At 42.3% G+C, this 144,179-nt stretch overlaps 2 protein-coding genes and 5 pseudogenes across 2 annotated transcripts; 5 read left to right on the top strand and 2 right to left on the bottom strand.

Annotated features, from left to right (window-relative positions):
• Positions 1-14,570: 14,570 nt before the first annotated feature.
• Positions 14,571-56,826, top strand: LOC101974738 (dual specificity tyrosine-phosphorylation-regulated kinase 4-like). The gene is given in 13 exon segments (XM_078015898.1): positions 14,571-15,015; positions 15,212-15,417; positions 38,504-38,578; positions 39,267-39,383; positions 40,121-40,259; positions 42,863-43,026; positions 45,528-45,664; positions 45,991-46,131; positions 48,144-48,282; positions 50,644-50,725; positions 52,852-53,024; positions 55,226-55,286; positions 56,798-56,826. Coding segments are annotated over 13 exon segments (1,908 nt in total).
• A 2,072-nt stretch (positions 56,827-58,898) lies between these two features.
• On the top strand, positions 58,899-61,516 carry LOC101971890 (tripartite motif-containing protein 3 pseudogene; annotated as a pseudogene).
• Positions 61,517-70,354: 8,838 nt separating this feature from the next.
• LOC101972189 (suppressor of cytokine signaling 2 pseudogene) lies at positions 70,355-71,219 on the top strand (annotated as a pseudogene).
• A 4,665-nt stretch (positions 71,220-75,884) lies between these two features.
• LOC101975015 (fructose-2,6-bisphosphatase TIGAR) lies at positions 75,885-77,699 on the top strand. Its single transcript, XM_005341735.5, has 3 exons — positions 75,885-75,932; positions 76,216-76,326; positions 77,177-77,699. The coding sequence occupies exons 1-3, from the start codon at positions 75,885-75,887 to the stop codon at positions 77,606-77,608; spliced, it is 591 nt and encodes a 196-aa protein (XP_005341792.2). The 3' UTR covers positions 77,609-77,699.
• A 3,748-nt stretch (positions 77,700-81,447) lies between these two features.
• Positions 81,448-82,713, bottom strand: LOC144365096 (forkhead box protein I3 pseudogene; annotated as a pseudogene).
• Positions 82,714-88,482: 5,769 nt separating this feature from the next.
• On the top strand, positions 88,483-90,112 carry LOC144365095 (la-related protein 1 pseudogene; annotated as a pseudogene).
• A 10,866-nt stretch (positions 90,113-100,978) lies between these two features.
• LOC101972458 (fibroblast growth factor 23-like) lies at positions 100,979-116,266 on the bottom strand (annotated as a pseudogene).
• Between the last annotated feature and the right edge of the window lie 27,913 nt (positions 116,267-144,179).

The following is a 144,179-nucleotide window of genomic DNA, read 5'->3' as shown; positions in this document are numbered from 1 at the left end:
AAGCCTGTTTAGTCGCAAAAGAACAAACATTGTATAAATGTACTTAAAAACGGTGGGAGTTGGAGTGGGCAGAGTGACGGAGCAAGGGCATCCCCGAGACCAAGAAAAGGGGGCAGTGGGGAGCTGTCCCTTGGTACGTGGAGAACCTCTATCCAGTTAGGACGTGAGTGGTGACATGGGTGGTGGTGACTATTGTGCAATAATGTGAATAGATTCAAGGCCACTTGACTGAATGCTGAAAATGGCTAGAATGTTTATTTTTTATCTATCTATCTATCTATCTATCTATTTATCTATCTATCTATATATTATCCTCGTAAAAGTGTTTTTAATTATCAACTCAGTTGTGCAAAACATTCTTTCTGAAACTATAAAGTGAGGGATAAGACTCTAAACGTGCTGCATTGTCATTTGGTGAGCTTTGAAACATCGGAGCTGATTTGTCCCAGTGATTTGAAGATTGGTTTTGAGAAGCTCACTTCTGATCTCAGCCTCTCCCAGGAGAGGTGTTCTCCATGTGGATGCTGTTAGGCACCACTCTGTGCTGCTCAGCCTTCCAAAGACGTTAAGCATCGCAGTGGGTAGCTCCTTTCCTGGGTGAAACGTGCATGTGGTCAAAACACCAGGTTTAGACAGTAAGTCACACGGGGAAGTTTACCAATCATGACAGCAGTGCTGCAAAAATTATGCACTTGTCACATATTCTATTTATTTGGAAAAATTAGCCAAATTTAAAATACTCTAAAATCAAATGACTTTATAAAAAATGTAAGTAGTAATTATAAAATTTATAAATTATAAATTTATAAATTATAAATTTTATATAATTACATAAAAATTATTTTATATTATATAAAATAATTATTATAATTATTTTATATAATTATAAAATTTATAAATTATAAAGTAGTAATTATAAAAAATGTAAGAATATTAGATTAAACATTTTAAAAATCAGAAAAGGAATATAGAAAAGAGGAGAAAGGTGTCTGAAAGATTATAAAACAGAACAAAGTGGCTGTTTAAGTTATTATGAATAGGTGTTAAGTCTGAATCAATGAAACTCCTCAATCAATTGATATTGGGCGGCTGAGATCACAATAACAGCAACACAATCTTAAGACTGCCCATCAAGGTGTAGCTGTAAACCAGGACAAAAGGACCCAAGAGACATGCAGAACATCCCAGCAAGGGCAGAATACACTACTCTGATGAGCTCAGAGCAGCGCTCACAAAAGGAAACACACCAGGTCACAAACAAGCCTCCTCGATCTTAAGGACACTGATATCCTATCAAGTATATCAACAAGCACCATAGAGTGAAGATAAAATTAAAGACTGAAAACTGTCAATTCTAACTACATAGAAATTAAACAACACAGTTTAACCAGTCACGCACGGAGAACTCACAAGTGACATCAGAAATTTCCTTGAGCAAAACGAGGATCAAAGTACCACCTACTAGAACTTGGGGGTGCATCAGGAGAATGTCACAGAGACGTGAAGCAACACGTTTCCATTCACAACCAGATTGAAAAAGAGAACCCTAGACAATCTCGGAACACTGAGGTTGGAAACTGGAACAGAGCAACTATTGATGGGGAAGAGTGAACCAGTAACACAAGACACCCCACCTCTCCAAAAAGGAGCCCAGAGACACGGGACTTCATGATGGAGGGCTACACATTGAACAATTAGCCCCAAACCATCTTGATGCCCTCCAATTTCAACACGTTGAAAGCACCATCCATGGTGAAGGCCTGGGGTTTATCCATGGGTCACAGGTGGCTCAGTTCATGCGGATTAATTATAGGGGTACCCAATAGCATACAAATTCCAAGGAAGGAGAGACAATGTCTCATGAGTGATGTGTTCACATATGTATAAACACTAAAGAACCCACAGAATTCCTTTCAGGATTCTGACAGGCATTCAGCAGAACACAAAGGCAGCATCCCAAGAATTCTGTTTTGTTTCTTTACAATTGCCACAAAATATGTGAAATGAAAACTCAGAGGACAATCCCCACAATAAACCATTATAAAGAGCAAAATACCGAGGCATGAACTGACCAGGGAAAGAAAACACTTGTACCCAGAAAAATAAAATGATGCAAGAAATTAAAGCAAACATGAATCAGAGGAACCATGCATCGTATTCATGATGTGAGGAATCAATATCAAAATGTCCACGCTTTCAGAGTTATGTACAGATCAGATCAGATGCAATTCCTATCCAAATTTCAGGAGGAAATTTTACAGAAATAGGAAATGATGTAGCTAAAATCCACATGTGACCATACGAGACCCTGAAGAGGTTAATCAACCATGATAAACAACTAATGGAACCACACTAAAATTTTAAATATATTATGAAGCTATAGTAATTAAAACAGTGTGTTAGGGTTTGGGATGGAACTTGGATATGTAGCACTTGCCTAGAATGCACTGGGTTCATCACCAACACTTGAAAAACACACCTACATACAAAAAGAAATAAAAAAGGAAAAAAATATTATGGTATAGTTACATAATAGTAAACCTATATACTAGTGGAACAGAAGGGGTGTCTTGATAAACGTCCTCATACAATGTCATGGAGATATCTTTCAAAGCCCTGCCATATATAGCCAATGTAGTATGAATAGTCTTGTCAACAGATATTTGTATGCAAAAGAAAATGATGGACCCTTGTCCTACGGCACACACAAGGATCAAGTCGAGATGGATTGAAGATGTAGATGTGAGACCTGAATCTGTGAACCTGCCCTCCCCCACCAAAAAAAAAAAAAAAAAACAGTTGGAAATCTTCATGACATTGGAATAGGAAACCATTTCTAGGATATTACACCAAAGTACAGGCAACAAAGTCAGCAATATGATGACATGAAACTACAAATCTTCTATACAGAAAGATGAACAATCAGCTGTCAACAGACAATATACAGGACGAAGACTTCATTTTCAGATCATATATCAGGAAAGAGGTCGATTTTCAACGTTTGGGGCTGGGGATGGAGCTCAGTTGGTAGAGTGTTTGTCTTGCAAGTACAAGGCCCTGTGTTCAGTCCCCAGAACCACAAAAAATCAATCTTTATTAAAAACTCAGAACTTAGTAAAAAAAGACAATAACCTCATTATAAATAGCATAAGATATAAATAGATATCCCAACCAAGCAAAAACACATGTGTGGCCAGTGAGCAATGAAAAGATGCTCAACATCCATCAGTTCTCAAGGAAATGCCAATCAGAGCCACCACGAGGTATCCTGTCACAGTAGTCAGGAGGGCGATGATGTGCAAGGAAAGGTCACCATGACTGTGGAAGGTGCCCTGTGCCTGGTTGGATGCCTGTCACAGCCCTTGAGAAATTCTGATAAATATCACCATTGTACTTGTGTTTTGTAAGCAAAGTCCAATAAAGAATGGGATCTGAGCAGAAGGGATGGATGGACACATATCTGCTGCCATTCTTTGCCACCCAGATCAAACATAGTGTCTTGGGTTCTCCTGGGCATTGATCATGCATTTGATTCTTCCTTTCGATCCACAGGTCCAGGTTTCCATCATTTCTCATTTATCTGAATTCTGGACAACTCATGTTTTGATTTATCTGGATCCTGGACATATTCTATTTGCATATGCCCTGTGGATGAATACATCCAGGTTTCCGTATCTGAAAAACGTCATTTTAAACTCTATTCTTGAAAAATGATTCGGTCTTCATGTATAACATTCGGAGGAAAAGAGTTGTTTATTTGTTTTTGTTTACACTTTTAAGATACGGAGGGGATGTGGGGGTAGACAGATAGTAGAATGAAACCCACATTATTAATGTATGTATATACGTATATACGTGATTGCACGGCCAATACGATTCTACAACATGTACACTCAGAAAAAATGAGAAAAAAATGTATCCCATCTATGTAGGATATAGCAAAGTGCTTAAATGCATCCTACTGTCATGTGTAACTAATTAAAACAAATTTAAATTTTTTTAAAAAAGATATGGTCTTGTTGTCTTCTGGGTCCCAGGGTCTCGGGAAGCAATGTGCTCTCACTGTCCTCTAGGGCACCTGATGTGCTGATTTTGGAGGGCGACCTCTGCTTTTAAGACAACCTCCTGCTTTCAGGCATTTTAAATGCAAAGTGACATTGTCATTTGTGTATATCATAATTCAATTAGAAATACTATGGATATACGTGACTCTGTACTCTGCAATTTTTCCAAGTCTCAAAGACCTTAGAAGGAAATTGGGTTCTATATCAAAACCTCAGCTTACACAGGGTGACCCTGCATTACTTCAAAACATCTGCTAGGATTTTTCTCAGGAAGCATTTCTTGTCCATAACTAATTTCACAAATTACAAGAGAATAGAGTCAGTCCTGATCCTGTATTCAACCACTTAGGTGCATGACAGTGAGGTTTCAAGTTTATTTATAGAGAAAAGGTTGTGGTTGTCTCCCATTCCTGGTGACAAAATATCCAGAAATACAAGTTCCTAAAACTTGGGAAAATAATATTTATGTCCATTAATCTTAGATTTTTGGGATCTCAGGATTTTTGCTGGGGTTACAGGTGTGCACCACTATGCCTGTCCCCCATTTCTTTACTTAAAAAATCATTCTCTCTTCTCTCTGAACTGCTGGAGACTTATTTAAAAATATTAGTGATGTCAATATTCTGAAACAGAAACTATACTTACAGCATTTTAAGTTTACAAGAAATTTTGTATAATTCTTAACCTAGTCTCAGCAAGAGGATTTCCATTCATTTTGATGATATTTTGATATAGGATTACTTCCAGTTTTTTGGTTAATATTCTTTCATCAAGCTTGTAAAAAACTTAGTCGATTATTTCTTCTACCTCTTATTCCCATTTTTTCTTTTAGTTTTGAATCTGTAATTATGCAAAGGTTTGAATGTTTACAGCTTATGCACACTTCTTATTAATTAATTATTTTGGGGGGGTAGCAGGGGTTGAACTCAGGAGCACTGAACCCCCGAGCCCAATCCCCAGCCTTATTTTGTGTTTTATTTAGACACAGGGTCTCACTGAGTTGCTTAGGGCCTCCCTCTTGTGGAGGCTGGCTTTGAACTCAGGATCCTCCAGCCTCAGCCTCCTGAACTGCTGAGATCCATGGGTATGCCACAGTGCCTGGCTCATATTTATTTTCTTTGTTCTTTTAAATTATACATGACAATAGTGTCTACTTTGACATATTTATACAACCACGGAATAGGGGAATAGGTCTTATTCTAGTTAGGTTGCAGCCCTGTATTTGTCCATGATGTGGAGATTTACTGTGGTGTATTCGTATATGTGCAGAGCAAAGTCAGGTCAGGTTCATGTGACTGTCTTTCTTTTTTCTGACCCTCCTCCCTAAATTGTAGAAGACCTCAGAAGAGGGCAAGACCTCCCACGTTCTTGGATAAGCAGAATTCATATTGTTAAAACACCATACTACTGAAAGCACTCTACAGATACAATGCAAGGATCTTTAATTCCTATTAAATTCCCCATGATGTCCTTCATATAAATGTCCCACTAAACCTCACTGCCACAGACTCTAAGAGGGGATGAGGGATTGACAGCACATGTTCTATAGGTTCAGCACCTAAGGGGCCTTCTAAGGCAGCTAGCTGTCCCCTACCAACATCTGGCTGAATTCTCCCAACACCACGAAGTCAGAGATCATAAGCCCCATTTTACAAATGAAGAAACTGAGGCATTTTCAAAAGACAAAACCCTGCAGGAGACACTCCTAAGAGGAACTCTCAGGTCCCACAGATTTCCTTTGGGCCTGAGGTTTGTGGAAAAACCCAGCAAGACTTATAGGCATTTGCCCTATGATACTCTCAGAGGTATCTTGCAAAACGAAAGCTTTATAGAAGCAAGTGATTGATTGTATATAAATACCTTACATGCTACAAATGTATACTTTATAGGTATATTTTAAAATGTATTTTTTATAAGCAGTAAGCCAGGTGGGCCCTTGTAAACCTGTAATCCCTGCAGCTCAGGGAAGCTGAGGCAGGAAAATTACAAGTCCAAACCCAGTCTCACCAACTTACAAAGACCTTGTCTCAAAATAAAATACAGAAAAAATGGCTGGATATGCGGGTCAGTGGTTAAGCATTTGTGGGTACAATCCCCAATTCCCCCCAACCCCTAAAAGAAATAAAGAAAAAATAGGTGTCATCCACTATTATGATTTTTGATGCAATTTTATTTTATGCTTTCTTCTCAGATAGCAAGCAATACAAGGTTCATGCATTTGTAGTGAAACTTTTTTTTTTCTAGAAACCAGAGCACATTACTTGATCTTTATGTAGTATTAGTTCATTAGAACACTAATGGAACTCATCAGGTGGGGATGCTTCTGATTGAAATCTATTTCATGGCTTATGAAATCAGAACTCCAAAAAAGAGAAGAAAATGCCTCCAACATTGGCAGGGATTCCAGAAGCCTCCCAGTAATGACAGTTGTAGGGAGAGGTCAAGGCTGAATTAAGACCCTCATCCACCTGGGGATCTAATTGTGTATTTTGCTTTCCAAGAAGATGGACCCAAAACACTCTGGGCAGAGTGTAATAATCCTCCCTTTCCTGGCGGGAAAATTCATCCCATGCATCAAATTCACTGAGTTACACTAAAACTAGTTGCTGCTCTTAAGAGGAATCCTGGAGGCTTTCCAGGAAGCAGGCTGATGAGCAGAGCCCAAGGCTGTGGCTTCAGGGAGAGTTTACATGCAGCTCTGGCACCACCTCGTGTCCAATGCGCAGCTCAGCACTTCTAATGGGGGAAATGACACTAAACGCAGAAAACAAGCACCAGGTAGGACAGGTTGACAGATGTCCTTGGAAATTTGGGGGACACATGGGGACGCAACTGCAGAAGGCGGCGAGGGCCATCTCCTGAAGAAGGCCTTTATCTCAGGTAGGAGGGTCTCAGAGCAGCTGAGTGACAGTGTGACAACTCAGAAGTGGAAAAGTCCCCATGGAGGGTGTCAGGACATCAGGGACCTAAAGAAGCCCACGCCTGTTTGGCGCCTTCGCAGCTCTGGTGCCACCTAGTGTCCGACGCTTGTTCAGCGCCTGGACTCTCCGGCCAGACCAGGAACAGGAGGGGACACGGGGACTCCTGGCCAGGGGTCTTCACCTGTGTCCTCACTGTCCATGGCGGAGCCTGCCACACGGAGTATTGACTATTGTCCACCTGTCCATCTCCACGACGTCGGCGTCACCCTGCTCTCTCCGCCCCCGCCGCCACCGCCATACCATCCCTTAGAGACCCCGGAGCTGCGCTGGCCTCTGTCCAGCCTGAGAGGCGGCGTCGCCCGTGTCCTGCTGCAGCGAGTCCCCAAGGTCGCCCTGGCGGGATCGAGGCCACTCCCGGTCCGCGCTTCTCAATCTGCCTAGGGCCAGGACGCCCTGCCGGGGTCAGCGTGGGGGACCGCGGGGGCTGGGCCAGGACCAGAGGTGACAGCCACGACAACCGCCACCCTCTCAGCCTCCAGGTCTCACAGTCTACACCATGGGTACCAGGAGGGGTCTCCGCCAGAAACCAAGTCTCCAAGGCGACATCTCAGGACCCTCCCAGAGACCCCTGGATCCCAACCCACCTGGACACACGGAGAGTCCACCGCGACCGTGAGGAGGGAAGAACTAGGCTACGCAGCGGGTCCTGAACCTCCCTCCGTGGCCTCCTGTGTGAGTGGGGAACTGTGGCCCAGCAGAGCAGACTCTGGGGTCACATCTCAGGCCAGGGGAGGCCCATGGCCCGCTCCCCCCGGGTCCAAGGCGATCTCTGAGGGGATTTCCAGATACTTGTGCCTCTGGGGTTTCTTCGCCTTGTGCTCATGCGCCCGCCCTGGAGGCTCCTTGTTTCAGCGCTGGGCTCCCAAGGGGAGCCTGGGCCGGGCGCGCCTCCCTTGTGATTCCGCTGGCCCCGCCCCTCGCGGCTCCAAGCGGTGGAGCTTCACTCCCTGCTGGGCTCCGCGCTCAGCCCTGCCCACTAGTCGGGTTCCACTCAGACCTGCTATCTCCGCCCCCAGCTCCACCCATTCGCTGGGCTCCGCTTGCTCTGCTCCGCCCCACTTGCTTCCTTAGGCCCCGCCCCGCCTGCTGGCGGGGGGCCTTCGCTCACTCTGCTCGGTTCCTCCCCCAGCTCTGCGCATTCGCTGGGCCCGGCCCTGCCCACTGCTCCCAAGGGTTGGCCTCCCAGGACCACTCCGCCCAGCACTCTGGCTCCGCCCAGCTTCTTTTGCTAAACCTGACAGGGGGACAATAATGCTTCTCATGACTTCTCAGTGACACTTCCACACCAGAAGGAACTTGGAGAGGAGTCCCCTGCTCAAGGTCACCAAGTAGAGGGGGAGATGAGGCTGGTGGGAGCCTGCCTGTCTTCTGTTGCCAGTTTGCATCCCCAAAGCGAGGAGTGAAGCCTGCAGCTGTGGTCCCCCAGATGCTTCATGGGTGCACGTGAGGTTTCATACAGGAGGCACCAGGGTCTAGACTCCTTTTGGCCTTACGGGACTGAGGTATGATCCTTGCTCTGTGATAGAAAATTTGGGCAGAAGCTAGGATGCTGGCCCTGACCGATAACCTTGGTGGTGGGTGAGGCTAAGGCAGGAGGATCCCAAGTTCAAAGCCAGACCTCAGCATTGTAGGGAGGTAATGTTGCACGTAAATGGTTGGCATTGGAGAAGATAATGCTAAGTGTAGTTAGCCAATCCCAAAAATACATGCCGAATGTTTTTTTTCTGATATAAGGTAACTGACTCATAGTGGGGTAGGGAGGGGGAGCATGGGAGGAATAGACAAACTCTAGATAGGGTACAGGGGTGGGAGGGGAAGGGGGGCAGGGGGTTTGCAAGGATGGTGGAATGTGATGGACATCATTATCCAAAGTACATGTATGAAGACACAAATTGGTGTCTTTATGTACAGAGTTATGGAAAATTGTGCTCTATATGTGTAATAAGAATTGTCATGCATTTTGCTGTCATATATTTAAAAAATAAAAATCAGATAAAAATATTTTTAGCTGTCTATGGACCTTTTTAAAATTTATTTTTATTCAGTGCTGAGAATTGAACCCAGTGCCTCACACTTGCTAGGCAAGTGCTCTACCACTGAGCTAAAACCCCAGCCCCATAATTTTCTTTTTTATTTTGACTGAGTAATATACCATGGTGTATATATACTACATTTTCTTTATCCATTCATCGTTTGGAGGGCAGTTCGGTTGGTTCCATAGCTTAGATGTTGTGAATTGAGCTGCTCTAAACATGGATGTGGCTGCCTTACAATATTATGGTGGATTTTTAAAAAACATTTTAAAATTGTAGTTGGACAAAATAACTTTATTTTTTAATGTTTATGTGGTGCTGAGGATCGAACCCAGTGCCTCACATATGCTAGGCAAGCACTCCACCACTGAGCCACAACCCCAGCTCCCTATATTATGTGGATTTTTAGTCCTTTGGGTATATACTGAGGAGTGGGATAACTGATTCAAATGATGGTTCCATTCCACGGTTTCTGAAGAGTCTCCATACAGCTCTCTGTAGGAGTTGCAAAAATTTAAAAAGCCCACCAGCAATGTATGAGTAAAAATTTCCCCCTGAATCCTTGCTAACTTTGACAATTGCCATTCTGACTGGATTGAGCTGGAATCTCCATGTAGTTTTAATGTGCATTTCTCTAATTGCTAGAGATGTTGATCATCTTTTCATGTTTGCTGATCATTGGTATTTCTTCTCCTGTAAAGTGTCTGTTCAGTTACCTTGCCCATTTGTTTGGTGTCAAATAGATGAGACTTTACATATCCTGGAGATGAATGTGTCTATTTGAGGGGCAGATAGCAAAGACATTCTCCCATCCTGTTGGCTCTCTCTTTACATTCTTGTTTTTTTTTAAATATTTATTTTTTAGTTGTACAAAACACCTTTATTTAGTTTACTTATTTTTATGCGGTGCTGAGGATCAAACCCAGGGCTTTACATGTGCTAGACAAGTGCTCTACCACTGAGCCACAACCCCAGCCCAACATTCTTGATTGTTTCCTTTGTTGGTTTGGTAGCATCTTATTTACTGATTCTTGTTTTCCTTTTGCTCTTTAGGGATCTTGCTAATGGAGTCTCTTCCTACACCAACATGATACTGAGATGGGCCTATCTTTTCTTCCAGTGGACACAGGGTTTATGGTCTAATACCTAGGTCCTTGGTCATTTTGAGTTGAGTTTTATGAAGGGTGAGGAGGCATAGAGGTTAAATTTTATTGTACTACATATGGATGGCCAGTATTCCCAGCGCCATATTTTTTTTGAAGAGTTGATCCTGGAGAATTCCTGAACAATGAAAAGAAATTGGCTTAAATTTCTTTTGCTTCTTTTGCTATCATAATAATGGATATTTTGTTATTTTTATTTACCTGAAACAGACGTGAAATACTGGGGCTGAGCTTTAAAATCTCAGAAGACATATTACTCCAACCACATGGTCAGCTTGAGAGTGGACCAAGAAGATGGTCTCACATTTTAGAGAGAGGACCCCCAGAGCCACTTGGAATCCATAGGAGGAGCCAGGAACCACCTATCCCAGAGTAAAATTGTTACAATATATGACGTGGGTTTTAACTAACATGAATATGGGTTTTAAAAAAGGAGAGAATGCTTGTGGTCTATGTGATTGGGAGCCTTCAGATTCCTCACACAGAAGTGTCCAGGGAATTAATAGAAAAGTTTTGAGTTCGATTCTCCCCAGGTTGCTACTATCCACCAGAGACTAAAGTAAAAGTAAGAGTCAGGTGACATGTTCCACTGCGGAAAGCACAGTTCTGAGTTCTCCAGTGGGATCTTGTCACCTTATTGCAGAAGCTAAAATTAAAGCCCTACAGAGAGGTGAGTTAAAGACGTCTTTTCCTTAAAACAGTGCAGGATCCTCTCAGGTCCCCTGACTCCCCATCCGACCTGCCCAAGTAAGTGCTTTTCTCTTCCTGAGATGCAGCACCAGTGTGTGAGGGGGCTTCTGTGATTGTGATGAAGAATCAAAATAACCAAATGATACATTAGGTTCTAACATAGCTCTAAATTATGCCTCCAGCTCTGGAGCAGGAACTAGGGGTGTAGTTGCTTAATATCACAACAAAAGGACAGTAGTGACCGCCCCTTCCTGGCTTTCAAAGGTCCAATGGTGTCCTCCCTCCAGGTCATCAAGGAGAAAGGGGATGATAGTGGAGAGGTGATGGTGAACTTGATCTGTGCGATGACAACAAATGACATATGCCCTTTCATGTATCGTTTGCACATGAGGAAGTGAGGATGCAAATCATAGTATTTACATGATGGTGTCCATGGGGCACCTGAGAAAGCAGCTATGTCCCCCTCCCTCCCTCTAGCCAGTATCCCTCCACACCCAGGCCCTAGAAGCCCAAGTGCTGTGGGTCTGCTTTCCTCACTGCTGACTGGGATGCATCAACTTTGGGATTGTTCACTAGTCTCTGGCCCCTGGGTGATGACTTGTATCTGTGTTGTCCATGATTTGGACAGTGGCACAATGTGAGATATTTAAGTGATGGCTCCTTGGTCAGGGCAGGAAATGGTGTCTCCACTGGGTTACAGTTCCCTGGAAAGGACTTCATACCCTCAGCTCTAAGGACCCTGGGGATAATTTTTTAAAAGCTAGATTTCCATTTCCATTTGTTCTCCACTAGTCTGCCCACTTAGACTTTCCTTGTCCTTTCCCACTGGCTCTCCCTCACTGGGACCTCTCCCTGAACTTCTTTTCCACATTATTCTCTTTGGACTTATGTCATCATATTCAGAACCTCCAGTCTGAGGAGACCTTGTTTCCACCAGGGATTAAGTCATGACATGGGGCTCGGCCCATCAGGGCAGCCAGGAGCTGCTGCAGCCCCTCTCTCCCCAGAGCTGAGGAGGGATTCTGGGATCATCCTGGTGATGGACAGGCTTCAGTCTTCTCACCCCACTCACACCTGACTAGTCCTGGCAGGTGTGAGTGGGGTGAGGCACAGCCGGGAGGGGACAGGCTCAGAGGATTCCTTTTAACTTGCTTTTATGAAATGTCCACAAATTCAGGATGTATTCTAATAAAACTGATCAATTATCACAGAAGTAGCAACATTGCCTTCTTAAGACATCTACCTGTGAACCATGGAGGGCCCTGTGGCTATCACTGATACACAAGTGTGTGACCCGCACAGTGTGCAGACGGCCAGCTGCTTCTTGGCCTGTTGTGTCCTGGGGCTGCAGGGAGCTAATGCCTGTGGGGGACCCATGACAGCATCTGACCCTGCCACTATCCATGATCAGCACTGTGGGAAAACGATAAGGTTTTCCTGTGTTTGCACATCCATGGGCCCTCCTGGCTCCGTCCCTCCCTCCCATGACAATGCAGGCAGGGTGGCTATCCCCCTGGCAGGGCTGAAACCAGAGTCCTGTGCCCTCCGTCCACAGATATATCAGGTAGCCTGTTTCTCCTGTTTTTTGATGCTCTCCATTTTATTTTCTAATCTGCATTAAACTGAATTGAAGACAAACCTGTATTTCATAACATGATAGAAAGGAATCATCATTATTTCATTTTCTGTAATTTTTTAAAAGGCCTCTTCAAGAGTTACATATCCAATTTGTGTTGCTGTAAAGGTATTTTGGGGTCAAAATGTGAATGTACATCTTACAACTCACTTCAAGTGTGCACACAGGAATAGGCATCATCTATCCATAGCTACCTGTAGCACTGTGCCTACTAATAACCATTTGTGGCTCTTCAAATGTGGAGACTCCTGGACCATTATATTACCACTTTTTCTTTTTGTTTTTCTTGAGCAGAACAAGGGAGGGAATGTTCTTTACATGAAGTGAATGTGCGAATAAAGGGAAAAAAAAACCACTTCTTACTAAATTAATCATTTGGAGGAGATTACATTTTTCTAATATCATAAATTAATTTCCACTATTTACAATGACACTTCCGCAAAGATTTCAAGTCAATCATTTAACTAGGCTAAAATATTTAAATTGTGTGGACTCCTGGTTGTTTTTTTTTTTCTCACACTTCATAACTGATGTTATCAAACTATAATTTTCTAGGTAGCTGTGGGACTGACTGCTAGTCTTACCCACTTGTTTTTTTGATGATAGAATGGGGGGATATGTTGCTCACCTCATTGTAAATGTTACATAATTCATAGCTATAAGGCAGAATTAAGATGGAAATAAAGAAAATACCTTCACTTAAATGTTACATAATTCATAGCTATAAGGCAGAATTAAGATGGAAATAAAGAAAATACCTTCATTCTATATGGAGCTATACCATGAGATTGTAACCATCAAATTTTCTATTACACTATTGTCTCTCTCTCCTCTGGAGAAATATCATTGCTTATGAAAAGAACATATGAAATCTTGTTCTCTTATGTAAACTTCATTATCAGAGTGAGTTTGGATTTCTTTCTCCTAATTAAAGCACTAAAAACTGTGACCCCTAAAGTATTCAAGATTTTCCTGGTGTGTTGTTGCATTGCGTACCTGTTACCCCAGCAGCTTGGGAAGCTGATGTAGGAGGTTTTCAGGTTCAAGGGTAGACTCATCAACTTAGTGAGGCCCTGTCTCATAATAAAAATAAGGAGCTGGGATTGTGGCTCAGTGGAAGAGCGCTCACATAGCACATGCAAGGTCCTGGGTTCGATCCTTAGCACCACATAAAATTAAAAAAAAAATAAACATATTGTGTCCAAATACAACTAAAAAATAAATATTAAAAAAATAAAACAGTTAGGGATGTGGCTCAGTGGTTAAGCACCTTTGAATTTAATTCCTGGTTAAAACACACACATGCGTGCACACACACACACACACACACACACTTAAATCATGATTGCTTTTCAGAATTTTTGCATATGCCAAAGAGGGGACGGAAAAGAAATTTTGAAATTAAATCCTGCTAAAAATGGATGGTTCTGCCCACTTATTTATGGTTTTCTCTGGCATAATCAAATATATATAAAATAGTAAAAGTGGTTATATAAACCTGGGTTCAATATCTGGTACCAAAAATATATATAGAAACAAATTCAAGAAGTTTGCCTTCAGAGCTAATATTTTCCATATTTTGTCACTAAAATGGTGATGAGCAATCCAGAACAGAGAACACTGAAAATATAGAACTGTATGGGCCTTCATCCAGCATCCACACTCTTTCCTTGAGAGTTCTATGTGGACATTCCAGTCATCTGCCCCACATGAACTCACTTTGGATGCTACCTATTGAGCTATTTATCAGGTTGCTGCACATGCCAAGACAAATTAATCCTGGCCTTACTCATGAAAAACAGTGGAGATAAACAGAAAAGATGTTATGCTTGAGTACTGAGAGTTTGGAAACGGTGCATTATATAAGTGCCCACTTACTTTGAGGTGGGATGACTTGGTGGGAGGGGAGGTTGAAGCTGGTAACCACTGTGATGATGAGAATTTTATCTTTATTTGATCCTCAGACATGGACTCTATATGTCTTTTCACCAGAAAAAAAGAAAATGACCAAGAGCAGCACCCTTTTCATTTTTCTTGCTGTAAGAAATGTCTTTTCTTCCCAAATTGTCCTTGGGATCACAGCCAATATCTTCCTCCTCCTCTTCCACATCCTCACTTTCCTTCGCCAGCGCAAGACCAGGCCCACAGACATGGCCATTGCTCACCTGGCCCTGATTCATCTGCTGATGCTCATAATCAGGGTGTTCTTGGATATAGACATTTTGGGGGTGCAGGATATTTGGAACGACATCACATGTAAAGCTGTCATCTACCTGTACAGGCTGATGAGGAGCCTGTCGGTCTGCACCCCCTGCCTGCTGAGTGTCCTGCAGGCCACCACCCCCAGCTCCAGAGGATCTTTTCTGGCAAAGTTCCAGCTCACGTCCCCACAGCACAGTCTGTGGTACTTTCTCATTCTCTGGGTGTTCAACATGTTCATTAACATTCGTAATTTAGTCTCTATTGGAGGCCCCTCCAATGACACATCAGATGTTTGGTTTTCCACTAAATCCTGCAGGGTTTCCCCCACAGGTTACTATTACAGGATCTTATTTTCCCTGGTAGGAATACTCCGGACATCTTTCTTCACAGGCTCATGGCCCTCTCCAGTGGGTACATGGTGTCTCTCCTGTGGAGGCATAAGAGGCAGTGCCAGCACCTCACAGCACCAGCAGGATTGCACAAGTCTCCCCAGAGCAGAGGGCCACTAGGACCATCCTGCTCCTCATGGGTTCCTTCGTGGTCATGTACTTTGTGGACTGTATTATCTCCTCCTCTTACGGTAAAATGCAGAAGAAGGATCTGGTTCGCCTTGTGTTCCAGATGCTGGTGGGCAATGGCTACGCCACCGTCAGTGCTGTGATGCTCATTATACCAAAAAACGAATAATCCAGTTCTTCCAATACACACTGGGGAGGACGAGAACATGTTTAAGCAGGGCCAGATGACCCCTCACAGTTTCATCCCACGTTATTTCCTCCTGGGTTTCCAAAAATTAGTTGATGTTGGAAAAAAAAACCTAAATGAGGTTGAGGGAGATGAAACTTCTGTTGTTCTTTGTAAGATCTTTTTCAAACCAGGTGAGGTGGTGCACACCTGTAATGCCAGCGGCTCAGGAGGCTGAGGCAGGAAGATCTCAAGTTGAAGGCTAGCCTCAACAACTGTGTAGTCCCTGAGCATTTGAGTGAGACCCTGTGTCCAAATTTAAAAAAAATACAAAGTTCTGGGGATGTGGCTCAGAGGTCACATGCACCTGGGTTCAATTCATAGTTGCAAAAAAAAGTGTTAAATGATATATGGGCTGTTTTGTTACTGAACTTGCCTAAAGCAGATACCTTCCCTTGTCCATAAGTAGACCATGACTGTGAACCTTTTGCTGGAAAAAAGCATTTTGGAAGAATAGTTTTGTATAGTTAGGAACAGAAATATCTTGCCTAAGTACAACTCTCTTGAGGTGCATGGGGCAATATGTGTTTTGATGTATTTTTTTATTAGAGCAACAAATATCAATAAGAATAATGAAATCCCCTCTGTGTTAACTCCAGGTGTTTTCCCAATATACCTATAACATTATTTCTCCATGTATTTTTTTCTGACTTCATTATTTAACTTTTTCAATGTTATTTTATTTTCGTCTGAATGCTAAACCAATAAAGAGTGGGGGGAAAAAAAGCGCAAGTAGGTGATCAGGAATCAGAGAGAAGGAGAGCGCTCAGATGTCTTGGAAACACACAGATATAATCCATGTTCCCATCTAAATTTTATTAGCCTTGCAGCCTTGAAGTAGTGGCCTAGTTCTTTCAGCCTCAGTGTAAAAGAGAGACCGTATCTGTTTTAGGGTTATCATGTGGATGAGAACAAATAATAGCACTCCTTTGGCATCATGTTGTCCTGAGATTCGAAGGATGCAAATAAGATTACTAGCATGGCCCCCAACCAAGAATGTCATGCAATTTATACATCATGTGACATTGAAAAGGTAAGAGTAGCAGCTCACCTCTGTTACTTGAATTAACTCTTAATTTCCTTAGTGATTCTCTGAATGCAGTAGTATTATGATCCCCCACTTTACAATGAAGAAATAAAAACCCAGATAAATTAAGTCAGTGGATTGCAGAGGAAATAGATGAGGAAAGTCAGGATTTGAACTCTCAAGCCCAGGTTACAGGTCCTGAGCCTAACCAATGGTCTGTCTTTCTTGCTAGACCTATGACATGCATAGGAAAGTGGCACACAGGGGTCACAGCCAATGATACAGACAACCTGAGACTAAAAGGCCAACCCTGTTCTGCATCCTTCCAGCCCAGAAATACAGCTGGATGGCAGGTGGCTATGGCTTGACCTATGGTAATGTGGCCTGAACCAAAGAAGTCAGGCTGTTGATTGAACCCTAAGAGGCCAATGTGAATGCTGTTCAGTGGTAGAATTTTAAACCCCTGGAGAGGACACAAGCCATCACCTTCCTTCTGGAGCAGCATGTGGAGGATCCAAATGCACTTCTGGGCGTGTGGTGGTGGGTCTCCCAAGAACTCTGGTTGCAAAGGTAGGAGGCTGCTTGTTCTCCTGACTTCTGAAAAGTCTACTTGAACCAGAGGAAGAAGGTTAGGCATGGGGTGCATTTTTTTGCCTCCCTCGCTCTAAGTTATTAATACTCTGTAGCAGAAAATATTCAAATATTGTCCTTTTTTGTTTCTGAGATGCAATCTCCCTCCATTGCAGCAACTGGTCTTGAACTTCCTGCAATCAAGAGATCCTCCTGCCTCAGCCTCTTGAGTCGCTGGAACTGCAGCTGCACAATGTGGTGCCCAGCTCAAATATTACAGAAGATCAACTTAGTGCTGAGGCTACAACTTTTCCTGTCCCCTCAAGCATTTCATGGTCAACTAAATCAATTCTCTGTAACATCATCAGGATATGGGAGAAACTGTTGTTCTCTGTTAGGAAAGAGAGTTGATATGTCTGCGTTTGGATCTTGTGTGACCTGTAGAGTCATTTACCAAAAGGACCAGATAAGATCATTAAGGAAAAACCACCACCGTGTCTTCCAATTAGTGTTGGAAATCCTGGGGTTTCATCATAATTATTTTAGCTAACAGACAAATAATCAAAAACACACACAGATCAAGTCTTCCCGGGCAGGAGGTCAGGAAGATTTGTAGGTCTCAGATTGGCTCAGAACAGACTTGGGACTGATGGAACTTTTTGTGATATTTATCAGGCCTTCCCAGATCAAAACACTTGCTTCATAACCTACCAGTTTCACTTGACCTTTGGAAGGACGGACATGATGTCCATCTGCAGTAACAATAAAAAATGATTGTCTTATCTTTTCAAAGTTCATGTATGGATTTGTTTTGGTTATACTCTTACTCCAGGTGTCTAAACCAAGTTGGCCAAAGTTCACCTTTTTCCTATCTATGCTAGATTCAGCTGAGATCTTCAGAGATTACTCCTGGGAACTGCTCACCCCAGGCCTGCAGCTGTGCCCAGGGACCCCTCACCCTCCTTTGACTGCACCTTCCAGTTCCCCTTCTCCTGCCACTTCCCAGCCTTTGTTGAGCTGCACTTCCATGTGGGAAACCTTTTTAGCCTCCATACATGAGGGAGGACAGGCAGGGTGTTTTTTAAAAAGAAAATTTTGTACACCATTAGAAAAAAAATTCATGTTTCCCAAAATGTGATGATCAGGAAAAATGACAATTTTATTCTTTCACTTACTCAACATTTTTCAGTCTTCTCCCATGACAAGCCTCAAATGACACTAGAAAGATTTTCCATGAGTGCACATCTGTTTGATTGGTCACAGAAGATTACAGGCACAAAGCCCCATTGTTCTCTGGTATATTTATACATAAAAAAATTGCATCAAAGCTGCGGACATAGCTCAGTTGGTAGAGTGCTTGCTTCACATGCACAAGGCCATGGGTTCCATCCCCAGCACCACACAAAAATATTACATTGATCTGCTCTCATATACCTGCTTTATTTAAGGTAAAATAGATACTGAGGATGCTTTAAAGAATCAACTTATATAACACACATAGATTCATTTCTGTACAAAATTGTAAAATAAAAATGTAAATGATAGTTCTAAAAGTGTGTTCTTTTCTGCCACTTCTGTAAAATGAAGATTAGGGCCTGGAGGACATGCACTTCAAGTATTGTTGCTGGCCCTGGCCTTGAGGACTACATGTCTGACATATTTATACACCTAAACATTTTTTTGGTACTTTTCTATGTGTAAGTTATCATCAATTTTTTTTGAAAGTAAGGAAATAAAAACTATTTGCACATCAATCACAACTGGGAATAGCAATGCATGTAGACAATCTCTGTATTTTTATTGAGGAATTCACTCACACGCCAGGTTATTATTGACACGTATAATAACTTACACTTGTCGTCCTAATGATTTTCTGGTTTAGTATCCTTTGTATATTTTTGTATTTGCTTTGTTCCTTCCTTTCTCTCTTATTGATTATCATTGAGGTTTGTTGGTTTTCTAGAGGGATTATATTTGATTCTTCTCTCCTTATTTTTGTAACGGTGCAATAATGAGTTAAGAAACTTCATGTGCATTTAATTATGTTTGCTTACATATATAATCATAGGGTGAGAGACTGAGAATAAGATTTGAGTTTTCAAAAACACATCTTCAAACCACTGAAAGGAATTGGCTCTAGGATTTTAAGCTCACCACATGACATTGTGGCATGTTAAGAATTTTATAACTGGGCTGGGGTTTTGGCTCAGTGGACAGGCACTTGCTTGGCATGGGTGTGGTGCTGGGTTTGATCCACATAAAAAATAAATAAAATAAAACATATACATATGTCCAAGTATACCTAAAATTTTTTTTAAAAAAAGAAATTGATCACTTACTTTTTAATTTCAGAAAAGATATTTTTCACCACTGGGTTAAGATAACAACATTCCCGAGACCCCATGTCCTCGGGTTGGTGGAATGTCATCCTGTTTTCTGTGTCTATCAATTTGGGAACTCCAACTTCAACCTCCTTTAAGTTCTTTTTATATAATATTGTTTTTTTGTGACTGACTTGCTTCATGGAGTAGAGTATCTTGAGGGCTCAGCTATGTGGCATCCTGTGCCAGAATTTTCTTTCATTTTAAGTGTTAATAGTCCAGTGTCTGAATAACATATTGTTTATATATTCTTATGTTTCTGGGTGTTGGGTTCTTTTTACATTTGATTATTTAAAACATGGTTTTATGAGAAATGCTGTGGAAATTACTGTATGATTCTCTGCATGTACTGTGTGTGTGTGTGTGTGTGTGTGTGTGTGTGTGAATGTGCGTATGCACATGTGCACACATGCATGCTCTATGATATGGTGGTTTATGGTAGCAAATGTTTACATGTCTCATTTGAAAAAATATAGATAACTGAGGCAATACAATTATTGAAAATCATTGGGACTATTGTACCTAAAAATAGTTTGGAATAGCCCAGGTGATGAAAAGTTGCATCCTCCTCAGAGTCCCTGCTGGAGGACTCAATGAGAAAGATAAAACCCTGGTAATATCTCACAGATAAAGATGGCTTGATTTTCTTTTATGTATTTGCCACTTAAATATCCAAGTATACAGCTCTAAGAGAAGAAGAACTCTATATTATATTTAAAGAAAACAGCATATATACTGTGCCATGGTGCATCATCCCAAAGAAATCACATTTTCTCATTTTAACAGAATTTATCCAGCACTGGTTACTGAAATATTTACTGTCTTCTCCCACATATATCTCAAAATATTAATTATACGTTTTTCAGTACTAATGAACACGAAAGGGCTGAAGGAGGCATAGCTATGAGCCACAATGATCTGGATACAGTAAAATACTGGATCATCCTTCAGTGTGATTCTTTCATAGGAGACAACACTGTCCAAGATGGACATGACCACTAAGCAACTCAAGAGCAGTAGGATTGTCTGGGTGGCCCTCAGTTCTGGGGATGACACTGGAGACAGGCTGGTGCTGTGGAGATGCTGGGATTGCCTCTTGTGCCTGTACAGGAGAGCCACCATGTATCCATTGGAGAGGGTCATTATTCCTATAAGGGAGGCTTCCCTGAAGGTCATCAGTGTGGACAAGCTGTGCCGGAGGAAGAAGATCATGGGGATAAAGGAGCCTTTACTACATGCAATAACAAGAGTTTATTTTGCAATTTTTAGGTACAAATATTATTAGTACCTAAAACATTTTTCTTTTGATGAAAATTACCTTAAAATATTTGACACAGTAAATCTAAAGCAAAACATGATAATATAATAAATACAACATTCTATTAAATTTTAGAGTTTTACAACCTCAGAATGAATAAGTCATAATTTTAGTTTAGCAAAATCTTCGTGAGTTTTGCAACTTGCAGTTTTTCTTTTTTTTCATATTCTTCTTCTTTTGTCTTAAAATCTGCTTGAACTCATTTATTAAGTGGTCAAATGACTCTTGCATGAACCCTTAGAGACAGGTGCTTTTATTCTAATTTTGCAGGTGGGGAAACTGAGCAAGGTTAACTAGATCACTAAGTCTGGAGGACAGAATTCAAATCCATATATGTACCCACTCTATTCTGTGCCTCTGATTAGTAGTACCAACTCTGGTAAATGTTGTTCTAAAAAGTTCTTTATGCATTTAAGTTAATTTTAAGGAAAGCAAATTTTCTGTAGCTATAATGACAGGAATAAAAAATAAAAATACCACATGCACATCAACTCATTTATGTTGTATTTTACAATAACTATCAGCAAGTTCATAGTATCTTTTTTTTTCCTTTTTGGTACTAAGGATTGAACCCAGGAGGGCTCAACCACTGAACCACACCCCCAGCCCTTTATTTGTTTATGAGACAAGTTCTCACTAAGTTGCTTAGGGCCTCACTAAATAAATTGCTGAGGCTGGCTTTTAACTTGTGATCCTCCTGCCCCAGCCTCCTAAACCACTGGGATTACAGGCATATGCCACCATGCCCAGCTCCCAGTATCATTTTTAACTAGTATTTAAACTTGTAACTATGGTCTTTACATTGCTAAATATTCTGGTGGGATTTAAATAATCATCTTTTCACCATCAATTGGCATTCCCCAACGGATTTGTTATCCCTTTGAATTTAATAGGATTGAGTAAGGAAGTACAAATACATCAATAACTGTCCTCTGCATGTGAAATTCTAAGTTTCAATGGACACATATGACATTAATTGGTGGATAAAAGTGAATTATATGAATTATAATCCCTTCACTTATGATAACACTGATAACAATATTTAATTTTATTATTTTTTGCTATGCTAGGGGTTGAACCTAGGACCTTGTTCTGGGTGAGTACTGTACACTGAGCTACATCCCAGATTAAAATATTTTAAATATGTAACTTGGTAATAATTTAGCCAAGGGATTTAAAAAAATGATTTCATTTGTCCTGAAGACAATGGTGCAGTCCTCCATCTAGTTATAAGGGATTCGTTTCACAGTACCCCCATTCGTTTGACTGAAATGTGTAACATGACCACTAGAGAGCCGTCTTCCCTTTGGCTTCAATGCTGGTAGAGATTCTCCATCTTTTCTGCTTAGCTGATGAGGATCAAAGAACTCTCACAGTGGTCCTCAATGCACTTTAGGATATGCTCTGTGTTATAGTTTATCCTAACTTCTGGGAGAAGCAGCAGATATTCCCTCTGGACCTCGGGCCTCTCAGCTAGTAAGCTGGAGGACACTGATTTTCCTGCTTCTCTCTTCAAAGAAAACAACATTGGCTTGCAGCTGATTTCTGGGATTTGAGGAGCTGTCAGGACTCCAAATATCAGGTTGGGTCATGCCAGGAGGAGAACCTGGGAGAAGGCCATTGGGAAGAGAGTGCTGTTAATTTAGGATGTGACTCTTCGGCATCCCTGACAATTAAATAGGTGTGACAAAGTACATCCAGAAATGTGCTAAAGACACAATTTCTCTTTTCTGCATTGTGAGTGCAGGTACCTACTAAAGTATCTACTTTATTTCTTATTTTTCTTAAATCCTTTAAATCATTCAATTGCTGTCTTCACTTCTTTACACAGGCTTTCCTTTCCTACCCTTCTCAGTTATATGTTTATTGCTTGTCTCACCCTCCACAATAGGACTGCCCAACATGGTAGCCACTGGCCATATGAGGCTATGGAGCCCTTGGTGTTTGGTGGGTCCAGATGGAGATGTTCTGTGAATGTGAAATATACAGCAGATCTCGAAGACTTGGATGAGTGTAAAATAACTTATTAAATGTTATTTAAGAATTGGGTGAATTTTATAACATATCAATTAATACCTTAAGGAATTTGTAAAAATAATTTTGGATCAATCATATTAAACTAGTATTTTGAATATGTTAAGTAAAATATATTGTTAATTGCACCTGTCTCTTTTTACTTTTTAACGTGGCTATTAGAAAAGTTGTGTTGGGTAGCCTGCATTATATTTATGGTGGAACACATGCTGTAAAAGGGACATTCCATATCCTTAGACTGGATCTGTACTGAATCCCCATAACTAGGATAGTACTGGCACAGACTAGCACTTGAAGTGTCCTTGTGGAATAAAACCCAGGAGTGTTTATTTATTTGACCCTTTAAACACTTAGTGTCTACTTGTTTCAGACACTGTTTTAGGTGTTGGAGATACAGTCAAAAAGAAAACAGATTAACAAATTATTATGGGGCTTAAAATTGAGATTCTTCGTAGGAAGGCCAGATATTTTGGTGAAAATGTTGAGAATGGTAATGACTAGCTCTCATTTTCCTTCGTGTTTAGGGTTGCAATTGATAGTGTTTTTTTTCCACCTTGGTTATATATTTAGAACCTCCCAATCAAGTTTTAAAGACTACTGAAATCAGAATTTCTAGGGATTATAGACATTTGTTACTTATTTTCTATCATGTGTGGACAGATGTTCATTTTAATTCTAGCTGTGAGATCTCGATTCAGTCATTAAGTCCCTGACCATTTGTGAAACTGGAATAATTAGTCTTATATTCCCTGACTGCAGTGGTATTAATGAGGTAAGAGAACATGAACTCTCTGGCTGGCAGATTTTAGAATATGCTTTCACTTTTCCTTCTCTCTCCATTTAACAGAATGGGATTTTATGAGACAGGCTCCTAACTGAGTCTCACACAGTAGAAGAAGGTATCTGAGGGTCCTTCCCTCAGTCTCATTTCTGTCTCTTATCTGCAGTCCTTTTATAAAAAGCAGAACCAAAATGAAACAAAGAAACCCAGTCCAACCATTTGGTATTACTAAGGAAAGAATGGAAATTGCACTCAAAACTGAAGAACACATTCCAGTTGCCAGACATGTTTAGGTCTTTTTTTTGGGGGGGGGGCACACTAGCACACTATTATCTATGGTAATGAATTCACCTTTCTTTGCAAATGAAAGGTTCAGACTAGAAGACCTTGTAATGCTCATAAACTAAATCCTCAAACCATTTAAACTATAACCACTTACAACCAATCTAGAGTTGGCATCTCAATGAAAGTTAGGCATATACTATTATGTAATGTAATTTGAATGGATTTGGAGCCTTGAAGGAGCACAATTATGCAATTTCTTTCCATTCTCTCCCAGGGTCCCACTTTTCCTCCTGAGATGTACGCGGTAAGTACCAGTTTCTTTGTTTTGCATTCCTATTGCTGCTCTAATTTGGAGAGAGAAGAGAACAAATATTGGAGATTGCATTTCTTATTGTGGAAAGGATGCTTAAGTGAGCGGCTTAGGAGGGAGTTTCTGACTGATAAAATGAATCAGAAAAAAATAGCTACTTTTCACTCTAGAGTCCGTGAAAAATGGAGTATCTGTCCAACACAGGTGTTTAAGGAGATACTAGAAGAAAATCCCCACCCTACCCATATGGGTTTAGTTTTGTATATTTGCTCCTTTCAAAAATCTTGAGGTAGTTATCACCCCTGTTTTACAGAGAAAAGCAAGATCTCAAAGTCATCCTGGTAATTAAACCTGAAATCAGGATTCAGGTTTTCTTTTGTAATTCATGAATGCTTTTAAAAAATTGCTTCTCATTATTAATATATATAAAAGGACATTTAAGAAATATATGTAAGTTATAAAGAATAATAATACCATGGTCACCCTTGTGTGTGCCCAACATGGAGTTGAAGAAGTCCCCTGAGTGTTCTTCCCCATTGAATCTCATCCTGATCCCTCTGAGCTAACCTCTATCTTGAATTTTACAGCTATTATTCCGTTGCTTTCCTGTGTATATTTCCAAGCCTTGCACAGTATATGTTGGTTAATTTTGCATGTTCTCATTTTTATATACAGGAATCACACTGTTAAGTGTTCTGCTATGTGATTTTCATGCTCAGTCCCACACTAGCCTACCTGCCACTGCATGTGGCTGTCCTTGGATTGTCCAGGGCTCTATTGAGATGGATCATTACCTGTGCTTTGAATCTCAGATATTGTGAATAAATATCACCTTTGTTCTTGGGAACCTGATTATCAGTTTAACTGTTCTGCCCTATTGCTTGGGCATGCTTATCTCATCAGTCTTTGGACATTCTGTTTCTTCTTGTGTTTCTATTATTAAAAATAATTCTGCCATGAACGTTCGTGTGCATGTCTGCTAGTGCAAATGGGTAGCCACTTCTGGGTATTTACCCAGGTAGGGACTTGCTAGGTAATGAATATGTGAATGCCAAACTGTTTTCCAAAGCATTGGCATCAGTGCACTTTGTCACCAGCAGGGCACACAAGTTTCAGTTTTTCCACATCCATTTTATCACTCTTCATTATGTGACTTTTTATCTTGCCAATTTTGTAGGTAAGTAACAATTTTTTATTGTATCTTAACTTGCATTTGGATGATTGTTATTAACGAGACTAAACCCCCTTTCATATATTAACAGGCCATTTATATTTCCTCTTCTTTAAACTCCCTGTTTTTGTCTTTATTGTGTAAATATTTTTTCTATGGTGTTGTCTTTTTCCTATTAATCTGTAGAATATTTAATATATTCTGTCTATTAATCCTTACCAATATCATATGCTGCAAATACCTTCATCTGGTTTGTTAGCATGTCAGTTTTTATGTTCTTAATTTTTTAGAGTAGTTTTGGATTTATAGAAAAATTGAATAGAAGAGAGGAGAGTTCCCAGATACTTCATCACCTTCCTTATTTTATCTTATTATTAATATCTTGCATTACTGGAAAGTTGTTACAACTTATCAACCTATATTGATGCATTATTAACTAATAATGATTGTTATGACTTGGATGTGAGGTGTTCCCCAAAAGCTCATGTGTGAGACAGTGCAAGAAGGCTCAAAGAAGAAATGATTGGGTTGTGAGACTCTTCACCCAATCAGTGATTTAATCTGCTGATAGGGATTAACTGGGTGGTGACTGAAGTGGTAGGGTGAGGCTAAAGGAGGTGGGGAATTAGGGTGTGGCCTTGGTTTATATATTTGTACATGGAAGTGGAGTCTGTGCTTCTTCATCACCTTGATGTGAGCTGCTTCCCTCTGCCACACACTCTGCCATGATGTTCAGCCTCACCTCAAGCCCAGAGAAATGGAGCCAGCCTTCTATGGACTAAGACTTCTGAAATCATGAGCCCTCAAATAAATTCTTCCTCCTCTATAATTGTACTGGTCAGGTCCTTTAGTCACAGCCGTGAAAAAGCTGACGAAAACAATGATTTACTTTTGGTTGCCTCCTTTGTGTTGCATATTCTATGGGTTTTGAAAAATATATATTATTAGGTACAAACCATCACAGCATGATACGGGATAATTTTACTAACTTAAAAATACCACATTCTCCACCTAGTCAATCCTGACCCCACCTCCCACCAAAACCCTAGCAATCTCTCTTTTTGCTAACTCTATGATTTCGCCTTTTCCAGAATATTCTGTAGTTGAAATCATACAGTAATGCACCTTTTAAGATTGGCTTCTTTCATTTGGCAATATGTCAGTAAGGCTCCTCAATGTCTTTTTTTTTCCACGTTAATTTTTTTATTATTAGTTGTTCAAAATATTATAAAGCTCTTGACATATCATATTTCATACATTTGATTCAAGTGGATTATGAACTCCCATTTTTACCCCGTATACAGATTGCAGAATCACATTGGTTATACATCCACTTTTTTACATACTGCCAACCTAGTGTATATTGTATTCTGCTGCCTTTCCTATCCTCTACTATCCCCCTCCCCTCCCCTCTCATCCCATCTTCTCTCTCTACCCCATCTACTGTAATTCATTTCTCTCTCTTGTTTTTTCCCTTTCGCCTCACTTCCTCTTATATGTAATTTTGTATAACAATGAGGGTCTCCTTCCATTTTCATGTAATTTCCCTTCTCTCTCCCTTCCCCTCCGCCCTCTCGTCCCTATTTAATGGTGATCTTCTTCTCATGCTCCTCCTCCCTGTTCTTTTCTTTGTTGCCCTCCTTATATCAAAGAAGACATTTGGCATTTGTTTTTTAGGGATTGGCTGGCTTCACTTAGCATAATCTGCTCTAATGCTATCCATTTCCCTGCAAATGCCATAATTTTGTCATTTTTTTAGTGCTGAGTAATACTTCATTGTGTATAAATGCCACATTTTTTAATCCATTCATCTATTGAAGGGTATCTAGTCTAGCTATTGTGACTTGTGCTGCTATGAACATGGATGTAGCTGTATCCCTATAATATGATCTTTTAAGGTCTTTGGGGAATAGACCGAGAAGGGGGATAGCTGGGTCAAATGGTGATTCCATTCCCAGCTTTCCGAGGTATCTCCATACTGCTTTCCAAATTGGCCGCACCAATTTGCAGTCTTACCAGCAATGTACAAGTGTACCCTTTTCCCCACATCCTCACCAGCACTTGTTATGGTTTGACTTCATAATGACTGCCAATCTTACTGGAGTGAGATGGTATCTTAGGGTGGTTTTGATTTGCATTTCTCTGACTGCTAGAGATGGTGAGCATTTTTTCGTGTGCTTGTTGATTGATTGTATGTCCTCCTCTGAGCCTTGGCCCATTTGTTGATTGGGCTATTTGTTATCTTATTGTTTATTTTTTTGAGTTCTTTGTATACTCTGGATATTAGGGCTCTGTCTGAAGTGTGAGGAGTAAAAATTTGTTCCCAGAATGTAGACTCCCTATTTACCTCTCTTATTATTTCTCTTGCTGAGAAAAAACTTTTTAGTTTGAGTAAGTCCCATTTGTTAATTCTTGTTTTTAACTCTTGTGCTATGGGTGTTCTATTCAGGAATTTGGAGCGGGACCCCACAATATGTAGATTAGAGGTTTGATAGCTCATTTCCTTTCTTTAGCATTGCATTGGTATACCTGTTTATCCATTTACCTGTTAAAGAACATTATGGTTACTTCCTATTTAGGGGGAAGTTATGAATAAAGTCGCTATGAACATTCAAGTGCAGGTTTTTATGTGAACAAGTTTTCAATTCATTTGGGGAAATATCAAGGAGCATGGTTGCTGGATCACATACTGAGATATATTTGGCTTTGTAAGAAACTGTGGACTCTCTTCCAAAATGACTGTACCATTTTTCCATCCCACCATCAGTGAATGAGAATTTCTCTTACACCTTCTTCCCAGCATTTGGTATTGTCAATGTTTTGGATTTTCAATATTGTAGTTTGATTCTGAAATGTACTCCAGGGCCATCTGCATTCAGCACAGCCGGCCAACTCAAGGTCACTCAGGGGAAATTCCCAAGGCATTAGAAATAAAACACAGTCACACAATTTACCTTTAAACCAAGCTCCAGAACGGGAGAGTGTGGAACTACAGGAGAGGCTGGCGAGAGAGCAAGCACTCTTTTATTAGGGAAATCTAAATTCTTAGGAAATCCTATCCAATGAAAGTCAAGGGGGACAGGGTTACAAGGACAGGTAAGGTGATTGGATCCCTGGATATGTGGAGAGACACGCGCCTGCATGAAGACAGTCTCTAGAACCCTAGAAGATCCAGGCTAACCAGCAGCGTGACAGCCACCGGATGCCACACCGCTCAGCAGGGGAGTCAGACCTAGTCAGTGCTAGATTGGTCTCCCACACTCCAGAAGTCTGCGTGTTGAAGGCTTGGTCCCCAGCTGGTGGCGCAGCTGGGAGGTGGTGGAGACTTGGGGAGATGGAGCCTAGATGGAGGAGGTGGGTCACTGGGACATATCCTTGACCAGTATATCTTGTCCCAGTACCCTCCCCCGCCCCCTTCCTGGCTTTACTCTGCCACATCCTCCCCAACAGCCATGATATTCTACCTTATCACAGGCCCAGAAACAATGGAGTTGCTCAAAGAAGCTGTGAGCTACGTGCACTTTGAACAGAAAAAATAACACCTGCATAGGATGGAATAAATCTCAATGAATGGAAAGAGCCTCAGAAATCATCCTCGTCGTCTTCTTTTTTTTTAGCCAGAGAGAGGGAATTTTTTAATATTTATTTTTTAGTTTTTGGTGGATACAACATCTTTATTTATTTATTTTTTAAAATTTTATGTGATGATGGGGATGGAACCCAGCGACCCACCATGCTAGGCAAGCGCGCTACCACTTGAGCCACATCCCCAGCCCCAGAAATCATCTTCTTTAACCTGCCTGCATGATGCACAAATCTACTTTATATTATAGAAAATTTAGTGTCTAATTTGTAGAAAAATACTTCTTTCTAAGTGTTTCTGTTGTATTCTATATTCAGGTACTACTGGAATAAAAGCATGAACTTATTTTAACTTGAGATCTTTGGAGTGGAAGTAGTTTACAATCTCTTGTCCCCATGTTTCATGGTAGAATACAAAAGAGATCAGAAAAGATCACTGGATGGCAGTATGACACAGTAAAAAGACACTTGAGGACTTAGGCCATACATAGACTTAGGTTTGCTACCATAAATTGTGTTATCTTGGACAAGTCATTTGGTTGACTTTAACCTCTCTTTCTCCATCTGTAAAATGAGGTCATCATATTATATATTCGAAAAGTTCGCTACCAGAATCATGGTTTTTCAAGTTCCATTAGTGGACTCCTGAATCAGCAGGTTGCACTAAATGCATTCAAAAATGACTCCTGGTTTCTGGATTTCCAGGCTTGTCTCATGCCCATCACTCAAGGATGGCCAGGGTCTCCTCCTTCCATCTCTACCAGGGTCAGAGGCTGGTAGGTGGGCCTCCCAGAGGATATGGCATCAGTGAGATAAGAACCTGGTCCTCCCAAGTGGCAAGTCATGTTCACTGTGCTAATGGGTCTCCAGAGTCCAGCCTTGGCTGTGGGTGTAATCAGGAGGCAGCTCCTTCCTGTCTAGGCATCCTGGGCTTCCTTGTGCACCACAAAGGGGCTTTAAGGGTAGACTCTTGACTAGAAGTAGCAGAGAGGGAGAAACCGTGATTTGCCGAAGGTCTGTGTTGGTGGTAACAGTTAAATCCCTTGGATGGAGATTTTCTTCTTCCAGCTCTTTGCAAGGTCTGCTGGGCTAATCCTCTAACCTGTTTGCTCTGTAGAAAATTCCTAAAGGTTTTCTCTTCTGATCACCTGCCTCTCTCTGTTGATACATTTGTTTTGAACAATACATTTGAATACATTCGTTCTGACCTCTAGGAAAGGATTACAGAGGCTGTAAGGAGGAAGCTGTGAGTTGATATCACTGAACTTGAGTTTCATCTGTCCATCTAGCCACAACCAGGTACTAGGGATTTTTTTCTTTCTTTTAAATGAAGAGGAGGAAGAAACAAGGAGGAGCCAACTGAAAAAATAACCAGAAAAATAGCTTGTGAGGTTCAACTGAGGCTGGATTCTTCGATGGAGGTGTGCCTTTCTGAAAAGGCTGGGTGGTCTAGGGACAGGGACCAGAGTGGCCTGATGCCTGCTAAGTATTCCTCTGCTTTCTCCCCTGAACTTTGCAGATGAGGACATCCAGGTCTCTGTCTAAAGTAATAAGATGAGGCAGTGAATCTTGAAATTCTGCTCTAACTAGCCCTAAATGGGGGACCAGATCTGGTCATATTTAGCTTTCAAAGTGAAGAGGCACATTGTACCCTGGAGCATGTGCATGTTGGGGTCCGGCCTACTGCAATGAGAATGCAAATCAGGGAAGGGGGAAAGCAGAATGCCCAGGAAGAGGAGATGGATGTGGGACAGGCAGTTGGAGATTCCACCTTTCTGTGTTCCTCTTACCTTCACCCTGATGTGGAGGTTACATGATCAGGTCAGTGTGACCCGTAATGGGAATGTGCTCCTGCCTGGCTGGGTTCATGAACCATCTCTTTACTTCCCCAGCACCTAAAATATCATCCTTGAGTAGAGATTCATTTATTTGGACAGATAATTCCTTTTCCTGGCATTCTTTTTGAAAACTTAGTGGCGTTTGAGATGGGATTCTTGTGTGTGAATTAAGCAATTAGGAAGCTTTCCTTCCGAAAATAAGTGCCAGGGTGCAGGAAAGCTCTAGTGGGAATGAAAGCCACTAGGAGAGTGAATGAAGCCACACTGGTAAACAGTGGGTGACCAACCAGAGAGAGTGAAAGTCAAAGCTCCGTTGACTCCTAGACTCCTTGGAGTTGCCTCAAGTCTTTCAGGGCAAATACTAGGATGTCCGGCTCCTCCTCTTCTTTCTTTCCTTCTCCCCTTCTTTCTTTCCTTCAGGAAATATTTAAGTGCCTATAAGCATGAGATACTGTGTTAGGCTTTGCGATCCTAAGCTGAGACCCAGGTCTTTTAGTAAAGAGTCTGACTGTCCAGCAGAAGAAGAGTTCAAGTGTGGCTAAATTCACCAAGTGAATGAAGGTGACATGAAGTGGAGGAAGCTCTACTCCATTCCCAGTAGAAATGGAGCAGGCGCAAACGTTGTTGAGATGTGAAACAGCATGACGTTTGGAAACTGCAGAAAGGGTAGGGCGAGGTCATGACAAGGGATGAGGCTGGGAGTATTTTGTTTCAGGATTTCTGCACCCTGAGAAGTCACAGGGAAATGAAGGTGAGGTAGTAATGTGGCTAATGCTCACATTTATTCCTAAGGCCACTCTGGCAGCTGCATAGAGGAAGGGCAGGAAAGGAGACCATGGAACTAGGGCACTGGTGGATACTAAGTCTGAAAGTGGTATCTTTATTCTCACATGATTATTCTATTCATAGCAAGAGAATCATAAGTGATAATTATAAGCTTGATAGAACATTCTCACGCTTGTTCCTGCAAGGGAGAGGCTCATGGTTATTGCAGTCAGCTTATGTTGATTAATGTGGATTTGCTGTGGAGGCCCTTCCCTGTGATATCCTACAAAGAGGCAGTCAACAGCAGATCCTGCTCCCCAAGCAAGGAAAATGACACATAAAAATCCTACCCTGACAGGCACCGTGGTGCATGCCTGAAATCCCAGAGGCTGGGCAGGCTGAGATAGGAGAATTGCGAGTTCAAAGCCACTCTCAGCAATGGCAAGGTGCTAAAGTGACTCAGTGAGATCTTCTCTCTAAATAAAATACAAAATAGGGCTGGGATGTGGCTCAGTGGTTGAGTGCCCCTGAATTCAATCACTGGTACAAAAAAAAAAGACCCTACCCCCATTGTGAGATGCTCAGCAAATCCAAATTGGTCTGAGGTTAGGCCTCAGCTCAATCCTGGCTTTTGTCATGATGGTATGGATACTGACACACAAGGTGACACCTGGGGGACCCATATGTGAGCCATCCAGAGGGACTGACTGCTTTTGATGTTCCAGGATTGGCACATCATGTAGGGCCTAATGTTCATTGCCATAGAATCTTGTGGGAGGAGATAAAAGAATGGCAGCTATTATGAATGCAAACAACAATAAGTGTTGGTGAGGATGTGGGGGAAAAGGTACACTCATACACTGCTGGTGGGACTGCAAATTGATGCAGCCATTATGGAAAACAGTATGGAAATTTCTTGGAAAATTAGGAATGGAACCACCATTTGACCTTGCTATCCCTCTCCTCAGGCTACACCCAAAGGACTTAAAAACAGCATATTACAGGGACACAGCCTGTAATGTTTATAGCAGAACAATTCACAATACCTAAACTGTGGAACCAACCTAGATGCCCTTCAATAGATGAATGGATAAAATGTGGCATATATACACAATGGAATATAACTCAGCAATAAAAAGAATAAAATCATGGCATTTGTAGGTAAATGGATGGAGTTAGAGAAGATAATGCTAAGTGAAGTTAGCCAATCCCCCCAAACCAAATACTGAATGTTTTCTCTGATATACAGAGGCTGATTCATAGTGGAGTAGGAGGGGGAACATGAAAGGAATAGACAAACTCTAGATAGGGCAGAGGGGTGGGAGGACAAGGGAGTGGACATGAGGTTAGAAATGATGGTGAAATGTGATGGATATTATCCAAAGCACATGTATGAAGACACAAATTGGTGTGAACATACTTTGTGTACAACCAGAGATATGAAAAATTGTGATCTATATGTGTAATAAGAATTGTAATGCATTCTACTGTCATATATAAATTTAAAAAATTAAAAAAATAATTAGAAAGGCTACATAAACATCAATGGCATAACAGAAAACAAAGGGGATTCCATTAGAATGTGCTTCCCAAATCTGGCTACATAGGACTCACTTGGGAAGCCTCTGGTCTCCACCACTAGGGAGTCAGGGCCATGTAATTTCTGTGCTTAACCTAGTGACTGACTGGCACATGGGCAAGCTCAGTGAGTATGTTGAGAATGAATGCATCCCCAAGGTCCATCCTAACCCTGTGATTCCATGCATCCTTCTGGCTCAGAGAGGTAGAAGGGAGGTGTTTTCTGGAAAAATCCTTGAGGTAGGAAGAAGGACTCTTGACCACAGGAGCTGGTAACTAGATCAGTTTGGCAACTTTGCAGCTATTTTACATAAATGACAGGTGAGGGGTGGGCTGAGGAAGCTGGTTTCAATTTCCCACCTTTCTCCTAATTAGCTTTTAAATTGAACGGAGCTTCTATTTGAGAAAGGTGAGCTGGCTTTTATAAAGCAGCAGATAGAATCTGCCACCTGCCATGGTTTAAGGTTTTGTCGGAGAAAACAAAATAAGTGTGAGAACCTAAGTGCCTGGCCTAGTGAGAACTAGCCAGCTAGCCCAGAAAACAGACAGGAGAGAGGCGAGGAGGGACCCTGGGTCAGGACAAGAAACTCCAGGCTCGGATCAGCCAATTATTTGCATTTTCGTGTGGTGTCCAGTCCCTGTGGGTCCATGACCTGGCTATGGGAAGCACAGATAGAGACAACAGAGGAGGCCTCAAATTTAAATGAGGGCCTCTAGTGGGGAGAATCTTAACAACCCCAGCCAGCATCTCCTGTTCTATCCTCCCAGGTTCTCCCAGCCCAGGTCCTCTCTGTCCTCTTCTATAATCTAATCCACTCTATCTAGGCTCTCAGTTGCCCAGAGTACCTCCTGCCCCATCATTGATTTGAACCTTTGATAATTACCTGTTGTAATACCTTTTGTTTTTATTTTTATTTTTCAGTACTGGGTATTGAACTCAGAGGAATTTTATCACTGAGCCACATGACCCAGTCATTTTTTTAAATCTTTTATTTTGAAACAGGGTTTGCTGTATTGCTGGGGTTGGCCTTGAACTTGGGATCCTCCTGCCTCAGCCCCCCAGAGTCCTGCTCCACCATATTTGGCCCTTTTGTTTTTAAATAATAGGATTTTTAAATTATAAAAGCAATGCATATTTATATAAAAGGTTTGGAAAATCAAGGAGCTTTACAGTTGACTTCTGGCTGTTTTGGAAACTTCTAAGAACAGCGATGCACACAGAGAAGTGGAAAAGGCTCTATCAGCTCCCTAGTGCCCTTTCTTATTTCCCAGAATCCAACCACAGTTCATGGACTGCACTGGAAGCCCCAACTTTGCCATGTGCCCCTGTGAATGAAGTCTTTTTTACACAGGAGAGTTCAAATGTAGATACAGAGACTATTAAAGAGACTCCTGTTGCATTGACTTAGAAATCAGTGCAGGGCCAAAGGACAATGACACCAAAATTCACTGTCTGAAAGAAAGGTGGCATTTTACTATGAATATGGGAGATCACACCCTCTTCTTCCTGCCATGGTAGAATGTAGTGTTGTGATGGGACACTGTGTGCCTCTTGGAGAAACTTCAGGAAACAGAGTCACCAAGCTCATAATTTTGCACAACATATTGTTATCTGAGTATGAGAGATGGGGTGCAGAGATGTAGAAGCCACCCATCCTAGGGGTGGCTTGGTTAGACCTGGGGCAGCTGGAACCCCTGGCTGTGAGTTGCCTCCTGTCTTGACCCTTGTTGCTGTACAAGTATTAAATTTTTTTCTGTATGTGTCATGATGTGACAAAGGTTGGGAAGCACGGCTCTGTTCAATAGATTGCAGCTTTGGTTCTATGAGAGGAAAGATAAAGTTTGTGTTGGCAAGCTTTCTGCTATTATGACAAAACACCTGAGATAATCATATAAGGAGGAAAAGATTGATTTTGGCCTCAGAATTTTAGAGGATTTCAGTCCATGGTAGCTTGTCCCTCTTGCTTTGGGCCTGTGGCAAGGCAGAACATCATAGTGGGGAGCATGTGTTAGAACAAAGCTTCTCGTCTCATGGCAGCTGGAACATTAAAGAGAGAAACAGAAGGAGGCCAGGTTCTGAAAGGTTCCAACTCCCAGGAGTGCCTTAGACTAGAGACTAAACCTTCAACACATGGGCCTTTGGAGGACACTGAAAATCCAAACCGAAGAAAGCTCTTAAGACACACATCTGGAAGTCACTTGAATAAATCTTACAAACTGATAGGACTTTGTAGATTACATCTTGCCCAGACTCCCGTTCCATACACATTTTGCACAGATGATCATCAAGTGGATTCCACCTGATGGGAAAGTCAATGCTTCAGAGAGACTCCTACCTTTTATGTGCAACTCTAAATTTTAAAAAATTCTTCATTTTATTGAACCAGACATTTCTCCAATTATAGTTCATTATAACATGATGGTAATATTGATTTGACTTTTCTGATCCATAAATTTCCATTTACTTCCCTATAAGTCCCACACTTTGACCTGATTCTGTCCTTTGAACCACGTAGAAGAAATTTGTACTCTATCATAAGTGGCAGCCCTTCTGACATTGCCCTTCCTATAGGAGTTTTGTTTTAATAAAAGACTAATTTTTAGAATAGTCTTAGATTTACCAAAAAAATAGAGAGATATAAAAGTTTCCACACACTACTCCCCACCATGTACCCAGTTTTCTTTATTATTTATATCTCATAGTGCATTTTTTATAAATAATGAACCAATATTGATATGTCATAATTAACCAAACTCTATACTTCATGCAGGTTTCCTTAATTTCTACCTAATGTCCTTTGTCTGTTCCTGGATCCTGTATTACATTTAGTTGACATGTCTCTTTAATCTCCTCTTGGCTCTGACATTTTCTTAAACCTTTCTTGACAGGGCTTTATCCCAAGCCACCTGGACATGTGCACACACGTGCACACATATACATAAGTATTTCTACACGTAGCTATCTGTATCTATATTAACTTAAACATGAGATATATCTACAATTATAGTCCATTATAACATGATGGTAATATTGATCAGACTTTTCTGATCCATAAATTTCCATTCCAACAAAGAGAAACCTGGTTTCTACCATCTGCCTTCAACTTTTTGGGGGGATGGGCACCAGGGATTGAACTCAGGGGCTCTCAGCCACTGAGCCATATCCCCAGCTCTGTTCTATATTTTATTTAGAGACAGGGTCTCAATGAGTGGCTTGTTGCCTTGATATTGCTGCTGGTTTTGAACTCGAGATTCTCCTGCCTCAGCCTCCTGAGCTCCTGGGATTACAGGCATTTGCCACCCAGCCCAGCTGCTGTCTACTTCTTAATTGTTTATTTCCAATATATGTATATGACAGTTACCATAATGTTAATCTATGAGAATTTCTCTTTTGTTTTATTCTTTTGTCAAGTTAAGCATCATAGCTCCTTTAGCCATCTTGTTCATCCTCCATCAATTTCATGGGAAATGAGCAGAGATCACTCTCTGCATTTTGCAAATGAGGAAAATTGAACTCTATCACTCATTCACATTCGAGGCACTAGTTGAAGTGTTGTGCACACATTAAGTCATTCTTCCTCACAACAACCTTATGAGCTTGTTAATGATAATATCCTCGAGTAATAGGAGGAGAAGTTAATGACTCGTCCAAATTCAGATAATTAATGAACAGTGGAACTGGATTCAAAATGAAAGAGTGTGACTTTCAGGTTCATTCCTTTGAGTATTGTCATGCCACACAGCTGCTGAAGGAATCTTTCTAAAGGACGGCTTTGCTTTGCACATACCGTGCAAACCTTCAGTGGTTCACATTTGCCCATAGGAGAAGACAGAGTTTCTTAGCCTAGCTTTCAATGCTTCTGCAACCCACAGCCAGCCCTGTGCTCCAGCTTATCCTCTCTGAGCAGTGGAAACCCCTGGAGCATGCCTGGATACTGTTGCTTCTCCTAATGAGCATGCCGTCTTCCCTTCCTCTCAGTCCAGACCAAGCCACAGAAGTCCCTTTCCCCTCCTTCTGGGCTCATTGCATTTGTGGTGGTATCTTCCTTTTTTTTTTTTAATTGACACTTGACACTCACCAATGTCCTTTGTCTGATGTTTAGTCTGGGCTGTATTTTGTTGATGTACTTTCCATTCACCTCTTGGTCTCTCCATTGCAACCTCAATGCCAGCTTGTTGTTACTGCTGATACATCCGAGTTTTAATATTCGTAAACCTACTTAATGAGAAGTTGGATTCACAATTGCAATGTTTCCTCAGATATCATCACAGTCTATTCATAGATAACCACATCTGCATGTAGTGCACATTAGCAAATAAACCAACGTGGTCCGAGACCATGGCCCGTGCTCTGTGAAATCTTCTCTCCCTCAGATTACCTTCATATTCCAGGAGGTCAAGACAAAATATTCTAAATGCCCCCATCAGTACCGCTCTGTGGAGGACTCAGCTGTGCTAAAGGACAATAAATATTGTATCTCAGTTGCCAAATTTAAAAGGGTCTGGCCCCCTGTATCTCAGCTTTAGATGTGCTTCCTTCAGGTCTCTAGGGAAGGTCTGGAAGAAAGAGAATTCTAAGTTTTGTTTCAAAGAACAGAACTTGTGTTCAAACTGAAGGCTGTTTGCTAAACTTTAGTTATTTCAGTGCTGCCTTCATAATTTTGGCCATATCTCATGCTTCCTTTTATTTTTTTACTTGAATTTTGATTTCATCCTAAGTAAAAACAACTGCAAAATCATATGCTTAAAGTGCTTCTTATAGTTTTTCAAATGGATAGCAAAATAAATGCATAGCCATTAGGTGATTGTCTATCTGCATCCTGCACAGAATTATGTCACCTAGCCCTGTGGTGTGCTTACTACCTTGGAAAAAATTGTTCTAAGATTGTGGTCTTTTCCTCTCCACCCCTTTCTAGATGTAAAGCCTTTCTGATGTTCAGGCTGGGCACCTGTGTCCTGGCAGGTTCCACTAAGGCATCTTTGGGCATTTTGAGTTCTGGGCAAGACTAAGAGAATTTTCTTTCCTAAAGAGAAAGATAACATTAGCTCCACTTCTATTCCTTACCATCTACAAGGATGCTGGTTAAGACTGTGTTGGAAGAAAGCATATATTGATTTTTTAAGGTGTGAAAATCATAAGACAAGTGGATCCATCATTAGCACTTCTGGAAAGATTATTTGTGGGTAGTAATTCATTTCATGCATTGAGTAATTCTTTGAGCTTCTTTGAACTCTTCCTAGCTTGGGATCCGGAAAGCTGGCTTCAAGTATACCTTGCTTATTGTAAGGAAATGAAATAAAGGTCCAGGTGGCTTGGGACCTTATTACACTTTTCTTCTACTTGACTCAGGTTGAAAATAAGCCTTTGGCTCAAGTCCAGAAGCCACCCTCCAAGATCAAGAACCTCAAAATGACCCGACTTTTTGCATAAGGTAGGAAGTGTTGGTTAGTGACTTTAGGAAAGGATGAGGGCAGTAGATGAAAGAAATAGCTTTTTACAGGCACTTTTGGCCAACTCAGCATGACAATGAGAGCCCTCTATCCATATCACCATGCTTCTCTCCACACAGTTTTAAACATGGCTATTTGTTGATAGTTAGATTATCTCTTTCCCAATCAGTTAATCAATCAGTGTAGGAGGGCAGTGACCCAAGTGAGAAGGTCAAGTCTATAAAGTAGCCGTAGAGGAAATGGGAGTTTTTGTTGCATCAAGACAGATTTGCATTGTATAGCAGAAAGGCCTTCCCCATGTTTGGAAGGTAAAATATTGGAATGAGAATAATAATGGCTATCACTTATGGAATACTCTACATAGTTTCACAAAAGCTATGAGGTAGGTCCCATTTTTGAGAGAGATGAAATAATTAAAGCTGAGAGAAAGAATCAATGTGACCCATTCAGTGTCTACAGCTAGTGAGTGGTAGAATGGGGAGCCAACCCCAGATCCTGTGTGCTAGATTACTCTGCTCCCTGGAATCTTCTTTTTTTTTTTTCCCCTCCAAGAATCTGGGTTTAGGCTCACCCTTGTTGTGGAAAAGAGTCTAGAAGAAATGACCTCTGGAGAATTTTCTTATCTGAGGTTTCTATACCTTATCCAATTTCTCCTTCTATAGGGTACAAACACCAACATTACTTCACTCCCTTTTATGGATACCAAGGAGAAGAAGAATGTAATCAACCTCCCACACATCAGCAACAAAATTCTGCTGAAGCCTGGTGTGCTGTCCCGGGTGAGTACAGGGCAGCGGACATGCTCCTGAGCAGACAGGTGAAAGACCTAGCTTCAGTTCAGAACCACATCTAGAAAAGTCCAGGAAGGTGGGGGAAAGGAGTCGCAGCTAAAGAATTGGGTTCAAGTCCTTTTCTCACTCTTTGTACTGAATATGAACTTGGGTAAATATGCGTTTTACTTTCTCTTACCTACAAAGTGGGCCTTTAGGGAGTCGTCGGGGTGATTCATTGAGGAAAGGAAAAATGAAGTTGTGGTGTAAAAATGATAGAAGAAAACAAAATCTTGTTTTCCTTCCATGTCATCTACCATTTTTTTAATAGGGACCCAATAAGATACTATGTAGGAAAGTCGTAAGAGGTGTTGTTATATAAATTCAAGTTTACATGTCCTTAAGCAAGTTACTTAATCTAGTTAGGAGCTGGCCTCCTCGAGAGCAATGATAAAAACTGTTCTCATCTCTTTCTACAGTGACACACCCCTGGGGTTGTCAACTGTATGCTCTAATGTGCATGTCTCCTGGGGCATGAGATGAGAATTAGATACTTCCTTTGGGAGAAAGGTGGAGAAAACCTACTGTCTCTTAACTACTGTTTTCTCCCTGGAAAGGTAGGACAAATCCTGTCTGGATGTGAGTGTTTTGGGGCATATAAATAGTTTATGTTTCCCAGAAGAAGTAGTTCTTTATTATCAATTTCTTGAAGTAGTTCTTTATTACCAATTTATTTTCTTGGACAGGAAATTCAAACGCACAGTCATAAGCTGGCCTCTGAGTACAAGGCTTTAGAAGCACCTTTCCACCCTAGCATGAAGACTCATGAACACAAGGTAGAAGAGAAACCACCAAAGAAGCACAAGGTGCCTCTGATGGCAGCAGGTATGATACTGGTGGGGTGAGCAGTAACAGCATAGGCGGTGGTTGGGGGGGGGTCAGTGTTAAGAGCTGAGCTGACCTGGAGAGGGCTTAGTGGCCAAATGTTGGAATAGTCAACTAAGGCTAGAAATCAAAATGAAAGAAGTTAAGCCTTTACCCTCTTACTGAAACAGTATAAACAAGAGGCTGGGTAAGAGGAAGTACCAGCATCACACTGTTCTATTACCTACCTTGGAACTATTCAAGGTAAGCGTCAGATGCATTAGTGCAGACAAAGGGCACTGTCTCACTGCCTGGGGAGCCCCAACAAAAGACTTCTGTCATTTTACAGACTTAGGAACAGAGAAGTGAGTGGGGAGGAGCTAGGAGTGGACAAGTCCAGAATACTGAAAGTAAAGTGTCCTGAAAGTTCTGCCTTTCTCTTGACAAGGGGGTCTTGGCAGAGGTGCTTGAGGCAGGCCTCAGCTGGGTCTCCAATAGAGGGCTCTGAGTGGGGGCTTCTGAGTTAGACAGGCTCAGATGCCTGAGAGAGTCAGTCGCCTGCCAGGAGAATTTGGTCCTCAGCTGCAGCTCTGGTCAGAGACTACAAGCTCGGGCTGTGGACCAAGTCTGGTGTGGGAAGACAGCTGCCCCTGTGGAGCCTGCCAGATTAAGCCTGGGTAATTGTCTATTGTGAGGTCTGAAAGATCACACACAGTCTTCTGGCAGGAGCTACACTCCTCATGAGGTTCAGAGATTTCATGACCTCTTAGGATTCAAAGGAAGAGAATCGAAGTCCACTTAGCACTTACCATATGCCAACACTGTCCACTGCTCACAGCTCTTCTGCCCCAGTGCTGAAGTTGAAATTGTTGTCCTTTTTTAAATGATCTCAGGAGTGACCCTCCTGCCAGGAGATGATTTCAGTTCTGAGTTCATTCTGCCTTTACAGAGATGGTATCTGCCTCCTTCTATCTTGGGTCCTGATTCTGTCCTTTGGGCAAGGAACATGCCTTATTTAGCTTGGACATGACTGCTCTTCTGGTATATGAAGACAGTGGCCTTGTGCTCTATGTCTTTTTTTCTTTCTTTCTCCTCACAGTTCAACTTTTCAGCAGTTTGTCAAATAACATGGTGCCTCCTACCCTGATCCTGGCTTCCTGTCTCTGAGTACTCTTCATTTTATTCAAGTGTCAATCTCACTCCCCACCTCACCCCCCTTGCCCTAACACAAACGCTCATGTGATCTGTCTCATGGAGATTAGAGAGGCACTAACAAGCATTTCCTCTATGGTTTGAAGTATTAGCTGGCTCCCCTGCAGGCTGGAGTGGGAGTAACCACAGGACTTTTTTTCTTTTTTCTTTTCTTTTTTTTTTTTTAGTTTTATTGATTTTATTTTTTTAAAATACATGATAGAGAAATGAATTACATATAGAGCACAATGTTTCATATCTTTGTATATAGAGTATGTTCATGCCAATTCATGCTTTTATACATGTACTTTTTTGCATTACAATTCTTATATACCACAATTTTTCATATCTGTTTATATATAAAGTATATTAACACCCAATTTGAGTCTTCATACATGTACTTTGGATAATGATGTCCATCATGTTCCACCACCTTGCTAATCCCCTGCCCTCTCCCTTTCCCTCCCACCCCTCTCCCCTATCTAGAATTCATCTAATCCTCCCATGCTCCCCCTCCTTACCCCACTATGAGTCAGCCTCCTTATATCAGAGAAAACATTCAGCATTTGTTTTTTGGGGGATTGGCTAACTTCACTTAGCATTATCTTCTCCAACGCCATCCATTTACCTGCAAATGCCATGATTTTATTCTCTTTTATTGCTGAGTAAAATTCCATTGTGTATATATGCCACATTTTTTTTATCCATTCATCCACTGAAGAGCATCTAGGTTGACTCCACAGTTTAGCTATTGTGAATTGTGCTGCTATAAACATTGATGTGGCTGTGTCCCTGTAGTATGCTGTTTTTTTAACAAAGGTACACTCATACATTGCTGGTGGGACTGCAAATTGGTACAGCCAATTTAGAAAGCAGTATGGAGATTCCTTGAAAATCTGGGACTAGAACCACTGTTAGTTTGACCCAGCTATCCTTCTCCTTGGATTATACCACTGGACTTTTAAAGTTGCTTTTATGTCACCTGCCTGGTCCAGAAAACTTGTAGTTTTCAAACCTTCTCAAAATAAACGATTTGTCTGACCTGATTCCACATGAACTTGGACAAATATCACCTTAATGGTACACTATTGTTGTTATGGGCTTTACTTCTGGGCTTATTATTTTAAATATTTATAATAATAATGATAATAATAATAATTCATATTTTGCAGCAACCCATAGCTCTTGGGGCACTAAATTCTCTTTTCCCTTATGTTTGTGTTGTCGTATTGAATTTTTTAAAATAGTTCCAAAACCTTGGCATTTATCCTTGTTAGATTTCCTTGTGGGAATATTCTCCATGCATTATCTTTAAGAAACCACCTATTTGAGGAAAAGGCTCATGAACTAGAAAAGACATCACATCATCTGCACTTTCGGTAATACCCTTGTTGCCTCAACTTAACTAACAATTTTCCTGTTTTTTCACATAGAAGCCCTAAAGAATTTTAAGAGTAAGCTGTCTCCTTATGAGCAAAGTGAAATCCTGGGCTACACAGAGCTATGGTTCCTGGGGCTTGATGCTGAGAAACTCAATGTGGCTCCAGAGAAATTCAGCAAGACAAGTTTTGATGATGAACATGGCTCCTATCTGAAGGTGATGAGGGAGGAGGTCATGGTGACCTCGGGTGGCTTGGGTGCAATAGAGAGTATGGAAAGGAAAGCAAAAGGGGATATTTTATAATGTTTTGTGTTGAGATGACAGGAACTAGACATTCCAACAGATGCTAATGAGTGCTAAACCAAATAAACACCTTGTTTAAACATGAAATTTAGTATGCAAAATCTTCTAACAGAATGGTGATTTTCTTCAAGGGTATTTGGGATAACAAGTTTGCATCCTGAGTGAACTCTCACAGGCTATTCTCTTGCACCATCCTCGACCCCTAGGAAAAGATCAGACTGGAGTAAGATGCACTTGCCCCTCAATCTCCCTTTTTGTCTCCTCCACACAAGCCTATTCATGGCTCCTTTTGTGTTTTATAGCAGATGTCATTCCCTCCACAGATAAGAATAGTTTTTGTCACTGTAGTGTCCCTGGTGCACAGTGCTTTACTTCATTCTGTTTTTCAAAAATTGATTGCAGAGACTCCTCCTTTTCTGACTGTACCTCTGGGGATCCCAGGGTAATGCCTTTCTCTAGCCTGAGGATGAAATCTTGGACAGTGACCCCCTCTTCTGAGGATGCCTGCATGAGTGACACTTAGTCCATCAGGCTGTGAGCTGTCTGCACTTTCCTACTTCTGGAAATTCCATCACAACTTGGTTTTAGGATATGAATCTTTGAGGGCTTCATAGAAGAGATAAATTTTCTTAACATCATGTTTCTCAAGTTTGACTGTGCACACAAATCACTTTGGGTTCCTGTTCAGGTGCAGATTTGTGTTTAGCAGGTCTGGGGTGGGACCTGAGATTTTGCATTTCTGAAAAGCATCTTGGTAAAGCCTATACCACAGGTCCTTAGGTAACACTTCTAAGAAGCAAGGATGTGATTTTATCACTCACTCTTCATCTAGAACCCTGTTTTTTTTAAACAATTTTAGGTCAAGGATCCCTTTGAGTATCTTCATCCCAGAAACAATAAGCTGTGCATGTGCAATGCTTTGGGGCATTAATGGGTCCTTGGTTAAGAATCTTCAATATAAACATTTTCTCCAATTCAACCACATGTCCACAACCCCTCACTCCTTGCTCCTTCCTTAGCTTTGCCCTACCTGAGTCTAGAGTCTCTAAGAAATTACCTGGGGTGTCAATACTACCTTTATGGGAATTCACTGGAACTCAATTCTTCAGTCTCAAATCTTAGAGAAGTATGATTTGCATGGGGAAAGAGGGATAATGTGCATTCTCTGTAAGCTCCAATTTTTATTCCTATTTTATTCCAGCATATACACAAATATATAATTCCTAAACAAATGATAGCTACATTATCACAACAAATGTTATTTGTAAAATTATTTACTGAGCACCTGTCATAAGCTTGGCATCTATTAGACTCTGAAAATACAAAGGGAACTATGATGAGTCAAGTAAGCACAACCAAAGTCCAAGTTGACATCTAAGCCAATAATTATGAGGCAACCAAACTGATGACATGAAGAAGATAAATGTAAATGCTTGAAAAATATATGCCAAATTTGTGCCTATTCTGTCCCATTTTCATGAAAGACCTTTTAGTCTAGACTAACCCTCTCTGATGTATCAGTAAAAAGTTTTACATGCTCAAATTTATGGTGTTGATTCTTCTTTGTGAATAATACTTTATCCTCAAACACACAGTCACAAACCAACCTGAAAACTTGTACACGCTCATCCCTCACCTCTTTCAAATTCATGTGTAATTGTAGAAAGCTGAGATCAAGAGCCTGATGACCTTAGAAATCATCTTATCCAGATTCTCATCTTCATCTTCACAGGTGAGGTCACTCTAGCTCAGAGTACATAAGTGACTTATTTGAAGCCACCTAGCTCAAGTCTTTAATGGAAAATTTCCTGTGGTTTTAACTAAACACCTGGTTTCTTGCACAAGGATAGTCATGGGTGATTCTGGCTCTTAGAAAATATTACTCTCACCAAGAAGTCTGTATTAACTTCAGAAGGGGACTAAATATGAATAAGTATAATAGAGGAACAAATCTGGTCAGGAAGGAACAAAACAGGCATAAAGCCTTCTCTGATTGATAGAGGCACATCAAGGGTCAGAGACAGAACTCACCTAAAAGGGAGCTGATGTTGAACTTGAAGAGTCATGAAATGTCCAAAATTGAAAGGACTTTCAGTTTTATCCAGCCCCCTTACTTTTTAGGTCCCAAGAAAGACATGCAGGAAACCAAAGGGCTGGGACTAGCACCCAACATTTCCAAAGACTAACTAATGTTCTTTTCACTGCTTGACATGGATGGAGTCTGTGGAACTAACTGCCCCTGGCACCACATGGGTGGTCTTGGATCCAGGAGATCACCTAACCACTACAGTAACAGAGAGAAGGGTGGGAGTTCAGAACCACTCCCCTCCAAGGAGTGACCCATGATCTAGGGATGGGGATCCAAGGGCCCTAGGGTCTGGCTCTTTTCCTCACCTCTGGCCTGGATTCTGCAGGTCCTGCATGACCACATTGCCTACCCCTACGAGGTTCTGGAGATGATTGGAAAATGGTCCTTTGGACAGGTGGCCAAGTGCTTGGATCACAAAAACAATGAGTTGGTGACCCTGAAAATCATCAGGAACAAAAAGAGGTATGGCTCCACGGATGACATAGGCAACAGAAGATGGATTGCCTGGCTTCTAGCTGCTTCAGGACTCCAAACCTTTCTGCCTCTGCCTCTTCCTCTTATATTTCTCTTTATTCTCCCTTTCCTATTTCTCTCTCTTCATGTCTGAGTCCATGAAGGGGCAAAGCAGAAGTAAGAGTGTGGAGTTATTAGTGCTTTCTGCGTTGTTAGACATTTCTGTTGGGGTTGTGGTAGGGTCTGAGAAAAGGGCTAACTGCTGCACTATGACATGATACCTGTGTTTTCTGTCCTCATTCCCCACCCTCCCTGCCACTCCCCAATCACCTCAGATTTCACCACCAGGCCCTGGTGGAGCTGAGGATCCTGGAAGCCCTCAGAAGGAAGGATAAAGACAACAAGTACAATGTGGTACACACGAAGGACTTTTTCTACTTCCGGAATCACCTCTGCATCACCTTTGAACTTTTGGGGTCAGTCTTTTTTATTCATTTTCTTTTGAAAAGTTGCTTAAGGGAACTTGAAGAAAAACTTTGAAGTCATAAAACTAGATTTTTCTGGGCATGAATATCTAGTGACTAGTGTAGACATAGCAGTCGCACAGTTATCTAGAAGGTCCAGGAGTGAGGAGAACAGGACCCAAAACGAGATCTCACCCCATTCCTCAGTAAACCTGTTATCTGCCAGCATACTCATGTTGTGCTTCCCTGGTGCTGAGGACTAAGTACTGAGTAGGTGGAAAGTCCAAAACAAGGCCTCTGCCCTCAAGAGCTAAATTGAAACATGTTTAAAAGGACTTTCTTTGCTATCATGTTCCCCACACACTGGCTTCCCATCTCTACGGTATAGAGGCTGAAACCTAAAAGAACAGGAAACTGGATGATCAGAGTGGGAAAAGGACTTTAATTCTGAGTAAAGAAGGAGAAGGGCAGATATTTTGGGTAAGAGAGCAGAGTCTTGATTTAAATAGATTGAAATCATTTGGGTGAATATTGGAACTGAAAAAGCATTCTAAATGGGAAAATGCATGCTAATTTGATTATTCTTCTCTCTGAGAAGTCAATATGCTGCAATTTAAACAAGCCCATAAGACATTTAGCAAAGGAAAAAAATCAGGGTGAACCCTTAGAAGACATGTTTCTGGATTCCCTGAGTTAGTTCTTGGTGCTCCCACGACACCATCACTGATGGTGAGGTTCTAGGAACAGGCTATATTTGAGAGGGAGCATGGGCACTCCCCTCACCATCTCTGATAATTACAAAATGTGTTCTATCCTACCATATGCAACAGTGGATCATCTTCTGTGGAGCAAAACAGACAGTCCAGGCTGCCTTTCTTGCCCATTAATCACAATGCCCAGTTAGAACATCATTGTACTTTAAAAGGGCTCTGTGAGGTCAAGAGAGGCCAGTGTGTAGAAGGAGAATCCTAAGCCCAGTAAGGTGGAGGTGCCCAGGTCAGGATAGCATTTCTCTATTGTACCTCTCAAGAATGAATGGCTTGCCAGGCACAATGGTGCACACCTGTAATCCCAGCACTCAAGAGACTGAGAAAGGAGGATTGCAAGTTCAAAGCCAGCCTCAGCCATTAGCAAGGCCCTAAGCAACTTATTGAGACCCTATCTCTAAATAAAATATAAAAAGTGTTGGGGATGTGGCTCAGTGGTTAAGTGTCCCTGGGTTCAATTCCTGGTACAAAAAATATGGCTTTCTAAATACCACCAAGGCTAGATAATCTTAGAAATGGAAGATCAAGAAAAGCCTGCAGAGTCATTTCTAGGTCCTTCTCTTTCCTTCCTATCTTTGTCTCACAGTTTGCACAGAGGTCACAAACTGGCAATTTACAAACAAGTTTTTTTTTTAAATGCTTGGCATTAGTTTCCAAGACTTGTAAGTTAGCAGATTTCATATAATTGAATATGCTTTTATATAATATTTCAGGATTCTGCCTCTCTAGAGAACTGAGGATTATCTGGCAAGAGCCAGCCTTCATTATAGCAAAGCCACAGTTAGATGGAACCAAGCAGCCACACTTGTCTTTAATAGAGTAGGAGTCCCTCATTTACCTTAGCTCTTGTCAGCACACTCTCTTTCTCCTTTACCTACAATATTTAGATAATCTTGTTAGGTCAGGGTAGGAATGACTTGGTTGAGTGACTAGTGGGCTTCCAGGGCCCTTCCAAGGGCCTGAGAACTATGACTATTATAGAAATTTGATCCAATCTCTGAACCCACACATGTAAATGAAGTACTTAAGTGGCTTTGTCATGTAAGAAATCAGGGTACATTGGAGAATCCAGCATGGTTGAGTGCCAATCTGGGTCTACACTGAGTCACTGAGAAGGCTCAGTTTATCAGAAAGAAAAACCTTGCCTACTGATTTGAGATTTACTTGCTTCTAGAAGGGAATCCAGATAACACAGGATTACTTGTAGGTTCAAACTTGGATACTTTTTATACTCATCACTTTTTCTGTCTTTCCCAGAATCAACTTGTAGGAGTTGATGAAGAGTAATAGCTTTCAAGGTTTCAATCTATCGGTAGTTCAGCGCTTCATCCTCTCTGTCTTGAAGTGCTTGCAAATGCTTTACGTAGAGAAAATCATCCACTGTGACCTCAAGCCTGTGAGTATAACCTCTGTCCTGCCAGGAGAGCAGGTTCTCTTTAGTGGCAGTTAGGGCAGCCAGCATGGCCAGGGCTTCCAGAGTGGCAGCCCTAAATTTCCTGCTTATAGGCTAAGTGAGATGCAGCGAAGCCTGAGGCACACATATTGGAAGGTCTAAGAGAAGTGTAGTGTACTTGAGGCAGCTAAGAAACAGAGGGATTTCCTGCAGAAGTGGTAGGGGTGGGTGGTGGCTTTCTTGAGCATCAAGATGTTCCACAAGTAGTTGTGGGGGTCTGGGTTTACCCACGTTTGCCCTTTCAATCATTAGTCGCTTATAGTTTTTAAGAATTCTTGCTGGATTCTAGAGTTTTCCCTTATCTGTTCTGCAGAGGCTTGTGCCATTCATGTAGATGGATCATTCTACTACTCTGCCCTGCTAAGTCCTTACTAGATGCACTGTACTCTGAGTTGCTCCTTAGGTATGGCACACCTCAGACCACTTCCTCTCCTTCAGTGGCTATGCCCTTCTTACTTGTCATGCTAGTATTGTATTCTTCGCTCAATCTGTGTTTCCCACTGGACTGCAAGCTCTCCCAAGGTCAGACTGTTATGTCCCCAGGACCTAACATGGTGCCTGTGAGAATAATGGAAGGCAATAAATAAATGCTTGTTAAATGAGCCAATGATTGCCAATATGAAGAAGTAATACTATAGAGGTAGCTAAGGACAACATGTGAGGAACGCTCATTCCAAAAGTAATCTGACCTTCACAAGGTGAATATCCCTTAAGTTCCTTACTCCCTTCTCTGCACCCTCAAACATGATTTAATTTTTTAAAACTGTTACTCATAAATAAAATTGAGGATATTTTTTGTAACTTAATATTGTAAAGATATGGGAGGACATTGCTTTGTTCTCCATTTCCAAATTCCTAACCTTTAGCTTTGCGGTTCCAAAAATTCACAGTGCCCATGGTTCTTGGGCTTAGGGAAGTGGCTTTCACCAAGGAAGTCTGTAAGACACTTAATGGCTAAAATGTAAAGTAACAGATTTCCTTGACAAAGTATATCAAGTAGACCAAATATGTGCATCCCTTTGGAAAACATACACACAACCAGCAGGGTATTTTGTGAGTAAAGAATCAGGGAATTATTCTTATGGACTTCATGGTTAGTATGGATGAGCTATGATAGCTCATTGCATTTGTCCCTTCCCTGGAATTCTTTCTACCAAAAAGATGGGAGATGAGAGGGTATGGTAGTCAGCTTTTGGTCTCTGTAATAAAATACCTGAGATAAACTACTTACAAAGAGGAAAGATTTGTTTTGGATCACAGTTTTCAGAGGTTTCACTCCATGGTTGAATGGCTTCAACCATGTGACGAGGCAGAACATGGCATTAGGAGTTCATGACAGAGCAAAGCTGTTACCTCATGCGGCTGGGAACCAAAGAAAGAGACAAGGCCCCAAAATCCCCTTCAAAGGCACAACCTCAGTGACCTAACTTCCTCCAATTAGTCCCAGCTCCTAAAGGACCTACCACCTCTCCACAGTGCCATGGGCTGATGACTAAGCCTTCCACACAGCAAACTTTGGGCTTTTATCATAACAAAGGGCCAGCCCCATCTAGTGAAGGGGTCTTCTTTCCACTGGGCTAGAGACTCACTAGAAATTCTTTTAAGATTTCTGCTAATTATCCTCCTTGCATTAACACAAACATTCTTTATAAACGATAGTTTTGGCACCAGAGGCTTCAGAAGAGGCCTGCTATGTCATATGTGCCATGTTATGTACTCAGCAAGCAATCACATGATCCATTCATTTGACGTGAGATCCTTGAGGCACAAGTAGGACTTTAACCTTCCAACCTCAGCCAGTGCTGAAAGGAGAGCCCAGAAGCTCGACCTTGTCATTTCATGGGTTCCCCAAAGTCAGTGTGAGACACACAAACCCCAATCTAACTTATTTAGTTACTTATTTATTTATTTGTTTGTTTGTTTATTTATGTTCTTTATTGTCATAGTGGTAGGTCTACAGGGGCATTAAACCAATTCAGTGATATTTGTAAGGCAAGTGAGGCACAGAACTGGGTGTGGAAGAAGATATTAATAAACCCACCATCTTCAGGAGTTACATAATCAATATGGGGAAAGATACATGCAAAACAGTGAATAATGAATCTAAAGAAGGTGTAGACTACAAATCAATGGGAAATAAGAGCAAGAGAGTACAATGGAATGTGGAGAAGATGCCAGAGGAGGAGTTTGAAGGTGGTCAGATTTGAACTAGGCCCTGTAGGGGTGAGCATTTAAGTAAGTGGAGCACCTTGGTCAACATTAATTTTTATAAACTTGACCTGTCTTTTTTTCTCTTTGTGCTAGGAAAATATAGTGCTATACCAAATGGGCCAAATCGCAGTTAAAGTTATTGACTTTGGGTCCAGTTGTTATGAGCACCAGAAAGGTAGGTTCCCCACTCTCTGAGTTCTCCCATTGCAATTTCTCTTCGTTTACACACAAGACTACCTGGGTTCCAATCTAGGATCAGCCATCCAGGGTTACTAGTATGATTTTGAACAAGGTGTTTCACTTCTCTGAGCCTAAGTTTCCTCATCTATAAAATGAGAAATTAGATTCAAATACCATAGAGGTTCTTTAAAGATCTTATATTCTGTGGACATGAAGTTACCAATAAACATTGGGTCACAAAACTAACTACTTGTGTATCAGAAACACCTTAGGGCTTTGAAAAATTATAGTTTCCAGGAACCTCACCCTACTAAATTTCTGGAGAGTGCACAGGAGTTTGCACTTTAGAAAACAGCCATTCTAATGTTTGGGATTTACTGTCCTAGATTCTCTAGGCTTTGTACTTTTTTTCCAAACTAGAATGCAGGAAGTAGCCCTGGAGCACATTTGCATCAACCTTTATTGGATTTGATTTAAGTTCAATTAACTTGGCTTCTGTCAAGACTGGTGTAGAAAACATGTACCATTCAACAAATGTCTATTTTCTGGTATTCATCATTTGCTGGTTTGGGTACCAAAAGCAAAACATGAAATATTACCTGTCCTGGGTTGCTTATGTATAATGTAAGAGACAAAAAGATTTAAAAAAGGTAAAATAAAATAGGTAGAATGATTGGGAAGATACACAGGCTCTATTAAGGGCACACACACACAAAAAGACTTTGGGACCAGCCTTCCTGGTGTCAGAATGTGTCAGAGGGAGCCCTCTGAGGCTGCAGAAAGGACTATTGGATAGGTATTCCCAAATAGTCTGCAGAACCACTTTGGAGGACCTATCTCCTTAATATATTTTTCCATATGGATCCTATAAGAATTCCATCCAGAAAACAATGCTCCCCATAAAGAACTTGTATGTTTACTCTTTTTAGATATTGGCAACTGTATTAACCTATTAGTTGCTATTCATCTTGGGCTGCCAGGATGCTCAGAACTGAGTTTGCAATTACTGTATACTTGCTTTCTGACAGTAACGTCCTCCTTTATATTTCTCCTGACTTTCCTTTTATCTTTGACTATGAGGCAGTATGGAGTATGGATACTGGAATTGGACTTCCTGGTTTCAATTCCCTGCTCTGTTCACTGGAAGCTGAATGACCTTGACAATTCATTTAACCTCAGTTTTCTTATCTTTAAAATTGAGACAAAATAGTACCTGCTTCATAGGGCTTTTGTAAGGATTGAAATAATTCATCTACATAAAGCACTTGGGATAGTGCCTGGCACATGCTAAGCACCACACAGTTGCCATTAAATTTATGATTTAAAGTACCCTATATATATGAACTTGGCATAGTACTCAAATTCATTTTGGAAAAGGCATGGTATAAAAGTTGTTTTTAATCAAACATTTATTTTAAGTTACAGAATTATTACATTCTTATAACCAATCTAAACATTAAAGAACTGATTATAGCTCCTCTCAATCCAGGAAATCACAACATAGGAAAAATCAAAATGTTCCATTTCCCTGGTTTTAGGTTCCTTATCTATAAAATTTAGGCCCCCTACAATATAATCTTCTTTCTATCTTTATTTGCTGAGATTTTTGTTGAGCTTTTCTTTTAGTACTTCATTATACTATATATATATATATATATATATATATATATATATATAATATATTGAATAGACATTGAATTTAAATTTTGCATTTTGTACACTTCCAATTCTGATATGCTTCCCCCAGTGCCAAATCACAATACTGTCAGAAATTATCTTTCCAAAGCTCACCTGACAGTTTGAAAACTTAGTTTATATTAGTTTTATGGTTTGCTTCTTTAAAAACTTGTCTGACATAAAGTATTTTAAAGTACCCTGCTTTAACTTGCTCAGAACAATGCCTACTTTGGAGTTCCTTATCAATCATCAGGTTGTTGTGAGGATTTGATGATGTTTTGTTTTTGATGTTACTTTCATCTTGCAGAGCTCAATAGGGTAAGAAGGTGGGGATAGGGGGATTCTAAATTATCTGCCATCTTTAATTGCCAAACTATCCTGGAGAGGGGGCCCTGGAGAGAAAGCCAGCTTGCCCACATCAGATTTCTCTTTTTGCCCTAACAGTATACACCTATATCCAGAGCCGGTTCTACCAATCCCCTGAGGTGATTCTGGGTCACCCCTACAATATGGCCATTGATATGTGGAGCCTGGGCTGCATCTTGGCAGAGCTGTACATGGGTTACCCTCTGATCCCGGGGGAGAATGAGGTGGAGCAGCTGGCCTGCGTCATGGAGGTGAGGAGGAAGGCCTGCTTGATTGATGTCCTTGGATGGCTTCAGTCCTGACATGGGGCTACATCAGACTCATCAAGGGCAGTGGCCTGCATACTATTTTTTTTTCCCTTTGGTCAAAGTTTCCCTAAAAGTGTTTTTGAAGTTACATACTTCTTGTACATTTTTGAGAACTAACATTTTTATTATAAATTTACATAGTTTCGAAGGATGCCATTTCCCCCTTAATGTAAATTGTGACATTTAAAAATAAAACTGTTAAAGCAATCTTTCAAATATAGCCAAAAGAATTAAAAAAAAAGAGTGACCTAATACCCACCAAAATCTACCTTTAAAAGGACAGGAATAAGTTCTTTAACAGTTGTACCTTTCTTTAACTCTTTTTCCTCCTTGAATGAACTTTTTAAATTCTACCTCATATATAGAATTTTATTCTAATTTAATATAGCTTTATTTTTAAATATATAAATCACTATAACTTCAAATTTTTATTATCATAAGCTCCATGTGTAGAATTTTTTCTCAAGAGATCACTAAAATAGAACTAGTGCATAAATTAAGATAATTAGTAGGCATAAAATGTGAAATTTTACTTCACATTGTATACACCTCTTAGAAGAATAAATGGAGCTGAGTTTTCTCTTTTTCCCATTAATTTTTATACCTGTAAATGAACACTACTTCTTTTAAAAAAAATTTTTTAGTTGTTGATTGACCTATATTTTATTTATTTATATGTGGTGCTGAGAATTGAACCCAGTGCCTCACACATGCTAGGCAAGTGCTCTACCACTGAGCCACAAACCAAGCCTCAACATTACTTCTTGCTACAATGAACAGGCTCAGGACCAGGCCATTACAATACATTGATTCCAAAGATGTGACCAAAGAAGGAAACCTGTTCTAGTTATGTTGCCTCATTCTGTGACTTTTTTTGAATTCTGTGTAACAATTGAATAATGATCTATCATCAGAAATTATTTTTATCAACCAATCAGCTGAAACAAATAATTGGAAATTATCTGACAAAAAATAGGTAGCGTTCAGGAATGACTTTTGCTCTTTTAACCTGGGAGGACTATTTCCCAGTAAAAAGGCTTTACCCAGACTCATCACAGGATTATTAATCACATCTCATTTTTTTCAATGAAGTTTTCATGTAGAGCTAAATTAGACAAAATGGAGAAAATAACTAAAAATTTGAAAAATTCAAATTTTAGGATTTTTCTAGTAAACTGATAAAAGTTTGACTGTGAATCTCTCTAAATCAAAAGCTAAACTTCTGTTTTCTAGATTGTCTCAAAGTTAATCAGTGACACATGCCTTTGAGAAGTATTAAATATAAATGATTTCATTTGTTGTTTGAAACTAATAATAAAATATTAAAATAATTTAGATGAAAATATCTAGAAATGGTAACTATGGTGGAATCAACAATGGCCTGAGAGTTAGTAAATTTGGGGTCTAGCCCTTGTTCTGACTTTTTGGCAAGTCATTTCCCACTCTGGACTGGAAAATGAGGGGGTCAGACCAGATGACTTCTAAGGTTGGTAATGATTTTATGAAATATCCCTGAACCATTTCTGCTTCTAATACCAAGGTGAATGGGGCATCTGGCTTGAGCTTCCCACTGCCCCAGGACTGACTCAGTTTCCCCTTGACATCTGTAGGGTTGAGGAGCAGGAAGGCAAGATTGTGCATGGATTATGGCCAGAAACCTAGGGCTGAAAGCAACCCATAAATTTCTTTTTCTGTACACTCCTATAAGGTTCAGTAGAGAAAAGTGAATAAGTAGGCCTATACTTTTCTTTTCAAGAAGGAATTTATCTTACAAGAAATGCCTTCTCTGTTGATTTGTATCTCCTTTCCCTCCCTTCTCTTCCCGGTGTTCCATGCTGGGGTGTGTCATTCCTAATTCAACGTGATCAGCATGTACCGACATTGAGATCTGGCTGCTATCAAGGTGGCTTGTCTTTGTTGGTGCTGATGTATGTTTAGAATAGCATGTGAATCTTAAGATACTGAGACAGCCCTGGAGACATGAGCTCTAGGTCCGCCATGCTACTGACTTGATGCCATCACTTAATATCCTCAAGTTCTTATCTGTAAAAGGCAAAATGTGGCCAAAGTCCCACCTAGCTCTTAACAGTCTTTGAATCTGTGACTTCACCAAGAGTGAACCAACTACACTGTGCTTGTTGAAGGCGCTGGGTCTGCCGCCAGCCCACTTCATTCAGATGGCCTCCAGGAGACAAACGTTCTTTGGTAAGTCCCCAAGTCTAATCTCTTTATCTCATTGTGTCTAAAGAGGTGTCACAGGTCTTGAAGGTACTTCTCATACCCTAAATCTCATATTTTGCTTTTCTCCTGTCCCCATACCAAAGGGCAGGATGTGGTTTAGGGGCTTACAGGCAATGAAATGTGGTCCCAGATGGCATGCTGGAGATGAGATGGGTGAAATCACAAGGGGAATGGGTTCTTGGCAGGTTCCCACTCAGAAGACCAGTGAGAGAAGAGGGCTGTGGCTGCCTCATCCCTGCAGTTGGCCCTTGCTCTGGAACACCCGACACAAGGCTGTTGAAGGCCCTGGTTCCTTGAACTGTTTTTTGTTACTGTTTGCAGTCAGTCACTTGCAAGCCATCATTTCACTTCCAACTGACTTATAAAACTTTTTTTATAAAGTATATTTAATTTACATTTGATGACTTAAAGATGATCAGTTAGTAAAGCTGTGCATAGCCAAACTGCCCTTTCTTATTCTACCTCTGTTAGCTATTACTTTTTGTTAAATGTTAGTCATTGATTTAGACATTAAAAAAGCAAAGCAGTATTAAATTATCTTCAGTTTAATATTTTTATAAAGATATATGTAATTGCTATATTACTATGATATTGGTTCCTAGGTATTGGGGTGGTCAACTGAGGGGAGCCTTTACAACCAGGATATAAACAAAAAATGTATCACGAGTTGGCTATTTTACAAGTGTTTTTGTTTTTGTTTTATTTTGTATGAGAAATTGAACCCATAGGTGCTTAACCTTTGAGCCACATCCCCAGCCCTTTTATATTTTATTTTGAGACAAGATCTTGCTAAGTTGCTAAGGGCCTCGCTAAGTGGCTTAGGGTCTTGCTAAGTTGCTGATACTGGCTTTGAACTAATGATCACCCTGCCTCAACTGTCCAAGTTGCTGATTTTAAAGGCATGCACCCTGTGCCTGGCCTTATGAGTGTTTTTCCACTCAAACCGTCTAGTGAAAGTCCCTATATTACTAACCTTTGAAATCTTCTGTTTGCAAATGAATTAATTGTAAAGGAATTAGAATTAAGCTGTATTCATGAGTAAATATCAGAAAGTTTTATATTTCCATGTACAATAAAGCATATTTATTCTGAAAATGTATACTAATGAGTATATACTAATTTCCCATGATTTGTCTCTCTGGTATGGCAAACTGAGTATTGTCTGTTGAATTTGAATCCCTCAAGAGGACATAATGGGGAAATTAAGCTTTATATGATTTCTAAAGAAATTCCACAGAATATAAATCTGGACTAAAAAAAAACCTTTTAAGTGAAAAACAGTATGATAAACTACAAAATGAATGATGCATATTTGTGGGCCTATAAATGGCTTGTCATAAGACTTCACTTCTTGGCATAAGTCTTAGATTCCTGCAGAGTTGGGTGTTGTATTTTGGAAGTGGATCACACTGCAGTTTTGAAAATGAGTGGTGTTATTCTTGACTCCTTCAGAATATATCCCTCTGACCTTTCAGCTGCCGCCTCTTCTCTGCCTCTGTCATAAGCCAAGCTTTGGTTAAGGAAAATGGATTAATAGTTAAAACTATTTTATCCATCTAGTTTCCACTCCCCAAACACTTGCTTCAAGGATTTATCTAATCTTGGTAAAGCTAATAAAAGCTCTAAAATTTTAATAAAAGTTTTAGGGAAAATGCAACTTTTGGATTCCTACTGTGTAATATTTATAAAGTGGTTTGAAGGCAAATACCCAACACAAGTTAAAAGCAAAAGCCAGTGATTATAATAATACAGTTAGTTCTGTAGCAGTCTTTATTGACAAATAGCTAAAAGAAGTCCCGCATTACATCACAGCTATTTTTATCCTTTTGCCAAAATCATTAGATGGTGGGAAGTGCCTTTACAAAACTATCAAATTACTGGTGTTTCATTTTTGGTAACTTTAGCAGCAGTTCTTTTATTCTTCATCTCAGCAAGATTATGAGGTTGAGATACAAAGTGAATCTAATGCATTACACCATTTTCTAGGTGAGGGATGACAGAGTTCCTCAAACTTGCCCTGGATGCTTCTGATCCATCTGCAGGGTAGAGGTTAATTTTCACTTTTGTGTCCATTAGGATTCCAAATGAATTCTGGATAATAATGATGAATTAGTACTATTTGTTTTGCCAAGGCGTAAATAGTTCTATGTATAGTAATTTCATTTATCATACTTTTATTTGTAAGCTAATAAATAAACATTTTTAGAAATCAAAACAATTCTCCCTGTTGTTCTTTCCCCACCCATAGATGACTGTTTCTTAGTTTCATTGTATCCTTCCAGTGTTTCTTGTGCAGATCCAAATATTATTTCCCTCCTTCCTAAAAAGGTGATGTTCTTTTTATTTTATTCTATACCATGATTTTTCTATTTAATTAGTATCTTTACGTAAGTCTCTCTCTTAAAGACACTGTTTGCTACACATTATTCCATTAGGTAGATATATCACTATTTATTTGTTAATGAAACCATTAATGAATGGTTATTTGAGCTATGGTTAGGGAAACCAACTTCCTGTCAATGTACATTTGGAATTTTTACAATCTTTTCTATTAGAAATAATTTTAATATGAGTGAATGCAGGTATTCCTAGCATCAGGGCTGTGGTTTAATAAGCCTGCCAGTTAATTCTGATGGGGCTCAAGTTTGAGATCCATTGCTCCAGGCAGCTATTGATCACAATGGTCAGGAGCCTACGCAAAGACTCAGTCTGTATTTCCAGTCATGACTCAAGAAACATTTGATTAAAGCACAAGTGTTTTAACTGAATTTTCCTTGATTCTACTTTTTACTTACTTGAGGATTGCTTTTATTGGTCTACCCTGTCATCTGGTCTTGCCCAGGTACCCCCCTCTCCTCTTTCCTCTCCCACCTCCATTTCCCCAGTTACCTGGTAACCAATTTTTCTAGTCCTCTCACCCTTCTCATTGTTTCAAGGCTGTTTGAATTTGTTTTGTTTTTTAACTCCTAAAATTGTAGTGTCCAAGCCTCAATTCAGTGTGCTGTGGTTTGCAGGATAGTGTTCAGTACTACAAAATGTTCCTTCTTTCCCATTCCATACCAATGCCCTTTCCCTTGCTCAGTTCAAGGTCAGCAATATAAGGACTGATCTTCATGTTTTGGTTCTGCCTTTGAAAGTAATTTTGAGTAATATATTTATTTTGACAAGACTATTTAACAAAAATAATATATGCACATATATATTTTAAAAATAGCATTATACTCTTGCAGTTTATTTAAGATTGATTCCTAATCTATACATTTTAATTTGGGATAGTTTGAAATTTTGAGCTCATCAGTAGAACTATAGAATGAATTGCATTTTTATAGGTTCAATTATGAAGTGTGTTATGATTTAGATGATCTTTATGAATATCATTACCCTTCATAGCTAGTTTTCTTCTTTTCAAAAATGACATAACTTGATATTAAAGTTTTTTCCTCCCTCTTTCTATTTTAGTGGGGAAACAAGATTCAACAAAGTGAAAGTACTTCAAGGTTGGTATAATCTGGTTATTATTATAAATCTCTGCTTTAGTTGTTAAAGTGATATGCAAGGGACGTGGGGCGGCGCCACGGGCAGGGCCGGGAGGACGGGCGCTGGCAGCAGGGGCAGCGCCGCGGGCCCCTCTGAGTGGCCTCAGTCAGGGCCTTGCCCTCTCATCCTGCTCCAACACCGCTGTTGTAAGTGGCAGGAGCCATCTGTAGTCACCATGGCAAAGAGGGAGGACAGCCCTGGCCCAGAAGTGCAACCAATGGACAAGCAGTTCCTGGTGTGCAGCATCTGCCTGGATCGGTACCGGTGCCCCAAAGTTCTGCCTTGCCTGCATACCTTCCGTGAGAGATGTCTCCAGAACTACATCCCTGTCCAGAGCCTGACGCTGTCCTGCCCGGTGTGTCGGGAGACGTCCATCCTCCCCGAGCAGGGTGTCTCAGCACTGCAGAACAACTACTTCATCAGTAGCTCATGGAGGCCATGCAGCAAGCACCCGATGGGGCCCACGACCCCGAGGACCCCCACCCCCTCAGCGCTGTGGCTGGCCGCCCTCTCTCCTGCCCCAACCATGAAGGCAAGATGATGGAATTTTACTGTGAGGCCTGTGAGACAGCCATGTGCGGAGAGTGCCTCGCAGGAGAGCATCGGGAGCATGGCACAGTGCTGCTGCGGGACGTGGTGGAGCAGCACAAGGCAGCCCTGCAGCACCAGCTTGAGGCTGTGCGTGGCCGCTTGACCCAGTTGTCTACAGCTATTGCCTTAGTCGGGGGCATCAGCCAGCAGTTGCAAGAGCGCAAGGCAAAAGCCCTGGCCCAGATCAGTGCAGCCTTCGAGGACCTGGAGCAAGCGCTACAGCAGCGCAAGCAGGCTCTGGTCAGCGACTTGGAGACTATTTGTGGGGCCAAGCAGAAGGTGTTGCAAATCCAGTTAGACACACTGCGCCAGGGTCAGGAGCACATCGGCAGTAGCTGCAGCTTCACGGAGCAGGCACTGCATCTGGGCTCTGCCCCGGAGGTGTTACTGGTGCGCAAGCACATGCGAGAGAGGCTGGCAGCTCTGGCAGCTCAGGCCTTCCCAGAATGGCCACATGAGAATGCACAGCTAGAACTGGTCCTTGAGGTTGATGGGCTGCGAAGATCGGTGCTTAATCTGGGCACATTGCTCACCACCAGTGCCACTGCACACGAGACAGTGGCCACAGGCGAGGGCCTGTTCCAGGCACTAGTGGGCCAACCCGCCTTGCTCACTGTCACTACCAAAGACAAAGATGGGCGGCTGGTGTGCACAGGCAGCGCTGAGCTGCCAGCAGGGATCACAGGCCCGGATGGCACGCGCCTTCCTGTGCCAGTGGTGGACCACAAGAATGGCACTTATGAGCTAGTGTACACTGCACCCACCGAAGGCAAGCTGCTCCTCTCAGTGCTGCTCTACGGGCAGCCAGTGCGTGGCAGCCCCTTCCGTGTGCGTGCCCTGCGTCCTGGGGACCTGCCACCTTCCCCTGATGACGTGAAGCACCGTGTCAAGTCCCCTGGTGGACCAGGCAGCCAAGTGCGCCAGAAGGCAGTGCGTAGGCCCAGCTCCGTGTACAGCACAGGTGACAAACGGAAGGAGAACCCAATTGAGGATGAGCTCGTCTTCCGTGTTGGCAGTCGTGGAAGAGAGAAGGGTGAATTCACTAATTTACAAGGTGTGTCTGCAGCTAGCAGTGGTCGCATTGTGGTAGCAGACAGCAACAATCAGTGTCTCCAGACCAAGACTGGAGCCGGCTGCCTCATGGGGCCCAAAGGAGTGGCTGTAGACCGGAATGGACATATCATTGTGGTTGACAACAAATCTTGCTGTGTCTTCACCTTCCAACCGAATGGCAAGCTGATTGGGCATTTTGGGGGCCGTGGGGCTACTGACCGCCACTTTGCAGGGCCCCATTTTGTGGCTGTGAACAACAAGAACGAGATTGTAGTAACGGATTTCCATAACCATTCAGTGAAGGTGCTGATGGAGAGTTCCTCTTCAAGTTTGGCTCCCATGGTGAGGGCAACGGGCAGTTCAACACTCCCACAGGAGTAGCTGTGGACTCCAATGGGAACATCATTGTGGCAGACTGGGGCAACAGCCATATCCAGGTGTTTGACAGCTCTGGCTCCTTCCTGTCCTATATCAACACTTCTGCAGAGCCGCTGTATGGCCCACAGGGCTTGGCACTGACCTCGGATGGCCACGTGGTGGTGGCTGATGCTGGCAACCACTGCTTTAAGGCCTATTGCTACCTCCAGTAGCTGCACAGGGGCCCTGCCTGGCTCATGGAGGGACGGACAAAGGGGTGATTGGACAAGAGGGTCTGGCTGAGAGGTGGGCCAGATCTTGCAGCACTGAATGTGGGCTGTGGGCGTGGGTGCGGCCATACCTTCCCTTTCCTCCCCAAACCCCATGGTTGCACTTTATTTATTCGGTTCTTGCTTTGGTGACTGGGTGGGCCTGGACTGTGGTCCTAAGGATGTGTGCAGAGCTTCACCTTATCCCCTTTACACACCTCCCCTGACCCCTCAGTCTGCTCTCTGCCCCACTGCCTGGGGCCAGAACAGCCTCTTACTCCAGGACAGAAGTCCCTCTGGTTGTCTCCCTACCACCCTTTACACACTGACAGAGACAGCAATACCCCACCCCCCATATTAAATAAATGTCTTCACCAAGAAAAAAAAGTGATATGCAAATTAATCAGATTCAGTGGGTAGGGTAGCCTGGGGGCAGCACTGTACTGGGATTGACTTAGATTGAGATTTCAGAAATAAAGTATATAACAGCCACAGAATATGATCAGAGCAACTGGTAACCAAGAGGAATAAATCTCTTGACTGAACTAAATGGACACAACAGCTCTTCAGCTGGGTGTAGTGATTCAGGCCTGTAATCCCAGTGATTTGAGAGGCTGAGGCAGGAGGATCATAAGTTCAAGGGTACCTTCAGCAATTTAGTGAGGCCCTGAGCAACTTAATGAGACCCTGTCTCAAAAAATAAAAAGGGCTGGGGACAGCTCAGTGGTAAAATACCCCTGAGTTCAAACCTTAGCATCACCACCACCAACAACAAAAAAACCCAGAAACCACTTCTCCAAATTGCTCTTTACATTCAGCTTCTAAGAGGCCTAGTCAGCTGATGAGAAAGTTATATTGGTTCTAGATGCCTTAAAATATAACTGTCTAGATTTAAAATGGTTCCTATTTGGAAATGTGACGTTTTCTGGCTGGTGTTAATGGTATTTTCCAGCTCAGATATTTTAGTTTTAGTAGTAACCAAGAGCTTTAATTCTCATGTGTGTTCATTATTTTATTCTGAACTGATTCCTCCTCTTGAGTTCTGTTAGTATGGACCCCAAGTTTTTAGTTGTCCTGTGATCTAGCTCAGCTTTTTAAAGAATATCCTGAGTGAACTTTCAGGTAGAACTGCTATTTCTTGCTGTGATTATAAAACCATTTAGTTTTGTTTGAGGGGTAGTGACCTGGGGATAATATAAACTGGTTTTCATTCCCAGGGTGCTTAACTACCTTTTCTGGAGACTAACTAGTCTGACACTTAAATGAACCTGCTTTTGAATGACTTGTACTCGACCCAAGTTATTCTCTGGCTTTGATTGGTTACCACCACCTTGTCCTTTAGTACTGCTCCTTTGTCTTACTTCATTAGAAGCTGACCATGGAATGTGAATAAAGTCTTTTGTGTTCACATTCATTTTTTAGTTTATTCTTTTTTTAAAAAAAAAATTCTTCTTCCATCTTAGTTGAATGCTTAGTTCTTTAAAAAATATACATAATCTTTTTTAGCTGGTAATAGTTTATTTGCCTTTATTCTGGTTACTAATATGTTTGAACTTCTTTCCTTTGTTGTTCTTTTCCTCCTTCTTTTTGTAGTCTTTCTCTTTATTCTTACTGGCTTTCATATCTTAAGTCCTTGTTTCTCAGGCTTGTCTTACCTTCCCTAGTAGTTCAACCATTTCTTGTCTTTAATGGTTCCCATTCATACTCGTTTTAGTCAGTTTATGACAATGCACTGGGCAGGTGAAACCATACGTTTATTTCCTCACAGCCGTGGAGGCCAAGTCCAAGATCAAGGTCTTTCCAGTCTGCTTCCTGGTTTGCAGACGGCTGTCTTTTGGTGGCATCCTCCCACGACTAAGAACAGACAGTAAGAGCTCTTGTGCCCAAGCATGCTTTTGTTCTCTCTTTTTTCCTCTGTACTAGGGCATTCTACCACTGAGTTCATTCCCAGCCCTTTTTATTTTGAGACAGCATCTTGCAAGGTTGCTGAGGCAGGTATCCACCTTGTGATCCTCCTGCCTCAGCCTCCTGAATCACTAGATTACAGCTGTATGCCACCAGGCCCAGCTAAGACCTGTCCCTTCTCATGGGTCATTCATCACATTCATGAGGGATTGACCCTAAAATCTAATCATCTCCCACAGGCCCAACTCCCCAAAATACCAATTTTAGGGAGACATGGATATTCACCCTAACAACACCTAATGAAGAATAACATCATTAATGTCCCCTCTCGAAAAATACAGGAACTTATGTTATCATTGTCTGTCATCTTAGTCTTTTTTTTTTTTTAAACCACTTGATGTGGACATTATTGCCTCCACTCGTCATTCAGGCAGTGTTTGCTAGCTTTGCTGTTCATTGCTTCTTTTGCATCTCAGACCTTCTTTCCAGAATTATGTTTTCTGAAAGGTTCCCCGGTGTATGTGGCTAGGCTGATGGTAAAGGTGATCTTAGTGCATACAGTTTTGGTTGGACGGTTCTTCAACACTTGGAAGATGTTAATCTATTCTTATTGGGGCTTTCATTGTTCCTGTGAGGAAGTTTGGCCCATCAAGTGGTGTTCTACATTTACATCTTTCTCTATAACTGTTCTGAAAATCTTCGGTTTATCCAGGAGGGTTTTTTTTTAATTATTCTATTTGATATGCATTGTGTTTCTTTTATCTGTACATGGGTGTCTTCTCTCATTTTTGGAAAACTCAGCCATTATCTCTTTTTTTTTTTTTGAGAGAGAGAGAATTTTTAGTATTTATTTTTTAGTTTTCGGCAGACATGACATCTTTGTTTGTATGTGGTGCTGAGGATCGAACCCCGGGCCTCACACATGCCAGGTGAGCGTGCTACCGCTACCACATCCCCAGCCCCAGCCATTATCTCTTTATGTTTATTTTCTCTGTTTTCCATTTTACATGTTTATTTTTTCCATTTTCTACCTCCAAAGATTTCATCTCTGAAAGATGGAATCTTTGGGAGGTGATTAGGTCATGAGGGTGCAGCCCTTGTGGGCAGGATTATTAAAAGGGGGCCCTGAAGAGCTCTTATACCTTCTTTTGCCATTTGAGCACATAAGGGGAGAAGTCAGCACTCTGTACCCTGGAAGAAGCCTTCACCAGAACCCAGCCATGCTGACACCTGATCATGAACTTCCAGCCTCCAGCACTGTGAGACATGAATGTTTGTTGTTTATAAGCCATCTAATCTATGGTATTTTTTTTACAGTAGCCTGAACTAAACAATGCATGTGGGGAATTCTCATTCTTTCCCGTTCATCACCAGTATATCCACATTCCTTCTCCTTGTATCTGTGCTGCATTCTGGGTAGTATGTGCAGCTCTGTCTTGGAGTTCATTACACCTCCCCTCAACCACATCGCTCAAACCACTGAGGGATTTTTTTTTTCTTTTCTTAGCATTCTGTTTTTCCTTATTAAAGATTTATTTTATCTTTTAGAAAGCCATCTGGTTGTTTTTAATGCTTTCTGTTAATTGCTTATCTTTCTGAATCTGTCTTTATGGTAGGGAACAGACAGATGTGAGCAGTGGAAACATGAGGTTAAGGGAATAATTCTATAAAATGAGTCTCCTGTGCTGACTCTCATGTGGTTTCTTTTTTAAAAAAGCAATGTACCTGCAGCCCTGCCTGGCATAACAACCTGTTATCTGCAGGAGAAATGCAGGCCTAAAATGCCAATAAAAACATTAGTTACCCTATAAGGGGGGAATTTTGTGACCCTTCCACAGACGGATCCCAGAACTCTGAAAGGTAAGGATAATTCCCGTAACCATAACATCTCTAAGAACAGGACAAACCAAACTAGAGTTCCCATGTGCAGAGAAAACTTGAAAGTCTGCTGTCATCCTGCTGTCTGTCAGTCAAAAGTCAAGAGGTGGACCTGGGTGGGTCTTTCTGGAAACTTCTCTGGGACCCCCAATATAATCAGAGGGTAGGAGAGGCATGCCATCCTTCTCCTGAGAGGACCCTCTCTCTCCTTTTCCTATCCCTTCTAATAATTTCATGCCTGTTACTCTGAGCAACACATCTAAAATCTTTCTGGTGTGATCAGGAATATTCTGCCTATAACATTTATGTCTTATTCATAATTAATTTCATAGCTTTTCTTTGCTGATTTCAGTGTGTGAATTCTCAATGATTCTAAATCTGTTCTTTTTTTCTGCTGACTCTCATTCATTATGGATTATTTTCTTGTGTATGTGTTGAATATTTGGCTGACCTATTATTTGCTCTAAAATTAGTGGAGAGCTTGTTATCCTCTGTTGTGAGTGGTTTGTTCTGAGCAGGATTTGCATTTGGCCACTGGCCTCAGATGACAGTAGCCTCCTTCCAGGACCCCTTGCTTCAGTGCAGTTTGGTCCCCCCACTTTGCTGTCTCATGAGCAGGCCTCCTCCAGAAACCCTTCCAACCTGAGCTGATGTTGCAGCAACTCCAAATTTCCATATCACTTTTCACATTTCAGCCCAGGGGTCTTTGATGGCTTGGCTTCTTCCCTTGGGGATTTCCTTGCATTCTATGAGCCCAGTCACACCAAGCATACATCACTTATTCTGTAATAATAAGTCCCTTCTCAGTGTCTAATCTGCTTCTTCCTCCTGGAAGGAAGTGTAGGTTTCATAGTGTTTCTTTCTTTTTTTTTATTTAAACGAAAAAGAAAGGGAAGGGGGCAGGGAAGAAAGAAGTACCATCATTATAATATTGAATATTTGGACAATGGAGATATAGAAGGCAAAACTCTTATGGTAATGATAGCAGCACATGTAGGGTCAGAGTCACCATTTATAAAATGCAACCAATGAGGACATGGGCAAACACAAAAGAGGGAAGAGCTAAAACCGAGATGTTGTTAGCATCACCTTATTCCCAGCAGGCAAAAAACATTTGAATCTAAGCCTTGATAGAATCAGCTTAACTTCACAGTAGGTGCTGTTGGCTCCTTGGCTCTCTGAAAAGTCATGTAGAAAAGTGCTCGAGGAAACTTTTCATTAAAATAGAGATAGACACAGTTTCTGTTCTCTTATATGTGGCTTTATCTGTACCCCTCAGTTATGATTTTGAATGCTTTGTTTCACCACAGGACAAGGAATAGATGAACCTCTTTCAGAGACTGGATTTAAACAAGCGGCTGCTGCTAGTAGATTTATGAGTAAAGTGAGGTTTACTCGTGCTTTCTCCAGCCATCTCACACGGGCAAAGCAGGTGAGTGTAGGGTGAGGGTTTAGGCTAAGAGGTCCCAAGTCTCAAGTGTATAAGCTTGAAAGATCTGCCACCAGAGCCCACAGGGAATTAAATCACATAGACAGCACTTCCTTCCCACTCTTTCATCGCCATGTGAACTTTTTCCTTTTCTTCTCATTGAACTTAGTTTTTTTTTGTTTGTTTTGGGGTTTTTTGTTTTTGTTTTTGTTTTATTTTTAAGTTAGAGTAGCTTTGGAAAAAAATGCTTAACAAAACAAAAAAAAAAATAAGGTATCAGGAAAAATCCAGGAGAAATGACAGGCAGGAGATCAACCCACAGTCACGTCAGATAATAGAAAAGCCAGACAGAGTAAAAAAACATTCTGATTCCATAAAGAAATATGTGACATGATGTAAATGTCTTTAGAGAACAGATCTCTATAAAAATGACACCCAGATTTTATTAAAAAGAACCAAATCAACTTGTTAAAACTCAATGGAAGGAGACTTTTGTGACTAACCATGAGGGAATAATAGGATCGGAATTTACCTCCCTGTGTAAATAACTAGAAAACTCAACAATGAGTGCAAAATCTCAGCAGGGGCTGGGGTTGTGGCTCAGTGGAAGACTAGCACATGTGTGGCACTGAGTTTGATCCTCAGTACTGCATATAAATAAATAAATAGAGGTATTGTGTCCATCTACAACTAAAAAAGTATATGTTATTATATATATATATATATATATAATATACATATATTACACTTATTTATAATTTTCTTCCAATCTGTGGTTTGCCTTTTCATTTTACAAATGGTACTTGCAAAGAATAGACAACTTTTACTCGAATAAAATCCAGTAAGTGAGACCTTGGACTCCGGGCATCATGGCTCTGTGATGCCTAGATGAGGTGGAACAAATAAGCTGAGCCCCAGGATTGTCCAAAGCCATTTCCAGACTCTGGTAGGGGTCACAAAATAGAGCTCGGTGGTCCCTGTGATTTGATGAGGGAAAGCGTGGAATTTGGGGATATTAGGTGACTAAAATTTGAGGTTCAGAGAAGTAGAAGAGCTAGACAGAGAAAGAACTCTAGAAGTACACATAGCAGTCTGCTTAAATATGTCAAAGTACTTTCTTCTGTCATGGATAACTGAAATGAACAAATTTTTTAAAAATTCAACCAAAAAGAAACTCTTAGGGAGACTGTTATCTGCATATGGGTGGAATGACACCCCCTGAGAACAAGCAAGACACAGCTGCAGAGGAGAGACTGGTTCCTGGGGAGGGAAAAGTGGAGCGATTCCTAGAGCTCACAGAGGGTGGGGAAGCACGTGAGTCCCCACCAGTCAGCGTGCAGCGATTTTGTGGAATAAACAGGGCACGAAGTAGTGATTCCAGAATGATCACTTCCTAGCAGTGAATAAGGAAGAAAAATGAGAGAAATAGATGATTAAAAATAAAAAATCTTAAAAAGGAACCAGGTTGAGCTCCATATGTGTAATATGAATTGTAAGGTGTTCTGCTGTCGCATATAGCAAATTAGAATTTAAAAAAAGAACCAGATTGATCTAGAGATGAAAAATATGATGTCCTGAAATAAAAATGTCACAAGATGGGACTAACTGGGTGGGCACTGTAGAAGAGGTCATTGAACATGAAGACGTAGCAACAGAACATTCTGAATTTACTATGGAGCAGAAAGAAAGAAAGACTAAAATAGGAAGATAAACAGTCTCAGCGAAGTATGGAACAGTGTCAGACAATCCAACACACATGTTGGTTGGGAGTCCTGAGAGGAAAATGGGGAAGAGGAGGCAAGAGTAGGAATTCTACAGGAATTTTTCGAAATATATTCTGAAGGTGTAAAGATTGAAAATACTTTGAAAACTAAAAAGAAGACTTTTTTTTTTTCAAGCAAAATTGGAGAGGCAAAAAACAGAGCCACACTTATATAGTAAATTATTGGTTTTGTGTTTGTGGTCAGTAGGATTTTGACAAAGGTCCTAGAGTAATTTATTAAATAAAGATAGTCTTTTTAATAATGGTGCTGACACAACGAACATGAACGTCAACCCTTACCTTGCACCACACACAAAAACTAGTTTGAAATTGATTATATAAACTGGATTTTATTCGAGTAAAAGTTGTCTGTTCTTTGTAAAATGAAAAGGAAAACCACAGATTGGAAGGAAAGTATAAATAAGTGTATTATATGTAAATAATGTATACATCATATGTACATATATGTGTGTGTATATAAGTACATATATATATGACACTGTGTGCGTATGAATTCTTTCTCCTCAATAATTAGACAAACTTTAAAAGGGGCAAAATGTTTTAATTAGAACAGGAACTTCATAAAAGAAGATACATGCAAGGACAATAAAAATTATACAAATGAAAAGATGCTCGGCATCCTCGATTGTCACATAAATGCAAATTACAACCACAGTTGAGATACCACTGTACATAACATTTGAATGACTAAAACGTGAAGAGATTGTAGAGTATCTAAAAGTCACACACTGCAGGTGAGAATGTAAAAGAAACCATCTACTTTGGAAAATAGTTTATCATATACATATTGTTACCCAGCAGTTTTAGTCCCAGAGACTTATCCAAGAGAAATAAGAACGTATGTCTGCATAAAGAATTGTGCACCATTGTTCAGTAGGACTTTTGTTTGTAACAGCCATATAACAGACTCTGTGTTTATCAGGAGGTAAATGAACAAATGAACTGTGGTGTGTTCATATAGTGGAATACAACTCAGCACTGAAGATGGAACACTAGATAGGCATCAACATGGATGAGTCTCTCAAAAACATGCTAAACAAAGGAAACCAGGCACTAAAGAGAACATAATACATGATTCTGTTTATATGAAACTCTGGTAAAAGACTGATGTAGAGTTACATAAAGCAATTCAGTGATTGCTTGGGCCGGGGTGAGAAGGATTTACTGGCATGGGTATGAAGATATATTTTGGGGTGATAAAATTCTTCTGTATTTTAATTTTTAGCACTTAGGTGGGTGTATACATTTGTCAAAATTCAAATGAACTGTAGACTTAAAATAGGTGTATTTTACTGTTGTAAATTATGTATCAATAAAGTCAATTTAATGCATGGAATAAGTTAGCCAAAACCTCAGTGAACTTATCGAGTTACCGATTACACACAGCTGACATGATTGTTAAGACAGTAAACCTAAGGGTGACATACATGACTGATTTAAGACGTGAGGAACATGATGGGAAGTTGTAATGTCTTTCAAGAGGAGATGTCAGAGAGTTGAGGATGAGGCAATATTCAAAGAGGTCATAGCTGGTTTTACAGAATCATTAAGACAGTGGATCTCAGATCCAGAAAGTGTAAGCAGTCCCAATTGGTAAATACAAAAGAAATCCACCTCTGTATTCATCGTAGCCAAGCTAAGATTCCAAAGAAAAGGAAGACAAACATCATTCACTAGTCAAGCAGTTAGGCTGTCTAGGTCTGTCAATGTCAGTAACATCCTCTTCAGTATGCTGAGAGAGGGCAAGGATTAACCTAGGGTTTTAAACCTTTTTCTAGAAAACAGGTGAAGACCATTCAGACAAACAGACCCTCAAGGCATTTTCAAAAAAATATTGAAAATAATTCTAGAAGGAAGGTCCGAGTTTCAGAAAAAGATCAGTGAGCAAAGAAATTGGCAAAGGTTCATAGCATAGATAAATACAAAGAAATACAACACGTATATGACAGTAACGATGTCTAACTTACGGGGAGGGGTGAAAATGCAAGGTAGAAGTGGATTTAAACAATTTCTGTAGTTTTGCAAATACAGTGTTTTATGTCCACTAAAAGTAGCCAGATAAACTGAAAGAAGGAAACATGGACACAAATGAGCAAAATAAAAGACAAAACAGCCGAAGTCTCCCCACTGCCGCGGCTCCTGGGCCTTGAGCTTCTCTTGAAGCAGGAGCCTCTTCGCCGCAGCCACCAGCGCTGCGCAGGCCGCGGACAGTACGCGCAGGGGCCGGGGCGCACAGCCTCAGGATCCTCGGAGTACGAAGCACGGGCGCTCGCAACAGGCGATCTGTGGGTGACCGCGTCTGCGGGAGATTTTACCATCCCTCCTCTGGGACTTGGGGAGAAAGAACCAGCAGCTCCCCAACCCCTCCCCCTCCACCACCATTTCGGACACCCCGCAGGGACGCGTTTTGGAGTTCCCTCTGACTTCCAGGAAGTACGCGAGCCCCTCTGTGACTCCAGGTCAGGCGGCCACCTATCTTTGCCGTGCTGACCCTTCTTCCATGACCCTCCGGTGCCTAGAGCCCTCGGGGAATGGCGCGGATGGGACGCGGAGCCAGTGGGGGACCGCTGGGTCAGCCGAGGAACCAGCCCCCAGGCAGCACGCCTGGCGAAGGCCCTGCGCGAGCTGGGTCAAACAGGATGGTACTGGGGAAGTATGACTGTTAATGAAGCCAAAGAGAAATTAAAAGAGGCGCCAGAAGGAACTTTCTTGATTAGAGATAGTTCGCATTCAGACTACCTACTAACAATATCTGTTAAAACGTCAGCTGGACCTACTAATCTGCGAATTGAGTACCAAGATGGGAAATTCAGATTGGATTCTATCATATGTGTCAAGTCCAAGCTTAAGCAATTTGACAGTGTGGTTCATCTGATTGACTACTATGTTCAGATGTGCAAGGATAAGCGGTCGGGCCCAGAAGCCCCCGGAATGGGACTGTTCACTTCTATCTGACCAAACCGCTCTATACATCTGCACCATCTCTTCAGCATCTCTGTCGACTCACCATTAACAAATGTACCGGTACTGTCTGGGGACTGCCTTTACCAACAAGACTAAAAGATTACTTGGAAGAATATAAGTTCCAGGTGTAAGTGTTTCTGTTTTTCTAAACATCATCATATAGGCTATCTCCAAATGCAGCTATGTAAGACAACACCAAAACTTGAGCGACTGGATAACTGCACAGAATTCTAAAAACAGCTGAAGTCAACATAATTTAAATGAGTAAAGAGGTAGCTAGGTATTTAAAATTCCCCTAGATCTTTTCACCTGAGTGATGCTTCCTTTCCTAAGGCTGACTAAGATCAGTTGATCCTTTTAACTAAGAAATAAAATGCCCCAAGTAAAGGCTGAGGGAGCATTTTATCGGAATGCCTTGTCTTTCTGCAGTTCCTTTGCGTTAGGTCCAAGGTCCAAGTTCCAAGTTCCAAGCTCCAAGCCCCAGTAACAAAGAGCGAGTGGAGTACTGAAGAAGCAAAAGGAACCAATCTGATGCAGGCTTAACCATGAGTTTATACGCCTGATGATCAGTATCTTTAAGGACATTTTATATGTTGCATTCTGATGTATGTAGTTTTGTCGAACACATCATGCTTGTGAGTATTTATCCCTCATTTTATGCAATTAACCAAATCAACCCCCCCCAAAAAAAGTGACCATGAGATCCTGTATTTGTCTTTTTACTACAGGTATGAACTCTCCTGTGAATGAGTACTGTAGTAACCCATTTCAAGGGAGCCTTATTTCAGAAATATTTCAAATTGGTGCAAATGGAAAAGACTTTCTCTTTTCCTTTAAGGCTGAAGACAAGAATGTCATGCTCTACAGGTGCAACTCAATCTCTGTTAATAAAAACCAGTGTAGATATAGACATTTTACCCTTTGAAGTAGCTGTGCCCCAAACTGTTGCCATTGATTTTTTTGGAAATGGCTTTAGAAATTTCCCAGTCCTTGAATTGTCTAACCATGGACATCAGCAGTTGTCTCCTTTCTACTGTGTAGAATACCTTGACTTAATTTTCTTCCATATATAGGAGGATACCTGCCTGCTTTTCAAAGTGTTTATTTACTGCTGTTACTATTTGATTAGAATGCATTAAATAAAGAGAAACCTGACTTTAAAAAAAAAAAAAGACAAAACAGCCACAGGAGTAACACACCCATGTTACACACAGATGAGCGATGACCCAGAATCTCAGCAGAGAACTGTAAACAGTAAATTTTAAACAAAAGTTCAAATTCTAGAACCAAAAATAGCACTGCAGTTGAGGCTAATGGATGTTAAATAGCAGTTTAGACACTTGAGTGGAGATTTAGGAAATGGAACAGGTCTTTCATGTGATAGAATTAGCTAATGAGATGATCTGAGTAAATTAATTGGTGATTCCAGGGATAAGACTAATATTTTAAATTATTTATGTTCATAATTAGTATAAAAATGTACTCACCAGAGAGTTTGGAGCAAAATACATGTAAACTTCAAAGAGTAAATGATAAATGTATGAATGCAGTAGCTCAGGATTATATGTACCTTTGAAACTACACTAATAAAAATTATTGTTCAAAATAAATAAATAAATAAATACTGCAGTTTGGATCAGGCATGTCCCCCCAGTGCTCATGAGTTTAAGAACTGATCCCCAGTGCCAATGTTCAAGAGGTGGGGCTTTGGGGAAGTGACTGGCTCATGAGGACTCTGACCTCATTGGTGGATTGATCCAGGGATAACTGAATGAGAGGTTGTGGAAGCTAGGCAGGTAGGCCTGTGTGGAGGAAGTAGGTTACTGGGGACTATATTTTTCCCTTGGGAACTATATTTTGTTCCTGGCCCCTCCTCTCTATCCCTCCCCCCCCCTCTCTTCATCTTGGCTACCATGAGGTGAGCAGCTTTCCTCCTTATGATATTCTCACTCATCTCAGTTCCAAAGCAATGGAACCAGCCAACCATGGACTGGCACTTCTGAAACCATAAGCCAAAATAAATCTTTCTTCTATGTTGTTTTTCTCAGGTATTTGTCACAGCAATGAAAATCTGGCATACACAATAAATAAATCACTTACCCTTTCTCAAAGTCTTGAATCATACTGTACTGTCATATCTTTGCAAAACAGGTTATGCTTCAAAATCTTATGCATGGTCTGCAAAGCAAAACACAACTGTTTCTTATACAAATGTTAATCACTATGAAATGTCAACACAATACATGACACTTTCATTAATTAAAAAATATAATAAGACCAAAGAACAAGCAATACATTTCCCGTGTAAATGCTGCCTCTTGGGCTGGGGATGTCTCTAGTGGTATAGAACTTGCCTAGCATGCACAGGGTTCCTTCCCTAGCAACACAAAAACCAACCAACAATAACAAATGGTCCCCCTTCTGTTCTGCTCCTCCTTTTGTCTCTCCATGACTGACTCTGGTATTTTCTGCTAAACTATCTCTTAGTTCACATGTTAGCAAACTATAGCCCACAAGCCAAATCCAAACTGCTTTGTAAATAAAGTTTTATTGGAATACAGACACAAGTTCCACATAAGTATTGTCTCTGGCTGCTTTCACACTCCAACAGTAGGGGGTGAACAGTTGTGACAGAGAGCTCAGAGCCCACAAGATCTAAAGTATGTATCATGTGGCTCCTTATAGAAAAGGTTGGCTAACCTGTTCCATTTCCTAAATCTCCACTCAAGTGTCTAAACTGCTATTTAACATCCATTAGCCTCAACTGCGGTGCTATTTTTGGTTCTAGAATTTGAACTTTTGTTTAAAATTTACTGTTTACAGTTCTCTGCTGAGATTCTGGGTCATCGCTCATCTGTGTGTAACATGGGTGTGTTACTCCTGTGGCTGTTTTGTCTTTTTTTTTTTTTTAAAGTCAGGTTTCTCTTTATCATCTCCTACCTCAGTCCCTGTGATAGTCATTCTCTTCTTTCCTGTCTTGCATTCTCTTTTCAATCCTAATCTCCAACTGCAACCTGAATAATCCTTTGCAGAACGGTTCACTAATTCTTTTAAACCTGGGTCCCAAGGTACTGTGTAAACTCATCTGTCACCTCCTTGCCTTCTCTTCCTCCCTGGTACTTCACGTTGTAGTCTCAGAGTGCTCGTTGGGTGTTGGCATGGTGTTTGCCACCTGCTAGCATTCTTTCCAAGCACTGCAAATTCATTCAACTTCATAACCTACTGTGTGAAGACTGAAAAACCTCACGTTTTAATTCACATTTTATAGATGGCAGACATCAAAGCACACAGAAGTCAAGTCTATGCCCCCGATCACATAGCCACCCAGCCCTGCAGTTCATACTCTGGAACACTGATCATGGGCCTCTCAGTCTCTTCTCTGAATGATCCAAATGCTTCTGGCAAAAGAGCCAGCCTCATGAACTTCTGACCTGTGCTCCACTCTGCTCCCGGATCTGCCAGTTTCTACTCACCTGTCAGGCTTTGGCCCTCTGATTCTCCCATCCATAGGAGTCATCTCCACAGCTTTGCCTGTGTCCTTCGTTTTCTCCATTGTGCTCCTTGGTCAGCAGCTCACCACACTGGTCTCTGCACAGGCAGGCTTAGCCCTGTGGCCTCAGTCTCAGTTTGCTTCATGGTGGCACTCAGGATACTTAATAAAGAAAGGTTTCCATTCCTCTGAAATCGAAGCAAGTGATAATTCTTACTGATCCCTTTTGTAATAGAGATTGCTTTGTATATACCTGGAGACATGTAAATTTGGCATTGAGGATTGCAAGAATGGCTGACTTTGTAGCAAAACATACATTTATTCTTATAAAATGGTATTTTACTCACGGATTTCTATCTGATGATGGTATGAGGATCTTTTGGCATCATCTGTGCAAACTATAACAGTTTTTTTTCTTTAAATTCATTATTATGCAAGCAACCCATTATCCGTATAAGGAATTAAAAGTGACTTGGGGAGAAATACAGTTAAAATCTATACTACCCCAGATAAACACCGTGAACATTTTTGGTATGTGTGTTCCTGATTTTTTCCCCCTGCTTGTGCATTTTCTAAATGGAATTATTTGTATTGCTTTTAAACTAGCATTTCCCATTTATTGTGTACTGACTGCTTTTCAGTGCCTGTAAATGCACCTTGATATAATCACCTAATTAGTGACTTAATGGATATTATGTAATTTATATAACCCAGCAACTACTAATTAGCATCCAGGTTGTGACTAGATTTTCTGCTGATGTAAATAATGTTAAAATAAATATTTTTGCAGTTCATTCTTGGTACACCCATCTAACATACTTCTAGAAATGGACATTGCTGAGTGTGTACTTTTTCTTATATTAACTCTAAATTGCCTAGTTTAAATGGCGTTTCAAAAAGCCATGCCAACTTATATTCCCATGAGTGGTCTAGGAGAAAATTTTCCAAGCCACACTTGATGTTGTCAGTTTCTTTAATTTTACAATGCAATAGCTGAAAAATGATGCCATTTAATTTTTACATTCTTGGGATTCCTAATGAGGTAGTTTCCCCATGTTTCTTGGCCCTTTGATTTCATTTGTGACTTGTATGTCCTGTGCTTGGGCTCAGTCTTCATGCGCCTAGAAAGCTAGCAATTTGGACTTGGATTTTAACTTTGCTGTTGTCTGTGAAAGTGAGGCTATTTGTGTAACCTCCTCGAAACTCGGCTTCCTCCCTTATAAACGTGGAGGAATACTTTTATACCTGCTTCAGAATTCTCTTATTAAGACCAAGTGAGAGAGTGTGTGGATGGGAGGTGGTCAGCATGGTGCCTTGCATGTGTTCTCTAGCCCAGGAGTCTGAGCCTGACCTTGTATGTATTCAGTAAAGCCCTGTCGTCTACTTAGCTTCAGTGACTTCTTCCATACAACCCTCTTTGGACATAGTGTACCACTCAGGTTTCTGTTTTATTTTCTAAGGCTTCATGGCCTCCTACTGATACTGAATATGTTCCTGTTATCAGGAAGAGAGAGGATACTAAAATAACATAGGAAACTAAGCTTATTCATGGAGCCATCTCAATTGGCCAAAAGTCTGAACTGAATTGTTGTCTTGCAAATTCACCAGAGGCACCTTTGTCTTTTGGACCATGACAGAAATATGGGGCTGCGGAAAGCAAGCCTCTAAGTGACCTGAGGAACATGGCCAAAGAAGCTGGGGAAGAATGCCCTTTCTTTACACCTCCCGGAGGAGAGACGTTAGACCAGGTATGTACGTACCACTGACCCCAGTTGCCAAGTTGGGGGACTTAACATTGTCAGAATGGATGAATCTGACTCACTTGTAAATTAGACGTTTGTGAATTATAGCCAAGCAATTCGAAAGTTGCTTTGTTTATAACACAACTCTGCATGATGTTATTTCTTTTTTCCTTTTTAAGGCATCCTCTCTTTCTCATTTGCTGCTAAGTTAGCAGCCATTACTGATCATGAATTTAAGGAGATCTATTCTTTTATGGCACATCTAAGAAAAAATTGTTTGTGAAGCAGTAGCGAGCAGCAGTGGTGTTCAGGGGGACTAAGCAAATCACTCAAGGGTCGGGTCATTCTGAACATGAACTCTGGCCACTGCTGCCCAGCAGCTTTTGAGTGACATCCTCAAGTGCTCACGCTTCTAATAAGTCATCATCTTTGAACTGTGTTATTGATAATTTTCCCTCTATTCTTTATCTTTGTAATTTTCTGATAAACTCTTTTACCTTAGTAAGAAAAAGATTTGTTGTTGTTCCAGCTGAATTGAAGTGCCACATAGTTTCTTGGTGAACATGATTTTATGGCTTTCTGTTCACTTGTAGATTTCCTTAACCTAGTGCTCTGAAGTCAGGAATTAGAACAATATCCTACTCATCTGTATCCCTGGTTTGCCTCCAGAAATGTGGTAGGCACTTTCTTGTACCTGTGAAATCCCCAATTGAATGATCGGAAATATAGATTGAGATTCATCTACTTAGGTGTCCTTACACTGACCCATTAGAAAAGCAGGCAGTTATGTCATGTTTATGTTTTCAGGAGATCATTAATGTCCGTTTATTTCACATTTTCTTTCTTTCCTTATAAGGTGGAAATGCATGGAAAACAGTTTTTTGAATTTTTGTGTCAGCTAATCCTGAAAGAAGCAGATCAAAAGCAACGGTTTTCTACAGGAGCTCCAAGCAACAATCTAAAAACTTCTTTGGCAGAGATATTTCCTTTAGAAACAAACTACAACTCTGAAGTTAATTCCGACAGTGGCGCTCCAGGATTAGTGGCCAGTGTCTTAGTCGTGAGTCATGATGCTTACATGAGAAGCCTGTTTGGTTATTTTCTGACTGACCTTAAGTGTTCCTTGCCAGCATCTCTGAGAAAATTTGAACTTTCGTCAGTCAGTCCCAATACTGGGATTAGTCTCTTCATCATAAGCTTTGAGAAAGGAAAAGAACCTACACCGAAGTGTGTTTGTATGAACCTACAGGATCATCTAAATGAAGTGACCAAAACACTCTCAGTTTAGATCTGCGTCAAAATTCTAACAGTTTTGAGCTTCTGAAGGGAGTGCCTTTGGCTTACTTTATTTCCGTCCTTTGCTAGTGCTAATTTGGAAATAGTTAAAAATCATATTATAAACTCTTCTGGAATGTCAGCCACATCACACAGTAGTGGAAAGCCATTTAGAATTGACTTATGTTGTCTTGAGTGAAGCCTGCGTTTTCCACGCTGCTTGATCCCATCTCTGAGTGATAAATGGAAGGAACTCAGTGTTGCAAGTTGGGGGATTCACATCCTTATTATAGAAATTTTTCCCCTTTTAAAAAATGTTTGTTTGTGTGTTTGTTCTTTAATGAAAAAATTAGCCTATTTGATTGATTGATTCTTGGTAAGATAATGTATATTTTTTACTATCACATCCAAGTCTTGAAAGAACTATTTATATTTCCCATTGCATATTTATAGTTACTGTTATATTTTGAAAGAAAAGTTCTTTAAATGGAAAATTCATATCATTATAAGTCTCTATATAAAGTAAAATGATAAAATGACACTAAAATCTTTTACTTAGAAACAAGCTGTTGGATTTTTTTGTTGTTGTTGTTCAAGAGGGCTTGAAATGTAGATGAATGCAGATTATGAGTGCAGAGCAACCTGGGGGAGGAGGTGAAGACATCATTTGACTAAAACACATCACAGATGGAAGCTCTGGGCAGAAGGTAAAAGAGCAGTGTGCTCTTCTATCTTGCAAAACACAAAGTCAGTGGAAGCCAAGAAAGTCCCCAAAAGAAGTTTGACTCAGAGAGTAAAGACCACTATCCACTTGCTTCTTCTTTAACCTATAGGCTGAAGAATTTCCAGTTTGGGGAAGGCTCCAGAGAAAGGCAACTATCAACTATGTGGGAACCTCAGAACCTAGAGGGAGCTTCATTGAAAAGCATGGGGCAACTGTGGTTTTTGGTGGAAGGTACAAATGAAGTTACCTCTGCCTTCCACTAGATGGCGATGGAGGAAAGGAATTTTGACTAACCTAATTTGGACATCAGCTTGATCCTTCAAAAGTCCTTGTCTAAATGAAGGCAGTGTCTTACATGTAGTTTGCTTTTAAGTAATCATGTTGCTGAGTGCCATAAATTTTAGCTTACAATAGGATGAATGCTAAGCCTGTTAGTTAAGGCTAAGATCACTTTTGGCTGATATCTCCTTTGAATATCATTTAAATCTTTTGTAAAGTTGTATATTTCAGCATTCTCTGTGTGTCCACACTACCATGTTTTCTGCCAGATCGGAAACAGGGCGTGGATTTGAGCACTGGAGCAAGTACACTCGAAATAAGTACTTGAAATGATAACCTAAAAGAACAAATAATATCCTCATTCTCACCGTCCCCAAGTAATTCCTTTCTCTTTTCTTTTTCCTCCAAAGAAATAAAACATTGAGATGTAAGAAGAGTTTCCTTTAATTAATTCTCACAGTGCTGTTCCCCTGCAGAGGCGACCACTGCAGTGAGTGAGTGAATGTGTTCATCTCTTCTTCTCGTGTTCACCCCGTGTCTTCGAGGCAGCAGTATTGTTTGGTGCTTTAGAAATGTACATGAATATCATCGAGCTGTCTATGTTGTTTATTTTTACCTATTCTGTGTTGGGGCACTCTCTATGTTGATATATATAGATCTAGTTAATTCTAACCACTGTACGCTCATGAATAAATATAGCACATGTGGTTTATTATTCTACGAGTGAACATTTAGGTCTCTTCAATATTTCTCCATTGAAACACTGTCACAAGGAAGAATCTTTAGTCTGGCTCCTTGTGCAGAGTGGAAATTGTGTCAGATGTCTCTTCATGGTGGCTGTGCTACTTGTCAATGCCACTGGCAGTACCAAGAATGCCTCCCTTCCATATCTTGTCAATACTTGGTACCACCTAACTGGTTTTTGCTAATCTGAGGAGTAAAAAACATTACCTCACTATTTTATTAAGTTTTTCTGTGATTGTTAATGAACCTGGGCATTTTTTTTTCCAAATGAATGACAGTTCCGGTCTCCTTAGATTGCTGATTCACTGGTTTATGTTCTTTGCCTGGTTTTCTATTGGCTTGTTCAAGTCAAACCAGTATATCTTGTTCTTTTATGTGTGTGTGTGTGTGTGCACTTGGATCTTGAAGAAGCCTTCTCCATGATAAAATCATGGAATAATCTTCTTTCTTTTCTCTTATAGTTTTAGGGTTTTTTTTTTTTTGCTAGAAAAAATATTTACAAAAGTTCATATGCTTGCTCACATACAAAAATATCCATAGAAATGGTTTTCTGTACACACAGTAGAGGGTAGGGAGTCTCTTTGGTTGTCTTTGTATAAAAGGTAGTGGCAACGATCTTGAGCTCAATAAGTTCATGATTTTTTCCACATGCTCTATTTCAAAATAAAGATTTTTTTGAAAAATATTGTATCTTCAGGAGTATACAGGAAACAGGTTTTTTTTTTAATTACAATGTGTATGTGATCCTGTTTCTAGAAAATTCCAAACCCCAGACAAAAAATGCTCACATCAAAGGCTCAAAATCTTGGCAAAGGGGACTCAGGCTATCTTCATCTGAATAGAATGCTGTTCCCAGGGCGTCCAGCCACCATTCATTTTTAATTAACATTTTCTTACTAACTCACTAGTCCACCAATAATGGCCAAGTGTTTGCCATGTAAGGTGCCAGGTCTCTGCTGGGCCCTGGGAGGGTGAAGGCAAGAGTTATTCAAGGGACCATGCCTCTGAAGGAAAGGGTGCTAAGATAAATAAAATCATCTATTTTTTAATTTGACCACAAATGGTTTATCATATTAAAAGCTATGAAATTCCATTTTAAAACTATTTAATAAAATTCTAAAAATACTTGACTACAAAATGAAATGCCCAGGACAGGAGCTAAGAGGGACAGGCTGCCGTGGTCAGCTGGCTCAGTGGTCACTTCAGCCTTGGACTTGGGCAGGAGGTGAGGCAGAGCCAGTGAGCGTCTCCCTTCCTGTCCAGGGGAGCATCACCAGGGACTGCCATTTCCACCAGAGTCTCTGGTGGGGCGAGACCCAGCTCCTGCCATGCCTGCCTCCTTAGCCTGACACGGTGCAGTTGGTCTCAGCAACTGGGATACAGGTTACCAGCTCCAGCTCTGCAGCCAGGCCCAGTTCCACCATTTTCTCCCTGGGACCTCGGGCAAGTCATATCTCATCTCAGAAGTCCATATCGCTTGCATAGACAGCAAGTGTGGGACAGGGATCTATGGCCACCCCTGTGAGGCAAGGTGGGCTAAACCCGTTGAGACTAGGACAATGCTTGGTACCTAGGGCAGCCTTAAGGCAATCAGTATGTCACAGGTACCAGTCAGAGGTGACCCGCTGCACACTTGTAGTGCTTCCTGGCACACTGATACAAACTTTAACTGGAGGCAAAGGACACAAAGTTGGAAGTTTCCTATAAAAGGCCAAATTACCTGGCTTTTCTAGAAAAGATCAGAAAGCTGTAGGACAGGGGATAGCCAGCTGCTCCAGAGCCTTTGGCTGGTGGGTCAACCACGGGCTCCAAGTGCTAGCTGCTGTTTACCACCTAGGGACTTCAGGGTGGGCTCCAACTGAGCACCCCTGAGCCCACCACCTGGCACAGATTGACAAGGCCCCAGACCCAGTCTCTGCCTCACAGGGCTGCAGGCTACCTGCCTCGGAATGCAGGAGGACTTCTGCCCAGAGGCCCATCTCCAGGAGACCTGTAAAAGTTTGCTGGGGTCTGGGGGTTCCTTGCTCCCTCCCAGTTACACCATGGGATCACTCGGGAATTCAAACAAATGCAGAAGCTCAGTCCCACCCCAGACCTCACTCTGCTCAGCAGTGCCTCCAAGTCTGAGAAGCACCCAACACCTCGGAGCCCTCCCGTGGGTAGATGAGGCTGTTGACCATGCCCAGGTTGTAGAAGGGGCTGCTGAAGGGGCTGCTCTGGCCCCCACTGGCACTGGCCGGGAACGGGCTATAGTAGGAAGATCTCTGGCTGCTGCTGCTCCTGCTGCTGCCCAGCGCCAAGGTGTCTGCAGAGGCCTCGGAGATGGAGGTGGAAGGGAAGATGCTGCTGGAGGGCAGCTGAGGGCCCTGGGCCCCCAGGTGGCAGCCACCAGGGCTGGCGCTCTGGGCACTCCCACCGCTGCCAACGCTGAGACCGCTGAGGCTGCTGAAGAAGGCACCGAGGCAGGGGGTGGAGGCCAGCACAGGGCCACCCTGTGGGGACCCGGGGCTCTTGGCGCCCTCAGGCTCCGGAGACTGCGCTGGCAGCAGCACAGAGGAGGGGCCTTCTCCCTGCGGGGCGCCGCCCACCGGGCCCGCAATCCCGAGGACAGCCCTTCTTCTGACATGGAAGTCCCCGTGGCCACCGCAGAGCTGCTGCTGGCCTCTGAGCGCCGCTTGCGCTTCCTTCGGAAGTTTCCATTATCAAACATCATCTTGCAGTTTGGATCCAGAGTCCAGTAATTACCTTTCCCTGGGTCATCCTCGTCGCGGGGCACCTTCTTGAAGCAGTCATTGAGCGACAGGTTGTGGCGAATAGAGTTCTGACAGCCAGCCTTGCTGCGCTGGTAGAAGAGGAAGCTGTCGGCCACGAACTGGTAGATGTGGCTGAGCGTAAGCTTGCGCTCGGGCACGCTCTGGATGGCCATGGCTATGAGTGCTGAGTACGAGTAGGGCGGCCGCACCATCTTCATCAAGTCCTCGCGGCTGGCCATGGACAGCCAGCCCAGCTCTCTGGGCGCCGGACCCCGCGGGCGAGGCGGGCGCGGCGGGCGCGGGCTGCGCAAAGGGCTGCTGGGCGCACGTGGAGGAGCCGGCGGCGGGCGGCGGCTGCTGGAAGGGCTCGGCCGCGGCCCCGGGAGGCGGCGGCGGGGGCGGTGCGCCCAGGTAGGCTGCGGCCGCGGCGGAACACTGGCTGCCCACCCCGGTCCCATTGAGCCACAGGTAAGGGTTGGCGGCAGCGGCCGGCGGCGCGGCGTAGTCGGCCAGCTTGTAGGGCGCCCTGGAGGCCGGGGGCGCGCCCCGGGCGGCGGCGGCGGGGGGCAGGCTGGGCTGCGAGTACTCGCCGAAGTTGTCCCTGCAGTAGAGGGCCATGTCGACGGCCGAGGGCGGGTGCGGCACGGCCGCGGCGAGCTGGGAGCGCGGCTGGTCCCGCAGCTCGAGAGCATCCCTCTGCGGCGCCGGCTCCTGGGCCCGGGTCCGGCAGGTGCCTTTGGGGGTTTTTGAATGTCAAATTTTAAAATTACCTGGATTTTATTTTATTTTTTAAGTATAAAGTATAGATTCAGTTTTATGTTGTTTTCCATGTGGGTGAAACAGTTACCCCAGCACATTTTTTTTAATATTTATTTTTTAGTTGTAGTTGGGCACAAAACTTTATTCATTTTTATGTGGTGGTGAGGATTGAACCTAGGGCCTTGAACTTGCTAGGCAGGCACTCTACCGATCAGCCACAACCCCAGCCCACCCCAGCACATTTTTGCAAGTCTGTTCCTAGCCAGGCATGGTGGTGCACCTATATTCCCGGTACTCAGGAGGCTAAGCTGGGAGGAACACTTGAGCCCAGGAATTCAAGACTGTGGGCAACTTTGCAAGACCTCATCTCAAATAAAATAAAATAAATGAATAAAAATAAAGAGTCTCCTGTCCTGTGATTCATCATTGTCAGTCCCTTATGCATCCATCTGTGCCTCTCTGTGGACTCTTCTTAGTGCTCTGTATTTCCACATCAGTGTCTTACTGTGGTTTTGCAACTGAATGTCTCACAGGGTGAGTACTTCCTCTTCTTCATTTTTATGGTCATCTTTGTGTTATCTGTATACCTTTGTTCATATAAATTTTAGAATCAATTGGTTTTCAGAAAATTTGAGTTGCAATTTTTTAATCACATGCATTTCTTTACTTATCTAGTCATTCAGTAAATATTTTTTTGAGTATGGTATGTACATCCTAGGATGGCATAAGAACTCTAGATCTATTATAAGAACTGTGAATATGAAGCAAGAAGCTCAAAATACAGTCCTCATCTTTGTGGAATTTAGAGTCAAGGAAGACAGCAGTGAGTGCTATGAAGAAAAATAAGAAAGCTGGGGAATGGGGCCTGGAGGGAGATTGAAGCTTTGTTCAGGATGAACAGGAAGAACTGAGGTGGTACCAGCATATAGAGGCAGGGGAGTGAGCTCTAATGATCTCTGGAAGAACCTTCCCACAGACAGCACAAAGGCCCCAGGAGGAACCATGCTTGGGAGATTTGACTGGAAAAAGGAATGGGATGGGAGTGGAACCTTGTGTGGGCCTCCCAACTAGGGGCCTGTGCTAAGGTCTTGGGCTCTTACCCAAGCAGGTTGGGAAGGCTGGGGAAGTTTTGAGCAGAGTGACAGGATCAAATTTATTCAGTAGCCTTACCCTGGTTGCTGTGTGGACAACAGACTGTAGGGGCGCTATAGGAACATAATGTTGGAGGCAGCCAAAGCAGGCAGCTGTGCCACTTGAAAAAACTGCCAGGGACATTAGCAGGTCAGAGAGTTCCCAGTGATAGATAAGGAACCTGGACACTGGGTTCCTAGATTAACTTGGAGAAGAACTGTCCTCTTCCCATCTGTGAACGTCATAGACCATTTTTTCTGGGTCTTTTACCCAATAAGGTTTTGTCATTTTGTTTGTAATGTTTTGCCTGCATTTTTTTTCCTTAGAGCAGTTTTAGGTTTATGGCAAGATTGGGAGGAAGTACAGAAATTTCCTGTATATCCCCTGCCTCACCCTTGTGCAGCTTCCCCAACATCCACATGCCTTACCAGAGTGGTATCATTTGACAATAACAAGTCATTGATATATAATGGTTACCTAAAAGTTCAGTTTACATTAGGGTTCACTTGGTGTACATTCTGTGGGTTTGGACAAATGTGTGACATGTATCCACCATTATAGTGTCATACAGAACATTTTCAGTGCCCTAAACATTCTCTGTGCTCTGTGTATTCACCCTCTCTTGTCTTCCCTGGCTGTTGGGTTTAGTCCTAGGCCTGGCAAAGGGAAGGGACACTCCCTCAACTTCAGTTTCCTACACAGCTTCCTCTTTAATGCTTTTTAACTGAACTATTTTCCCATTAAAAGCCTGCTTCACCCAGCATCTTTATTTTTCCTATTGTGTTAGCTTCCCATTATTGTAACAAAACACCTGAGATAAACAGCTTATAAGGAGGAAAAGTTTATTTTGTCTTACAGTTTTAGAGGTTTTGGTCCACAGTTGGTTGGCTTTGTTGTTTTGGGGCCAGTGGTGAGGCAACACATGGTGGTGGTAGTGCGTGGTGGAGGAAATTGGTCATCTTGTGGTGGCCAGGAAGCACAGGAAGAGTGTGAGCAAGAAAGAGAAGGAGCAGCTAGGCTCCCAATATTCCCTTCAAGGAATTCCACAGTGAACTACCTTCCTTCTGTTAAGGCCCTCCTCCTAAATGATATATTACTTCCCAATATCACCACAAGCTGTGGACTTAGCCTTCAATACATGCATCCTTGGGGAACATCCCATATTCAAACAACTATAGCAACTATCTAAAATTTCTTACAGTGTCATACCAAGCACATTATAGGCTTTCATTAGGGGAAGCACAGAAGGTAAAATATACTAAGTGAGGATACAGCAGGGTCTTTAATCAGGCTCTTCTCATGGCTGACTTGGGCAGGAGATGCAATGTTTGGGTATATCATTTAGAATAAATGTTTTTATATTGTGTATACTAGCATGTATATGTATTTTTGCATTTATGCATAGTTGGATTTGTAAGTTAAATGTTTCTATTATGTATCTCCATTATGTTAAGGGAAAAAATCACAATTTTATCCAAACAGGTCTTCTAGATGAATACACTCAGGTGTAATCATCAGCTCCATAAGGGAAGATGGCACTCACCAGCCTGGAAATTGAATGGGACTTGTTTTAGTCATCTTTCTGTTATTGTAAGAAAATACCTAAGATAATGAACTTATAAAGAAAAAGAAGTTCGTTTTGGCCCACAGTTTTAGAAGTTTCAGTTCATGGTTGGCCTCATTGTTTTGGACCTATGTTGAGGTGACACATCATGGCAGAAACTTGTGGAGGAGGAAAGCCCTCACCTCATAGCCAAGAAGCAAAAGAGAGAATAGGGCAGGCTCCATAATCTCCTTTGAGGGCAGGCCCTCAATGGAGGGTGTATTCCCAAGGGTCTAAAACCTCCTTGTAGGCCCTGCCTCTTAACGGTCCCACCAACTTTCAATAGTACCACCCTGGGGTCCAGGCCTTAACACATGAGCCTTCGGGTGACATTTCAGAGCCAAATTATAACGGGGTTCTATAATTATTACTCCTTAACTATTCCCCCATCTTTATGTGGGTGCCTGTAAGTATAACTTTTGAGTTACTCTTTAGCACCAGACCCATATACAATTTTATATATGTGGGAATAAATATCAAATCAGAAAAATTGACTTATCAGTTTCTATATTTTCTTTGTGTTTTATTTGTTTCATGATCCTGGAAGTTTTGAAGAATACATGCAAGATATTTTGTTGTCTCTGTTGGAATTTGTCTGGTGTTTTCCCCAGAATTAGACTGTAAATGTGAGTTTTGGGAAGAAAGATCATTTTCATTTTATCATATCAGTGGCCCACTATAAACACAACTTGCTTCATTTGATTGTTGGTGTTGGCCTCAGTTATGTGGGTAAGGTAATATCTGCCAGATTCCCCTGAAGCAGGATTGCTTATTTTTTCCATCTTTTTCAACAACATTCCTTGGAAGGAAGTAGATGTGTGCACTCAAGGAGTGAGGACTTAGAGAATGGAAATGCTTAAGTCTAGAGGAGCCTGAGGACACAGGACAACTGAAATTACCCAGAATTCTGTGAAAGGAAGGTTTGCCTCTCATTCTCATGTTGATTTACATATTCTTTCAGTCACTGGAATCAGCTGGACTTGTGAATGGTGTTTTGTACTGGACTAAAATTCCATAATACTATTGTTGTTGTTGCTCAGATTGTTCCACTTTAGCCATTGAGAACTCTTTCAGTTGGCCTCTACCTCCATCATCTCAGGCTGGTTTTTTGTTTTTAGCACTTCCATACTTCCCATCAGTACAAGACACTCCAGGATCATCTTGCTTTATTTTGTGTCCCAGTCCCTTGAATCAGCTATGGTTCCTTTTATTAGAGAATGACATTAAAACCAAGGTCTGGGTGTCAGGTGTGCTCATTACTCTTTTGAGTGTTATTTCTTTTAAGCCTTCTTCTCAGCTGACTGAGCAAGAAAATATGTGTATCTATTAACCTTGTGTTATGGTTTAACTATGAGGTCTCCCTCCAAAACTCATGTAGAGACAATGAGAGGGCGTTCAGAGGTAAGTCAATTGGGTTGTGAGAGCCTAAACCTAATCAGAACATTAACCCACTAATAGGAATTAACTGAGAGGTACCTTTAGGCAGTCAGGATGTGAGGTGCGTCCCTGGAGATATGACTTTGGGCTATATATTTTGTCCCTGGTGAGTGGAGCTCACTGTCTGCTTCCTTTCTGCCGTGTCCTGAGCTGCTTTCTTCCTCTGCACACTTCTGCTGTGATGTTCTGCTTCACCTTTTGAGTCAAGAGCAATGGAGTTGGCCATCTATGGACTGAGACTTACAAAACTGGGAGCCCCAAATAAACTTTTCTTCCTCTAAAATTGTTCTTGTCAGGTCTTTTGGTCACAGGGATGAAAAGGCGCACTAAAACACCATGTACAGATACAGATCTGTAAGTATTTGTGTATGTAGCCAGCCCTATCAACTAACTAGGTCCTCTTGTTTGATGTGCATTGTAAATCAGCTTGTCCATTTAATAGCCTGCCTGTGGAGACTCTGACCTAGCAATGTTGAATCTTCCAAATCAGGAAGATCATGGATCTCCCCAAGTATTGATGACTTTAATTTCTCTCCATGATGCTTCAGAATAAGTATTTTGTTAAATCTACCAATAATGATTTTATGTTTTTGTTTGTGCTTGAGTATGTGACCTTGTTATGGATGGAATCCTCACATTAAACTTTTACTTTCCAATTGCTCATGCTGCTTTTTAACAACCTATTTACTTACGTACTTATTTTGGTGCTGGGATCTGAACCGGAGCCTAACACACGCTAAGCACACACTGCCATTGAGCTACACCTGCCTATTTTTCATGTGTAGTGAATTTTCTCACATTGCATATTATTTTTAGTTTTATTTTAGTTTTGAGGGTTGCTTTGTAGACTCCTTAGGGTGTTATACACTGACAAGGTGTCATCTGAAAACAGAGAGATTTTAATATTTGTATTCCATTTGTTCCTTGCCTTTGCATTGCCTAGGACCTGAAAAACAGTTACATAGGAGTAGTGAACGAAAACTTTCTTGCCGTGTTCCTAATTAAGATCAGGATGTTGTCTGGGCCGCCCCGGGGGCGGGGGGGGGGGGTGGGGGGAGGGACGGAACTAGAGGCCTGCCAGGCTCGGGGTGGGGGCCCCCTGCGAGGAACGGGCATCGAGGGGGGATGCGCATCGAGGAGGCCTGGACCGCAGAGTGGGGGGCCTTCCTCCCACCCCCGCCCCGCCACTGGGCCTCGGATCTATGGCGGCTGCATCGACCGGGAAGGGAGCCGCGCTTAGCGTGAATCCCGATTCTCCTCCATGGGGACTGGTGCCAGGCGCCCTGGAGGAAGGCGTCGAGGGCACTCTGGGAGCCAAATTCGAGGCGGGGGAGGCAACCTCGGGCGCGCCCAGCTTCTGGGGGGGGGAGGGGGCGGGCGCGGGGCGCCGAGACTTCGTGGAAGCCCCCCTGCCCAAGGTGAACCCGTGGACTAAGAACGCGCTGCCGCCGGTCCTGGCCAGGACAGTCCCCTCCAGAACATTCTGCTCCAGCCAAGGTGGTTAGGGCAGCTGCTCCTAAACAGCGCAAAGGCAGCAAGGCTGGTGATTTTGGAGATGCAATCAACTCTGGAGAGATAGCCCACAAGAGTGTGCAGCCACAGTCTCACAAGCCTTAGCCTGCCCGTAAGCTGCCACCCAAGAAGGACATGAAAGAACAGGAGAAAGGAGAGGGGAGCGATAGTAAGGAGAGCCCGAAAACCAAATCAGATGAATCAGGGGAAGAGAAGAATGGGGACGAAGACTGCCAGCGAGGCGGGCAGAAGAAGAAAGGGAATAAACATAAGTGGGTTCCCCTGCAAATAGACATGAAGCCCGAAGTTCCCAGAGAGAAACTTGCCTCACGCCCCGCACGCCCGCAGGAGCCAAGACATACACCTGCCAACCGCGGGGAGATCAAAGGGTCTGAGCCTACCACCTACATGCCTGTGTCTGTGGCCACCCCCACCCCAGCCTGGCAACCAGAGACCAAACCGGAGCCTGCCTGGCACGACCAGGACGAAACATTGAGTGTGAAGAGTGATGGGGCGGGTGGGGCGCGGGCTTCCTTCCGTGGCCGTGGACGGGGGCGTGGTCGCGGCCAGGGACGCGGCCGGGGTGGCACTCGAACCCATTTTGACTACCAGTTTGGCTATCGAAAGTTTGATGGTGCAGAGGGGCCTCGAACCCCCAAGTACAGGAACAACATTACCTACTACTTTGACAATGTCAGCAGCACTGAGCTTTACAGCGTGGACCAGGAGCTGCTCAAAGACTACATCAAGTGACAGATTGAGTACTACTTCAGCGTGGACAATTTAGAGCGAGATTTCTTCCTGAGAAGAAAAATGGATGCTGATGGTTTCCTTCCCATCACCCTTATTGCTTCCTTCCATCGTGTGCAAGCCCTTACCACTGACATTTCTCTTTTTTTTTTTTTTGCGGCCCTCAAGGACAGCAAGGTAGTGGAAATTGTTGATGAGAAAGTCCGAAGGAGGGAAGAGCCTGAGAAGTGGCCTCTTCCTGGTCCCCCAATAGTGGATTATTCCCAGACTGATTTTTCCCAGCTTCTCAACTGCCCTGAATTTGTTCCCCGTCAGCACTACCAGAAAGAGACAGAGTCGGCACCTGGCTCTCCCCGTGCAGTCACCCCAGTGCCAACCCAAACGCAGGAGGTCAGCAACCTAAAGACACTGTCTAAGGGCCTGTCTGCCAGCCTGCCTGATCTGGATTCTGAGAACTGGATTGAAGTGAAGAAACGGCCTTGGCCCTCCCCAGCATGGCCCAAGAAGTCAGAGGAGCCCAGGATCGCCTGCCACCACGATCAACCAACCCCCTACACCACCTACTGGTCAGCCCATACGGGAAGATGCCAAATGGACAAGCCAGCACTCAGATACATAGACTTTAGGAAAGTGAAAAGCCCTTTAGCCCTGGGGTTTAGAGTGGGGAAGGGGTGGGGTGGTCGAGGGTCCATGGGGGTGCCCAGTCCCAGGAGAGGGGACAAAGAAGGGACTGGCCTGGAATTAATAGAGCAGGCCTCTGTGCTGAGTAGCAGTGTGTACACCATTTGGGCTATTAGAGGTACCCTGGGCAGAGCCTCCAAGTAACTCCCTTCTCCTCCTCTCTCCATGACTCTTCCATCCCAGCTTCTTCTAAGGGAGGAGGGAAAGGGGGGAGATTATATATATATATATATATATATATATATATATATATATATATATATATATCAAGTTTTAAATTATTGATAGTTTGTCTGGATTACCAAAATCACTCTTCAGCCCTGCCCTCTGCTGATATGCCGCAACCCTGGTCCCCACCCACAGCCTCTTCTTGCTCCCCCCCCAAGCCAATTATGCAGCCCACCAGAAGGCCCTGTGGGCCCTATTGCCCAGCACTGTCCCGTGGAAGGCTCTGACAGCGCCTGGGTCCCAGGAGCACTAGCCCCTGACTATGTGGGGTTTGCCGTCACCGTGTTCTCTCCCTGCTGTCCCTACCATGCCCTTCTGTCATCTTCTGGGAGAAGGAAACCAAAGGGTCTAAAAGTGGGGGTTGGGGGAGGTTTCAGCCTCTCGTACTCCCCTTTCCCCACACCCCTTACTCCCCAGCCCAGAGAGACACTGCTCATACCAGAAAAGACTATTGAAAGATGATTTATTTTATTTTTCTCTGACCTTTCCATCCTTGGAAAAACAGAAAAAAAGAAAAAATAGACCATTAAAAAAAAAAAAAGAAAGAAAAGAAAAAAAAATCAGAAAACCCCCACCTAATCCATAAAAAGTGATGTCTTTCCCCTCTCCTTGGAAATTTTTTTTGTTTGTTTTGTTCTTGGAAATAATATTTTTTTAAAAGTTGCCTTATTGTGGAGCGGGAATCTGAAATAATACTCAAATGCCTGTTTTCCTCGGTGGAGTCAACCTGAAGAGCTCCCACCTTCTCTGGATGTGCCTGGGCTTGGACTGGCTGGATCTTTCTCTGGACTGAGTTGCATGTACAGTGCCTCCCGCCTGGAGGCAAGAGAGTTGGGGGCAGCTGTCAGAGCCATGCCCAAAATATCCCTGCTGTTGCATCACTGAGGCTGACGTCCTGTGTCTGTACACTGCTGCCACTTTCGTGTCCTTGCTCTGCTTGCTGTCGCCTCACGCCAGGCCCGGTCCTGCCGTGACACCCTTCATCCTACCCTTGGAATCCCAAGCCCAAGTTTGCTTCAAACTGTTGAAAAACAGAGTTAGCCTGGATCTGGAACACACTTGTCCTCAGCCCCAGCGTCTTCCCCATGCCAGAGGGGAAAGGGGAACACCTGGTAGCTGAGGCTTGGATATGTTTCTCACATTGTCCTGAAAGATCACCGAGACCTCAAGGAAGCTTTATGTCTCGTGAAAGGTGGAGAAAAGTGCCGTTCTTTTCCGAGGGTCTGGTGGGGTCTCCCCGTCTTGCATCCCCCCCCTCTGCAAGCCATCTCTGCCTACCCTCTCTCTGATCAACCCAAACTGGGAATGAGGGATGAGGAGGAATTGGGGGCTGGGGGGAATCCTGCCAGTTGGTGAAGCCTTGTGGCAGGAAGGTATATGTGGACATAGAGTATACCTAACTTCTCTAGCCACTGACTGCTTGAGTTGGACTGTGAATGACAATGGAATGGCTGGAGTCTACTGTCGTCAGAAGCTAGGGAGGGTGATCAACTGACCCGAACAGACTGGGATGTGTGTCAAGTATGGGCATGACTGCATGTTCACCCCCAATGGGAACTGGGCAACACAGAGAAGTTTGCAGTCTTGTTGCTCAATTACTGAAACTTCTTTGGCCCTCCTTTTCAACAGGTTTCTCTGTTGGCCCAAAGGTTGGGAATAGGAGACAGTATCCCAGGCTGACAGGGGCTCGCTTGCCCTCTGTCTTTGGGTACCTCATTGCTTTTAGTTTGTGTGCCCCCTCACCTCTGTCATCCCAGTGCTTAGTATGTGGGAAGCCCATCTCACTTCCTGTGACCCAGTCGTCTTGAACCAAGGATGAATGTCTGGTCTCTGCTATGGGATCTGAGGCCTCTCCCTAACCAGTCTGGTGTACCTGCCCCACATTGTCCCAGACACTGGACTCCTGACCCCCTTCTCTCTCCCTTTCCCCCTTTTTTTCCTTTGGGTCACTCAGCCCTGTATTGTATCCAGCACCACAAAAACCTCAGTGTTTGACCCTTGCTGGGTTTGGGGACACAAGGAAGCCTTGGAGGTGGGAAAAGGCTGTTCTCGTCTAGTTACTCCCAGGCCAGGGGCTGCCATCCTCTCCCTGATCCTCTCAGATATCCCTGAAGGAGGAAGCACCTTTGGGGTGAGTAGGTGAGAACTTCATCTCAACATAGGCTGAGGAGGGGTGAGGGGCTATTTTCTTTATTTTTTCTTTCTTTCTTTCTTTTTTTTTTTGTAACATGTTAGGAGTTAATGTTGCAAAAGAGTAGTTTACATCTTCACTTTCTGAAGACACTTGAATTTAGGACCAATGTATCTGTGACAAGTATGAGTGGCAGGGGCCATCAGGACTAGCCACTTCATATCCACCATCTTCCCATGGGAATCTTAAGACCTGAGACACAAAGCAACAGCCTGCCCTAATCCCCTGTTTATTCTCTGCCCTTCTAAGGTTGGTCCACGCCAGAATGACCTGTAGGTGTCAAACAGAAGGTCTGTGTGTGCCTAAGCCCTGATGAGGAACAGGTTTTTCTTTTGCCCTCTCCAGAACCTGAGACACATGCACTATCAGTAGAGAAGGCTACCCAGTCCTGCCTCAGCCTGGACCCCTAGGGCTCAGAACCACAGCAAGAGGCACTGAGCCCCCATGTCAAAGTTAAATGTTTTTGTTTCATTGTAGCTCTTTTCCCCCCCTTTTCTGATGATTGATTTACAAAAGAAAGTAAGCTGCTCAGGAGGCTCTGGAAGTGGGGTGGAGGAAGCAAGAAGACTAGCCTTTAGGAGAGCTAGGGGTGTTTTACCAAAAGCCTGGGTAGAGTGGTCTGGATCATCTGGCACCCTCCCAAATGGGAACCTCAAAGTACCTCTTGTGTGGAAGGGTTCCTGGATTCTCCCCAGCCCCACTCTCTCCTTCAGCCATGTTGATGGCAGAGGCAGAGAACTTAAGAACTTACAGCCCCATTCTCACTGGAGAGGAAAACTTGTCATCTGGCTTTGTGAAGAAGGTTCCACCTTACGCTCGTAGTACATTATCTTTACCATGTGCTAGGATATCACATTTAAAAGGACAAAAAAAATGTAAAATACTTGAATGAGCTTGTATTATAACAATATTATTGAGAGTATCTGCTTTCCAGGCTGAAGTGATTCATTCATTATTCTAGTCCTGCTTTAGTCCTTTGCAATTTGTGGTAATTATGCTTTTCTTTTTAATACAAAAAATGTATAAAAATAAAAATTTGAAAAGGCGAAAAAAAAGATCAGGATGTTAAGCTATGTTAAGATATGTCAGCTGCAGGTTTTTCATAGGTGCACTTTATTGGTGGATGAAATTCTCTTACATCCTTAGTTTGCTGTGAGTTTTGTCACAAATGAATATTAAATTCTGTGTAATTTTTTTCTGCATCTATGGACTGATGATGGTGATATTTCTCCTTTGTTTTGTTACATTGGGAGAAAACGTGAATGTGAACGATACTGGCTTTCAAACGTTAACCTTTCATTCTTGGAATAAATCCTACTTGGTCCTGATGTATTGTTATCATTTTAATATATTGTTGGATTTGGTTTTCTCTATTTTGTTAGGGATTTTGTATCTTTATTTGTAAGGATGATTTATAGTTGTATTTTTTTTTGAGAGAGAGAGAGAGAGAGAGAGAGAGAGAGAGAGAGAGAGAGAGAGAGAGAGAGAGAGGAGAATTTTTTAATATTTATTTTCCAGTTTTCGGCAGACACAACATCTTTGTTTGTATGTGATGCTGAGGATCGAACCCGGGCCACATGCATACCAGGTGAGCTTGCTACCATTCGAGCCACATCCCCAGCCCAATATAGTTGTATTTTTTTTTGTAATTTCTTTGTCAAATTTTGGAATCGAGTTCATTCTGTCATTATAAAGTAAGCTGGGAGGCATTACTCCTCTGGAACATTTGGGTAGGACTGGTATTATTTGAAATGTTTACTAGAATTCACTAATGAGACATCTGAACCTGGAGTTTTCTTTGTGGGATTTTTGTTTTGGTAATTATTTTAACTTTTTAAATAGATATAGGGCCATTTTGTCATCTTGTTTCAGTTTTGGTAAGTTCACACTTTTTAAACAATTTATCTTTTTCCTTGAAGTCAAATTTCTTAGCATAAAGTTATTTTTGAAGTTCACATATTATCTTTTGAGTTTATGAAGGATATGTGGTGATTTCCTCTCTTCTGTTATTCATACCGGCATTTCATATTTTCTTAATATTCCTTGCTAAAGATTTTTCGGTTGTATTAGTTTTTATTTTAAAGCAACCTTTCATTTGTTTTCTAATTTATTGATTTCTTCTCTTTATGTTATTTATTTCCATCTACTTCTTTGGGACCCAATTTCCTTTTTTTTCCCCTTCCAAGTTTCTTAAGGAAGAAACTTAGGATAATTTTGATCTTCCTTTTTTTTAATATAAGCTTTTAAAATATAGAGTTTCTTCTAAGCACCGCTGTTAGCTCCATATCACAAATTCTGATGTATTATGTTTTCATTATCATTTATTAGAAATATTTTCTAATTTTAGTTTGTTCTTTGATTTATGTATTAGTTATAAATGTGCTATTTTTCATTTAACATATTTAAGGATTTTCCAAGTGTCTGCCAGTTATTGATCTCTAATCAAATGGCAGGAGAGCGTCTGAATTTTAAGTCAATAGGAACTTGTTTATTGGCCTAGCACATGACCTATCTTGATGGACATTGATTTGTACTTGGAAAGAGAATGAATTCTGTAGTTATTGCATTTAGTGGTCTATAAATGTTAACTCAATGAAGTTAGTTAACAAGGTTGTTCAGATACTTATATCCTTACTGTTTTTTTTTTTTGTTACCTGCTTAATCAATTACTGGGAGAGGGGTGTATATATTTCCAGCTAAGGTTTGGACTTGTCTGTTTCTCCTTTCAGTTTTGTCAGTTTTGCTTTCTGTATTTTGTTTCTTTGTTTTTAAGGACATAAGCATTATGACTTTAATTTTTGTCTTCCTGATGAACTGGACCTTTTATAGTTACAAAGTGTTTCTCTATAGCAGTATTCCTTAACTTGAAGCCTATTTTGTATGACATTAGTGTAGTAAGTTTCTATTTTTTATGCTCACTCTTTATGCTGGAGATCTTTTCATTCTTTCAAGTGCCTCTTTTATAGGCAGATAGTTGGATATTTTTTCTAAGCCAATGTGATCATTTCTGCCTTTAGTTGCAGTGTTCGGCTTATTTATATTTAATGTTATTATTGAATTGATCTGATTTAGTCTACCAACCTTCTGTTTGTCCCATTTGATTTTAGTTCTGCTGTTCCTCCTTTCTTTCCTTATTTTGGAATAATTGAATATTTTTTTTTGTATTCTAATATTTCTGTTGGTTTGTTACTCATACCTCTTTTAAAATTATTATTTTAGTGGCCATCATAGGGATTATAACTTATTAGTCCATTTAGAGACTGGTCTTACTTTCTCACATATAGTTATAATCATGTGCACAAATCATTTCACTTGCCCTTTCCATATATTTATATCTACATATGTTATAAACCCCATAGTATCATAGTTTTTGCTTTAAGCAGTCTTTTAAAGAAATCAGGGGAAGAAAGTACATAATGTATTAAATTATTTAAATTTACATTTTTCTAGTAGGCTTTCTTTAATTCTAAATTTTCATCTGGTGTGATTTATTTTCAGCCTAGTAACAATTTATCTTAGTTTTTATTACACCTTCATTTTGAAGTGTATTTTTCCTGCCTATGTAATTTTGAATAGGTATCTTTTCTTTCAACCTTTTCAATGTGTCATGCCATTGTCTTCCCTGATATTTTAGTATCATTTTTTTTAGTACCAGCTTTCAGTGTTTTCTTTTTTTTCAGAAGTTTGAATATGGTCAATCCAAGTATGATCTTTGTGTTTTTCTTGCTTGGGGTTTTCTGATCTACTTATACCAGAACATTTATGTTAAACCAATTTGGGGAACTTTTCAATCATCTTATTTTCAAATATTTCTAATTTTCTGACATTTTGTTCTTTTCTTTTTCTGGGGCTCAGCTTACACATTTGTTGTGCAACTTGGTGATGTCTCACAGATTATTGAGGCTCTATTTGCTATTTTAAATTTATTTTTTGTCTGTTCTTCAGATAAGACAATTTTATATTAATGTTCTTTACATAAGATAGTTTATATTAACATTCTTTATCTTAAATGACCTGTTCTTCTCTTGTCTTCAATCTGATGTTAAGCTCATTCAGTAAAATTTTCATTTCAGATGCTTCGTTTTTGAATTCTAGAATTTTTGTTTGGTTCTTTTTTCTTTCTCTATAGAGATTCCCAATCTGTTTATTTATTATGATCATGACTTCTCTTAATATCCTCAAGCATATTTTCACTAGCTGCTTTAAAGTTCTTACCTACTCATTCTAACATCTAGATTGGTTTCTAGTGACTGTTTTCTCTTGACTGTGGGTTAGTGGCAAACATAAGGCAACTATGTCTTCTCATGTATAGTTTTGGTTGCTGTTATTGATGTAGATGACATCATGTATTGAGTCTGGATCATGACATCTTCCTTTAAAGGGTATTGAGCTTTGTTCTGGCAGTCAGTTAAATTATTGCCCAATCCTTATAGTTTTGATATTATTATTATTATTATTATTATTATTATTATTATTATTATCCTATTAGAGGAAGTCTATTTCAGTTTTGAATTTAATTTTAGGGTATATTTCCTTTCTCTAGAGCTTAGTCCTTAGACTAAGACAGGCTTTTGAATGTCTATGCACTCAGTAAGTTCTTTTAACCTGGCTTGGTGAATCTTCGATGTTTTTCAGTGTTGTATGGTCTCTGGCGTGGCTTGCTGTCCATCTCCTAGTGCTATAACCAGTGATCTTTCTTAGGATACCTCACCTGCGTATATTCTGCTCGGTTTTTGGCTAAAGACCTGCAGTGAATGCTCATGACCACTTCTGAAACTCCCTTTTTCTTAGCTCCCTCTTTCCAGCTACCCTGCCCCACAAATCCATCTGCTTCCTCAGCTCAGTAAAAACGATCACCACTCTGCTTGGGACCCATCTCCCTAGTTTGAGGCTCTCAAGTATTCCTAAAGTAGAAAGCTAGGAAACATGGGATTCAACTTGTGAGTCTCCTTTCTCCCAAGGATCATAATCCTGTGTTACTCCATGCTTGAAAGGACTGCCTCGTATTTTATTCTATTTATAAATTTTGGCAGGAAGGCGAGTCAATTATCCTAGAAATGAAAAGCTATGTGATATTCAATGTTAAATGAGTTAAGATGTTAAAAAAAAGTTCTGTATAAGCAATAAGTCTCTAAGCAAACACCTATATTACAGTGATATCTTTATTCAGCAAGGATTGGTAATCACGCAGACTTTTATGTATCATAAAACTGACTACACACCACACACAAGAGTATGCACATGTACACACACACACACACACACACACACACACACACACAAGATATATTCACTTTTTTCTTCCCTTAGTCTCTCCTGTCTTCACCCCACCAATTGTTTTCAGTTAAACTTCAGCTGTTCTTTTCTTTATGTAAGGGAGAAATTTATGGGAAAAGAAAGAAACTCTTGTAGTCTGTGGGTAGGAAATATTCAGTCTGTTTTTCTCTCTTCTTCAAGGTTTAACTCTCTATGAGAGAGCAAAAGTCTGATTATTCCCAAATGATCATTTTAGTGCTGCTCTACCTACTTTTGTAGGTGTTCAGGTGGCATGATCCAGGAGCAAAGTTAAGAAACACCTGCCCCATCCCTTTTATTTCTGAAATACCATGGAGGGGTAAAACCTACAAGCTGAGGCCAAGTCATTCATTTTTATAAAATGTCTGGGGGGAAAAAGTGCTTTTGAAACAGTAATAACCTGCCTTTGATAAGTCTGTTTTGTGTGATTAAAGAAATAAAGCCTGTTCCCTATGCTCCTGTATCTATCTAGTGACTCTCCCTTGCTCTACTCTGTAATATGGAAGACTCTGGCACCCAGACTCTTAAAAGGGTCATAATCAGAACAAAATTCTGTGTGTAGACTTTGTCAGAAGTCATTTGAATGCCAATCAAAATGGTTAAAATGCTGAGTTCTTCCACAGTCATTATTAAAAGAGAGAAGCAGGCTAAAGTTAGGTAACAACTAGGCTTGAGCCCATGTGAACTGGAACGGAGAGATTCCGATGTGTAATAAGCATCTTTGCAGATGGAGGTTAAAGAAGGAATGTTGAGAACACTAACTACAGAAAGAGAAAGTAGATTCTACCTTGCTGGCTGCTGTCACATCTCACAGGACTGTAACACTGTGTTAAGTGCATTTGCTATAGTTTGGATCTTGCATGTCCCCAAAGTCCCATGTGTTGAAGGCTCAGTCCCCAGCCTGTGGTACTCTTGGGGAGGTGGTGGAACATTTCAGAAGTGGGGCATAGAGGGAGGTCGTAGGTCATAGGGGGTGTGCCTTTGAAGGGAAGCCTCTTCCTCTCTTGCTTCCTGGCCATGAGGTGAGTGCTTTTGCATCATGCCCTGATGTGCTATCCCCCAACCAAAGAGCTAAAAGCAAGATGTCCTCTGGATCATGGACTGGAACCTCCCAAACTATGACTCACATTAAATATTTTATCTCAGGATTTGTCTTAGTGGTGGAAAGCTGAATAACACAGCAAAACACCTGGTTTACTGAGGTATTAATGTGGTTGTGTCAGGGTACATTTTCAAATTAGAAATTCTCTCTCCTTTAAGGGGCTACTTTAGGGCTAGAGTGCTCTGAAATCCAGTATTGATAAAATTTTATTGTTTTCAATGATTAAGGTGAATCAAAATTAAGTGTGCTTATGAATGGAAAAACAACTTTGAATATTTAAAAATTCTGATAACCTTTTTCGATTGTCCTTACTCCAGATTTTCTGAATGCTCCCCTCCCATAAACCCTTTAATTCTCACATCTCAACATGCTTTTATGTAGTAATGCAGAGAAAAGTAACAGAAGCTGAGAGAAATTTTATTTTTCTTTTAAATGGAAGGAAGGAAAAGGTGTGATTACATTTTTATAAATATCTATAAATACAGAGTGATAGGCAAAATCTTCCAAATAAATAAATAAATATGGCCATATGCTAAGGGACACAAGGAACTGCAGGGGCTACCTTGGCTCTGCCAAAAAGAAGACCCCCAATGGCGGTCCTGGGTTTCTGAGATTACAATCAGTTTTCTACCAAAGTCCTTTTGGGATTTCCCATCTAATTATCAGGAGGGGGAGAGCATCTATAGCTACTGTTCAAGACAATGTCCCCAACAGGAAATGAAAACCATGAAAGAAATTATTCACACGCCCCACTGTATATGCTGCTCTATGCAGTCTGAGTATAGGAACTAGTCCTTCAAAATCAACAGGTCAAAGTTGTTGTCCAGTGTTTCTCTGATCAGGAAAAAGAATAGATCAATCTCTAGTCTGGGTACATGAAGGTGGCAGGAAAAATAAAAGGTGGGAAGAAGTTGGAATCTAGTTTGTTAATATTCTCCACTTTAGGTGGTCATTTTAAATAGAGGTAGGAAAAGAGGGACCGTGCAGGTAGAGTCTAAGTCTGGCACACCTCAGCTTTCTCAAAGTCTGGCTGATTTTTCCTCAGCACAGCACTGGGGCTCCTGGGACTAAAAGCTCTCTTAACATAATGCCCCAGGAACTTCCAAGTGGATGGAGAGCCTGCCATCAGCCTAGGAGTGCTGTAACTAATCCTGTAGCCACCTCTGCCTCTTCTATAACCTGGTTATTAGACTTCTTGCCCCGAGTCCTTGATTTCACTTCACTTACAAGAAAATTGTATTTTTTTAGTCCATGGAAAATCCAACCCAGAGTAGTTGCAGTATCTCTACGCCCCTTCCCCGACACATTTTTGAAATCCATGTCAAAGGTATTACTCAACCTGCAAGTAGAGGCATAATTAAATGCCTCTTAGGAGAGAGCGAATGTGTTTCCCTTTTGCAAAATCCTGTTGGGTGGGGTAGATTTTCATGAACCAAAATCTAATCTTATTCTTTCGGCCTAATTCATTAAAGCCAAAAATGGGGCCAAGGAATGAGGCAAAATTATCAGGCACTTGGGAACTAGTGCAGAATCATTCTTGGTCCTCTGGCTCTGGTTGTGTAAAAGGAGAGAGGGAGGCAGAGCGCAGCCACTCTGCAAAGGGGTGGAGCTTTCTGCTTCAGTTCCCAGAGCATTCTCCATGCCTTTTTGACCAGCCCGCCTCAGTCTCCTTTGATAGCCTTTCCCCCAGAGATACTCCAGGCAGAACCAAAACTTGAAATTAGTGTTCTCATCAACTGGCCTGGCTCAGCTCTTAAAGTCAAGGTGTGCAAACTCAAATGCCAGTAGGATCCAGATAAGTAACACAGAGCGCTGGAGAAGCTGCTAGATGGCGCCTTCCCACACCATGAAAACCCAACCTGCCACTGCTTTTTCTAAATGCTAGACTGATGTAGAGGAGAGACATAGGGAAGGGAAGTGGGGGTGGCTGGAATCCCTTTTCTTCCTTTTAATGGGACATTTACCTGTTGGGGTTTCTTATACCAAGAAGCGGGGGTGTAGGGTGAGGGAAATGAAACCCCAGTACTCAGGCAGCAAAGGCTGATTCTCAGGGACCTGCGGGAAAGGGAATGGAGGGAAGCAGGGATTGCACGCATCACCTCCACCTTGACCTTGGAGTGTGAAGGGGGATGGGTCCTTTAGAAAAAGTTGAGTGGGCGGAAAGGTTGGTTAAAGAGGATTCTTTCCGGTTTCCCTAGATGAACCTGGGGAACGGGTGGCACCTTTCCACGCCCAGGCCCCCTGCGTGCGTGTTGACCCTACTGCCTCGGAGCACACCCAGGGGGTCGCTGGCCACCATGCTTCCGCACTCGGGAGCTCCTGGGAGCAGGAGGCCGGCGGGGTCATGCGGGGCCTGGGCTTGAGCACGTTCAGCGGGTCCCTCTCTGAGTCGTCCTCTACGCTCCGGGTGTGCCGCCGGCGCAGTGTTGGGGTGTTGAAGTGGATCAGCGGGACGAGGTTCCTCCGGGACAGGAATGGGAGTAGGGTGGCGGGTTCATGCCTGGCAGGAAGGCCCTCTTGGCCCGGCCCAAGCTGACCAGGAAGTGGTGCTGGGGGAAGTGGTAGATGTCATAGCCGTACTCCAGCAACTGGTGCCTGAACCTGCAGTTGTCCAGGTTGAAGTAATGCTGGAGGGGCGAGAGGGCAGTGGGTGAAGGCTGGCTGGGGGAGGACCTGACCCCAGGTCCCCAAGGGCTCAGCGCCTGTGTACCCTGCCCCCAAGGGCTCAGGAGCCTGTGTACCCTGTCCGAAGCTTGGGAGTGTTTTACCTGTTCAGCTTTCACTTGGCTCCTTTCTTGGAAAACAACGGATTCCACTAATGCACTCCAAGCTCTCCAAGCACTAAATATGGTTCCAGTCTTTAGACTAGAAAACCTGTGCTCTGGGTCTTTACAACTCAGTGCCTGAGACCTGGGCAGGCCTGGCACTTGGCTTGCTAGGGCTGGGCCCAGAGAGGAAGGGGACACTCCTTGTGCCTAGTTTCTGGAGGGAGGGCTAACAATCCCCGCCCCCAAAGTTTCCACCTTTTAGAGCTGTTCTGGCTGAAAGTTGGCTTGTGTTTGTCTCCTTGCCTGGAGAAAGGAGGAGATAGGATGTAGTGTTGGGTCAAACATGAATGAGGATACTGACAATGGAGAGAGAATGTCCTTGGGGGATTCGGGACATGAGCTTGTTAACATATGAATTGGCTTTAAATCCTCATTCTACTACTAACTAGTACTAGGTTTTATTGAGTTCCTATGAGGGCCTTTATATACTATTCCACTTAATCCTCAAACTCCACAAAGTATTTGTACAGATGAGGATGATCTATATGCCTGTATGGGCTCAGCTGGTGTTTATCCACTCTGACCAGATAGATGTTGGTCCTGGGACACAGCAGTGAACAAAATAAAGTCCTCACTCTCAAGAAATTCCTAGTGGGTATGCTGGTTGGTAACAGAATCCTAGGGTAAACAATCCTTCTCTTTGACCATCTCAAAATCCTCTGGACTACACAGCAAGCTTTACTTGGGAAACCCTGTGCTTACCAGTCTTAAGGACCAGAGGTCCCCACTAGGGCATAGGTAGTTAACTAAGAGATCTTTAATGGGAGCGAGCATCACAGATCATGTGGTCCATTCTACTTCACTTTTTCCAAGGGAAGAGACTGGAGAAGTGAGAGGACTTGCCCAAGGTCACAGTTGGTAACAGATTCCAGAAGACACCACTGGCCTTTCAACATTTTCTAACCTATGTTGCAGCATGAATTTACACAACCTGAGAATCTACAAATACATTCAGGGGGCCACACTAGATGCAAAAGTAGAAAATAGTAGGCAGAACAGACTGGAGGAAGCCTGGGCTGCAGAACCAGGCTGTAACCCCCACCCCATACAGCTGCACATTTGATACTTAGTCTGGATAAAGTACTAAGTGAAAACAGATCACCCAGGGACACTGCAAGTAGAGCCTTTAAACTAGAAAGTTCTATGCTCTGCCAAAGAAATAATTGCAAATGGTGACCAACATAAAAAGAAACTCACTGATCCAAAAATGTTGCCTCTGAAATCCATACAAAGGAATCTCCTACTCATCACACCTGAGATCACCACCAAGCCAGCATCCTCTGATCTGATCAGCAGGGCACCTGTGGAGGAAATCATTCAGGTCACAGACTCAAGTTTCCACCTCATGAAACCTCCTTGTGGGGAAGACTTCACATAACTCCCTTCCTGCTTGTTCCCCCTCATTTCCTGTGGCCCCTTTCCCTGCTCATTCACCTCCCACTTCATCCTCTTACCTGTATGGGGACCAATGGAGCTCACCACTTTCTTCTTTTTATTTTTTAATATATTTTTTTTTAGCTGTTGATGGACCTTTATTTTGTTCATGTATTTACATGTGCTGCTGAGAATGGAACCCAGTGCCTCTCATACGCCTGGCAAGTGCGCTACCGCTGAGCCCCAGCCCCAGTCCCTCACCACTTTCTTTTTTCCTGTGCCCCCCCACATTTCTCTCTCTCCACCTGAACTTTATTTCTCCCCTTGCCTGGCGAATACCTCTTAATGTCTGTGGTAGTGGACATGTCCTCCCAAGCTTTCTGCTTTTGTTATTTTTTATTTCTATGCTAAGATGTCTTTCAGGGATCTAGCTTGTTTAGAGAGTCTCACATTTCCTGTCAAAAAACAAACAAACAAAAAAACCCCAAACCTTTCCTTTTGCCTACCAGGGGATTTCTGTGTGCATCTCATTTGACTTCATTTGACAGCCCCCCCCCCCACCCCATGGTGGTGGTTAAGGGGGGTTGCCCAGCCAGGAATTAGAATCTGTTTTCTGCAAACACCCCCTGGAGAGGTTGTAAATGCCCATCATCTGTGCCTAGCAAGTGGTGGAGCCCCTGGGGGAGCCTTGGGGTGACTTGAAGTCCTGGGCTCCTCTCCTACCCTGTGAGGGCTCAATACAAAGACCTCTGGGGGGAGAGTGGCTGGAAAATGATTAGACTGAGCCTGATGTGGCCTGAAGTTGGAATGACGTGGGACACAGGGATGGAGGGTGGAAGCAAACCCAGAAGGAAGGGAACAGAAGAGAGCCAAGAAGAGCAGTTAATTTATTTGACTGAAGGTTAGCCTCCAGGGAAGATTCTGGAAAGTGTGGTGAAGTGTGGGAGGTACAGAAGATATTTAAATTCCTCCAAATTGGTGACTGTCTATGTGTCTCAAATGTATGGTCAATTTTGTGGTTAAACTCTGAGGAAAAACATAAGGAATATATACGAGGTAGTTTCCACCCTATGGCTTTTCAGTCCTATCGAGAAAAAATTACACTTACTAATGATTTTGGAGTAGTTGCAGTCTAAGTGTTTTTCACATTTAGAATTCTCAAAATAGCTGTTGTATTGCTGTTAATATTATTTTAGTAGTAGTAGAAGCATCCCAACTTAAATGATAAAGCAGGATTCATCACAAGTATGAGAAGACAAAAATGCAAAATACATGCTGTAGGTCCCGAAAACACCAAGTTTCAGTGCCCCTGGGGTGCAGGGAAGAGGCACTGAGCCCAGAGACTTGGATTCTGGTATCAATTCTACCACTTTAAGAACTTGTGGGCTCCGGTAACTTTGTTTTAGCCTGGGTTTCTTCAGCTGTGAAATGAACAAAAGTACAGCCGTCCTGCCCACATTGTAAATTATCACAAGGATTGAATGGGTTAATGGTTGCCAAGGGCCTTGACAGTGTTGGGAATCATGGTGCAGCTGACCTGCTGTTTGTGCCAAACCCACATCGTCATGCTGGTCTGATGCTTGGGGCCAGCACTGGACATGCTCCTGGTCCAGGGCCAGTCCCAGTAGAAAACAACCTGCAGCTACTGTGGGTTGGGGTGGAGTGGGGTGGGGTACACAGGCTTTTGAATCAAACCAATGTAAGCCAGTGTGAAAGTTTAGAAAATGTAATTTAGATGGATTTTCTCCCCTTAGTGTTTTTAGTAGGCATGTTTTCTCAGTCTCAACACATCCAAGGGAAATTTCAGCAGAAAGAAGCAAAAAAGCACTCTGGCCGTGGAAGTCATCTGCTCTCCCCGTTGGCACCTGACAGGCTTAAGGAACATTATTTCAACAATGGAAATGTCCCATGCCTATGACCTTGGAAGGACATGGGATTTGGGATCCAGATGTCCTCTAGGTTATTTACTACCTGTGTGGCCCTGAACCAGTTACATTCTTTAACTTTTGTTTTTCATGTCTGAAATGGAGGTGTTTAAACCACCTCTAGTCCTGCTGAGGATGTAATGAGATGAGTTTTCACCCATTTAAAGAGCTTTCTAAATGCAATTTAGAAAGTACTTGTTACTATTACTGTTTCATTTCAATTTCTGCTAAAAAGTAGAACATTATCTCTTTATTTCTACTTTCATAGCCAGTATGGGATAAATAAGATGGTAAATGTAAAGGGTTTTGAGCATCTCAAAAGATAAACTATGAAGAAGGCTTAAAGACCCTGAGTAGTTCAGCTTCAAGCACAGAAAAATTGGAGATTGGAGGAAGCAAAAATATTAGAATGGAGGAATTGATATTAACTAAGTGTGGGCAGGGGGTACAGCTCAGTGGTTGAACTCTTGCTTAGTATACGTGAGATCCCCAACACCTCAGGAAGAATAAAAAAGAATGGGATATTAATTAATAGTAATGAGTGTCTATTTCCTGTTGTTTCTACAGAGTTAGGTTAATGGAGAATAGGAGGGTGGACTTGTTCACAGTGGAACAAGTGTGTAGGTACTGAGGCTCCTGACTTCAGCTCAGTGAACCCCAGGGGCTCTGGTAGAATCTCATAGATAATTTCATTTTATTAAGATCAGTGACCCCAAGAGGGGTTGAACACTCAACCCTTAATCAGTGATCTACTAAAACATAATAGTAAGAGGAATCAGATTTCACTGGAAATGTATAATTATTTGAGAAGGGAAAATAACATTTTTTTCCATCAGTGGGAAGAGCACTGTTTTATGTTTATCAATGATGTCATCCAAAATCTTTTACCAGACTTATTGACATGCATTAGTGTTTCTTCTTTCCTTTCTTGATAACTTAATCTTAATGCACACTTTTTTCCCTTTTTTAAAAATACACCTGATAACTGATGGAACATCACCAAAGCTTATATAAATTAGGGAAAGTAGGTGCCTCTCCTGTAGCCCTGACTCTGAGTCACCCACCCCAAGCTAGTGTGTTCATCTTCCCCCCAAAAAAACAATACTTGGATGGCTTGTATGTCAGACAAAACAAACCTAAACACAATTGTGTGTGTATGTGTGTGTGCACGCACACACACACACAAATCTGAAGTTTATTCAGTCCATTTTGCTTCTTAGTCATTTTAATGCACCTAGTGTTGAGTGCATTCTCCAATGTAACTGGTTCAGGGCCACACAGGTAGTAAATAACCTAGAGGACATCTGAATCGCAAATCCCATGCCCTTCCAAGGTCATAGGCATGAGACACCTCCATTGTTGAAATAGAGATTTGATTGATTTTTTATTTCTTCTGCTTGAACTACATTGGATCATCTTGATTTTTCTGAATTCTTAGAGTAATTTTAACATGTTCTCCAAAAATAGAACACCCTTCTTTATACCCATCTCCCTTCTAATTCCTTTGTCTCTTACCTAGGCACACAGCAAAGGACGGTCATTTGAATCACAGCTACTTGACAGACTATTGTGGACTGTTATCCAACTTTCATCAAACCCAATCTTTAAAAACATTCTAGTTGTCTCATGTTGTCAATGAGTTTGCAGATATCTCAATTTGTTACTGATTAGACACCTTTCAGCTCCACTGACCAGAACTGAGTACCTATATGGGGCACCACTGAAGTACCTCATAAATCTGTTGGATGGATACATGGATGGATGGATGCATGGATGGACAGATGAGTGGACAAATAGATTGTATACCTGGTCAGACTCATCAAGACAATGTATCTGGGCAATCTGCCTTTAATACATTTCTTCTTAATAATTTTACCAAAATCCAAATACCAGAAGCTCAGAGTTGGAAAGAACCTCTGAATTCATCTATTCCAATCCTTGGAATGATACAGGAATCTTCATAACATCCCTAGTTAGACCTGTTCAAAGTTCATGAGCTAAAACTTAGTGTCTATTGATCATCTATCTGGCTTCTTCTCCTTTTAGATACCTTGCCTGTCTTTCTGTACATTTTTTTTTTAAATCATGGGACAAGGCAAAGTACAAGTGGTTTCTATTATGGGAAGAGTATTTTAGTCAAGACAAATTATTAAATTATTCATGTTGAAAGAAATTAGTAAATACTAATTAGGGAGGTGAGCATACCTTTCTTTCTTTCTTTCTTTCTTTCTTTCTTTCTTTCTTTCTTTCTTTCTTTCTTTCTTTCTTTCTTTCTTTCTTTGGTACCGAGGATTTAGCCCTGGGGTGCTTACTTAACCTCTGAGCCACATCCCCAACCCTTTCTTTTTAATATTTTATTTGGAGACAGGGTCTTGCTGAGTTGCTTAGGGCCTGGCTAAATTGCTGAGGCTGGCTTTGAACTTAAGATCCTCCTGTCTCAGCCTCTGGAGCCACCAGGCATGTGCCACAATACCACCTTGCCCCCGCCCCTAAGGTTTTACAAAAAGCCTACAGATACCATTAAGGGGTTCAAGGCAAAGAGGTTACCAGGCTGGGTTAGCCCTCTGGTCTACCCCAAGGCTTCCCCCGCAGGTAGACAAAGGAGAGTTCCCCCATTTCCCAACTTCCCAGTCTGAAGCCCCTACTCACTGTAGATGGTCTGATGGGGTGTGCCATCCACTTGGCCATCCCTGTGGATCTGCAGGTGGTAGCTGTTCCTGGCCGTGGCAGTGTACAGGTGAGTCAGGCCACCCCAGTTGGAGGCCAACAGTGGAGAGGTGTTGGGATAGGCTCTGTGATGCCTGTGCTGCAGACACCGCACAGAACCCAGACCTGAGGAGGGTCCCCAACATCACTGTTTTCTGAATGGCTAGTACTGAGTTTGAAACCTGATACTCCCTACTTGACTCCCCAGGCCTAGCCCTGTCTTCTCTATTCTGGCAAATAGCAGAGTGAGGATCCTAGTTGGATTCCCTCACTTCCCCCTTCAGACTTTTAAAGGGTAGCAGCCTGACATCAAACAGGAAAAACTCCACTGTCCACATCCTCTGTGTTGTAATCAGCTATTCAAAGAAAGTACAGAGACTTCTGAGGCTCATGGAAGGCATGTCAGTTACACACACCACACACACACACACACACACACACACACACACACGTACACACACCCCTCAATTTCAGACCAGTGCTCCCAAAAGTGAGTGATGTGTGTGCAAAAGTTATCTATGACACTGGGTCATCTGATGACCTGTCCCACTTCCACCAGGAAATGTGAAGGCAGCCAGCGGTCCCAAAAAATCCAGCTCCAGTCATGTAGTATCCCGCCTCCTCGGCTGGTCATCTCTCACCCAGTCTACTCATTTTGGTTTCCTCAGTCCTTTTAACTCCAATTGCCATGTATGTACCTGGTGCTTTCTGTGTGTGCAGCATCAGGTGGATGTCTTTATCGATATAGAGATATGTGACACCATCAGGCAAGTGGCATCCGCTGAGACTCCCATCTCAGGAAAGATATTCGAGCTGGGACCGGAGACACAAAACCCAAAGTTGCCATTTGGAAAGATTTCAAAGTGGGCAAAGGAAAACAAGGCTTTAGGTCACCGAAAATACCAAGGTCCAATTTCTCAGTTTCCCTAGTTGGGAGATTTAGGGCAACTGAACTGGTAATCTTGGTCTCTCCAATAGGCAGGAGATGAAATCAGAGGCTTATGGGGATTAGCAGGGCTGCTGGCTGAGCAGAGGTGGGCAGAGTGCTGGAAGCACCCTCAGCAGAGTGTTCACACGGGGTGTCTACCTCTATGACTGGTGCCTTCTTGCAGAGGATGATCCCAGGAATGTCCTGTGGAACCACGCATCTGACACAGGGTTGTGGCCGTGGGGTGGTGGTGGTGGTCTTAGCACATACAGTCCAACGAGAGGCAACCAACTACACACTGGAATTAGTACACAGAAACCAAGCCCCATCACGGAGCTGCTCACTGTCCCATTCCCTTCCAGAGTTTACAGAAAAACATGCCCCAGGAAGACTGCCATTCTTTCAGTTTCTCATTTTACTGAGCATATACTACAGATAAGAATAAAGCATAAAGCTAGACATTGTTGTTAATTAAAAGAGAATGAGATATGATCCTGTCTCAATCTAATGGAGGAGGCAGATAAAATTAAGTAACTATCATACAAAGCATGCACCATCAGACAGACTTGGGCAAGCAGAAATGGCCTTTGTAACCCCACAGGGGTACAGGTTTTTATAGTTTACAAAGTATTTTCAAATCAGCTAGCTCATTTTAACTTTACTGCAAACTATGAGAGAGGTACTTCAGGATTGTTACTATTTTAATGTTATTTGTGAAGAGATGAAGATGTCAGTTGAGCAAATAACTGGTAGAGGAAGGACAGGATCTTTTGATTCCCTGTGCTGCTTCTCTAGTAAGAATCACAGGGGAAGCAAATGCTCGAGAACTTATCCTTCCACTTCCTATTTTAATGCTTGCAGTAATTAACTTAATCTTTAGAATAACCCTTTAAGGAGGTACTGTTATTCCCTTTATAGAGATGAGGAAACTGGAGCACATGGCTTAAGTAACTTGCACAAATACACAACTGATTCATGGAAGAGGATGGATCTGAATCCAGGTCTGACTTAGCTCTGCTTAGCTCTTTGCAAGATGTGCAAGCCCACCCAGTATGTTACAGCCAGAGCTATGACACTTGGCAAGTACAAGTAGCAATGAGACAGAGTGCTTTTCTCTAGTAAATCAACATTTTTTACCCAGGGTATGTCTCTAGCATATACGTGCTTGTCTCTAGGGTTTAAATGGAAGATGGATAACATTTAAGTGCTTATGTCTAAAACAGACTTCCTTCATAGAAGTCACAGAATGGTTTATAAATACAGCATCATAGTTTAGCTAAATTAAGAAACAGCTAGCTTTCAGAATTGAAATGCACATCATTCAGAAATATTTGCCAATTGATAACCCTGCATTTAATCTTCCTGATGCAAATGGTAGAGGGATGGGAAGTACCTGTAAAGCAATCAGCAGCTACTGAGAAACTTCTCTGAGAGACGGGAGAGAGAGAATTATAGGAATAAAAAGTAGACCAAATTTATCTTCTGAGTTTGACAATATGGTTAAGCTGAGAAAAACTTTGCTCATGGCCATGTTCTATGTAAGAGCTAAATTACTAGGACGTGTAAGAAATACCACGGGCATTCACAAGGGAGAGATTTGGGGTGTGAGTGCTGGACTCAAGGTGCTTTGGGGAAGGAGAGAGTGAGCTTTGTACAAGGGGCAGGGTGTTGACCAGCACCCAAGGCACAGAGGGGAGGATGTGCAGGTGTCCAGAAAGGAGTTCCTGGGGTGACTGTGGATGGGGGACATGTCCCTGACCAGTTGAACTCCTGCTATTAGGAAAGAGAATTGTGCCATCACTATACTTCCAAAGACTTTCCTCCAAGGAAAAGCTATGAATTCATAGCAGCTGGTTGTGAAGGCAGAATGTGGCCTGGGGAGTGGGTTTATTTCCTGGGAGTAGGTTTATTTCTAAGGGGTCTGGGGAGGGAGGGGGGTGATGAGACAGTCCCCACTTGGAGAGAGTAAAGGGAAATGCAAGACTGTCTGAATAATTCTTTGCATTTGTAATATAGAACAGTTGAGAGCAAAGATGAGAGTTACCCAGTTGAATGCAGAAAGGCAGAACTTCCACCTCCCTGGTTGAAACTCCCTACCAAAGGGCTCCAGACCTGGTTTCCCATTAGAATCACTCATGGAACTTTAAAACCCCAAACATCCCAGGGCTGATCTTAAATCTACAGGGGTGAAGGACAGTTATTTGTGCCTTTCCTTGCAGAGCCACCTGGGAGTGTCTGATATTTAAGTACTTATCAGTGAACAGGCTCTGAGTCTCAACCACACACTGGAATTAGTACACAGAAACCAAGGCCCCGTCACTGGGCTGCTCACTGTCCCATTCCCTTCCAGAGTTTCCAGCCTGCATGTAGATTAAGATGGGCCTTTCTAGGGAATCTGAGTAGTGCATGCCCGGTTGGTCAGTGCTCTGTGCCCACAAACAGTCTTTAACTGGAGCCTGTGTGGTTTCTGAAGCTCCAGAGTATGAGAGGAAAGACACCGGTGTGACGGTGTCTTTCAAGGAAAGACGGGTTCCTTGTCTCTGAATCTAGAGGCCCCCTTGGCCATGGTTCAGGATCTGGGAACTACTGCGACCTTAGGAGCCCAAAGTGAAACAGATGGCAGATGTGAACAGGAAGCTCATGGAGGAGGCTGCTGATTTGCACTTCCTGATGTCCCCACCCTCAGTTCCCAGTGACTGCCAGATGCAACAGAAAGGCTGGTCCGAAGGCAGGTGTGCACACAGGCTTATCCGCCTGCCTTGGGAGCCCCTGCTCTGACCTCAGGAGAGTCCCCCTGTCCAGGCCCTGCACTTCCACTCAGAGGACCCAGCTCTAAAGATGAATTGGGGATGGTAGGGATCTCTAATCCTTCAAGTTCACCCATTTCCTTCATCTCCTGTCTTCTTTTTCTCAGAATCCACTCTGAGAAGGTATTGAGGAATATTATCTCTACCAGATCATATTTTCTCAATGAAAAGACTTAACAACAATTTACAAAAAGTAACATTGGCTTGACCATCATTAGCTATGGTGAAAAATATTGAGGAATCAAGATGAAAGAAGACCTGGGAGGTAGGAGGGGAGGTGGTCTAGTGTGGCTCAAAGTCTTCCCTTGATACTCTGTCTAAAGACCTTGTCACCAATGGGAGACCTTGTCAGACTTCTGTGCCCTGTGTCTCTCCTTCTCATGATCTATCTCCATCAGGTTAGAAAGGGTTCACTGGTACCTCACTGTCACAGGGTGACCTCGCCAAGTCCCTGCATGCAGACAGATGTTTATCTAAAGGCAAATGGTTGTTCCTTGTTTTCTGAAGTTCTCTGGGGAGATGCTGCAACCTTCCAGAAAATGTCATTCTTATGTGTCTTGTCATCCTGTCAGTTAAAACATGCTTTGGGGGGTGTGGGTGTAGCTTAGTGATAGATCCAGTGAGGCCCTGGATTCCTTTTTCAGTGAGGTAACAAATAAAAACAAAACAAAAATACACTTATTTATATCCAAGCAGATTCTCTTGCTTTAATATACTACCTATTCAATGAACACATCACTATTTAGCCAAAGCCTATTACATGGTAATACCTTGTAGAAAATCTTCAGGGAAGCATAAGAGTGAAAAGTTCAGCCGTGATCTTCAGGCAACCTGCAGTTTACTGAACAGAATGAATTTTGCATTTGCCCAGCACTTTACACCTACAATAAATGCTCACAACATCTGTGTCAGTTGGTGCTCAAAACAGCCCTGTGAGATATGCTGGAAGGTGTTTGGGGTGACTTTCCCAAGAGAATCCTGGATCCTGATATACACATTCTGTGTTGTCAGGATTTAAAGGAAAATAAGAAAGGAAAAATAAAAAAAGGAAAAAAAAACACATTATTTTCAGTCTGTTGGTTTAAAAAATTAATCAATGAAGAAAATATGAAATAGAAGGTGAATATCTCCTATATAGGCTCTACCCTGTGGAGGTAAGATGTTACCAAAGGTAAAATAATATTTGTAGCTTGGGGGATAATTATACACACACATATAATTCATATATATATATATATATATATATATATATATATATATTCATGTAATAGATAGATGTTCTTTTAAAAAGTCAACATTGAGGGCATACTATTTAGCATAAGCACATTCTGTCCATGCCAAAGTCTATTTGACTATCTTTCCAGGTCAGTATGTATGTCTCTCCCTCTTTTTTTTTTTTTTTTTTGAATCAGGATAATATACATGACAGCAGAATGCATTACAATTCTTATTACACATATAGAGCACAATTTTCATATCTTTGTATATAGAGTATGTTCATGCCAATTCATGCCTTTATACATGTACTTTGTGGGTTTTTTGCATTACAATTCTTATTACACATATGTACCATAATTTTTCACATCTCTGCTTATATATAAAGTATGTTGATACCCAATTTGAGTCTTCATACATGTACTTTGGATAATGATGTCCATCACATTCCACCATCCTTGCTAATCCCCTGCCCCTCCCTTTCCTTCTCATCCCTCTTCCCTATCTAGAATTCATCTTAAGAATTCCATTCTACTCCATAAGAGGGTCAGCTTTTCTTAAAGCCTCATTTCCTCCCTTCCAAGCTCTGCCCCAGAGATTTGAGGGTGATTCTCAAGGCCACAGGACTTTATAAGATACATGCATGACTACACACATGTCCACATATTCAAATTTACGTATACACATACCTGAATACATGCACAGTAATGGCCCTGCAGGGGTGGCCCTGGTGGCTGGGGTCACCACCGTTCTCTGCTACTTCAAGAACTTACCATCTCTTACTCAAGAACCAATATGTCTCATGGAGTCAATCTCCCTCACTTCCCTTCTTTCCTATTGGTATGTTCCAGCTTCTCCTCCCCAAGACAAATTTTTCCATTTGTTTTCATCATAGCAGCCTTTCCAAAATAAGGGCCCGAGAGAGGAAGGTCTGCTTCTAAGACATCCTGGGCAAGGGAGCCAAGAACTCAAGTGAAGTGGGAGATTGGGCCCCCAAACGGGTTCAAAACCATAAAATGTTAAGGTGCTCCTCCACGATCCTCCACAGTGAATGATTTTCACTCCCGCCTTTCCTGCCATTGAATCCCCAAGCTTCCAGTGATTGCTAGGGACCTCATGTGTGAATTTATATTGACACTGACAGTTGATGAGAAGGGCAGGCATCTGAGTGCTAAGTACTTAACTTGAAAATAAGCTTTAATTTTCCAAATGCATAACATTAAATTTTTGCTACCTATATAGTTAAGAGCATAAAGATTTTTATAAGAATGCCAAATGTTTGAGAAAGTGTAAACTGAGTGCTTGTTTATTTAGGAGTTTAGGGTTTAAAACAGCTGGAGTGAGTATGAGAATTTTTTTTTGAGACAGAGCCTCCCTAAATTGCTGAGACTGGCTTTGAACTTGCAATCCTCCTGTCTCAGTCTCCCGAGCTGCTAGGATGACAGATGTGCACCACTGTACCTTGGCTGAGATTAAGAATTCTAAAGAACCTTTCAAGAGAGATCTGATAGAGGATGACTGGGGGGAAAAATACCAATGGAGAAAGAAGCCTTGAAAGGCTTGCAGGATTTATCAGCACCAGATGCAGGTGACAGATATCACCCAGGAGTACATAATGTCAGCCAATGCCAGTGATACAGCCAAGAGCTCTGCAAATGCTTTTCACAATGAACATGACTCTGCAAGACGTTAGGGGCTGGAGCTGGATGTATGTGCCTGACATCCCTTCATGCTGTCATTTGTGACATATGCTTGGCCCACTGCACAATGAGGAGAAGATTGCAGAGAGGGCACATAAAATACAACTGCAGCACACAAGATTTTCTAGAGCAGTGACACTATTCTGGATCCATGGTGTTATGCATTAGTCAAACACCAAGAAATGTACAAAACGAGAGTGGAGTCCTAATTTGAACTGTAGAGGTGCTCTAATAACAATATGTCAATAGTGTTCTTCAGTTATGACAAATGCTCCACGCTAGTGTATGATGTTAATAACAGGAGAAACTGTGTGTGAGGTGGGGAGAGGGGAGAATCTCTAAGGTTCCTCCAGGGGCTTTTGTCTGGATGTGGAGTGCTCGCTGGTCTTGCAGCCCCTCCAATTGTTTGCTTTCTCACCTGTTTTGCTTGATCATCAAATGCTGCTGGTGACTGGAAGAGTTTAAATTTCCTAAGAGACTTGTTTCTCTCCCATGTCTTGCTTAAAATGTCTGTCCCAGGTGAGGGATAAATGGAAGGAAGGCAGGTTTCTTTAATCTAATATTTAATATAATTATTATATTACATACTTTTTAAAGTCACTATAATATCAGTCTCAACCCAATAAATTTCCTCAAGTGTAAATCTAAAACACAGATAGACTCTCACAGGACATTTCAGAATGAAATGCGAGTGAGTTCTGTAACTTTGCAGAATCCATTGTATTGCTAAAGCTTCTGGTTCCATAACCAGAAGCTTGTTTTGCCTGGACAAGAAGAGGACTCTCATATGCCTTCTACTGGGGACACTAGCAAGATCACAGAGGAGCTTGAGAGTGAAGGGTGAAGGATCACTTGCAACTGATCAGTAGTTCAGTTCCTTTCCTCCCCTCTCAGCTCCTCCCCTTCCTTTCCTTTCCTCAATTCCTTTCCTCCCCTCTCAGCTCCTTCCCTTCTCCCCTCTCCTGCTCACAGCCTCCTCCTTACTGAAATCCCTCTCCAGCCTCTGCAGCTTATGGGAGATGAAATGATGTGTATCCCTAGGCAGGGGAGACCCAGCCACATGAAAGTCTTCACAAAAGATTCTCTTTGGGTGATAAGAACAGGGTTATGTTTGTTCCACTCAGTGAAAAGCCAAGATGTAGGTGAGACTTAGTGGAGTCTCAATCTAAGGAGGCTGGTACAATTTTATTATCTCCATTTTGCATCACGTCTCACATTTACAAAGAACTTTCTAGCTGCATGCTCTTTGTAAAACATCCTCAGATGCAGTCTCTTCTTGTTTTTTCTCCAGAACCCACAACATATTAAGGATCCTCATCTTTCCTATGAAGATACTGAGGAGCAATTTGTGACTTGACCAAGGTCACATACCTAGTGTGATACTTGTCTTCTTTCTCTGTATTCAAGCTCTATCAAGGACACCTGGTCTGTGAATGTCCCTGTTTCAACATTGTATCTTCAGTGCTGAAGCCACCAGGCTGGGCACCTGGTGTGCAGAGGGCCATGATAGCGGGGAGGCAGGGGATTCGCAGCCCTGGGAGCAGCGGTCCTCAGGTAAGCTCTGAATGTGTCTTCCTTAGGTGGAGGAAGAAGGAGCAGTGGTTGGAGCCCTGAGTTACTGTACCTGCAGTCTCTGTGGACTGCTCCTACCCCTCTTCTCCCATTGTGTTCTTTTGTCTGAGAGATCAATCATGCTTCCAAAGCTGAGATTCTGCCCAAGGAAGGAACAATAGAAACTGGACCAAGAGGAACCTTGTGTGCACGCACGTGTGTGTGTGTGTGTGTGTGTGTGTGTGTGTGTGTGTGTCCCCACACAGGCTGCCCAATCTGATTGGCACTCTAAGGCTGCCCAACAGGACCCATCCCACCCTCTCAGGATGCCTGGGGCTTGTCACACAGCCCACATCGGGGAACAGACATCCTGGTTCCCACTCACCTCCCTGGAGCCTGTGACCTGGGCTAGCTTACGGTGTTTGGGACGCTGCACATCCGGACTCATGTTATCTCAGGATCCTGGGACTCCTTGGCTCCCTGTCCTGCCTCCTCCCCTCTCTGTGGACACGTAGCCACCACACACTTCTTGGAGGGCTATTTCTAGCTGAGGGGCCGGTAATTCAGCCCCAGCCTGTCAGCTCAGGCTGTCTGTGTGCCGCAGCTGGGACGGGCGACCTGACACATTGTGGGTTCAGCAGAGTGCAGGATGTTGGGGCTTCCGGGGGCAGGCACGCCCTCAGCCTGCTGGAGGTCAGGGTTGCTGAGATGTGGGGGTGGGGAACAGACAGGATGCTCCTGCTGCATGGGAAGAGCTGGTGGCCACCAGGAGACAGAGCTTAGCCTCCTGGCACCCAGCGGTGCTCTGTGCTCTGCCCACCGCAGCCCTTCCCTGGGGAGCACCTTTTTTCTCTTTAGCAGGCTGAGAGTTAACATAGCCTTGTGGGCTCTGGGTCAAGCTGTTCCTCACAGCACACAGGCCATCTTTGTCAAGTTACATCACCTCTCTGAGCCTCAGTTTCCTTATCTGAAAAATGGAGATAATAAAATTGTACCAGCCTCCTTAGATTGTGGGGAGAGTTTAATAATCTGCCATAGAATACTTAATCTCATGTGAAGAAGTCACATAGACTAGCTGCTTGGTATAGAATAGATTTTATTACTGTTGTTGCTGTTGTCTCTTTTCTTCACCCTCCTATCATGAATTCCTTGCAGGTGACTTTCATGGTTATTGCTATTCCAGAGTTATCTCTGATGCCTGATCCATTTTAGGTGCCTAGAAAGTATTCAGTAAATGAAAGAATGAATTCTTCCCTTAGTCTGATCTGATGGAAAGAACACTGAACTCAGCAATAAAACAAAAATATCATAGATAAAAGTGAAATTATGTAATATGCATATGGAAAATGGATGGCACTTGAGACCATTATATTAAATGAAATAAGCCAAACTCAGAAGGTCAAGCGTCATATGTTTTCTCTCACATGTGGAAGCTAGAGAGGAAAATGGAAAAGAAAGGTGGGGGCAGGGATCTCATGAAAACCAGAGGGAGATCAATAGAATAGAGGAAAGGGACTGTAGGGGTGGGGGTGAAGGAGGTGTTGGAGGGGGGACATGCCTGGGGAGTGATGTTGGCCAAATCATACTGCTGTATTGTGTGCATGTACAAAGATGTAACAAAAAATCCACAATTATGTACAATTTTGATGCTCCAATAAAAAAATGTAGAAAACAAAAACAAAGCCCTGGGTTCAAATCCCAATGGTGCCACGTGGCTGGTGTTGTGGAATGGCCAAGTAAACTTGAACTCGTGTTCTCAGTGTTCTGCACTGGCCTGTCTGTCAAGTAAGGACAGTCCCTGCTGCCCAGTCTTCTTTGAAGGCTCATGAGGACAAATGAGCATAGTGTGACACTGCTATGGAAACAGGAGCTGTACAGTTCAAGATGAATTTTTTTCTTTTCTGTCTTGGGGTACTGGGGATAGAACCCAGCATCTTACACATGCCAGGTGAGCCCTCGACACTGAGCTACATCCCCAGGCTTTTTTTTTTTTTTTTTTTTTTTTTTAGTTTTGATACAAAGTCATGCTAAGTTGCCCAGGCTGGCCTCAAATGTGTAATCCTCCTGCCCCCGCCTCTCAAAGAGCTGGGGTAACAGGTGTGCCAGCATGCCCAGTGACAGATTATTCTTTACATCCAATTCTTTCACATTTCACAATTCCCACTCCAGGAAACATGTCTGTTCTGTTCAACCTCTGTTCACATTACTGTGTTCAGGGCTCCGTGCAGCTTCCTGAACAGAGTGTTGGTAGCACACGTGTTTTCTTTAGATGTATCCCTATATTTTTGAGGGATTCATCTATTCACCATCACCTGGCACCATGTGAGAACCTTTTACTCCCTTGCTGTCTTTCAAAGACACTCTTGAACTTCATCACTCTGAAAGGAGACAAGACTGGTACATTCACCTTCACTTATGCACAAGAGCAGGGAGACCTGGAACAGGTTACTGGCTGACTGGAGGTGTCGTAGCCAATGAGCTGGGTCCAGTGCTCTGCTTTTCTGTGCATTCCAGCTGGGGAATCCTGAAGGGATGTGGAATCGACCAGTGTTCTTCTGATGGGTCATATGGTGTGGGGGCTCTGGCTCCATGTCTGATGTGTTAATTCTCTTTGCCCATACTCATATACTTGCCCTGTGCTGGTCAGGTTTCCATCACTGTAACAAATACTTGAGGTAATCAATGCCTAAAGAGGAAGGTTTACTTTGTCTCACAGTTTTGAAGGTTCTAGCCCATGGTTGGCTGTGCCCATTACTTTTGGGCCTCTGTCAAGTCAGCACATCATAGTGGCAATGTATGGTAAAATTGTTTGCCTCTCAGCCAGGATGCAGAACAGAGGGAAAGAGGATGGGCTGGAGTCCCAATAACCCCTTGAGAGACATACTCCCAATGACTAGAAGACTAGAAGACCTCTCACCAGGCCCTGTTTTTTAAAGTTCTTCTATCTCCTAATAGCACCCCAGGCTGTGGACCAAGCCTGTAACCATGGGCTTTTATGGAACACTTATCTGAACCATAGAACTGGCTGTCATCTTGGACGAGATACTTGATCTCTCAGACCTTAGAAAACATGTCTATAAAATGAAGATAGAATATCTCTTAGGCAAAGTATCTGGCCCATAATACCTACTCAACATTTCCTGCCATTCCTTGTATTTTTTTGAAGCATCCAACAGTCTCTAAAAAAACATGTGAGCATATTCGTATCATAGTTCCATTCCCACCCCATAAAGGTCTTTCAAGGTGGGGCAAAGAGAATGTTTATCCAATGAATACACATTGAATGCCTGACATATATGACGCTGTAATACATCCAGGGGTCCATGGGTGAAAAGATATTGTTCTTGCCTTCCAGGAGCTTCAAGTGTGGTGGAGGAAGCACCTACAGAGGAGACAACCACTGTGAGTGACTGTACTCAAAATGGATGAAGTTGGAGAATATCATGATAAGTGAAGTAAGCCAATCCCAAAAAAACAAATGAGGAATGTTTTCTCTGATATGAGGATGCTGATCAATAAGGGGGATGGGGTGGAGCATGGGAGGAATGGAGGAACTTTAGATAGGACAAAGGGGAGGGAGAGGAAGGAAGGGGGTATGGGAGTAGGAAAGGCAGTGGAATGAGATGGACATCATTACCCTAAGTACATGTATGAAGACACGAATGGTGTGATTCTACTTTATGTACAACCAGAGACATGAAAAAGTTGTGTTCTATATGCGTACTATGAATTGAAATGCACCCTGTTGTCATATATAACAAATTGGATTTAAAAAAAAATACTCTGGGAGCCCAGCAGAAAGAGCTTCTAGACCAGCAAGGAAAGTGAGGCCGAGCTTCACAGAGGGTGGACCACAGAGTAAGAGCCAAGGTGTGATACAGGTGAGAGCATTCAAGAGAGGAGATGACACGTAGAAAGGCACAAAATCATCAAAGAACAAGACATATTTGAAGAACCATAAGAATGTACATATGGCCAAGGAATAAAATGAGGAGAGCAGCATTGGAAAATCAGGGGAAAGGTGGTCAGAGTTGGATTAGAAGTGGTTTTCTACGGCATGTGAAGGAAATTGAATTATAACCTTCAGCCTATAGGGACACCTGGAAATTTCAAGCATGGAATTAATATGATTATATTTCAGAATGGTCACTCTGGGAATGAAACTGAGAAGGAATAAAGCTGTGCAAGGATATCAGTTAAACATTTTCTCAAAAACTCTAAATGAGAGAAGGTAACAGGCTGTGGACTACAGCATGAATCGTTTGAGCTAGGAAAGAAATGCAGGGCTATGACAGATTTTCAGAAAGGACTCACAGAAGTGAGTATATATATATGGGAAGGGAACACAGGAAGAAAGGAAGGATGAGCCCTGGTTACTGAGCTGAGTGCCTCTGGGAGCTATGGGTACCATCACTAGCCTAGAAGACATTAGGGAGTAGATCTGGTCAGAAAAATGAGGGGTTTGGTATTGTTAGGCTTGGAGGATATAGGTGATTGTGTGACTTTCAAGAGAGAGACCAGGCCTCCAAGTAGAGAAATGGAAGTTATTGGCATAAAGGTGATAGTTGAAGCAATCCTAAGGTTGGATCATCCAGGGAGAGCAATGGACTAACAGAGGAAGACCCAGGATATGGAGTACTTGTATTTCAGAAGAGAATGGAGGAAGAGGAATCCCTAAGCAAGATTAAGAAATGTAGAAACCTGATTTCTGACTCTTGGATTAACTCCCTTGGTTACATATAGTGGATTCCTAAAGAAGAGAAGATGTGGAGAAGATGCCCTGTGGAATTGCACCGTCTTTGCCTTGAGCTGGAGCTTACACACTGGTGACCTGGCCTGGCCAGTGCTGAGTCCAAAAGGCCCATGATTGACTTGGGATGTTGATAGGGCAGCTTCCTCTCAGCCTCTTTCCTCATGCTTCCTCCTGGTCTTGACCCTTGTGGTCTTATCTTCACAGTTGCCAAAGGAGGATATGAATAAACACTTTTAAATAAAGGGAAGATCAAGGGCTAGAGCAGAGCTGATCTAGCCACCTCCTTCTCCATCCTAAATCTCATATCCAGTAGGCTTCTATCTGGGCAAGGAGAGAAGGAAAGGAATAAAAGGGGTTTTAAAATAAAACATTTAATCTATTGATCTTTTGGGGGAAATTTGATACATCTCACTGTATTACAACTGAACCTATTGATCTTACAGCTTCATCAGCATTAAGTAATTGACTTCCCGGATACTGTTGAGTAATCAGCTCTTTCTTCCGAAGTCCACAAGAAGGGACTTTAATTTGTGTGCAGGTCCCTTTCATATATTTGCAAATGCTTCATTCATTCCATTAACACTTTCATCATTCACAAAGTTTATCTTCTTAAGATTAGTAGTGACTAGTTTGGCTTTGCTTTGAGCCTTAAAGGTTTTTTTTTTCTAATTTTTTTTTGGGATGCTATATGGAATATATTTCTGGGTTTCTGGCCTCTTCATTTGTTGTTGACCACTGTCTTATACACTCCTGTGCAGTTGCTCAAGCTCCAGGTGATGCCTAAAAGGGATTTTGGCAGCTAGGAAGAGGGTGTGGTGAGATTTAATCCATAAACTGTTTTCATGTATAGTTTATGTTACCTACTAAAAAGCCCCAGCTGCTGGTATCAGAACCCTAGTGTACACCCCTCAGAGGAGCAAACCATTTGTTTTTTACTCCATTCCCCTAAGAGACTCCATTCCTCCACAGATTCCATGTCCCAACAACAGTCTTAGACTCTTTCTAGAGATCAGAATGGATCCTCAATGATAAGGGGGGGAAGGAAAATGAGAGAGTAGGGGCTAAAGGAAGCAAGATTTCCAGAAAGAGGATCCAATCAACCATGTCAAATATTTTTAGGAGGAGATACGAACTATGGGACCAAAGAATCTGCAAACTTCCATTTATGATTTTGCAAATAGATGTTTCAATGGAATAGAATTGGAGACTGAATTGGGTGGAGGATAAGTTAAGACAAATGGAAAAAGGAGAAAATGGAACCAGACACTGTGGGCATTCTTTTTTTTAATATTCTGATTTTTTATATATGACAGCAGATTGCATTTCAATTCATATTCCACATAGAGAGCACAATTTTTCATATCTCTGGTTTTACACAAAGTAGAGCCACACCACTCATGTCTTCATACATGTACTTAAGGTAAGGATGACCATCTCACTCCACCGTCTTTCCTACCCCCATGTGGGCGTTCTTTTGAAGTGAGGAAAACAATGATGGAGAAAGACAGAGGGTGATTTTCCAAGTCAAATAATTAACAAATTTAAAAGGAAAATGCTGTGTTTGTTAGATCACAAAGAGAAAATTTTTAGAGAAATATTACTAACAACCCTCAGTTATTTCATTTGTTCTAATCATGGGGCTTTGGCTTTGGAAGGACTTATAGGGCCAATGTCTGACTTCTTTAAGCAGAGAAGTGGAAGCCAGGGACTACATTCTGAATTTAAAAGTTATTTCTTCCTTAAACTTTTCAAAGACCTTAGAGTCCAATGGGCTTGGTAAGTCAGGGGATTCAATTTAGAAATTTAGGAAATAATTCAAATAATAATTCAATTTAGAAAGGCACTTGCTGTGCAGCAGTAGTATTTGCTCTGTGATACAACTTCAGCATGTATGTTGACCTAACAAATATTGGGTAGAGTTACTTTGTGGTATTTTAGCATTGAAAAGAGAAAAGTGTGCAGGGGAGGGAGGGAGTCGGGGCAGTGGGAAAGCAAGACCTCTGCTCTCAAAGTGGTTAATACATTTCAGGGAAGAAAGACAACTTTATCAATAACATCACAATAAATGCTACTATAGAGGTAGAATACAGACCCATGAGAAAGTGAAGCAATGGATCCCATATAGAGGGGTCAGTGAAGGACCAGGAAGAAATAATAATGGTTAAGCTAACCTCTGAAAAATGAACAACTTTTAAAAAGTAAAAATAGAGGGATAAAACAAATCATGATTTCTCTGAATATAAAAATTATTTGATTACAGCTTAGTGCACTTCCTTCTGATCTCTTTCTTTTTTTGAGTATTAATTATTTTATTATCATAATGACAAGACAAGTGGTTTTTCATATCACCATTACACTCATGCTAGGGATAACAATACTTTCTGTATTATAAATGCTACTCTTTCTTTCTTAAATAACATTATTTGTTATTAAAATAGTGCTTACAGATACTTGAAGAAAAAGGTGAAAAGAACAAAGAAAGAAAAACACAAAAGAAAGATGACTCACTACCTATAAATATCTACCCTTGAATGAAAATTATTCTGGTGTATCTATGTATATCTTGATGGATAGAAAAACAGACAAGTTAATAGAAATACTTTTATTTAAATTGGATCATATAACATTTTAAAAACAAAAATGCTTAATTAAATTTCACTAGGATTCAACAGATGAAAAATGACTGGAAATCCAATGAAGGAATTGGTAAACTTTAGTTAAATGTATTTCAACAAGAGACATTGTTGCAATAGAATCCACATTTAAGGAAAATACGTTATCGTTATGAAATTATGACAATGTTGACGTTAGAACCATTGCATACATATAATTGGTGTACACACACACACGTAACTAAATATATGAAAAATTATGCTATGAAAAATAAGGTCATTATCATTTCTCACATGCCCCCCACAATTTCCTAATTTTGCTAATTATACTATTAAACCGAGGTTCAGAGAGAAGGAGGAGCTACTTGAGGTCAAACACAGCTAGTAAATACAGAGCGGGGATTGAAGCTCAGGCCTGTCCGGTTTTGCACAGGACGCTTCCCAGGAATAACTAGATCTGGGTAGTTCTGGTGATGGAGCCCAGGAGAACTGGCCATTGGTGGGTGAGCTAATGATCAGAGTAACTAAGACAATGACCCCTGGACAACCTGATCTTATCTGCCATCTTTCTTTTGAACAGTCCTGTGGAATAAAACTCTGTCTATAATTCTTCATGCTTGTGTTTTGGTTCACCACATTATTATGGTCCCTAATGTGTGTATCAGGAAAGGGCACTTGATTTCATAAAGGAATTGGTAAACTTTAGTTAAATGTATTTCTCCACTTTTCTCCACAAATTAAATAACTTTCTCTGGAGTCAGAAAAGGTAGGAAATAAGAATTTTCTTAGGACTTCATCAGTCATAGTTCACCTTCTGGCATTTTTAAAAATTGCATTTTGAGGGCTGGGGATGTGGCTCAAGTGGTAGCGCGCTCGCCTGGCATGCGTGCGGCCCGGGTTCGATCCTCAGCACCACATACCAACAAAGATGTTGTGTCTGCCGAGAGCTAAAAAAAAATAAATAAATATTTAAAAAAAAATTGCATTTTGAAAAATATAGCATGATTCCTAAACATAAACCAAATTTCACCTGACACTCAACACTTCCCCCAGAACATGACTATGCTAAAAGAGCTAGCAAGGTTAGGCTTGGTGATAGCTTGCCCATTGTTCCCCAACATGGTACCCTCTTAGGAATACTGAAGGGCCATGATGGCTCTGTGCTCAGCTCCTCAGGATTCCTTACTTTCAAAACAAATCCTCCACCCCAACAAGAATGCTCAGTGACCTTGACTCAGAGACTCCAGAGGGATCAAGCACTCTGGCTCTTGGTAGTGTCCATCTCCACTGCCTTGGGACTCTGTTAACAAAAGCCTGGAGTGAAATTGGGAGTGGAAGGGGTTTGGCCTCCTGGTTGACCTCACTGATATGAGCTGCTCTCCCTGAGCCTCAGAGGCTTTGGGTCCTCCTCCCCTCTCTCTGTGTAACTTGCCTCACAGGAAAGGCCAGTGGCTTCTTCCTTACAGTTGCCTCTTCCAATTTTGCTGGGAGATGAGGTGAAGGGCACGGCATCAAGTGGAGGGGCTGCTTTGGCTGCCTTTTTGAAGCCTGTGTTGGGGGCTGAGGTGTTTGGCCCTGACTCATCCAAATTTGCTTTCAATTGTAAGGGTTTCTGGACCTTTTTTTGGTACCCTGAATATTAAGGTAACAGGAAAAGAGTCACCCCAGTATATACGATATTTTAAATCAGACTGTTCTAAAACACTTCTTCACATTTAATTAAAAAAAAATCTTCAAATTATCCCAGCATCTCGGGAGCCTGAGGCAGGAGGATTGCAAGTTCAAAGCCAGTCTTAGAAACTTAGCGAGGCCCTGTCTCAAAATAAAATATATAAATGGCCTAGAGGATGTGGCTCCATGGTTAAACACCCCTGAGTCCAATCCCTGGTGCCCCGCTCCAATTAAAAAAATTAAAAATCCTCAGCCATTTTTATATCATGTGGAAAGTTGAAGCAGATTGTTCTTGGACTTGGCCATGGAGGTGGCAGGGTGGACTGTAGGATGACATTGTTACCATAGGGACACACACTAGCTGTGAGGCAGAGCCCCAGGAAGGGGACTTCGAATAGTCCCAGCTCCTGAGGTCCCAGTGTGACCATTTCAGGCAGGATATGGAGAAGGGTCGGGGCCCAGTGGGCTCAGGTGGTACCGAAAGTCTGAGCTCTGTAAGCTTAATTTTCACAACAGCTTCTGAGTTCATTTCCTGGCCGTGCTTCACTGAGGTTTAGGATTTTTCCTGCCTCATGTCAGTTTCATCTCAGAATGCTAAAGAGAATCTGAAGCAGGGGAAGGTTTTGTTTTTAACATTTTAATTTTATTTATTTATTTATTTATATTTTTGTTTTTGTGGTACAAGGAATTTTACCCAAAGTGCTCTACCACTAAGCTACATCCCCCCTGCCCCGTTTTTTTTTTTTTTTTAATGTTGAGACGGTCTTGCTAAATTGCCAAAGCTGGCCTCAAGCTTGATTCTCCTGCCTCAGCCTCCTGAGTTGCTGGGATTACAGGCCTCTATCACCATGGCTGGCAATAGGAACATTTTAAAATAGAACCATAGGTACATCCAATATTCTAGTTATGCACAAGACAGTGTCTCTCTATAGAGACACTGTCAGCAATATTTGAAACAACATCAAGACACATCATCTATACTGTATGAACATACTCGTTGGGACAGTGGTACAGACTATTTGACAGTAGCACTGTTGGGGAAGATTTAGAACTTGAGCTGTGGTCCCTGTGGGGTGCAACTCTGTCCCTTTATCCTGCTGTTTCAGTTCAGGAATCTGGGAGCCAGAACAGGAATGGAATATCTGAGGGCTAAGAGGAACAATCCTATTCTCAGATGGAGAAACTGAGGCCCAAAGAGAAGTGTCTTGTCTATAGCCATGTGGTTAAGATATTTAGATTTAATTCAGAGAAGTGCACCCTGGCTCTGCATGTCTATATCCAACTGTAAGTTACAAAATGGAGATCATTTGCCTGGTACAGTGGTTCACAACTGCAATCCCAGTGGCTTAGAAGGTTGAGGCAGGAGGATCACAAGTTCAAGGCCAGCCTCAGCAACTTAGTGAGGCCCTAAGGAACTTAGTGAAACCCTGTCTCAAAATTTAAAAATAAATAAAATATTTAAAAGTGCTGGGGATGTTGCTCAGTGGTTAAGCACCCTGGGTTCATTCTCTGATTGGAACTCCCCCACCCCTCCGCAAAGGAGATAGTCTATCCCTTCGTTCAGATTCCCAACAATTGTCTTGGGAAATTTTTTTTCTGTTTTGCACTAGTTGTTTTTGATGGATGTCATTATCTCTCTTGTGCGATAATATTTTACCATTTCCAAAACACTTTCATATGCATGGTCTCTCTTAATCCTCTCCACATTCCTGCTTGGTGGTGTATCAGGAATGCATTTGGTTGCAATTAGCAGCAAACCACAATGGCTCAAACACAGAGGGAGGTATTTTCTCACATAATGTTGGTGGTGGTTCATCAACTCAATGAAGCTATGTCAGGGCTTACATCACTGACTATTTGGCTTCTATCTGATGTTTGAAAGATGGCTGCTCTTGTGCCAGGTATCATATTCCTTTTTGTGGGGGTGTGGTGGGAGTGGGGGTGAAGGTACTGAGGACTGAACCCAGGGCACTTGACCACTGAGCCCCATCCCCAGCCCTATTCTGTATTTTATTTAGAGACAGCATCTCTCTGAGTTGCTTATCGCCTCACTTTTGCTGAGGCTGGCTTTGAACTTGGGGTTCTCCTGTCGCAGTCCCCCCACCCCCACCCCCACCTCCACCCCCACCCCCTGGGATTATAGGTGTGTGCCACTGTACTCGCCTTCATATTTGTTTGTAAGTCAGGAATAAAAGGGAAACAAGGCAGGAATTGCTTTCTAGAGCCCTGAGTAAAATTCTGCTCTTGTCTCCTTGGCCAGAAGTTTACCACGTGACTACCTCTGGCCACAGGGAACCTAAGGGAGTATTTCTCGTGGAGCTAGAACATCTTGGAGATTGAGAAACTGACTTTCACCAACAAGGCAACCAACAGTGTCTGCCCCAGGTGGGCCACAGCTGCTGCTCCCCTCTCCCTGCCTGGTAAGCAGCAATGTTGGGCTTTGCCACATTCTCATTTCCCTCCCGTTCACCAATCTTTCCGTTAAATAACCTTCTTTCCTCCCAGAATTACAAAGGCATAGAATGCTTGTTCTAGATCCTTGGAATATTTGGGAGAGAATGGAAGCAAAATCCCAAATAATCTCCTACCTAGAGATAATGGGCAAATGATAACATTTTGGAATAATTCCTTCCAGAAAGATTTCCCACAGGTATGTTAGTGATGTTTTATTATATGCCTAGTATTTTATCATGGCTGTGTGTGTGTGTGTGTGTGTGTGTGTGTGTGTGTGTGTGGTCCTGGGGATGAAATCCAGGGCCTTTCAAGTACTAGGCCCCTGTGCCATGGTTTTTTACTAAATGCCATATTAGATTTTCCCATGTCATTAAGTTCTTTCAAAGTCAAAAATTATATGTTTATTTTCATTATTTTTTGAAGATATATGTTTCTTGTAAAATATTCACACTTAGCACATCTCCCATCTCAAGCCACTATAAACAGCCAGTCAGAAGGGTGACTAATTTTTAATTCATCAGAATTCATTTAGCCATTCTCACATTATCGGACATTCAGGTTGTTTCCAATTTCTCATTATTGAAGATAACATTTTGATGAGTATCCTCATACATAGATTCTATTCATATTTCTGATTATTTCCTTTGTGTAGATTCCTAGAAATGGAATTACTGGGTTAAAGGATACGAACATTTTAAAGTGCCTGATGCATATTGCCAAATTGCTTTCTGGAAAGACTGTACCATGTATCATTTGACCAGCATTTTATGAGCATGCTCAGCTTACTCCAACTTTACTATAAATTCTAAGTAAGTTTCAGCCCTTTTGCAAGAAAGCAATGTGGATTTGCAGAAAGTATGGCAGTCAGAAGGGTGACTAATTTCGACCAGTAGTCCAAAGACCTGATTTTACATTCTGATTTTACCAGAACTTGTGTGTGACCTTGGGCAAAACACCTCATTTCTCAGTTTGGTTATACAATTATTGTGTACTATAGTGATCACTGTTGGTTTCCTGCTCAGTAATTATTTCACCCTTACTAATTTCATTAGGACCCTGATTTAACCCTCCTTTGAAGCCTTAGAACTCTAGGGGTTGCTGGCTGCAGCCTCAAGGGCTGGGTGTTGATTGATCTGAGTGAGGGTTCTGAAACTTTTTGGTCTCCAGACCCATTCCCAATCTTAAAACTTATTGAGAAACTCAAAGCAATTTTGTTTATGTGGATTATATCATATTTTCTGCATTTGACTGTAAAACTGAGAACATTTTAAGCTAATTTTTTGTCCTTTTTTAGATAATACATGACAGTAGAGTATATTATTATTAACATATATTACACATACATGGAGTATAACTTATTCTAATTAGGACCCCATTCTTGTGGTTGAACATGATGTGGAGTTACACTACTCATGAATTCATGTATGAACATAGCAAAGTTATGTCCAGTTCATTCCACTGTCTTTTCTATTTCCATCCCCTGTCCCTTCCCTTCATTCCCCTTTGTTTAATCCAATGAACTTCTATTCTTCCCTCTCTCACCCTTTATTGTGTGTTAGCATCCACACATTAGAGAGAACGTTTGGCCTTTGGTTTTTTGAGATTGGCTTATTTCACTTAGCATGATAGTCTCCAGTTTCATCCATTTGTTGGCAAATGCCATAATTTCATCCTTATTTATGGCTGAGTAATATTCCACTATGTATGTATACCACAATTTGTTTATCCATTCATCTGTTAAAACTATTTAACAAAGATATAGTAAGCCCAATAAGTATTAACCAGTGAATACATATTTTATAAAAATAACTATTTTCCAAAACTAAAAAGAAAAAAAAATCTTAGTAAGTTAGAGTGGCATCATTTTACACTTTTCAAGTCTTATTTAATATCTGACTTGTTAGATTTTCACATCTGCTTCTTTATTCGGTGTACTGTGTCATCACCCATCAGGTAGTATCTGTAAAACTCACTCTGAGGAAATGGTGGGGGTGCAGGGAGAGGCAATCATTTTATGAAAACAATGTCAGAGACTCTAGAGGGCCCCAAACCAGACTTTGAAAGCTCTCATGGCCATCTTGCTGCCTTTGCTGGTAATTGTTTTAGGAAGGGACACACAGCCCACCTTTTGCCCTGTGAAGCACTGGACAGGCTATTGGGGGCATTGGCAAAATTCTTGCTCCCAAAGAAAAATGTATGAAAGATCTTATTGTGTGCATATGTGACATCAGAAAATGCTATGGCTATCTTCCCACTGGCCTGAGGATGCAGCTGGTAGATCACCAGGGCAAAGTCGGGGGACCAGCAGGTAGGCCAGGCTTTGGCCTCAAAACTTGGGCTCCCTCATGGTGCGAGGTCAACCTCGGAGTTGGAGAAGACATTTGAACAGAATGCGTCATGAAGACATAGAGTGCCACAGTGCTGTGCCCTAAAATAAGGCATGGGGTGAGTTGAGGGGGCGTGGCGGCCTGCCAGGGGAGTCAAGACCCCTTCTGCTCCAGCTGGAAGCTGGTGGCCCCCTGTTGTGTGGTTGTGAATCCAGCCATTTTCAGCTGATCCTTGGGACCATTCATACCTACCCAGGCAGAGCATTAGGGGAAATGGTGACTATTCAGGATGCTGGGGTTGTGTGGGATACGCTTTTGTGGCCTGTGTGTCTTATACAAAAGGAATTAGAGAAAAACACAAGCTTATGCCTCACTGAAAGCTAAGAGGGCAGGGATCTTATCTCCAGGAGACATTAGGGCCAAGAAAACCTTAGAGGCCAGGCCTCTCTCAAACACCTTCCTGTTGGCGTCTCTACATGACACTGCACAGGCTGTGACCAGAACTGTGTTGGAGATGGTGGTTCTCTGCCTGAGAATATGATTTGGATTGCCTCTGGGCAGAGGTCTTAAAATAGTAAGTTAGAGTGGGAGATGGGTAGAGCACAAGACCTTAATCGAGAGACCCATGTTTCACGAGCTATAGAACCGACCAGAAGAAATACGATGGAAGCCTACTAAATTTTAAGGGACTATATTGCCTAAGAAACCCTAATCTTGGCCAAGAAGAGCCATGATTTATTTTTTAAATCCATAATCTTGTGGTTGCTAAAGCTTTTCCACTGGCCCTCTTGAACATGGCCACTAGAAATTCATTTTTCTTCTTACCAAGTATCTTAGCATAGGATGTTGTAACAAATTACCGTAGGCTGGATGGCTAACAACACACATTTATTTTGTACATCTCTGATGACTGGGAAGGCCAAGATCTGGGTGTAGCAGCGCTGGTCCCGGGGAAAGCCAGGACTCCCTGGTTTGCATATGGCTGTTCTTTCACTGTATCCTCAAGTGACAGAGCAGAGAGAGGGAGGGCGGACTTTCATATCTCTTTACAAGGACACTAGTCCTATTCATGAGAGGTCTACCCTCATGACCTAATTCCTCCAGAAGGTCCCACCTCCCAATACCATCACCAACACACAGGGGTTAAGATCTCAACAAATGAATTGAAGGGGGCACACAAACATTTAGTCCATATCCACAAGGATCTATCTCCAGCAGACTTCTGGGAAAATGCAAATGTCTTCCAGTATAGAGTAACATAATACCAACCACTTTCTACATAATTTTACATTCATCATCACATTTAATCCTCACAATAACACTGAATTGATAGTGTGATTCCTGTTTTACAGATGAGGAAACTGAAACTTAGATGTTTAAGAAACTTGCTGGTTATTCCTGACCTCACAACCTGGTTGCTTTTCTCCACCAACGGGTACAGCCAACTGTGGTCACTTTTGTTTGGGCTTGCCCATCTGGGTCGCAGCATACGGTGGGGGTTGGGGATGAAACAGGGCAGAAGTGAAGAACTCTGGTCCCACAGGGACTGGAAATGAATGGGCCCTCCAAGAAGCAAATTAAATCCAGCACGTAGTGACAAAAAGCACTCATTCAGATTTGCTTAAACAAAAATGAAGCATAGCAAGAAGTCCATGGGTGGGACAGTTTTTGGGCAAGATGGCAAGAGGAATGGACCTGGCTGTTAAGAGGGGAGCCCAGTGTTTCAGCCAGTTGTTTTGCTGCTGTGACTAAAAGATCTAACCAAACAATTTTAGGAGAAAAAGTTTATTTTAGGGCTCATGATTTTAGAGATCTCAATCCATAGAAGGCCGGCTCTATTCCTCAGGGCTCAAGGTGAGGGAAAACATCATGGTGGAAGAGTATGGCAGAGGGAAGCAGCTTAATGGTGATCAGAAAGGAGAGAGAGAGAGAGAGAGAGAGAGAGAGAGAGAGAGAGAGAGAGAGAGAGAGAGAATCTCTACTTGCTGAATACAAATATGTCACTCAAAGCCATGCCCCAATTCCCCCCTCCTCCAGCCATACCCTACCACTTCATTTACCACTCAGTTAATCCGTATGGAGGATTAATTCGCTGATTGTGTTAAGCCTCTTACAACCCAATCACTTCTTCTCTGAGTCTTCCTGTATCATTTCACACATGAGCTTTTGGGGGACACCTCACATCCAAACCATAACACTCAGAGTCCTTTCTGGCCCATTTTACATGACATCAAATAGGTTGCTGCTTGTGCTGGCTATCCTTGGGAGATGGTGGTACCCACTGGCCTGAGCCCTGTGTCCTTAATGACTGTGGGGCACATGGTGCTGGCTTTGTTTCCATAGTGTGGCTCACTCCCAGACCCAGGTAAGATTTGTCTCCAAGACACCCTCCTGGTTAACCCCGGCTCCTCTGACTTTTTGTGGACTTCATAACTTCTCAGTGCTTATATATGTAAAAGAAATTATAAACTAGCATACAGTAACCCCGATGCAGAAAACAAACACATTCTTTATGAAGTGATTCACCAAAGGTTTCTTTTCAGAACAGAAATACCCTGTGACATCTGACCTGAGGGCGGTTAGTTCTATATCCTGTTTCTCCCAACAGCTCCAAAAGATGGTTTGTCAGAATGGATAATGAAGGGACTGGGAGCTCTGCCAGGCTGACCCTTCATTTTGTAGGTGAGGCTGTGGAGGCTCAGAGAGGGGAAGTGACTTGCCTGAGTTTTCACAGCTAATTGGTGTCCTTGTAAGCAGCAGAATCCAGGCAAGACGCATCACTCTCTTGGCTGTTAGCCATAAATAAATGTCAGGAACCCCCAACATTCCCACTGTGGCAACTCATTCATTAACTGATTGAAATTTCTTTCTCAGTGCAAATCATATTGCTGATTCCATCAACATCTGGCAACACCAAATATTTACCTCCTGTGTACAATTTGGTAGCTCTTCTACTTAAAAACATTCTAGATCTTTTGTAAGTTTTGAGAGAGAAACTTAAATTTTAATATTTTGAGATTTGCTAGATAAAGTCCATGTTTACCCAAATTATACTTAATCGTTTTGTAGGCATAGATCATATCATATGCCTGTCTTTTTATTGATATTCATTTCTTTTCTTCTGATTCTCTTTCAAGTGGAAGTAGAGTCTCAAAGAATCAGAATTTGGAAGACAAAAAGGACCACTGGAACTTGATAGAGCTCTTCTCTAGTACTGGTGAAGTTACCTTCCTCCTGAAATTTAAAAAAGAACAAACTGTCATAGTGCCCCTGTAGTATAATTTTATGTTCCAAAATTATTTGGGTATGTTTTCATGGAGACAGCTAATACATAACATGTTAATCTGCAGCCCTATTTGGGTTGTCTTTTTGCTAAGACTGACCACTGTTAGAAGACAAGGGCACCATCTCCCTCCATAATATGGACACTGATGGGAGCACACAGAGTCACATGGTGAATGTTTACTCAACCCATGGACTAAGGGAGTGGATGCAGCTCATTGAGTGAGGCTCATTCTTTATGGCAAAGAAAGAGCAAGGGATAAATAACATGCAACTTCCAGAAAGAGCAACAAGGATACCATTCCGGTAAAGAGTAGAAAAGACTAGTTTCCGGCTAGCATCTGCCAAAGTTGGTCAGGAAGGAGGACAGCAATGATGATCATTTCTCGGAAAATGTTTCTGTTCAGGCACGGATAATATTGGCCTGGGAAATAAAGCCATGCCAAGGAGCAGAGGCCAGGGGTCTTGTTGACAACCCTCCTTTTCTCTTACTTCAGCTTTTTCCCCCTCTCCCCACTCCTGCTAGTTAGCAGGGGACCCTGGAGTTTGGTTCAGAGTCCACCAGTCTTTGGAACTCAGGAAGGACTCGAATTGTCAAGATGGGAGGAAAAAGAGGCCACATGCAGAGGCTTTGATGGCTGTACTGCAAAACCTGACTGGTTATAAATTCTTGCTGATGAAGAGAATCAGGAGTAATGGAAAAGTAGAAATTTCAGAAATCACACATACAAAACCTTGAGACCACTTTTTAAAAGCCTTAGGAGATACTCTGAAGCACACATTTGCCAATGTGAAGTTTTCAACAGAATCAACAGGATGGAGGCTGTGTATGAGACTGTATTAGTCAGCGTTCTGTCAATGTGACAAAAATACTCGAGTTAACTTAAAAGGAGGAACAATTTATTTTGACTCATGGTGTCAGCGGTTTCAGCCCATGGTGGACCCATTCACTTTGGGGCCCACAGTGAGAGCAGTGGGAGCATGGCAGTGGGAGCATGTGGCAAGGAGGCTGCTCACCTCAGGGTGGCCAGGAAGCAGAGAAAGAGAAGTCACTCTTCAAGGGTTTGCCCCCTGAGTGGCCTGTTGCCTCCAATTAGGCTTCACCTACTAATGTTTCATAGCCCCCAACTGCAAAGAGCAGTGATCTAAATCATGGCCTGTTTGACTTTCATGGCTGCAGTTGTGCTGGGAGCTGCCTGAGGAAAGGTGCAGGTCAAGATGCCCCAGTAGTTATGGTAACACCAGCTAGGAAAGGCTGCATGTATGGCTCTATCAGTTGAGGCCTTGAGTTCAGCACCTTCTCCCAGGGATAGAAAATTTTGAGCAAAATAAGGTGACTCTAATGTCTCTAGCATTCTGTGTCCTTCAGATTGCTTGCTTTGCTGAAACTTACTAACAATGAAACTTTTAATGATAAAACCTGTATAATAAACTTGCTGAGCTAGCTCTGAGTTAGCCAAGCCTCACCAGGGGTTGGCCACCCACATGGCCCCAGCTTTTTCTCCCTATGTGTGTCTGTTTGCCTTTTCTTTATCCTCCATTGCCGCACATCTGGTATCTCCTTAACTAATGGCTGTGCATCTGAGAGATGAGAAGGTTGCAGCATCCAAGTGCACCATTAGCTGGGGACCAAACTTTTAGGACAGGCTTTTGGGGGATATTTAAGTCATAATGAAGGCCAACAAAGAGGACCAATTAATTTAAAGTGAATAAAAGAGTGATTTTATTGGTGTTGGGTTAGCATGGGCTGTTCTCAGTTTTGATTGTTCAGTGAGCTGTGTTGACTTCTGTATATTTGATAATTTCTGAGAGATTCTGTCATTCTAGTCATTTTAAAAACTGTCAGGCATAAAAACCCTGTGATAATCTGGACTAATCATTAAGAAAGTCTTAAATACTGAACTAATTTATTGTGAACACACTTGACTGAAACCTTTGGCATTTGGGGTGGAATAGTTTTATTAGTTGAGAGGGGAAATGCTGAACTCTTCCAGATTTTTTGTATTCATAAAATCATGATTAATCCCGAATTCTTTCCTCCTATTGACATGCAGAGGACTTGAGGAAATGAAGGGTAACCTTTAGCCTGAGGCTGCAGAGAGGGGAAAGGAGGGAAATGGCAGGAGAGTTCCAGCATTCCCTTGAGTTCAAAAAGGAAGTTGAAGCTCATTATGAGGTAATTATGGGGACTAGCGGGGGCAGCGCCAGCACACTGCCTTATGGCTCACATGTGGGAACCAGATGTACTTCTAGTGAGATCTGAAAAGCAGTATTGTCCCTGCATAGTCAGAAGTGACCTCAAGTTGGTGTGTCCCTTCTGGGCCTTCGTTTTCTTATCTGCAAAATGAGGGAATTGGCGGAGATCATTTGTTCTCTACCAAGACTGTGCATTAGATCACCATTGCAAAATAGAACAACGCTCAGGCTGCACCTCAGGTGAATGATTCAGAAATGACTGTGGATTCAGAATACAGAAATGATTCAGGTCGTCTCCAGGCATATTTTGATATTTTGAAAGAGCCCCTGCTATGGTTTGGATCTTAAATGTCCTCCAGTGACCCCTGTGTTGGAGGTTTGATTCCCCACATTGGCACTAATAGAAGGTGGTGGAACCTCTAAGAGGTGGGGCCTAGTGCGCGGTCCTCAGGTCACTGGGGGCATGTCCTTGAAGTGGATTGTGGGACTCTGGTCCCTCCTTTCTCCCTTTAGTGTCTGGTTATGATGTAAGTGACCTTGCTCTACTGTTCGTCCCCATCATCATGTCCTGCTTCCCCACTGGCACAGAAGCAATAGGGCCTGGCTATGGACAGAACCTTGTAAACTGAGAGCCAAAATAAACCTTTCCTTTGATGAGTTAATTATCTCAGGTGTTCGGCAGAGTGATGGAAAGCTGCTGACACAACCCCACAGGTGATTTGAATGTGCAGCCAAGACTGACACCCAGACTCAGATGACCTCAATTGTCTCATATGAGAAGGTTCACATTTCAGTGCTTTGACTATTGGACATCTGAATGGTAGTATATGCATTACGAGTCTCCTTTCCAATTTGTAAGGATACCTGAGGAATTGTGCTTACTTTATCATTGATGACAGTCAAGAGTGTCCCCCCTTATTTTTTTAAAGATTTGGGGGGTCCTAATTTCAGTGGGGCCAGCTTGCCATCTTCAGTCTTTTTCATATGGCAGTATACACATGAATGTGCCTCTTGTGACTCTGGGAAGTAGTTTGGGCAAAATTCATAATCAGTTTTTTAAAGGTTGGGTAATTTGGTTAATCAGGTAACCAAAGAACTCTCAGAAATAATTCCCTAGCCCATTCAATCATTGATCTGCCCAAACTATTTACCAGATGTCTGCCTTTTATACAAGGCACTTAAATTTTTTTTTGTAGTTGTAGATGGACAGCATGCCTTTATTTTATGTGTTTTTATGTGGTGCGAAGGATCAAACCCAGTGCCTCACATATGCTAGGCAAGTGCTCTGTCACTGAGCTACATCCCCAGCCCTTCAAGGCACTTTATATAAAACTGTTTCTGTAAAGACCAACTTTCTGAGCTCTCTTAAGCTGCTGTCAAATCTTACTGAGCAGCAACCACCAAGCTTCAGTGCTGGGGTAGCTTTTCTCCTGCTCTGATACTGTTAGTGTTTGCTTGTGAAGATAGCCAGGGTCCACCTCTGAACCCACATGGAGTGTCAGAATAGGAGCAGCCAAAGTTATCACTTGAACTGTGATTGATATACATTGCCTCATTTAATCCTCCCAACCACTTCCAATCAGGCTGTTATTGCTATGAACTGAATGTTTGTGTGCACGCCCCCTGCACCCTGCATGTATTGACATCTTGTTCTGCAATATGATGAAGATAGGGTGATATCAGGTTGTGAGGGTGGAGCCCCTAGCATGAGATTAATTCCTTTTATAAAAAGAGAAGGGGACACAAGAATTCTCTGTGAACATAACGAGGAAGAGGGTCCTTGCCAAGAACCCAACCATGCTGGCATTCTGGTTCCAGATTTCTAGCCTCCAGAATTCTGAAAGAAACAAATTTCCATAGTTTAAGTCACTCTGCTACAGGATTTTGATGTGAGCCAGGCAAGGTGCCTATTATTTTTATAAGTGGGGAAAACCAACACATAGACTTAAGTAACTTGTCCAAAGCCATCTAGTTAAAAGCAAGAGTTGGAATGCCAAGCAGGACTCTCTGGCTCCCGTTCCAAACTTGAGTGATTTCCCACATCCCAGAAGTTTTTCCCAGATCCCCTATGCTGCCTCCCATCCAAGCCTGCTTCCCTGTCAGGAGCAAGTTTGAGTCTCAGGTGTGCCAAGAAGCCTCCTCCAAGCACACAGCCCAGCCTGTACTTCGCTCCAGTGCTACCCGCTGGACAAGGATCTCACTCAGCTCTGAACCTCTCCTTAGGCACTCCCCAATCTCTATATCAGTGATTGACTTTTCATGTCTTGTTTTCATAGATGTATTATAAACCCCTCCAGAGTTCGGACTTAGCTTTCTACTTCTTTTCAGCGTGCCCAGCTCAAAGCTAGACTCACACAGAGACCTTGTGTATGTTTTAGATTGATTGAATAAGTAAATAGATTGATAAATCTTCTAAGTTCCTGCTTTCAGAGAGAATCAAAACACCAAACACTCCATCACTCACTCAATTGTGGGTTTTTGTTTGTTTGTTTTTACCAAGGATTTAACCCAGGGGGCTCTTAACCACTAAGTTACATCCCCAGCCCTTTTAATTTTTTTATTTTGGCAATTGCTTGCTAAATTGCTTAGAGCCTCACTAAGTTGCTGAAGCTGTCTTTGAACTTGCAATCCTCCTGCCTCAGCCTCCCAAACTGCTTGGGTTATGGGTGTGGACCACCACATCTGGCTTCAATTGATTAATTTGATATGTTTATTGAATACTTACTAAGTGTACAGATAAACACTAAAGAATTTTATCTTTTTCCAATTGTTTTTAAGTGCCTCCCAAATGTACTTTCCCACTGTATAAAATCAAAGAAGACCTGTTTCCTGACACTGGTATCTATCAAAAATGAGGTCTTGGCAGGCTAGAGGTGTAGTTCAGTGGTAGAGTGCTTGCCTAGTAAACAGGAGACCCTGTGTTCTCTGGGCTTTGTGGCCCAGCATCACAAAAAGAAATACAAATAAACCGAATAAATGAATTGAAGAGAAACATGGCCAATAAATATCGGGGCTGAGACAAAATATGAATCTCCTAACAAAGCTTAAACCTTTTTTTTTTTCTGTACAGTTCAGTTTGAAGTGTTTCCACTCTGAGTGGGAATTAGCTGATCAGGGATTTTAAGGTGTGGGTTTTGCTGGGACTGAGGTCTGACTTATTTTAGTGTCTCTGCAGGCCCTGGACAACAGAGGCACCTCACTCTGAGTTTCCACTCTCACCAAGGAAAGAAGAAGAAAAAGGACTCTTTCTAATGGAATTTCATGTCACCCCTCGTGGCCCCCGCTGTGTTGGTGCTGAGGTTGGAACTCAGGGCTTTGTGCACATGGATAAGGGCTCTACCACTGAGCCGGACCTCCCACCCTGCAGCAGAACCTCTGTCTGCCCTGCTGTGGCTGTGAGTGCTTGTACCTGTAGGAATGCTCATGGTGCGGCAAAATGGACATGATGTGAAGGAGTCAGAAGAACAAGGATCTGGTTCCAACTTTTGTTGGTAGTGAGATGTGATGTGGCTAAATCACTTAAATGTAATTTATCTCTGCAAAAATGATGGATTGGATTAGATTGATTGTAAGGTGATCCTAAGCGCTATACCTTTAATTCAGGTAGCAAATTATTATTGCTATCATCTCTCATGCTCAATTTTCTTGAATGAGATAAAATATAAATTGCTTTCTATTGTGTAGGATATATGCAGAAAGACTTATGATGCTACTTAGGTTAGTTAGCATCACTGGTCTGGACTTGTCCAAATGCCCAAAGGGGTTGTAATGAAAGCCACGGATTGGCTGTTCTTTGTGTGCCAGGCATTGTTCTAAGCACTTTCAATGTATTTACCTTTCCCTGCACATTCATACCACAACTCTATGGGCAGCTACTAATGACCTCACTGTGTTACAGATAGGGAAACTGCGTCTCAGAGAAATGACGTGACTTGCCCAAGGTCAGGCTGCTAGGAGTGGTGAAGACAGGGTTTGGGCCAGGAGGTCTGTCTCTCGGGCTTGGCCTCCAGCCCATGTATTGCATTGGCCCCTCCCTGGGTGCAGGGACTGTGCACTATTTTCTGTAGCATCCCCCTTCACCCAGAAAACAACCAAGATGGACTGAACTAAATAGAAAAAGATGCTGGCCATGGGTGAACATTTTTGCTTGAGAAACTTCCAGAGTGTGAGGCCCAGGCAGCTGTAGGCAACGTCCTGAAAGATCTAACAGCAGGTGTTCTGGGAATGCTCAGCCATGAGAGGAGATTTAGGCTTGTTGACCCTGTAGGTTTTTTCCAGCCTAAGGATTCAATGTTCTGCCTGATTCCTAGAACTGTTATTTGGCAGAAAGAGAAATGCTAACGATAAGTCGGGTACAGGACTGGCTCCTTACACTGAAAAAGGCAGAGATGAGGCCCATTCCCTGTGTTCCACACCATTTAGTCACTCTCCTGCATACAAGGCATTTGCACAGACTTGTTCTCACTCGTTACTATTGCTGACAAACAAATGATCCCCAAATTTAGTGACTTTAAGCAAGACACTATTTTACTACTTCTCACAGGTCCTGGGGTAGCTCAGGTTCTTACTGAGGGTTTCTCATGTGGTGGCAGTCAGGGAATGGCTGGGGCTGCAGACACCTCACAGGCTTCCTCATTCACGTTTCTGGTGGTCAATTCTGGTTGTGAGCTGGACCTCCATGAGGCTGTCGGCCAGAACACCCACTCGTGGACTCTCCATGCAGCTGGGCTTCCCCACACCATGGTGGCTGAGTTTCAAGAGGCAGCATCCCAGAAGTCCCAAGTGGAAGCTGTATTGCTATTTAAGAAGCCACCTTGAAAGCTGCCTTGAGTCACTTCAAGTAAAAAGAGTAAATAGCCCAGGGGAGGAATATTTTTTTGAAGGGGAGGGGAATTAGGGATTGAACTCAGGGGCATTCAACCACTGAGCCACATCCCCAGCCCTATTTTGTATTTTATTTAGAGACAGGGTCTCACTGAGTTGCTTAGGGCCTCGCTGTTGCTGAGGCTGGCTTTGAACTTTCGATCCTCCTACCTCAGCCTCCCAAGGTGCTGGGATTATGGTTTGTGCACCACTGTGCCCGGTCAGGGGAAGAATGCTAATGTCAGATGATAACAAGAGCTTGTGACATGGGAGATACTGTTATAGACATTTTGGGAAACACAGTCAGCTCTCCACCACTTAGAATCTCTTCCCTCCTCCAACCAACAGCCAATCTCCCTCCTCAGGGATATCTTCTTCCACACTTCCAGCTGCTCAGGAGACCCTAGTGTGGCCAGCTGCCTCTTTGTGAGGACATATTTTGGGTATATGATTGGGGTGTACATGTCTCTCATCTCCCTCACTAACCAGTCCCTTCTTGAGAGAGGGACTCAGATTGTTAGTGTTCAGTCTTGTATCCCCAGTACGTAGCATAGTCCTTGCCAGGTATGAGGGGAAGGGGAGATGGCAGAGTAACTGGCAAGGCCAGTAGGACCAGAAACAGGGCTTTGAAGAGGCATATTGGGGGTCTGACCTAAAAGGAAACATCAGATTGCCTATTGTATTCATTGAAAACAGATATTTTTTTACTATGCACTATTATGCATTAATTTTGATTTAAATTTTTTTATCAAAATGTTATTTATATTGATATTGAGCTTTTTGGACACCCCCTTAAATTTTGTCCTCAAGGGTGAAATTTCTCACTCTCCTCCCCTCATCTGGCTTTGGCCACTGGGTGTCTCATGTGGACTCATTCTTCTGGCCCTGAATTCTGAGCCCTGGGGCTAGACCAGGCCCACCCTAAAACCTGGGCAAAGCCCCCACAGGCAAGGTCAGTCAGTGATAGAGGTCCATTCAGAACATTCCTGTGAGGTCTCCCTGTGAAAACCTCCAACACTCCAGTAGCCACCATGGTCCCTTTGCCAGGGAAACACCTCCCATGCACGCTCTGCTGAGGACCTGCTCCTTGAGCCAGATGTCCCCATCTCGAGGGTTGAGCACCCTCCCTGGGCCCTTGGCCTTTCGTGGTTCAGATCTCAGCAGAAATGCCAAGAGCCCCAGCCTAAGGATGCCTCCAGAAAGTGACTTAGCATCAGGGTGACCAGGCAAGTCTCCTACTGATGTTCTCTCTTCTGAAGACCCTAATGGGGGGCAGGTGGCAGGGTGAGATGGTCAGGCATGGTCAGTGTGGCAGTGAGAAAAGCCTGGGGACTTCTGGGTCCTGCCTGACTTCATGCAAGGCTCCTTGTGGTTCTATATTCTTGACACAGAGTGAGGACGGGGAGCATTTCAGTTGTGCATGAGACTCTCCTGGGAGTCCTCCGATCTCCCCTCACCCACACTCCCAGGCAGCTATGGACACTGCACCCAGAAGAGTCAGGAGGCTGCCCAGAGTGGCTAAGTGGCTAAGGATTCCAGGGCCCCCACATGTCCATCTGTTCTCATCCATTATTTAAGCAAATAATTCCTGTAAACTTGGATGAGGCTAGGGTAAGTGGAATCTGTCACTTCCCAGTGATAGCAAAGGTATGTCAAGGTATTTAAGGTGGCTCCTTAAATCTGCACTTAGAGGTGGTGATGTTGTCTTCCTTTCAGAGGAGGTAAGAAGCTCAGGGAAACCAGCTGGGTGTGGAGCTGAGATACCGATTTATGACTCACCCTGCTTACACCAATTATGATAATCAACATAAATAACATTTACCTCTGTATGGATGGATTATGGGGGAAAGAAGAGGAGAAGGCAAGAAGTTTACAAAGGGCATGAAAGGGGCTTTGGGATGAGCTGGCAGGTAAAATACTAGACACCATGGGATTCCACACAGATCTTGGTATGTCTCAGACAGCGCATGGGAACATACTTATACGGAAACATTATCCTTTGTATATCTAAAATCTTCCCTGGGTGTTCTCCATGATTGTTTGCTAGATCTGGCAACCCTACACGGGAGAATGGAAAGACACATGGCCTGGGAGTTTGAGGATCCTGAAAATAAACTTTATGATGTTATGCTAGAATTTGGGAACCCCAAAAGACCACCAGAGACCAAGATGGATGTAAGCAGCAAAGAGGTGTTTATCGCGAGCTAGCTCAGTCCTCCGAGCGCACACACAGCAACTGGTGATGCTGAGAGGCCCCGAGCCCAGGGTTTGCAGCAGTTTTATACACTCTTTGGAGGAAGGCAGGGACTTCACATACATCATAGCATCTCTTAGCAAATCATCACACATCGAGGGAAAATCATAAAACAACTCTAAAACATGATTAGCACATTCACTGGCAGGAACAAGTTGGGCAGGGGTGATTGGTTACTACAAGAGGGGGATTTGTTTGAACTGAATGGTTTAAGCCAAGAGGGGTGTTCATACTGAACTACATGGTTCCCCAACATGTTATCAGCCACCATAAACTACTGGGAGGGTCATCTGGCATCCCAGGTATTTCCCTGTCTCATGCTGATTGGTGGCTGCTAGGGGGTTGCTATGGATCCCCACCTAGCCTGAGTCAGGGACACCAGATCTCTCCTGTTATTTGTAGATAAACAACTTAGCAGGGTGGGAATGTTCCTAGGAGTGCTCTGTGGGTCTTTTCAAGGACAAAGGTCATGTCCCTTCCTTGGACAGGCTTTGCTCTGAGTTAGAGCCTGGTTTTTCAATGAAATCCAAAGTATGTTGATAAGCTAAGTGTGCATCTCCCAATGCTGTGTGTAGGAGGGAATGCTACCTGTTCCAGGTAGGAGGGTTTGGTTGCTGGGAGGGTTTGGTTGGAGGAAAGGAAAGAAGAGTTTACTGATTCATTTGCCAGGACAACATGGATTGAGGATACTATGATAAGTGAAATAAAACAGAAAAATACATGATTCTGCCTATATGAGGTGCTTTGACTAGGCAGTTTCACAGAGTCAGAACATGGAATGGCAGTTCCTGGGGTAGGGTTAGGGTGAGGGAAATGGGATGTTACTATTTACTGGGTACAGAGCTTTAGTCAGGGATAATGAACCAGTCGTGGGGAAAAATAGTGATGATGGTTACACACTTCGTGTGTACTCGATGCTGCTAGACTGTTGCAGTTGCAGTGTTGTGTTGCTACAACAAAATACCTGAGGCAGCTAACTTATACAGGGAAAACAGGTTTTTTAGCTCATAATTTTGGAGGTTCCAAGTCCAAGATCAGGCAAAGTGGAGAGGCCCCCTTTGTTCCACCTCTGGACAGAGTGGCAGATGGCAGCACACCAGAAAGACCATGTATGGGGCAAACAGTCCCATCTCAAATGGCAGCAGTTGAACGAGGTCATATGGGGCCAGGCTTGCTCCTCTTATAACAATCCCCTATCAAAACGGTCTCACGCCCTAATGACCTTAAGGACTTCCTGCTAAAGTTCACCTCCCAAAGCTTCCGCCACCTTCCAACAGCGCCCCCATGTGGACCAAGACTTCAATCACGATGGGCCTCTGGGAACACTCCATCCACATCCAAACCATAGGCCTGTTGGCCTGAGCCTGTTGTTCCAACTACTTGGGTGATTGAGATAGGGGAATCACTTGAGCCCAGGAGTTTGAGGCCAGCCTGGATAACATATGAAGACTCCTTCTCTTAAAAAAAAAGGTATATTTTATCACAATTACAAAAAGAAAAAAAAAAAGGAAAAGAAAAGAAATTCAGTCTAAGGCCCCATAAAGAGCTCCAGAGTAGTGTCAGCCAGCTCACATCGGGTTGGCCCAGGCATAAAGAATATGGAAACCTAGGCAAAACTCAGGCTTTCCCTTGCTGCTGCATGTCCAGGCTGTAGGGACCAGGAGTCGGTGCCAGCCAGGATGGAGAGAGGGACAAGTGCCTCAGTTGAGGTCACACTGTGGGCAGAGCCTCTGGGAGCCTGAGCCTCCCAGCCTCCATTCAGGGATCATTCCTCTGCCTTACAGGGAGAGGAACACAGCCCTCCACCCCTGCCACAATGAGCTAATCACCAAAAAGAACTTGTAGCTCTTCTCAGAAAGATGATCTATAAATACAGCATCTCCTTGCAAACCAGGATGCCCGGGGTGAGGGGAAGAACACCAGAGGGATCCTGGGGGAGGAAGGGTCCC

Source organism: Ictidomys tridecemlineatus, chromosome 6, assembly GCF_052094955.1.
Source record: "Ictidomys tridecemlineatus isolate mIctTri1 chromosome 6, mIctTri1.hap1, whole genome shotgun sequence".
Classification (NCBI taxonomy): domain Eukaryota; kingdom Metazoa; phylum Chordata; class Mammalia; order Rodentia; family Sciuridae; genus Ictidomys; species Ictidomys tridecemlineatus.
This window is presented reverse-complemented; position numbering and strand designations above follow the sequence as displayed.

Excerpts from the sequence above, each read along its gene's own strand:
- LOC101975015 (XM_005341735.5), top strand. The coding sequence starts at position 75,885 with ATGGTGCCTTGCATGTGTTCTCTAGCCCAGGAGTCTGAGCCTGACCTT. Across the intron at positions 75,933-76,215 it reads AGGAGTCTGAGCCTGACCTT|AAATATGGGGCTGCGGAAAG; the intron begins GTATGTATTCAG and ends GGACCATGACAG. Across the intron at positions 76,327-77,176 it reads GAGGAGAGACGTTAGACCAG|GTGGAAATGCATGGAAAACA; the intron begins GTATGTACGTAC and ends TTTCCTTATAAG.